We start from the raw sequence: 138214 nt of genomic DNA, 5'->3' as shown, positions 1-138214 counted from the left end.
GTCATCCTGGGACTGTGCACCTGGAGCGTCGTACGTCTGGGAGGGACCAATGTTGTCAGGCCCGGCGCCGCCGCCCACCAACTCCGACCAAGTGACGGAGCCACCCTCCCAGTCGTCCCAGTCCAGCACACCGAATAGACCACCGTGTGCAGAAGCTCCCATCGACCATGCATGCTGAGTATAGCCCTGAGAGTACGGAGCAGCTGGCGTCGAACCCGACGGAGAGACGTTCCTGGAGCATAGGCGCCAAACGTCTGAGTCTCCATTCTTGCAGGAGGAGGTCCCATTGCCGTCGAGTGCATGACTATAAAAACAAACGAAATTAGTCGTGTAAATCAAAGTTGATCGAAATGGCAATTATAAAGGACTTACAGCTGGAACTAGCGGCAGTATCGCTGGATGCTGCGTGCGGTGCTGTAGAAGTCGACGGGCCAGCTGTGTACACGTGAGCGGACGCATGAGATGAATTGTAGGCCCCCACGTCGTCTCTGCTGCGACACGTCAGTGCACGTAACGCTCGCGTCAAATTGTCCTGAATCTTACGAAAGCTGTCTTTGTACTGTGCGTCCGGTACACGTACTCCACGTTCAAGCAACGTGATCTGAGATGTAGCTTTGACCTCCACGCAGTTGAACAGATCGATCTGCATACGTAATGGGAAGCAGAGTAATATTGTTATCGATCTTTTATAAAAAAGATTTAATAATTCAAGTTGCGAAAGACGTACCGCGCCACGCTGCGCCTGATCATGGTATGAGGGATACGTGTTCGAGATGGTCGGCTGGTGCTGAAGCTCCGCGTCATCAATATGTTAAAGAGTGATGTACGGACGTGTGCGAGGGAGGTACCAGCGGAGGTATGCACCGTAAGACGCCTCCGTGTGTGGCTGCGGCTCGTCCCACACATTGTCAGGTGCGGCTAGCCACCCTCCTACGTACTCCTGCAGCTTGACCACCCAGTTGACCTCGTTGGCATGATACTCCCTGCGCGAATATCTGTTGCAAACATTTGAAAGACAATATTATTTTATGATAACGATTATATAGTTAATACAAAATGAGTTATCACAAACTTACTCATGTACATTGTGCGGCACAGCCTGGAACGCTCGAGGTAGGAGAGGAAAGTGTTATCGTCGCCTGAACTGCCTCATCACTCGCTCGACGCAGTATGGTTCGACGATAATATCAAATACTAGGTTCGCCTTTGTGAGTCAGTACGTCTCGTCACGTGTGCAGAGGGAGGACAACCAGTACGCCTTTGCCGCTAGAGTTGCAGAAAAGAGTCCAGCCGAACAACCACAATAGATATGCCTCCAGGAAGCGCGACACCTCGTACTGCGCAGCCAGAGGGTGGAGATCCTGAGCCTGAAATATATTTGTTTAATGCTTAGAGATAGTCACATATGATTCAATTAAATTAATTAAAAATAATTGTACTTACCCTAAATTGTATTACCCAACTCTTGGCGGGGCCGAGCACGTCAGGTACGTTCACAAAAAGTGGCGGGTTCACTGGACCAAACCGCTCCTGAAGCTCCGCCCTCCAGGTAGGTGGCACGGCAACTGGGCCAACAGCTTCACCCGCAATGGGAAGCCCGAGCAGGTACGACACGTACTGCAACATGGGGGCCATCTCCCTGCACGGCAAGTGGAACGTGTGCGTCTCCGGACTCCACCTGTCCGCCAACGCCGCAAGTAGAGAGCGGTCCAGCTGCATCCGCTTCTTGACGCCACCATCTTGGCCGTCGCCGGCTTGAAGCATACGTGCGAGTGGCAGCAAACCAGCCTCACGTAATCTGTATATTTTGCATTGTGGTTACAATTGTCGTACAAGCTATACATTAGTTCCGTAAAAAAATACAAAGTATCATCTGTCAAGCCAGCGGTCGTCCAGGTGCAACAACTCCTTTGCTACACGAGGGCGCAACTCGTGAAGCTGCTGCCCCTCCACCGCTGCCAGGTACGACCTGTGTCGTTCGTCGGTGTTCGCATCAAGGAGCTCCGGTGTCTGCGTCATATCTGCATGAAAAATATAAGTACCCTAAGACATATTCCTGCAAACAATTGAAAATACTAAACTATTCAAAATATAACTACCCTAAGTAATATATCTAAAAACTATTGAAATACTGCAAACTATTCAAAATATAACTACCCTAAGAAATATATCTAAAAACTATCAAAAATACTAAAAACTATTCAAAATATAACTACCCTAAGAAATATTTCTAACAACTATTGAAATACTAAAACTCCTCAAAATATAACTACCCTAAGAAATATTCGTAAAAACTATTGAAAATACTAAAAACTCCTCAAAATATAACTAACCTAAGAAATATTCCTAAAAACTATTCAAAATATAACTACCCTAAGAAATATACCTAAAAACTATTGAAAATGCTAAAAACTATTTAAAATAGAACTACCCTAACAAATATTTGTAAAAGCTATTGAAAATACTGAAAACTATTCAAAATATAACTACCCTAATAAATATTCCTAAAAACAATTGATAATTATACGACTAGAACGAGAACATACCTCCAAACCGACGTGTGAATAGAGCTTCGCCGATTCCTCTCCTCTCTTCCTCTCCTCCCTTTCTTTTTTTGTTGATTTTTGCTGAATAATATGAGAATTAGGGGTGGGTGGGGGGCTTAAATAGTGTGTGGGGGGGGGGGGGGGACGTCCGCCCGTTGGGAGGGCGGGATGCCCCTCCGGGGAACCTCCCGCCCGTTGGGAGGCCTGGATGCCCCTCCGGGATGCCGCGTCAGGGGTCTCTTCGCGAATAAGAAAAGTTTTTTTTCGCAAAGAGGCCCCCTGGACGGGCCTGGGAAATATTTTTCGACCTCCCGCCTGTTGGATGGGCGGGAGGTCTCCATTTTTCGAATTTTTCCAAACCGGCACCCCTTTTTCGAATTTAATTTTTTTAACCTTTTTTTTAAAAAAACTCGTGCATTAATAAGCGCAGCAATCCCGGCGTGCATAAATCGGCCTTGCCTCTCAGGAGCCCAGCTGCGTGGGAGGGGGCCAGAGTTTCGGATGTCGTCATCGGTATGGGCCGAGAGGGAGCCCACGCCTAGTCCACCAACCAACCCGGGGCAATCGCGCTTTTAACAGCGTTAAGCTCAGGCCCGTTTCCCTCCTTCCAACCCCGACGGGTGGGCCGCGTTGCGCTTATTTGAGCCTGGTCCCCCGAGGTTAGCAAACCGATACGGCACTAATGTTGCTGTCCTGACGATACAGGGAGGAAGGAGTTCCTGCCTGGCCCGATGAAAGCCCACGCCTGCCGCCTCCCGCCTGCTCCATCATCCGCGGTCATTGGTGTCTTGTTGATACGCGACGAACTGATGAATCCAAGGTGGCTGCTGCTCCGGTTTAGGGAACTTCCCGACATGACGTGACCAATGCAAGAATGGACCCACCAAGCAAGGACGGCAGAAACATTATGCATGCTTCATTATACCAGTGCGTACAGTTTTATGGTACATTTATTAAGACTGGGAATCGGATCAGGAACAGGTCAGGGTATTTAAAGGTATTCACTGAATACCTATTATTTTTACAAATCAATGGTATTTAAGAATATTTTTGCTAAAAAATAGTGTTGATACGGTTAAGTTTTTATAGATTTTGAATTTTTGTATACCCAGTCTTCCAATCCTGACCCCGCCTCTGAACTAGATAACTGTGCCACGTGAGTTTTAGAGTGACGAAACTCCTCTCACATTCCCTATAACTCTTTCCTTCTCTCTTCTCGTTTTGTTAGCAAAATTGATGATGCGGCATCGAATTTAATGCGATAAAACTCTGCATGAACCTACTAGCCTTATTAATGGTTAGGTTTCGTGTTCGAGAAATAATGCTGGTGACGTGGCTTTCGAGCCATGCATGCCGTCTATGTTATTAATGGTGTACGACCTCGCTGATCCCACATGCAATTCCGTTCAGCAAGCTGACCAACATTGACTGGCAATACTAGCCTACTACGCACGCCTCGCTCTCTTCATCCGCTCTTCCCCCTCGCCTTAAATCTGAAGGGACCTTGGCAGAGTAGTTCGCCCCACCTGCCACTGCTTGCTTGGTTTCGCAAGAGAGCACGATCTGTAAGCCGTGAGTGAAAATCGGACGGTGCGATCCGTAATCCAATTAATATATCCAACCCCAACAGAGTGCCGGCCTCAAATTAAGATGATGATGTATGATTACACAACAATAAATATGCTACTGGATAAAAGCAGTTCTTCATGGCTTCTTGAAGAGTAGAGCACACAGCACCCCCCAGAGGCCAACTGCGAACCCTGATACAAGTCCGAAGTAAAAGAACAATGATTCTGAATTCTCTCCGCTTGCCTTTTCATTACCATGCTTAGGATCACTATTCCCTGATGAGCAATTTCTCTGAAGAGGGGGTCCACAGAGATTATTATTCCCATCATACATAGTTGGGTTGCTGTCGTAGACGGTCTCAAGCTGACGCCCAGACGGTATTCTTCCTGATAGATTGTTGTATGACAAGTCCAAGACACTTAAAAATGTCAAGTCTGACAAGCTTGCAGGGATTTCACCAGAAAGATCGTTCCATGAGAAGTCAATTGATTCCACTAATTCCATAGCGCCAATATTCTTTGGAATGTTTCCTCTCAAGCAATTCCTTGACAAATTTAAGTATCTCAATCCGTCAAGAGAAGCCATTTCATCTGGAATTCCTCCACTTAAATGATTGACAGACAAGTCGATGCCAACAATAGAAAAAAATACTTTGTGCGCCATACTTTTGTTGTTGATGCTTCGTCACAGCAGACAAAATATCTTGCAACTCATTATTTTCCGAACCTACGTACCAATCAGGTACATTATCTGTAGGAATATGCGTTTTTGTCATTGCCATTAGCTTTGATAATGACTGAGGAATTGATCCTGATATATTGTTGAATGATAAATTCAAGAGTTGAAGTTGTCTAAGATGTGTGATATTCACTGGAATACCCCCACATACCATGTTGTGGCTCAGATCCAGGAATCGCAGCTTTGCCAAATGTCCGATCCATATTGGTAATGTCCCATAGAATTTGTTCCATGAAAGATCAAGCAAAGTTAGATTGGAGAGGCTTTGGATCAAGGATGGGAACTTTCCAGAAAATTCGTTGTTACTTAGGAGCAAGGAGCGTAGGGATGGCATCGAAGAACATATAGGAAGTTCTCCCGCCAAAGAATATTGCTGTCTTGACGAGACAGGGAGGAAGGAGTTCCTGCCTGGCCCGATGAAAGCCCACGCCTCCCGCCTCCCGCCTGCTCCGTCATCCGTGGTCGTTGTTGTCTTGTTGATACGATGATGAACTGATGAATGCAAGGTGGCTGCTGCTCCGGTTTAGGGAACTTCCCGACGTGACGTGACCAATGCAAGAATGAACCCACCAACGGTAGAAACATTATGCATGCCTTGTTATGCCAGTCTCAGTGCACAGTTATAATACAGTTTTATGGTACACTTATTAAGACTGGGAACCAGGTTAGGGACGGATCAGGGTATTTAAGGGTACTCACTAAATGCCCATTATTTTTACAAATCAATGGTATTTAAGAATATTTTTGCTAAAAAATAGTGTTGAAACGGTTAAGTTTTTATAGATTTTGAATTTTTGAATACCTAGTCTTCCAATCCTGAACCCGCCTCTGAACTAGGTAACTGTGCCACGTGAGTTTTAGGGTGATGAAACTCCTCTCACATTCCCTATAACTCTTTCCTTCTCTCTTCTCGTTTTGTCAGTAAAATTAATAATGTGGCATCGAATTTAATGCGATAAAACTCTCCATGAACCTACTAGCCTTATTAATGGTTAGGTTTCGTGTTCGAGAAATAATGCTGGTGACGTGGCTTTCGAGCCATGCATGCCGTCTATGTTATTAATGGTGTACGACCTCGCTGGTCCCACATTCAATCCCACATGTTATTAATATATCCAACCCCAACAGAGTGCCGGCCTCAAATTAAAATGATGATGTATGATCACACAACAATAATTATGCTACCGGATAAAAGCAATTCTTCATGGCTTCTTGAAGAGTAGAGCACACAGCACCCCCCAGAGGCCAACTATGAACCCTGATACAAGTTCTAAGTAAAAGAACAATGATTCTGAATCCTCTCGGCTTGCCTTTAAATTACCATGCTTAGGATCACTATTTCCTAATGAGCAGTTTCTCTGAAGAGGGGGTCCACATAGATTATTATTCCCAACATACATAGTTGGGTTGTTGTCGTAGACGGTCTCAAGCTGACGCCCAGACGGTATCCTTCCTGATAGATTGTTATATGACAAGTCCAAGACACTTAGAAATGTCAAGTCTGACAAGCTTGCAGGGATTTCACCAGAAAGACTGTTCCATGAGAAGTCAACTGATTCCACTGATTCCATAGCGCCAATATTCTTTGGAATGTTTCCTCTCAAGCAATTCCTTGACAAATTTAAGTATCTCAATCCGTGAAGAGAAGCCATTTCATCTGGAATTCCTCCAGTTAAATGATTGACGGACAAGTCGATGTCAACAATATAAAAAATACTTTGTGCGCCATACTTGTGTTGTTGATGCTTCGTCACTGCAGACAAAATATCTAGGAACTCATTATTTGCCCAACCTGTGTACCAATCAAATCCATAAGTTGTAGGTATATGCGTTTTTGTCATTGCCATTAGCTTTGATAATGACTTAGGAATTGATCCTGATATATTGTTGAATGATAAATTCAATAGTTGAAGTTGTCTAAGATGTGTGATATTCACTGGAATACTCCCATATAACATGTTGTGGCTCAGATCTAGGAATCGCAGCTTTGCCAGATGTCCGATCCATCTTGGTAATGTCCCATAGAATTTGTTCCATGAAAGATCAAGCAAAGTTAGATTGGAGAGGCTTTGGATCAAGGATGGGAACTTTCCAGAAAATTCGTTGTTACTTAGGAGAAAGGAGCGTAGGTATGGCATCGAAGAACATACAGGAAGTTCTCCCACGAAAGAATTGTTTGACAAATCCAAGTCACTTAGATATTGCAACTCACAAAACTTTTCAGGAATAGGACCAGTAATTTTATTAGAGGATAGAATTAGTACTTCAATATTTGGAGCTCGGAAGTGAAAATGCCCAGACAAGAAGTTCATGGAGACATCCAATATTTCGAGGCCTCTTGGCAGCAATGGTATCTGGCCACTAAGGTGGTTGGAACTGAGAAATAATGCCTCCAAACTAGTGAAATTCTGTAGCCCTGGTGATATAGATCCACTAATGCTGTTGTTAGATAGGCTAAGAATACCTAAGCTGGTTAGGTGCCCCATTACCTGTGGCATTATTCCTGTCATATTATTGTCATTCAAACTTAGGTAGTATAATTTGTTAGAAGAACATTGTGGCAACTTCTCTATGAACTCTGTTATGTTCGCAGATGATAGGCTCCCATCGAGCAACAGATTACGCAATTCACATAGATTTTTCAAGTCTACTGCCATCGTGGCTGAGTTTCCATTTTCCCGAAATCCCAGGATAGAGAGGGACGTCATTCGTCCTAGTGCATCAGGGAAAGGACCGTAAAGATAGGTTGAACTTAGCAAGAGGAGTTGAATGCTTGTTATGTTCCAAAACCAACTGGATGCAATTGGGTGCCCAAAGTAGTTCGTGGATAAATCAAGCACCTCAAGTTTTGTGAGGTTTATGTGAGTGAGCGATTGGTTTGCTCTGGGAAGGGAGCAGTTCCAAAGGGAGAGAAACTTCAGAGATGGAATCATGTTTACCACATGAAGCCAATTATCTATTGTACTTAGATTTATGCCGTCCATCTCAAGATACTCAAGCTGATGAAGATGAACTAACCATGAGATATCGGTTGCGTACAAATAATTAGAAGCGAGACCAAGATGTCGCAGGTTTGAGAGGTTACCGAGCTGAGGCGGCACCTCACTCGGCAAAGCGTATGCGTTGTGGGTGAGGTCGAGATATCGCAAGTTTTTGAAAGAACACAGGAATTCGGGAAAACGACCATCATGACCAGATAAGTATGTGCCGCCTAAATCCAAGTGCTCCAGATGCTCTAGAGACAGTAAGGAAGGACTTATCTGGCCTGCCAAATTTCTATAGCTTAGGTCAAGCTCGAGGACATGGCCGGTTTGGTTGCTGCAGGTGACGCCCATCCACCGGCAGCAGTCCTTCCGCCCTCGTCGCCACGACGAGAGGATGCCTTCAGGGTCGCTGGTGATGTTTTCCTTGAAGGCCAGCAACGCGTCCCTCTCGTGCGGCAAGCAGCTCGCGTTCCGCTTGAGCTGCCGCGGCCGCAGTCCATGCGATGCCACCGACAAGAAGCTCGAGGCGGCGGCCACGATAAGAAGCAAGAGCTTGGCAGCGGAGGGATGCATAGTAAGTGGTGTGGTCTGTGCATGCAGTACCTGGCAATGAGCAAAGCTATCTGCTAGTAGAGTGCTAGAAGGTCTGAGCTGTGTGTGCTCTTAAATTCCTGCTGCGATCCAAAGATCTAGCAAATTTCATTGACTGAAGAGCACGTCGGAGAATTTCAAAGGCTGGTGACCACATAAAGTTGTGGAATAAGACGTTGCGGTCCACGTAAACTGAGCAACAACTAACAACGACGTAACACTAGCATGCATGGCTGGAAAACACAAGGAAAAATGGGGTTCCAATTAGACAGCGTTTTTCCATCACACATACACGGAGAAGATAAGTTTTGTTAAATACTTTTTTCTATAAATGATCATAACAGGGATCTTCACGCAGTCAGTTATACTCACATCTATAAATGCTCGTAGGAGATTGGATCATAAAGATTTGTAACCCTGCAAATGGTGAAGCTAGAGCAAATTAGAAGGGGGTGCGCTTGCCTTGTGGGTTTATGAATTTGATCGTTATACAATTTTTTAGGAGAATTTGATCATTATACATGGTGAAAATTTGCTTGTTGATTTTGCATTTTGGTGTGGGTGCATGTGAGATTATATGACACGGCAAGAATGAAAATTACTTGGTAGTGTAGTTGTCACCACAAGTTGACTACGTGGTTGAATATTCAAATAAAGACCGGTGACCACAAGTTCTGGAATGCCATGTATGGTCCACATAAAACTGAATAATCACACATACAACAATGTAACTAGAGGTGGCAAAGGAACGTAAATACAAGACGCACTAACACGTCAAGTAATTGGCCTTATGAAATTCTAGCAAAAGCGTGTCAAATGGGCAACAAAAAGTTAACCCACTAAGGAAAATTCGGAAAAATACAAGTCACAATAGAATTTTGGAAGCATTTCAGCTGGATACAGTACGGAGAAAGGATATATAGTATACCGCAACAATGATTCTGTACTGAGAAGCTTGGAACCGTTGCCCTGCTGGTCACTGTAGCCAGTGATTTTTTTTTTGAAAGGAAATATCCAGTGAAAGCTGCAGCATGGGAAATGAGGATGAGGAGATCCATTGCTGGCTCTACGCAAGCTCGTGTCCGCTACGCACAGGGGCGAAGCTAGTTTCCAATTGACCATGGTGCACTCCTTCAGGGACTAAAATAACTTCTTAGAATTATATGATAATTTTAAGTTTAATTAGTGGCAAAAAAAATTTACCCTGGGCAGACTTAACGTGGCGTCGCCCCTGGCTATGCACAATCATGCCGGCAGACAAAGGCGAGGCGCTGACGCAGCAGCCTGACCTCACCACACAAACAGGAACAAAGCAAATCCGGAGATGGCTACGACTCCGGCAGGGAAAAAACAAAAAAGGAGAGTGGAGGTGAAGTTGGAAGGAGGGGGCTGGGTCGAGCCCAACGCTGCCCAACGAGAAGAAAGCAGGCCCACGGTACGGAGGCCTTTTCCCCGAGGCAAAGCCCATTTGGATGCGTTAGCGGTCACCGTCCATTATAGGCAGCGATCCTAGCATGCATTTCCGGTGTCGTCATCAGCTCGGCCGGAGTTGAAGAAGAAGTTCGGGATAGCGGTGGCCATGGTGGAGGGTGACGGTGGAGGCATCGGAGCGGCACGACTCCGGAGCCGGCGCGTTCGGCCCACCCATGATCCACAATCGCCCCCTTCCAACCCCGAGGCGCCGTGGGCTTCGTCACGGCTGGTCCCCCGTGGTTAGTAAATCGATGCGGCACTAATGTAATCCCTGGCCCAATTGCATGATGGGCCCAAAAACGACGTCGTGCGCCCGGCGCGTGTTCGTAGATACAGCCCACCACATACGGTAGACCATCGACGACAAAACACAGATTAGGTTAGGTTAGTGCTCAGACCTTGCAAGACCCACGTGGAATCTCATTCGGTTGACCAACACTGACTAGCTATGATTTCTTCGTTGGGTTTGCTAGGAAGAAGGACGACGAGGCTCGGGAAGATCAGAGAGTGCGATCATCTGGTCGAGCTGATATCCAATCCAACAACGGCAAAAGAAGGAGGCATGCACCAAGCAGGGTGAAGCAAATTGAATACATGCTAGATGCTGGCCCCCGGATACTATATTTTGGAGCTCCGTAGATACCTAACCCCTCCGTTCAAGAAAAATACAACTTACGCTTTCCGAGAAGTCAAATAATTTTAAATTTAATCTAATTTATATAAAATAAATATTAATATTATATTATACAGTAAGTATCATTAGACAGTCCAATCATGTAATTTATTTTCATACTAAATCTATTTGGAGATATAAATGCTAATAATTTTCTGTACAGACTTGATCAAATTTGAAATTATTTGACTTCTTGAAAAATGAGTTGCACTTTTTTTACGGAGGAAGTAGAAAAACTCCAAATCGAGGTGGATTTCGTCTAAATTGTCAACAGTCCTACTACCATGTATATATACATAGGGATGATAAATGATCTAAAACTTTAAAGATCAAACTTAAAAAGAGTTGAACTTATATTTTACATATTTTTAAACTAGGAGTGGTAAAAATACCGAGTTGAATTATAAATGAACATTTGGAGCATGACTCATCACCATCCGTACGCATAAACAACTAAATAGCACTACCAATTTTTGCAGTGAAAACGAATCAGCTAAATAGTCCCTGGGGTTGGGGTAAATTGGGGAGAACGGAGAACAAGAGAAGAGATGTGAGAGTACCTGTTGTACCCATTGCGATGTGCATATCTGTTTCTTGAGTGTGTCTTGTCGTTACCTATCGTCGTCAAGCTTTAGAATGGCTTTTACATGGAGTTGCTTTGTTGGATTAGCGTGGCGGACAAAAGGCAGCGCCGTCGCAAAGGTCTCTTGCTTTTCACGAGATTGCAATGCGAGCTACAGCCATCTCTCTCTGGATCGTCGACATTGACCCGGTTTCAATCCAGCAGATATTTGCGAAGACGATATCGACTAGATCGTAGAGCAACCGGGACGCCACTGATCTAAAATCTGTAAGCCTCATGGAGTCACACATGTATGGCCCTCCGCAAGTTGCTCCGTCCCCTTCGCCGGAAAATGGAGATGGGGATGGCCGTGGAACTATCCCTCCGCCTGTCCGCCGTCTGCATCGTGATCTCACGCCCAACTGTGTTCTGACCATGGGACTATCCGTCCACCCGTCCGCCGTCTCCATCATGATCTCACGCCCAACTGTGTTCGGCCGCTGCATCTTAGCTAGGCTCGATTTTTGCACACACGTCCACCAGGTATAGGTGTTCGGAGAGATCAAAAGGGCATCTCTTATTCCTCTTTTGGCATCACCCCGCAAAGAGGTTTCTGAAATTGTTTGGGGATCTTTTTAAGGGTACATACAAGGACGCACACAACACTCACATCATACACGCGCCTGCGCGTTCATACACATGGTAGAGAAAAGATTGGAGAAACCTGCATTAGCGCTGAACGCGCGCACGCTTGTATTCATAGCAATTTAGGAATGGATGCGCTCTGTTTAGCTAGAGGTGTTGCTCTGCCAACACTTTTACTACCATATGAGTGCGCTCATGTGGAGGACAACTTGCACTTGCAAGGTTTGTTTTCTTGCTTTACTGTGAAAGATCTTTATCTCTTGTTGTCTGCACCGTGGCCATTTGGCCTGACGTGGTACAAGCGCAAAGAGAAAAAAAACAAAAAGGGTTGGGGGTGGAGTTGGAAGGAGGGCTGGGTCGAGCCCAACGCTGCCCCACGAGAAGAAGAAGCAGGGGCTCCACGGCACACGGAGGCCTTGCCTCTCAGACAGGAGCCCAGCTGCGTGGGAGGGGCCCAGAGTTTCGGATGTCGTCATCGGTATGGGCCGAGAGAGAGCCCACGCCTAGTCCACCAAACAACCCGGGGCAATCGCGCTTTTAACGGCGTTAAGCTCAGGCCCGTTTCCCTCCTTCCAACCTTGACGGGTGGGCCGTGTTGCGCTTATTTGATCCTGGTCCCCCGAGGTTAGCAAACCGATACGGCACTAGTGTTGCTGTCTTGACGAGACAGGGAGGAAGGAGTTCATGCCTGGCCCGATGAAAGCCCACGCCTCCCGCCTCCCGACTACTCCGTCATCCGCGGTAGTTGTTGTCTTGTTGATACGACGACGAAATGATGAATGCAAGGTGGCTGCTGCTCCGGTTTAGGGAACTTCCCGACGTGACGTGACCAACACAAGAATGAACCGACCGAGCAAGGAAGGCAGAAACATTATGCATGCCTCGTTATGCCAGTCTCAGTGCAAAGTTTTATAATATAGTTTTTATGGTACACTTATCAAAAATGGAAACCAGATCAGGGACGGGTGAGGATATTCAAGGGTATTCACTGAATACCCATTATTTTTTACAAATCAATGGTATTTAAGAATATTTTTGCTAAAAAATAGTGTTGAGACGGTTACGTTTTTATAGATTTTGAATTTTTGAATACCCAGTCTTCCAATTCTAAGCCCGCCTCTAAACTAGGTAACTGTGCCACGTGAGTTTTAGGGTGATGAAACTCCTCTCACATTCCCTATAACTCTTTTCTTCTCTCTTCTGGTTTTGTCAGTAAAATTGATGATGTGGCATCGAATTTAATGCAATAAAACTCTCTAAGAACCTACTAGCCTTATTAATGGTTAGGTTTCGTGTTCGAGAAATAATGCTGGTGACGTGACTTTCGAGCCATGCATGCCGTCTATGTTATTAATAGTTAGGTCTGGCTGGAATCTGGCGGCTGTTGGATTGGATGGGCGGGGTTTCTTAATCTCGATCTCATGATATGGGACATGGGAGGGCCCTCCCCATTTGTTCTCGCATCTCCTCGAAAATTAAGGGGGGCATTTGATTCTCATGCCTTGGCAATAGTAGGTGCTCATCAGTGGCTATCTGAAAAAAGATAAAAAATGCAGCATCTCAGCTCTGAAAAGGAACTAATATGCTACATTTTCTTATCTAAAAAGTTATGACAAAAAGTGCGCTTTGTGTGTGTGTGTGTATATATATATATATATATATATATATATATATATCTATGGGAACAGTAGATTGATTTATCACCCATATATATTAGATGTGATCACAACATCACCACCATAAAAAGTTATGACAAAAAACAAAACGATGATCAAAAAAGGAAAACGTAGAAGAGATCTCAAGGCCAAATTAACGTAGTTGTGCTCTTGGAGAGAACCACATCACTGATTAATCAGGGAAGTATGGGCCTGGTTACCGGCCACCACTCGCCATGCAGCACGTGCGTGGCGAGTGGTGTCCGGTGGCGGTAACCAAGCAGGCTCTGTATGTGAAGACGGCGTGAAGATGCGAGCAGGCTCTGTATGTGAAGACGGACTTGATTAATAATTAATCACCTATCATTTTCCTCGCCTGCAGCTCCCCGCCAATTCAAGTCAGATTGCGATGCAAGCAACCGCTATCTTTCTCTCTCGTGGACCTTGACCCGGTTTAAATAAATGAGGTGGAGATTTCTGAAGGCGAAAGCGACTGCATTGCAGCTTTGCAGTTGCAAGCAACAGGGACGCTACTAACAAAGTTAGGCTGCAACGTTACAAGTTGCTCCCCGTCGTCGCCATTGGAGACGGCCGGGGCAAAGAAACATCCAGCGTCCGTGTCATGCATGATCTGAAGCTCAACTATGGGCTTGTTGCTCTGCTTCTGGAAGGCTGGATACAGCAATTTTACTTTGTCATTTTCTTGTTCTGCTGCCGCTCGAAATCCAATCTTGAAGGAACTAGGTGGTGATTTAATTACACCACTAAAAATTAGATTAGAGAGAAGAAATAGGCACTTAAAATTGAGGTGTGGAGGAATTGAACTTTGGCGGTTCAGATATTACTACTGTCACATTTGTAACTGAGCTATGCTCACTTCCTATCCTGTTATCCATGATTCTAGTGCCAACTGATTTTTTTCATCCTACTACCTCTGACTCAAAATATAGCTATTTTTAGGTTTGTTCAAACCAAACCTTTTAAACTTTGACCGCAGATGGTAAAAAGAATATAAAGATTGATGATATAAAAGTGATATTAGTTTGTTCATAATGAAACCAATATATAACCTTTTCTATTTAAAAGTTATTATTTTTTGAGATATTATTGGTCAAAGATGAAAATATTTAACTTTGACTTGGTCATAAAGTTGTCATATTTTGTAACAGAGGTGGTAAAAAATTGTTATATTTTAGAGCAGAGGTAGTACATTTTTCTGTGCATATCTGTTTCTTGAGTGTGTCTTGTTGTTACCAATCGTCGTCAAGCTTTAGAATGGCTTTTCCGTGGAGTTGCTTTGTTGGATTAGCGTGGCGGACAAAAGGCAGCGCCGTCGCAAAGGTCTTTTGCTTTTCACGAGATTGCGATGCGAGCTACGGCCATCTCTCTCTCGATCGTCGACATTGACCCGGTTTCAATCCAGCAGAGATTTGCGAAGACGATAGCAACTAGATCATAGAGCAACCAGGACGCCACTGATCTAAAATCTGTAAGCCTCATGGAGTCACACATGTATGGCCCCCGCAAGTTGCTCCGTCCCCTTCGCCGCAAAATGGAGATGGGGATGGCCGTGGAACTATCCCTCTGCCCGTCCGCCGTCTGCATCGTGATCTCACGCCCAACTGTGTTCGGGCGCTGCATCTTAGCTAGGCTTGGTTTTTGCACACACGTCCACCAGGTGTTCGGAGAGATCAAAAGGGCATATCGTATTCCTCTTTTGGCATCATCCCGCAAAGAGGTTTTTGAAATTGTTTGGGGTTCTTTTTTAAGGGTACATACAAGGACGCACACAACACTCACATCATACGCGCGCGTGCGCGTTCATACACATGGTAGAGAAAAGATTGGAGAAAGTGCATTACCGTTGAACGCGCGCACGCATGTATTCATAGCAATGTAGGAATGAATGCGCTCTGTTTCTTTTCTTCTTTGGAGAAAGAGCTAGAGGTGTTGCTCCGCCAACACTTTTACTACCATATGAGTGCGCTCATGTGGAGGACAACTTGCACTTGCAAGGTTTCTTTTCTTGCTTTACTGTGAAAGATCTTTTCTCTCTTGTTGTCTGCACTGTGGCCATTTGGCCTGACGTGGTACAAGCGCAGAGAAAAAGAAACAAAAAGGGTTGGGGTGGAGTTGGAAGGAGGGCTGGATCGAGCCCAACGCTGCCCCACGAGAAGAAGAAGCAGGCTCCACGGCACACGGAGGCCTTGCCTCTCAGACAGGAGCTCAGCTGCGTGGGAGGGGCCCAGAGTTTTGGATGTCGTCATCGGTATGGGCCGAGAGAGAGCCAACGAGCCCACGCCTAGTCCACCAACCAACGCGAGGCAATCGCGCTTTTAACAGCGTTAAGCTCAGGCCCGTTTCCCTCCTTCCAACCCCGACGGGTGGGCCGCGTTGCGCTTATTTGAGCCTGGTCTCCTGAGGTTAGCAAACCGATACGGCAGTAATGTTGCTGTCTTGACGATACAGGGAGGAAGGAGTTCCTGCCTGGCCCGATGAAAGCCCACGCCTCCCGCCTCCCGCCTCCCGCCTGCTCCGTTATCCGTGGTCGTTGTTGTCTTGTTGATACAGTGACGAACTGATGAATGCAAGGTGGGTGCTGCTCCGGTTTAGGGAACTTCCCGACGTGACGTGACCAATGCAAGAATGGACCCATCAAGCAAGGACGGCAGAAACATTATGCATGTCTTGTTATGCCGGTCTCAGTGTACAGTTTTATAGTTCACTTATCAAGACTGGAAACCAGATCAGAGACGGGTGAGGATATTCAAGGGTATTCACTGAATACCCATTATTTTTTACAAATCAATAGTATTTAAGAATATTTTTGCTAAAAAATAGTGTTGAAACGGTTAAGTTGTTATAGATTTTAAATTTTTGAATATCCAGTCTTCCAATTCTGAGCCCGCCTCTGAACTAGGTAACTGTGCCACGTGAGTTTTAGGCAATGAAACTCCTCTCGCATCCCCTATAACTCTTTCCTTCTCTATTCTCGTTTTGTCAGCAAAATTGATGATATGGTATTTTCGAATTTAATGTGATAAAACTCTCCATGAACCTACTAGCCTTATTAATGGTTAGGTTTCGTGTTCGAGAAATAATGCTGGTGACGTGGCTTTCCAGCCATGCATGCCGTCTATGTTATTAATGGTGTACGACCTCGCTGATCCCACATGCAATTCCGTTCAGCAACCTGACCACATGCAATCCCACATGTTATTAATATATCCAACCCCAACAGAGTGCCGGCCTCAAATTAAAATGATGATGTATGATTACACAACAATAAATCTGCTACTGGATAAAAGCAATTCTTCATGGCTTCTTGAAGAGTACAGAACACAGCACCCCCAAGAGGCCAACTGCGAACCCTGATACAAGTCCCAAGTAAAAGAACAATGATTCTGAATTCTCTCCGCTTGCCTTTTCATTACCATGCTTAGGATCACTATTTCCTGATGAGCAGTTTCTCTGAAGAGGGGGTCCGCAGAGATTATTATTCCCATCATACATAGTTGGGTTGTTGTCGTAGACGGTCTCAAGCTGACGCCCAGACGGTATTCTTCCTGATAGATTGTTATATGACAAGTCCAAGACACTTAAAAATGTCAAGTTTGACAAGCTTGCAGGGATTTCACCAGAAAGACTGTTCCATGAGAAGTCAACTGATTCCACTAATTCCATAGCGCCAATATTCTTTGGAATGTTTCCTCTCAAGCAATTCCTTGACAAATTTAAGTATTTCAATCCATCAAGAGAAGCTATTTCATCTGGAATTCCTCCAATTAAATGATTGACAGACAAGTCGATGTCAACAATATAAAAAATACTTTGTGCGGCATACTTGTGTTGTAGATGCTTCGTCACTGCAGACAAAATATCTAGGAACTCATTATTTACCCAACCTACGTACCAATCAGGTTGATCCTGATATATTATTGTCATTGCCATTAGCTTTGATAATGACTGAGGAATTGATCCTGATATATTGTTGAATGATAAATTTAAGAGTTGAAGTCGTCTAAGATGTGTGATATTCGCTGGAATACTCCCATGTAACATGTTGTGGCTCAGATCTAGGAATCGCAGCTCTGCCAGATGTCCGATCCATATTGGTAATGTCCCATAGAAATTGTTCCATGAAAGATCAAGCAAAGTTAGATTGGAGAGGCGTTGGATCAAGGATGGGAACTTTCCAGAAAATTTGTTGTAACTTAGGAGCAAGCAGTGTAGGTATGGCATCGAAGAACATACAGGAAGTTCTCCCGCGAAATAATTGTTTGACAAATCCAAGACATGTAGATATTGCAACTCACAAAACTTTTCAGGAATAGGACCAGTAATTTTATTAGAGGATAGAATTAGTACTTCAATATTTGGAGCTCCGAAGTGCAAATGCCCAGACAAGAAGTTCACGGAGACATCCAACATTTTGAGGCCTCTTGGCAGCAATGGTATCTGGCCACTAAGGTAGTTGGAACTGAGATATAATTCCTCCAAACTAGTGAAATTCTGTAGCCCCGGTGATATAGATCCACTAATGCTGTTGTTAGATAGGCTAAGAGCAGTTAAGCTGGTTAAGTGCCCCATTACCTGTGGCATTATTCCTGTCATATTATTATCTTTCAAACTTAGCCAGCCTAATTTGCTAGTAGAACATTGTGGCAACTTCTCTATGAACTCAGTTATGTTCCCAGATGATAGGCTCCCATCGAGCTCCAGAGTACGTAATTCACATAGATTTTTCAAGTCCACTGCCATCGTGGCTGAGTTTCCATTTTTCGTAAATCCCAGGTAATAAAGGGACGTCATTCGTCCTAGTGCATCAGGGAAAGGACCGTAAAGATAGGTTGAACTTAGCCCGAGGTGTTGAATGCTTGTTATGTTCCAAAACCAACTGGATGCAATTGGATGCCCAAAGTAGTTCATGGATAAATCAAGCATCTCAAGTTTTGTGAGGTTTATGTGAGTGAGCCATTGGTTTGCTCTGGGAAGGGAGCAGTTCGAAAGGGAGAGAGACTTCAGAGATGGAATCATGTTTACCGCATGAAGCCAATTATCTATTGTACTTAGATTTATGCCTGCCATCTCAAGATACTCAAGCTGATGAAGACGAACTAACCATGAGATATCAGTTGTGTACAAATAATTATGAGCGAGATCAAGATGTCGCAGGTTTGAGAGGTTACCGAGCTGAGGCGGCACCTCACTCGGCAAAGAGTATGCGTCGGTGAGGTCAAGGTATTCTAATGTGGAAAGGTTGCCAAGTTGAGCAGGCAGTCTGCTCGCAAACGACAACAACGAGAGGTTGAGATATCGCAAGTTTTTGAAAGAACACAGGAATTCGGGAAAATGACCATCATGACCAGATAAGTATGTGCCGCCTAAATCCAAGTGCTCCAGATGCTCTAGAGACAGTAAGGAAGGACTTATCTGGCCTGCCAAATTTCTATCGCTTAGATCAAGCTCGAGGACATGGCCGGTTTGGCTGCTGCAGATGACGCCCATCCACCGGCAGCAGTCTTTCCGCCCTCGTCGCCACGACGAGAGGATGCCTTCAGGGTCGCTGGTGATGTTTTCCTTGAAGGCCAGCAACGCGTCCCTCTCGTGCGGCAAGCAGCTCGCGTTCCGCTTGAGCTGCCGCGGCGGCAGTCCATGCGATGCCACCAACAAGAAGCTCGAGGCGGCGGCCACGAGAAGAAGCAAGAACTTGGCAGCGGAGGGATGCATAGTAAGTGGTGTGGTCTGTGTATGCAGTACCTGGCAATGAGCAAAGCTATCTGCTAGTAGAGTGCTAGAAGGCCTGAGCTGTGTGTGCTCTTAAATTCCTGCTGCGATCCAAAGATCTATCTAACTTCATTGACTGAAGAGCACGTCGGAGAATTTTCAAAGGCTGGTGACCACATAAAGTTGTGGAATAAGACGTTGCGGTCCACGTAAACTGAGCAACAACTAACAACGACGTAACACCTAGCATGCATGGCTGGAAAACACAAGGAAAAATGGGGTTCCAATTAGACAGCGTTTTTCCGTCACACATACGCGGAACGGAGATTGGACCGGTAGACCTTGATCTCATGACCACAGACGTAGGTACTACTTTTGGATCATAAAGATTGGTAACCCTGGAAATGGTGAAGCTAGAGCAAATTAGAAGGGGTGCGTTTGCCTTGTGAGTTTATGAATTTGATCGTTATACAATTTTTTAAAAGAATTTGATCATTACACATGGTGAAAATTTGCTTGTTGATTTTGCATTTTGGTGTGGGTGCATGTGAGCTTCGCCCAAACCTATTTAGTAGACTATAAAATGGCACTAATCGAGATTATATGACACGGCAAGAATGAAAATTACTTGGTAGTGTAGTTGTCACCACAAGTTGACTACGTGATTGAATATTCAAATAAAGACTAGTGACCACAAGACGCACTAACACGTCAAGTAATTGGCCTCCTTATGAAGTTCTAGCAAAAGAGTGTCAAATGGGCAACAAAACGTTAACCCAATAAGGAAAATTCAGAAAAATACAAGTCACAATAGAATTTGGAAGCATACAAAAAAAAAAAAAAAATAAGGAACACCAGCCATGAATTCTTACTGAGAAGCTTGGAACCGTTGTTCTGGTCACTGTAGCCAGTGAATTTCTTTTTGAAAGGAAATATCCAGTGAAAGTTGCAGCATCAGACATGAGGATGAGGAGATCCATTGCTGGCTCTACGCAAGCTCGTGTCCGCTACGCACAGGGGCGAAGCTAGTTTCCAATTAACCATGGTGCACTCCTTCAGGGACTAAAATAACTTGTCAAAATTATATGGTAATTTTAAGTTTAGTTAGTGGGAAAAAAATTTTTACCCTATGGCGTCGCCCTAGCTCCTCACAATCACGCTACAAGAAAACAGCTTAATTTTGTCGGCAGAAACCGTCGAAAACAGCGAGAAAACCGTCGAAAATATATATTTTCGTCGGTCGGCCGAAGAAAATAGGCCGACGGAATAAACGCGACGAAAATAAACGCATTTTCGTCAGCACAACTAATAGAGATGGAGACTGTACAAAATCAGCACGCAAAAAATTAAAAAAGGAAGAAAAATTGTATACCTTGCACCCATTTCATCGAACACGTTGAGGGCATCATTCATGGAAGCGTTGATGCCCGCAATGAAGAGCACGGAGAACGTGCTAGTGCCGGTGTATTGGAGGCTGCTGGATGTGGCGCAGTGGCCATACAACAATAAAGGCTGTTGTTGTTGATTTGAGGGAGATGGACGAGAGAAGACGAGAAGTTGCGGCCTTGCTCAGCTGCTGTTGCTCCTGTGTGGTTGAGAAAAGAACAGAGAACTGGCATGAAAAGCAGAGATGATTTGAGGGTTGCTGCTGCTAGAGATTGGATTTGGATGCAATTCGATTGGAACAAAGTAAGCCACTGTAGCTAGTGTTGCTTCGACGAAGAAAAATGAGAGGAGATAGGAGAAGATGCTTGAGTGATGCAGGATGTGGATATGCTGCTACTGCTATGCATCTCGTAGGAATGAGAGAGCTAGCTAGTGCTTCTTTGGAAGAAGAAGAGAGAGATGATGCCGATGATTTGTACTCAGCCATGCGAAGAAGAATCTGTAGAGAGGCACTGCCCCTGCCCAGGCCGCCACGCAGGCTCGGCGCCTCCCCTACCCCGGCCTCCGCGGAGGGTAGAGGGGAGCTCGCCGTGCCAGGCTGCGTCGCACCGCCCCTGCCCTGGCCTCCGCGCGGGCTGAGGGAGCTCGCCGTGCCTGGTCGCGCCGCTGCTCCTCCGAGCTCGTCACGCCCGGCTGCCCCGCTTCGCTCCTCGGCCTAAGCCGCGCAGACCGCCCCGCTACGCGCCGCCGGCCCTTGCGCCGGAGCTCGGCGCCGCCCGCCGCGCGCTGCTTGGCCACCCCTTACCCCAGGCTCCGCGCGGGCGAAGAGAACTCGCCGTGCCGGCTGGGTCGCACCGCCCCTGCCCAGGCCACCACGCAGGCTCGGCGCCGCCCTTGCCCCAGCCTCCGTGCGGCGGAGGGTGGAGGGGAGCTCGCCGTGCCCGGCCGCGTCGCGCCGCTCCTGCCACGACCTCCGCATGGGCGGACAGCGGAGGGAGCTCGTCGTGCCTGGCCGCACCACTGCTCCTCCGAGCTCGTCGCGCTCGGCCACCCCGCGCCGCCGCCTCCGCCCAAGCTTGCCGCGCCCGGCCACCCCGCGCCGCTCCTCCGCACCGCTCCTCCACCCAAGCTCGGCGGCGGGCGGCCGGGGCAGGGGCGGCGTGGCGGGCGGGGGCGGCGGCAGCGGGGGCGGCGGTGGGCAGAGCTGAGGCGGCTATGCGGCGGCTAGGGAGAAAGAAAGAAAACTACGTGGGAGCCGCTATTAGGGTAGCTCAAATGATGCCGACGAAATTACACTTATTTTTATCGGTTTCAGTCAAGCCGACGAAAATATAACATTTATTTCGTCGGTACTCGTCAGGCCGACGAAAATACGTATAATTTCATCGGCTTGGATAAGCCGACGAAATAATTTAGTGGTTTTTATCGGCTTCCCGTAGGCCGACGACGAAATTGAGCTGTTTTGGTGTAGTGTCATGCCGGCAGACAAAGGCGAGGCGCTGACGCGGCAGCCTGACCTCACCACACAAACAGGAACCAAGCAAATCCGGAGATGGCTACGACTCTGGCAGGGGAAGAAAAACAAAAAAGAGAGTGGGGGTGGAGTTGGAAGGAGGGGGCTGGGTCGAGCCCAATGCTGCCCAACGAGAAGAAAGCAGGCCCACGGTACGGAGGCCTTTTCCTGAGGCAAAGCCCATTTGGATGCGTTAGCAGTCGCCGTCCATTATAGGCAGCGATCCCAGCATGCATTAAATCGGTGTTGCCTCGGTCAGGAGCCCAAGCTGTGTGGGAGGCTCCCCAGAATTTCCGGTGTCGTCATCAGCTCGGCCGGAGTTGAGGAACAAGTTCGGGTTAGCGGTGGCCGTGGTGGAGGGTGACGGTGGAGGCATCGGAGCGGCACGGCGCCGGAGCTGGCGCATTTTCAGCCCACCCGCGATCCACAATCGCCCCCTTCCGACCCCGAGGCGCCGTGGGCTTCATCACGGCTGGTCTCCCGAGGTTAGTAAATCGATGCGGCATTAATGTAATCCCTGGCCCAATTGCATGCTGGGGCAAAAAACAACGCCATGCGCCCGGCGCGCGTTCGTAGATACGGCCCACCACACACGGTAGACCATCGATGACAAAACACAGATTAGGTTAGGTTAGTGCTCAGACCTTGCAGGACCCACGTGGAATCTCGTTCGGTTGACCAACACTGACTAGCTACGATTTCTTCGTTGGGTTTACTAGATTAATTATAAAACTAATTGCATAAATGGAGATTAATTCGTGAGACGAATCTATTAAGCCTAATCAGTCCATAATTTGGCAATATTGTGCTACAATAAATATATGCTAATGATGGATTAATTAGACTTAATATATTCATCTCGTGAATTAGTCTTCATATGTGCAAGTAGTTTATAGTTAGCTATATTTAGTACTTCTAATTGGTGTTTAAATATTCGATATGTTCAAATATTCGATATGATATGACTAAAGTTTAGTCACTCGGATTCAAATAGACACGTGCTCCTATTTCTGCCGAGCTCATGGGAAGGGAAGGAGGCCGGGTCGATTTCACCTGCCAGTTTGAACTTGGGAGATGGGATCTGGGCACGGTCTGATCTTGGTCCCCCTGCGCAACGACCTGCCTGGCAAGCTGTTGTGTTCGTCCAAGGCAGGACCGGTTGGGGTTGGAAACAGACGTGGAATGCCAGGTTTGGACAGACGACCATGTTCACAACGTTTTTCCTTCACACATATGCATGGAGGATAAGTTTTATTAAATAAGTTTTTACAAACGATCACAACAAGTACAAGCTATGAGCGCTTGTTGGAGATTCGATCGATCGGTAGACCTTGTCCTATGACCACATACCTAGGTACTACATTTGGATCATAAAGATTTGTATGCTCAGAGTGACGAAACTAGAGTAAATTGGACGGGATGCACTTACCTCATGGGTTTATGTATTCGATCGTTATACATGGTGAAAAGTTGCTCCTAATAATCGATTTTGCATTTTGATGTGGGTGCATGCGCACCCCTAGAGGGGATATAGCAAATTGGAGGGGATATAGCTTCGCCACAGTAATAAGCTCGCACAAACCGATTTTGTAGAATATAAAATGACTGATAAAAATTCTGTTTGGCACTCGCGTGCTAGCTGCAACAAGCCACAATATATGGGATTTCATTTTGTTTGAAGAAAAGCGCATGCATGCAATGTCTGTTGTGCGTTGCGCTAGCATTTTTTTTTCTTTTTCATTTGGCTGCGTTTGGACCAAAGTAGTACTCCCTCATGTATTCATGTCACGCAATTTTCAGCTATTTTCACAATAAATTTAGACGTACTAACAGCAAAGCAGTTTATTCAAAATTACTTAAAAGTGTAAGACCAATCATTAGTACCGGTCATATGACCTGGTACTAAAAGTGCCTTTAATATCGCTTGATAAACACTAACCATTACTAAAGCGTCGGATATCCAAAAAATTTTAAAAAATATTCCGAAAATGGAAGAAGGCCCGCACGAGGATGCTATCAACCGGCGGCAGTCATTCCGCCCTCGCTGCCACGACTTGACGATACCATCAGGGTCGCGGCTGATGTTTTCCTTGAAGCCAGCAACGCTTCCCTCTCATGCAGCAAGCAGCTCGCGTTCGGCTGGAGCTGCCGCGACAATCCATGCGACACCACCAACAAGAAGCTCGAGGTGGCGGTCACGATAAGTAGCAAGAACTTGGTAGCGGAGTGGTGGTGTGTATGTAATACCTTGCAATGAGCCAAGCTATATCTGCCAGTAGAGTGCTAGAAGGTCTGACCTTTGTGTGCTCTTAAGTTTTTGATGCGATCCAAACATTCTAGTTAACTTCATTGCAATTCAAGTCAGATTGCGATGCAAGCAACCGCTATCTTTCTCGTGGACCTTGACCCGGCTTAAATAAATCCGGTGGAGATTTCTGAAGGTGAAAGCGACTGCATTGCAACTCTGCAGTTGCAAGCAACAGGGACGCTACTAATAAAGTTAGGCTGCAATGTTACGAGTTGCTCCCCGTCGTCGCCAATGGAGACGGCCGCGGCAAAGGAACATCCAGCGTCCGTGTCATGCATGATCTGAAGCTCAACTATGGGCTTGTTGCTCTGCTTCTGGGAGGCTGGATACAGCAATTTTACTCTGTCATTTTCTTGTCCTGCTGCCGCTCGAAATCCAATCTTGAAGGAACTAGGTGGTGATTTAATTACACCACTAAAAATTAGATTAGAGAGAAGAAATAGGCACTTAAAATTGAGGTGTGGAGGAATTGAACTTTGGCGGTTCAGATATTACTACTGTCACATTTGTAACTGAGCTATGCTCACTACCTATCCTGTAATCCATGATTTTAGTGCCAACTGATTTTTTCTTCCTACTACCTCTATCTCAAAATATAGCTATTTTTAGGTTTGTGCAAACCAAACCTTTTAAACTTTGACCGTAGATGGTAAAAAGAATATAAAGATTGATGATATAAAAGTGATATTAGTTTGTTCATAATGAAACCAACATATAACCTTTTCTATTTAAAAATAATTATTTTTTGAGATATTATTGGTCAAAGATGAAAAATATTTAACTTTGACTTGGTCAAAAAGTTGTTATATTTAGTGACAGAGGTGGTCAAAAACTTATTATATTTTAGAACAGAGGTAGTGCATTTTTTTGTGCATATCTGTTTCTTGAGTGTGTCTTGTCGTTACCTATCGTCGTCAAGCTTTAGAATGGCTTTTACGTGGACTTGCTTTGTTGGATTAGTGTGGCGGACAAAAGGCAACGCCGTCGCAAAGGTCTCTCGCTTTTCACGAGATTGCAATGCGAGCTACGGCCATCTCTCTCTCGATCGTCGACATTGACCCGGTTTCAATCCAGCAGAGATTTGCGAAGACGATAGCAACTAGATCGTAGAGCAACCGGGACGCCACTGATCTAAAATCTGTAAGCCTCGTGGAGTCACACATGTATAGCCCCCCGCAAGTTGCTCCGTCCCCTTTGCCGGAAAATGGAGATGGGATAGCCGTGGAACTATCCCTCCGCCCGTCCGCCGTTTGCATTGTGATCTCACGCCCAACTGTGTTCGGCCGCTGCATCTTAGCTAGGCTCGGTTTTTGCACACACGTCCACCAGGTGTTCAGAGAGATCAAAAAGGCATCTCGTATTCCTCTTTTGGCATCACGCCGCAAAGAGATTTCTGAAATTGTTTGGGGATCTTTTTAAGGGTACATACAAGGACGCACACAACACTCACATCATACACACGCGTGCGCGTTCATGCACATGGTAGAGAAAAGATTGGAGAAACGTGCATTACCGCTGAATGCGCGCACGCTTGTATTCATAGCAATTTAGGAATGAATGCGCTCTGTTTCTTTTCTTCTTTAGAGAAAGAGCTAGAGGTGTTGCTCCGCCAACACTTTTACTACCATACGAGTGCGCTCATGTGGAGGACAACTTGCACTTGCAAGGTTTGTTTTCTTGCTTTACTGTGAAAGATCTTTATCTCTTGTTGTCTGCACTGTGGCCATTTGGCCTGACGTGGTACAAGCGCAGAGAGAAAAAACAAAAAGGGTTGGGGGTGGAGTTGGAAGGAGGGCTGGGTCGAGCCCAACGCTGCCCCACGAGAAGAAGAAGCAGGCTCCACGGCACACGGAGGCCTTGCCACTCAGACAGGAGCCCAGCTGCGTGGGAGGGGCCCAGAGTTTCGGATGTCGTCATCGGTATGGGCCGAGAGAGAGCCCACGCCTAGTCCACCAACCAACCCGGGGCAATCGTGCTTTTAACAGAGTTAAGCTCAGGCCCGCTCAGGCCCGTTTCCCTCCTTCCAACCCCGACGCGGCCATTGCGCTTATTTGAGCCTGGTCCCTCGAGGTTAGCAAATCGATACGGCACTAATGTTGCTGTCTTGACGATACAGGGCGGAAGGAGTTCCTGCCTGGCCCGATGAAAGCCCACGCCTCCCGCCTCCCGCCTCCCGCCTGCTCCGTCATCCGCGGTCGTTGTTGTCTTGTTGATATGGCGACGAACTGATGAATGCAAGGCTGCTGCTGCTCCGGTTTAGGGAACTTCCCGACGTTACGTGACCAATGCAAGAATGGACCCACCAAGCAAGGACGGCAGAAACATTATGCATGCCTCGCTATGGCAGCCACAGAGCACAATTTTACGGTTTTTATGGTACACTTATCAAGACTGGAAACGAGATCAGGGACGGGTCCGGGTATTCAAGGGTATTCACTGAATACCCATTATTTTTTACAAATCAATGGTATTTAAGAATATTTTTGCTAAAAAAATAGTGTCAAGACGGTTAAGTTTTTATAGATTTTGAATTTTTTTAATACCCAGTCTTCCAATTCTAAGCCCGCCTCTAATCTAGGTAACTGTGCCATGTGAGTTTTAGGGTGATGAAACTCCTATCACATTCCCTATAACTCTTTCCTTCTCTCTTCTTGTTTTGTCAATAAAATTGATGATGTGGCATCGAATTTAATGCGATAAAACTCTCCACGAACCTACTAGCCTTATTAATGGTTAGGTTTCGTGTTCGAGAAATAATGCCGGTGACATGGCTTTCGAGCCATGCATGCCGTCTTTGTTATTAATGGTGTATAGGACCTCGCTGATCCCACATGCAATTCCGTTCAGCAAGCTGACCACATGCAATCCCACATGTTATTAATATATCCAACCCCAACAGAGTGCCGGCCTCAAATTAAAATGATGATTTATGATTACACAACAATAAATATGCTACTGGATAAAAGCAATTCTTCATGGCTTCTTGAAGAGTAGAGCACACAGCACCCCCCAGAGGCCAACTGCGAACCCTGATACAAGTCCGAAGTAAAAGAACAATGACTCTGAATTCTCTCCGCTTGCCTTTTCATTACCATGCTTAGGATCACTATTTCCTGATGAGCAGTTTCTCTGAAGCGGGGGTCCACAGAGATTATTATTCCCATCATACATAGTTGGGTTGTTGTCGTAGACGGTCTCAAGCTGACGTCCAGACGGTATTCTTCCTGATAGATTGTTATATGACAAGTCCAAGACACTTAAAAATGTCAAGTCCGACAAGCTTGCACGGATTTCACCAGAAAGACTGTTCCATGAGAAGTCAACTGATTCCACTAATTCCATAGCGCCAATATTCTTTGGAATGTTTCCTCTCAAGCAATTTCTTGACAAATTTAAGTATATCAATCCGTCAAGAGAAGCCATTTCATCTGGAATTCCTCCAGTTAAATGATTGATTTACAAGTTCAACAATAGAAAAAATACTTTGTGCGCCATACTTGTGTTGTTGATGCTTCGTCACTGCAGACAAAATATCAAGGAACTTATTATTTTCCCAACTTGTGTACCAATCAAATAGATAAGTTGTAGGTCCGGGCATATGCGTTTTTGTCATTGCCATTAGCTTTGATAATGACTGAGGAATTGATCCTGATATATTGTTGAATGATAAACTCAAGAGTTGAAGTTGTCTAAGATGTGTGATATTCACTGGAATACTCCCATATAACATGTTGTGGCTCAGATCTAGGAATCGCAGCTCTGCCAGATGTCCGATCTATATTGGTAATGTCCCATAGAATTTGTTCCATGAAAGATCAAGCAAAGTTAGATTGGGGAGGCTTTGGATCAAGGATGGGAACTTTCCAGAAAATTCGTTGTCACTTAGGAGCAAGGAGCGTAGGTGTGGCATCGAAGAACATATAGGAAGTCCTCCCGCGAAAGAATTGTTTGACAAATCCAAGTCACTTAGATATCGCAACTCACAAAACTTTTCAGGAATAGGACCAGTAATTTTATTAGAGGATAGAATTAGCATTGAAATATTTGGAGCTCCGAAGTGAAACTTCCCAGACAAGAAGTTTATGGAGAAATCCAATATTTCGAGGCCTCTTGGCAGCAATGGTATCTGACCACTAAGGTGGTTGGAACTGAGAGATAATTCCTGCAAACTAGTGAAATTCTGTAGCCCTGGTGATATAGATCCACTAATGCTGTTGTTAGATAGGCTAAGAGTAGGTAAGCTGGTTAAGTGCCCCATTACCTGTGGCATTATTCCTGTCATATTATTGTCATTCAAAGTTAGGTAGTGTAATTTGCTAGAAGAACATTGTGGCAACTTCTCTATAAACTCTGTTATGTTCCCAGATGATAGGCTCCCATCGAGCAACAGAGTATCCAATTCACATAGAGTTTTCAAGTCTACTGCCATCGTGGCTGAATTTCCATTTTCCCAAAATCCCAGGAAAGAGATGGACGTCATTCGTCTTAGTGCATCAGGGAAAGGACCGTAAAGATAGGTTGAAGTTAGGTCGAGGACTTGAATGCTTGTTATGTTCCAAAACCAACTGGATGCAATTGGGTGCCCAAAGTAGTTCGTTGATAAATCAAGCATCTCAAGTTTTGTGAGGTTTATGTGAGTGAGCAATTGGTTTGCTCTGGGAAGGGAGCAGTTCCAAAGGTAGAGGGTCTTCAGAGATGGAATCATGTTTACCACATGAAGCCAATTATCTATTGTACTTAGATTTATGTCATCCATATCAAGATACTCAAGCTGATGAAGACGAACTAACCATGAGATACCTGGCCTGACGGTGCGAGGTGAATCCCCCAATCCGCCGGTGGCAGCCAACCAGAGCCCAGGGGGTAGGGTTCCGGGGATCGCGGGCGCGGGCGCGGGCGCGACTGCTGTGGACTGGCCGCCGTCGGCGGCGCGGCAGAGCCGGATGCTATGCTGCTGAGCTGCGGGTCGCTCTCGTCCTGGGTGCGCCGCTTCGTCGCCTGCGTCGGGTACGCCTCCCTCTTCCCTCCTGCCCTCTCCTGAACACACGCGGGATGAGTTGATTGATTGCTGGCTTGTCTGCTTGCTGCTGCTGCTGCTCCGACGCGATTGGCTGTGGGTTGGAGCTATCTGTGCCTACGCGATTGGCTGTACGCTGTAGCCGTGATCGAATTTGTTGCCTCGGTAATCTCTGTTTGGAACGGATAGTTAGCACTTACCAGGCACCGAGATGGCTGTTATTAGTCTTAAAGCCTAGTTAACCCTAGACAGCTCCGGTAGAAGGGACAATAGAATGGCCTCATTATGGTTAGCTGTATGTAATTGATGATGGGGATGATTGATTTGCTATCGTATTCTGCTTGCTTCTACACCGGCCGTTATCTCTGCTATATTCACTACCGGAATCAGGGGAGCCCCGATTAGTGTAACACTCGGCAAAGGGCACTCGGCAGCGATTTCGTCGGTAAAGACGTCTTTGCCAAGTGCGTTTTGTCGGGCACTCGGCAAAGGCACTCGGCAAAGGTTTTGCCGAGTGCCAAAAAACACTCGGCAAAGAAAAGCACTTGGCAAAATGTAAATTGAAAAAAATCCAAAAAAATAAAATAGAAAAGAAAGAATTTATTGGGGAGGCATGCATGCACATCCAACTAGTGACCCATCTAATGGGTTGCACATTTTTTTCAGCAATTTTTCATAATTTGTCGATGATAGTTTTCGAACTCACGACCTCCTGCACACAAACAACTCCCTCTACCACTACACCATTGGACCACGTATGTCAACGTTACGTTTTTATTCTCCACATATTATAATTAACCGAGTGTAAATTGTCTGTTTGAGATAGTAAATAAATTCAAATGAAAAAGTTGTAAACTACAAAGTGGCATAACTTTTCGAGATCTACAACTTTTATTTTGGTAGTTTCTTCATCCGAGATCGTTTAAAAAATTTGAATTTCAAATTTGAAAACTTCAAACGTATTTTAATATGACACAATGATTTCAAATCAAAAAGTTGTCAACTACAAACTTTCATAACTTTTTAAGATCTACAACTTTAATTTTGATGGTTTTTCCATTCAAGGTCATTTGCAAAATTCGAATTTTAAATTTTCTATATTCAGATGTAGTTTTTGTTGACAAGATGACTTCAAATTAAATGCCAACTGTAAAATCTTATAACTTATCAAGATCTACAAAGTTTATTTTGATTGTTTTGTTATTTCTTCAGCTGACATGATAATTCTAATATTGTTTACAAATCTTATATATCTCTCTTCTAGTTTCGTAAACTACAAAAGAGATATATATATTTTGTGAACAAATGTATATTTATTTTGTCAAATGAAGAAATGTCCAAAATAAGAATTGTGCATCTTGATGAGTTATACAACTTTGTAGTTGAAAATATTTTTATTTAAATTAATTTACTACTTCAAAATATGATTTGAAAATTATCTTTGCTGAGTGTCTAAAAGAGGCACTCGGCAAAGAGCTTCTTTGCCGAGTGTCTAAACAAGGCACTCGGCAAAGAGCTTCTTTGCCGAGTGCCCGAGAAAAAACACTCGGCAAAATATTTGACACTCGGTAAAGATCTTTTTTCCGGTAGTGGCTAGGATTATTTTCCAGCAATGCTGGTTTATTTCCCTGATACTTTTGCTTTCTTGTTAGGTCTCCCTTAAGCTCCTTTCTCTTTCCTGCTCCCTTAAGTTTGCAATCAGCAGCCTCCAAAAGTAACCAGTACAACAGAAAAGAGAAACTGATTGATGTTTGCCTTCCTGGATCAATACTCTAGTGTACAATTATTTGTGAAACTAGAAAAGGGGAATTCTTACCTACTATTTCTGCACCTAACTGCCCATTTAATTGAGTGGTGCATGTAGATTACTTGTACTTGGTATCTTTTTTGAATTATGGACTTGCAGTTCACTTAATACTGGCTACTGATGACTGAGCAAGCTGGTTACCTGCAATAACAAACTGGCACCTAAAATGCTACTAAAGTATATATTTGTAATTGGTTTCATGCCTAGGGTGTTTTACTCCTCGACGATTTAGTCATTGACCAACTGGATACCGTAAACAAATGATTGCTCAAATTGTCTTGATGAAATTGGGCTTAGTATTTGTTAGGTTTTGTAAATGCAAACAGAACTATTTAGATCAATTGTCTATGTAGTCAAATAAGAACAGTTGTTTCCGTATTCTGTACAGACTATGGGGGGTTGTTTTTATTTTCTCATTTTGTGGGTTCTAGCTATGTCAATTGAAGTTTTTTGTTTGTGCTTGCCTTAAATTGTAAATGCTTAGTGCCTACTGGAAGATGGCCACCACCTCCTAGTAATTTCCGACTGATCGGATATAGCTGGGCCTGGTCCCAAGCTGGTACACAACTTATACTAATCTAGTATTGGGAATCATCTAACTATGTGTTTTCAGTGTAAGCCCTTAATTTTTTGTGCATGTTACTTGTATCAAGTACCTGGTACTAATCATTTATTGGCCGATCCTGGTTTGCAACAGAGCAGAGGTTGTTTTGGTTGTGCCCAACCTACTCCAATAATAGCTGTTGATGAGCCTTCAAAAGGATTAAGAATTCAAGGGCGCTCTGTAAAAAGGCGCAATTTGTCTGACGACTTTTGGAGTTCAAGTCCGCACGAAATGGAGAATAGTGCCCTGCAATCCCGACATAGTATGTCTTCAATCAGCACAACAGCACAACCTAATGATCAGCATGCTGCTGGAAGTAGCAGCAACCCAAATGAATTTGTAAATCAAGGTAAATTAAAATTATATTATACAGTAAGTATCATTAGATAGTCTAATCATGTAATATATTTTCATACTAAATCTATTTGGAGATATAAATGTTAATATAAAAGTGATATTAGTTTGTTCATAATGAAACCAATATATAACCTTTTCTATTTAAAAGTAATTATTTTTTGAGATATTATTGGTTAAAGATGAAAATATTTAACTTTAACTTGGTTAAAAAGTTTTTATATTTTGTGATAGAGATGGTTAAAAAGTTGTTATATTTTAGAGCAGAGGTAGCACATTTTTTTGTGCATATCTGTTTCTTGAGTGTGTCTGGTCGTTACCTATCGTCGTCAAGCTTTAGAATGGCTTTTACGTGGAGTTGCTTTGTTGGATTAGCGTGGCGGACAAAAGGCAGCGCCGTCGCAACTGTGTTCGGCCGCTGCATCTTAGCTAGGCTTGGTTTTTGCACACACGTCCACCAGGTGTTCGGAGAGATCAAAAGGGCATCTCGTATTCCTCTTCTGGCATCACCCCGCAAAGAGGTCTGTGAAATTGTCTGGGGATCTTTTTAAGGGTACATACAAGGACGCACACAACACTCACATACGGCCATCTCTCTCTCTCGATCGTCGACATTGACCCGGTTTCAATCCAGCAGAGATTTGCGAAGACGATACCAACTAGATCGTAGAGCAACCGGGGCGCCACTGATCTAAAATCTGTAAGCCTCATGGAGTCACACATGTATGGCCCCCCGCAAGTTGCTCCGTCCCCTTCGCCGGAAAATGGAGATGGGGATGGCCGTGGAACCATCGCTCGGCCCGTCCGCCGTCTGCATCGTGATCTCACGCCCAACTGTGTTCGGCCGCTGCATCTTAGCTAGGCTTGGTTTTTGCACACACGTCCACCAGGTGTTCGGAGAGATCAAAAGGGCATCTCGTATTCCTCTTCTGGCATCACCCCGCAAAGAGGTCTGTGAAATTGTCTGGGGATCTTTCTAAGGGTACATACAAGGACGCACACAACACTCACATCGTTCGTACACATGGTAGAGAAAAGGTTGGAGATACTATTACCCTCAGTGCGCGGGAACCTGCATTACCACTGAACGCACGCGCGCTTGTGTTCATAGCAATTCAGGAATGAATCGCTCTGTTTCTTTTCTTCTTTAGAGAAAGAGCTAGAGGTGTTGCTCCGCCAACACTTTTACTACCATACGAGTGCGCTCATGTGGAGGACAACTTGCACTTGCAAGGTTTGTTTTCTTTCTTTACTGTGAAACTGCACTGTGGCCATTTGGCCTGACGTGGTACAAGCGCAGAAGAAAAAAAAACAAAAAGGGTTGGGGGTGGAGTTGGAAGGAGGGCTGGGTCGAGCCCAACGCTGCGCCACGAGAAGAAGAAGAAGCAGCAGCAGGCTCCACGGCACCCGGAGGCCTTCTCCCGAGGCAAAAGCCCATTTTGTACATGTTTGCCAGGAGGCGATGTGTTAACCAGGAGCCCGGTGCCTAGCTGCGTGGGAGGGGCCCAGAGTTTCGGATGTCGTCATTGGTATGGGCCGAGAGAGAGCCCACGCCTAGTCCACCAACCAACCCGAGGCAATCGCGCTTTTAACTGCGTTAAGCTCAGGCCTGTTTTCCTCCTTCCAACCCCAACGGGTGGGCCGCGTTGCGCTTATTTGAGCCTGGTCCCCTCGAGGTTAGCAAACCGATACGGCACTAATGTTGCTGTCTTGATGATACAGGGAGGAAGGAGTTCCTGCCTAGCCCGATGAAAGCCCACGCCTCCCGCCTCCCGCCTGCTCCGTCATCCGCGGTCGTTGGTGTCTTGTTGACACGGCGACGAACTGATGAATGCAAGGTGGCTGCTGCTCCGGTTTAGGGAACTTCCCGACGTGACGTGACCAATACAAGAATGGACCCACCAAGCAAGCATGGCAGAAACATTATACATGCCTCGTTATGACAGTCTCAGTGCACAATTTTACAATTTTATAGTACAATTTTATAATATACTTATCAAGATTGGGAACCAGATCAGGAATGGGTCAGAATATTCACTGAATACCCATTATTTTTACAAATCAATGGTATTTAAGAATATTTTTGCTAAAAAATAGTGTTGAAACCGTTAAGTTTTTATAGATTTTGAATTTTTGAATACCCAGTCTTCCAATTCTGAGCCCGCCTCTAAACTAGATAACTATACCACGTGAGTTTTAGGGTAATGAAACTTCTCTCACATTCCCTATAACTCTTTCCTTCTCTCTTCTCGTTTTGACAGCAAAGTTGATGATATAGCATCGAATTTAATGCGATAAAACTCCCCGTGAACCTACTAGCCTTATTAATGGTTAGGTTTCGTGTTTGAGAAATAATGCTAGTGACGTGGCTTTCGAGCCATGCATGCCGTCTATGTTATTAATGGTGTACGACCTCGCTGATCCCACATGCAATTCCATTCAGCAAGCTGACCAACATTGACTGGCAATACTAGCCTACTACGCACGCCTCGCTCTCCTCGTCCGCTCTTCCTCCTCGCCTTAGATCTGAAGGGACCTTGGCAGAGTAGTTCGCCCCACCAGCCACTGCTTGCTTGGTTTCGCAAGAGAGCACGATCTGTAAGCCGTGAGTGAAAACAGACGGTGCGATTCGTAATCCAATTAATATATCCGACCCCAACAGAGTGCCGGCCTCAAATTAAGATGATGATGTATGATTACACAACAATAAATATGCTACTGGATAAAAGCAGTTCTTCATGGCTTCTTGAAGAGTAGAGCACACAGCACCCCCCAGAGGCCAACTGCGAACCCTGATACAAGTCCGAAGTAAAAGAACAATGATTCTGAATTCTCTCCGCTTGCCTTTTCATTACCATGCTTAGGATCACTGTTCCCTGATGAGCAATTTCTCTGAAGAGGGGGTCCACAGAGATTATTATTCCCATCATACATAGTTGGGTTGCTGTCGTAGACGGTCTCAAGCTGACGCCCAGACGGTATTCTTCCTGATAGATTGTTATATGACAAGTCCAAGACACTTAAAAATGTCAAGTCCGACAAGCTTGCAGGGATTTCACCAGAAAGACTGTTCCATGAGAAGTCAACTGATTCCACTGATTCCATAGCGCCAATATTCTTTGGAATGTTTCCTCTCAAGCAATTCCTTGACAAATTTAAGTATCTCAATCCGTCAAGAGAAGCCATTTCATCTGGAATTCCTCCTGCTAAATGATTGACAGACAAGTCGATATCAACAATATATAAAATACTTTCTGCGGCATACTTGTGTTGTTGATGCTTCGTCACTGCAGACATAATATCTAGGAACTCACTATTTACCCAAGGTACGTACCAGTACCAATCAAGTCCATTAGTTCTAGGTCCGGGCATATGCGTTTTTGTCATTGCCATTAGCTTTGATAATGACTGAGGAATTGATCCTGATATATTGTTGAATGATAAATTCAAGAGTTGAAGTTGTCTAAGATGTGTGATATTCACTGGAATACTCCCATATAATATGTTGTGGCTCAGATCTAGGAATCGCAGCTTTGCCAGATGTCCGATCCATGTTGGTAATGTCCCATAGAATTTGTTCCATGAAAGATCAAGCAAAATTAGATTGGAGAGGCTTTGGATCAAGGATGGGAACTTTCCAGAAAATTCGTTGTTACTTAGGAGCAAGGAGTGTAGGTATGGCATCGAAGAACATATAGGAAGTTCTCCCGCGAAAGAATTGTTTGACAAATCCAAGTCACTTAGATATTGCAACTCACAAAACTTTTCAGGAATGGGACCAGTAATTTTATTAGAGGATAGAATTAGTACATTAATATTTGGAGCTCCGAAGTGAAAATGCCCAGACAAGGCCTCTTGGCAGCAATGGTATCTGGCCACTAAGGTGGTTGGAACTGAGAAATAATTCCTCCAAACTAGTGAAATTCTGTAGCCCTGGTGATATAGATCCACTAATGCTGTTGTTAGATAGGCTAAGAGCAGCTAAGCTGGTTAAGTGCCCCATTACGTGTGGCATTATTCCTGTCATATTATTGTCATTCAAATTTAGGTGCTGTAATTTGCTAGAAGAACATTGTGGCAACTTCTCTATGAACTCTGTTATGTTCCCAGATGATAGGCTCCCATCGAGCAACAGAGTATCCAATTCACATAGATTTTTCAAGTCTACTGCCATCGTGGCTGAGTTTCCATTTTCCCAAAATCCCAGGTAAGAGAGGGACGTCATTCGTCCTAGTGCATCAGGGAAAGGACCGTAAAGATAGGTTGAATATAGCTCGAGTTGTTGAATGCTTGTTATGTTCCAAAACCAACTGGATGCAATTGGGTGCCCAAAGTAGTTCTTGGATAAAACAAGCATCTCAAGTTTTGTGAGGTTTATGTGAGTGAGCGATTGGTTTGCTCTGGGAAGGGAGCAGTTCCTAAGGGAGAGAGACTTCAGAGATGGAATCATGTTTACCACATGAAGCCAATTATCTATTGTACTTAGATTTATGCCTGCCATATCAAGATACTCAAGCTGATGAAGACGAACTAACCATGAGATATCGGTTGTGTACAAATAATTATAAGCGAGACCAAGATGTCGCAGGTTTGAGAGGTTACCGAGCTGAGGCGGCACCTCACTCGGCAAAGAGTATGCGTCATTGAGGTAAAGGTATTCCAGTGTGGAAAGGTTGCCAAGTTGAGCAGGCAGTCTGCTCGCAAACGACAAGAACGAGAGGTCGAGATATCGCAAGTTTTTGAAAGAACACAGGAATTCGGGAAAACGACCATCATGACCAGATAAGTATGTGCCGCCTAAATCCAAGTGCTCCAGATGCTCTAGAGACAGTAAGGAAGGACTTATCTGGCCTGCCAAATTTCTATAGCTTAGATCAAGCTCGAGGACATGGCCGGTTTGGTTGCTGCAGGTGACGCCCATCCACCGGCAGCAGTCCTTCCGCCCTCGTCGCCACGACGAGAGGATGCCTTCAGGGTCGCTGGTGATGTTTTCCTTGAAGGCCAGCAACGCGTCCCTCTCGTGCGGCACGCAGCTCGCGTTCCGCTTGAGCTGCCGCGGCGGCAGTCCATGCGATGCCACCGACAAGAAGCTCGAGGCGGCGGCCACGAGAAGAAGCAAGAACTTGGCAGCGGAGGGATGCATAGCAAGTGGTGTGGTCTGTGCATGCAGTACCTGGCAATGAGCAAAGCTATCTGCTAGTAGAGTGCTCGAAGGTCTGAGCTGTGTGTGCTCTTAAATTCCTGCTGCGATCCAAAGATCTAGCAAACTTCATTGACTGAAGAGCATGTGGGAGAATTTTCAAAGGCTGGTGACCACATAAAGTTGTGGAATAAGACGTTGCGGTCCACATAAACTGAGTAACAACTAACAACGACGTAACACCTAGCATGCATGGCTGGAAAACACAAGGAAAAATGGGGTTCCAATTAGACAGCGTTTTCCCATCACACATACGCGGAGAAGATAAGTTTGTTAAATACTTTTTTTATAAATGATCATAGCAGGGATCTTCACGCAGTCAGTTATACTCACATCTATAAATGCTTGTAGGAGATTGGACTGGTAGACCTTGATCTCACGACCACAGACGTAGGTACTGCTTTTGGATCATAAAGATTTGTAACCCTGCAAATGGTGAAGTTAGAGCAAATTAGAAGGGGGTGCGCTTGCCTCGTGGGTTTATGAATTTGATCGTTATATGATTTTTTAGGAGAATTTGATCATTATACATGGTGAAAATTTGCTTGTTGATTTTGCATTTGGTGTGGGTGCATGTGAGCTCGCCCAAACCTATTTAGTAGACTATAAAATGGCACTAATCGAGATTATATGACACGGCAAGAATGAAAATTACTTGGTAGTGTAGTTGTCACCACAAGTTGACTACGTGGTTGAATATTCAAATAAAGACTAGTGACCACAAGTTCCGGAATGCCATGTATGGTCCACATAAAACTGAATAATCACACATACAACAATGTAACTAGAGGTGGTAAAGGATGGTAAATACAAGAGCTTGTGGGTTGCAACAATGCACTAACACGTCAAGTAATTGGCCTCCTTATGAAATTCTAGCAAAAGAGTGTCAAATGGGCAACAAAACGTCAGCCCACTAAGGAAAATTCGGAAAAATACAAGTCACAATAGAATTTTGGAAGCATTTCAGCTGGATACAGTACGGAGAAAGGACAGTGTACCGCAACACTGATTCTCTACTGAGAAGCTTGGAACCGTTGTCCTGCTGGTCACTGTAGCCAGTGAATTTTTTTTGAAAGGAAATATCCAGTGAAAGTTGCAGCGTGGGAAATGAGGATGAGGAGATCCATTGCTGGCTCTACGCAAGCTCGTGTCCGCTACGCACAGGGGCGAAGCTAGTTTCCAATTGACCATGGTGCACTCCTTCAGGGACTAAAATAACTTCTCAGAATTATATGGTAATTTTAAGTTTAATTAGTGGCAAAAAAAATTTTACCCTGGGCAGACTTAACGTGGCGTCGCCCCTAGCTACGCACAATTATGCCGGCAGACAAAGACGAGCCGCTGACGCGGCAGCCTGACGTCACCGCACAAACAGGAACCAAGCAAATCCGGAGATGGCTACGACTCCGATAGAGGAAAAAAACAAAAAAGGAGAGTGGGAGTGGAGTTGGAAGGAGGGGGCTGGGTCGAGGCCAACGCTGCCCAACGAGAAGAAAGCAGGCCCACGGTATGGAGGCCTTTTCCCGAGGCAAAGCCTATTTGGATGCGTTAGCGGTCGCCGTCCATTATAGGCAGCGATCCCAGCATGCATTAAATCGGCATTGCCTCGGTCAGGAGCCCCAGCTGCGTGGGAGGCTCCCCAGAGTTTCCGGTGTCATCATCAGCTAGGCCGGAGTTGAAGAAGAAGTTCGGGTTAGCGGTGGCCGTGGTGGAGGGTGACGGTGGAGGCATCGGAGCGGCGCGGCGCCGGAGCTGGCGCGTTCGGCCCACCTGCGATCCACAATCGCCCGGCCCCTTCCAACCCCGAGGCGCCGTGGGCTTCGTCACGGCTGGTCCCCCGAGGTTAGTAAATCGATGTGGCACTAATGTAATCCCTGGCCCAATTGCATGCTGGGCCCAAAAACGACGCCGTGCGCCGGCGCGCGTTCGTAGATACGGCCCACCGCACACGGTTGTGACCATCGTCGACAAAACACAGATTAGGTTAGGTTAGTGCTCAGACCTTGCAGGGCCCACATGGAATCTCATTCGGTTGACCAACACTGACTAGCTACGATTTCTTCGTTGGGTTCACTAGGAAGAAGGACGACGAGGCTCGGTAAGATCGGAGAGTGCGATCATCCGGTCAAGCTGATGTCCAATCCAACAGCGGCAAAAGGAGGCATGCACCAAGCAGGGTGAAGCAAATTGAATACATGCTAGATGCTGGTTCCCGGATACAGTATTTTGAAAGATCCATTAATACCTACTCCTTCCGTTCAAAAAAATACAACTTACACTTTTCAAGACGTCAGATAATTTTAAATTTGATCTAGTTTGTATAAAATAAATATTAAAATTATATTATGCAGTAAGTATCATTAGACAGTCTAATCATGTAATATATTTTTATACTAAATCTATTTGGAGCTATAAATGTTAATATAAAAGTGATATTAGTTTGTTCATAATGAAACCAATATATAACCTTTTCTATTTAAAAGTAATTATTTTTTGAGATATTATTGGTTAAAGATGAAAATATTTAACTTTAACTTGATTAAAAAGTTTTTATATTTTGTGATAGTGATGGTTAAAAAGTTGTTATATTTTAGAACAGAGGTAGCACATTTTTTTGTGCATATCTGTTTGAGTGTGTCTGGTCGTTACCTATGGTCGTCAAGCTTTAGAATGGCTTTTAAGTGGAGTTGCTTCGTTGGATTAGCGTGGCGGACAAAAGGCAGCGCCGTCACAACTGTGTTCGGCCGCTGCATCTTAGCTAGGCTTGGTTTTTGCACACACGTCCACCAGGTGTTCGGAGAGATCAAAAGGGCATCTCGTATTCCTCTGCTGGCATCACCCCGCAAAGAGGTCTCTGAAATTGTCTGGGGATCTTTTTAAGGGTACATACAAGAACGCACACAACACTCACATCGTTGGTACACATGGTAGAGAAAAGATTGGAGAAACGTGCATTACCACTGAACGCACGCACGCTTGTATTCATAGCAATTTAGGAATGAATGCGCTCTCTTTTCTCCTTTAGAGAAAGAGCTAGAGGTGTTGCTCCGCCAACACTTTTACTACCATATGAGTGCACTCAGGTGGAGGACAACTTGCACCGGCAAGGTTTGTTTTCTTGCTTTACTGTGAAAGATCTTTATCTCTTGTTGTCCGCACTGTGGCCATTTGGCCTGAGGTGGTACAAGCTTAGAGAAAAAAAAACAAAAAGGGTTGGGGGTGGAGTTGGAAGGAGGGCTGGATCGAGCCCAACGCTGCCCCCACGAGAAGAAGAAGCAGGCTCCACGGCACACGGAGCCCAGCTGCGTGGGAGGGGTCCAGAGTTTCGGATGTTGTCATCGGTATGGGCTAAGAGAGAGCCCACGCCTAGTCCACCCCAACCAACCCGGGGCAATCGCGCTTTTAACAGCGTTAAGCTCAGGCCCGTTTCCCTCCTTCCAACCCCAACGGGCGGGCCGCGTTGCGCTTATTTGAGCCTGGTCCCCCGAGGTTAGCAAACCGATACGGCACTAATGTTGCTGTCTTGACGAGACAGGGAGGAAGGAGTTCCTGCCTGGCCTGATGAAAGCCCATGCCTCCCTCCTGCTCCGTCATCCGCGATCGTCGTTGTCTTGTTGATACGGCGACAAACTGATAAATGCAAGGTGGCTGCTGCTCCGGTTTAGGGAACTTCCCGACGTGACATGACCAATGCAAGAATGAACCCACCAAGTAAGGATGGTAGAAACATTATGCATGCCTCCTTACGTCGGTCTCAGTGCACAGTTTTACAGTACAGTTTATGTTTCACTTATTAAGACTGGGAACCAGGTTAGGGACGGATCAGGGTATTCAAAGGTATTCACTAAATGCCCATTATTTTTACAAATCAATGGTATTTAAGAATATTTTTGCTAAAAAATAGTGTTGAAACAGTTAAGTTTTTATAGATTTTGAATTTTTGAATATCCAATCTTCCAATCCTGAGCCCGCCTCTGAACTAGGTAACTGTGCCACGTGAGTTTTAGGGTGATGAAACTCCTCTCGCATCCCCTATATAACTCTTTCCTTCTCTCTTCTCATTTTGTCAGCAAAATTGATGATGTGACATCGAATTTAATGCGATAAAACTCTCCATAAACCTACTAGCCTTATTAATGGTTAGGTTTCGTGTTCGAGAAATAATGCTGGTGACGTGGCTTTCGAGCCATGCATGCCGTCTATGTTATTGATGGTGTACGACCTCGCTGATCCCACATGCAACTCCGTTCAGCAAGCTGACCACATGCAATCCCACATGTTATTATTATATCCGACCCCAACAGAGTGCCGGCCTCAAATTCAAATGATGATGTATGATTACACAACAATAAATATGCTACTGGATAAAAGCAATTCGTCATGGCTTCTTGAAGAGTAGAGCACACAGCACCCCCCAGAGGCCAACTGCGAACCCTGATACAAGTCCGAAGTAAAAGAACAATGATTCTGAATTCTCTCCGCTTGCCTGTTCATTACCATGCTTAGGATCACTATTTCCTGATGAGCAGTTTCTCTGAAGAGGGGGTCCACAGAGATTATTATTCCCATCATATATAGTTGGGTTGTTGTCGTAGACGGTCTCAAGCTGACGCCCAGACGGTATTCTTCCTGATAGATTGTTATATGACAAGTCCAAGACACTTAAAAATGTCAAGTCTGACAAGCTTGCAGGGATTTCCCCAGAAAGACTATTCCATGAGAAGTCAACTGATTCCACTAATTCCATAGCGCCAATATTCTTTGGAATGTTTCCTCTCAAGCAATTCCTTGACAAATTTAAGTATCTCAATCCGTCAAGAGAAGCCATTTCATCTGGAATTCCTCCGGTTAAATGATTGACAGACAAGTCGATGTCAACAATATAAAAAATACTTTTTTCGGCATACTTGTGTTGTTGATGCTTCGTCACTGCAGACAAGAACTCATAATTTACCCAACCTATGTACCAATCAAATCTATTAGTAGTTATAGGTCCGGGCATATGCGTTTTTGTCATTGCCATTAGCTTTGATAATGACTGAGGAATTGATCCTGATATATTGTTGAATGATAAATTCAAGAGTTGAAGTTGTCTAAGATGTGTGATATTCACTGGAATACTCCCATATAACATGTTGTGGCTCAGATCTAGGAATCGCAGCTCTGCCAGATGTCCGATCCATATTGGTAATGTCCCATCGAATTTGTTCCATGAAAGATCAAGCAAAATTAGACTGGAGAGGGTTTGGACCATGGATGGGAACTTTCCAGAAAATTCGTTGTTACTTAGGAGCAAGGAGCGTAGGGATGGCATCGAAGAACATATAGGAAGTTCTCCCGCGAAAGAATTGTTTGACAAATCCAAGTCATGTAGATATTGCAACTCACAAAACTTTTCAGGAATAGGACCACTAATTTTATTAGAGGATAGAATTAGTACTTTAATATTTGGAGCTCCGAAGTGAAAATGCCCAGACAAGAAGTTCATGGAGACCTCCAATATTTCAAGGCCTCTTGGCAGCAATGGTATCTGGCCACTAAGGTGGTTGGAACTGAGAGATAATACCTCCAAACTAGTGAAATTCTGTAGCCCTGGTGATATAGATCCACTAATGCTGTTGTTAGATAGGCTAAGAGCAGCTAAGCTGGTTAAGTGCCCCATTACCTGTGGCATTATTCCTGTCATATTATTGTCACTCAAACTTAGGAGGTATAATTTGCTAGAAGAACATTGTGGCAACTTCTCTATGAACTCTGTTATGTTCCCAGATGATAGGCTCCCATCGAGCCACAGATAACGCAATTCACATAGATTTCTCAAGTCTAATGTCATCGTGGCTGAGTTTCCATTTTCCGAAAATTCCAGGTCAAAGAGGGACGTCATTCGTCCTAGTGCATCAGGGAAAGGACCGTAAAGATAGGTTGAACTTAGCTCGAGGCGTTGAATGCTTGTTATGTTCCAAAACCAACTGGATGCAATTGGGTGCCCAAAGTAGTTCGTGGATAAATCAAGCCTCTCAAGTTTTGTGAGGTTTATGTGAGTGAGCGATTGGTTTGCTCTGGGAAGGGAGCAGTTCCAAAGGGAGAGAGACTTCAGAGATGGAATCATGTTTACCACAAGAGGCCAATTATCTATTGTACTTAGATTTATGTCGGCCATCTCAAGAAACTCAAGCTGATGAAGACGAACTAACCATGAGATATCGGTTGTGTACAAATAATCAGAAGCGAGACCAAGATGTCGCAGGTTTGAGAGGTTACCGAGCTGAGGCGGCACCTCACTCGGCAAAGAGTATGCGTTATTGAGGTGAAGGTATTCCAGTGACGTGGAAAGGTTGCCAAGTTGAGCAGGCAGTCTGCTCGCAAACGACAACAACGAGAGGTCGAGATATCGCAAGTTTTTGAAAGAACACAGGAATTCGGGAAAACGACCATCATGACCAGATAAGTATGTGCCGCCTAAATCCAAGTGCTCCAGATGCTCTAGAGACAGTAAGGAAGGACTTATCTGGCCTGTCAAATTTCTATAGCTTAGATCAAGCTCGAGGACATGGCCGGTTTGGTTGCTGCAGGTGACGCCCATCCACCGGCAGCAGTCCTTCCGCCCTCGTCGCCACGACGAGAGGATGCCTTCAGGGTCGCTGGTGATGTTTTCCTTGAAGGCCAGCAACGCGTCCCTCTCGTGCGGCAAGCAGCTCGCGTTCCGCTTGAGCTGCCGCGGCGGCAGTCCATGCGATGCCACCGACAAGAAGCTCGAGGCGGCGGCCACGAGAAGAAGCAAGAACTTGGCAGCGGAGGGATGCATAGCAAGTGGTGTGGTCTGTGCATGCAGTACCTGGCAATGAGCAAAGTTATCTGCTAGTAGAGTGCTCGAAGGTCTGAGCTGTGTGTGCTCTTAAATTCCTGCTGCGATCCAAAGATCTAGCTAACTTCATTGACTGAAGAGCATGTGGGAGAATTTTCAAAGGCTGGTGACCACATAAAGTTGTAGAATAAGACGTTGCGGTCCACATAAACCGAGTAACAACTAACAACGATGTAACACCTAGCATGCATGGCTGGAAAACACAAGGAAAAATGGGGTTCCAATTAGACAGCGTTTTTCCATCACACATACGCGGAGAAGATAAGTTTTGTTAAACACTTTTTTTTATAAATGATCATAACACACTACCGGAGAGACCAGCTTTGCCGAGGGTCAATAGGTTTGCCGAGTGCTATATTTCGGGCACTCGGCAAACCATTCTTTGCCGAGTGTCGCTCTCGGCAAAGAAAAACACTCGGAATAATATATTTTGCCGAGAGCCTGACACTCGGCACACAGATACACTCGGCAAATGACCCGTCAGCAGTGAACGGTAACTAACGCCGTTAGATTTGCCGAGTGTTTGATGTATGACACTCGGCAAAGGGTGTATTTGCCGAGTGTCAGCTGACCGACACTCGGCAAATCAAATATATTTTTTCTTTATTGTGTACAATTATTTGGCTGGCTGAGAGGTCCTGGCGGACTGTCCGCCAGTACTGGCGGACAGTCCGCCAGGACATCTCGGGGTCAGCCAGCATTTTTCTTTCATCCAACGTATCTCTCTGTGGGCCCATCGTTTTGTGTCCGTGGGAGGCTGTCCAAAACCCCCTATACCTCTTAGATGAAGCTCCTCTATCTCTCTTCATCCACATAACACAACTCCATCCTCTCACTCTCTCTTTCTTCCCCACGGACAACAGCCCCCCATTGTCCGTGGAGCTAAGGATTCGGTTCCTCCGCAAGGTCCACGGCGAAGGAGCCCTCCACAGGCTGCAAGAACCTTCTCCCCTCGTTTCCAATCCTTTGGAAGTACTTCCATTCATCCTAGGGCAAGAACAAGGTATATGCAATCCTCCATCAATCTCTCTACTCGATGCATATCTTGAGGAATGCTTTTAGCTATTGTTTCCTGCTAGGTAGAGCATGCTATTCCTTGAAAATCTTGAAGAATGGATGGCTAAATCTTTAGTTCACATGTTCATGTTCATTTCATAACCTAAACCTTGATTCAAGTCGATCTCCCAATCTATCCACCCAATGTTGTTCAAAATTTAATTCTAGGCTTCCATTATCATCTAGAATGTGCCTACAAAGTTTGAGCCCCATTGGATTAATTCTTGACATCACATGTTTTCGCGGGAACATTCAAAACTGAGGCGTCCTGACGGACAGTCCGCCAGGCCTGGCGGACAGTCCGCCAGGACCTCTCAGTTCTGATTGTTACTGCATAATCCTTTGTTTGTCTCCACCCGTTCTTTCATTACTTCTAATCAAGCAGTATACTTCCTATACATGTACAGATGGTGCATGAGAGGAGGACCAAGTTCTTGCATGATCCCGTCTCCAACTCCGATTCCGATGAAATTGAAGTCGTTCCTCCACGTAAGCGCACAAGGAAGCCAATGCCCAAAATTTCAATGAGTCGAGCTGGCCAAATGGGCGGTCCTAGCCATGCGGCACCCAGGCGTAGCTACCAAAGAGCTGCTCAACCACAAGAAGATGTGCCTCAAGAGTTAGTTCATATCTTTGATGATTACCCTCCACTCCAACCCTACCGGAAGTATATCATGCACAGACCGGAGTACACAAGGATCAACTTCGGTGACCCTGGAGTGAAGCGAGTGGATTACACCACAAAGCAAAGAGGTGCTGCATTTAAGGAAAGAAAGGAAAATCCTTATGATTATGAGAAGTACATCGTGGATAGGAGGTTTTGGAGCAAATTTCAAGCTGATTGGTACATATCCGTCTTTATTGAGAAGAAGAATGCTATCACCGTCTCCAAGTACATCAATTGGGTTGATATGAGTGAGAAAAATAATCCAACCTTTGACTTGTTCATAAGTGAATGTGAGAAGAAACACCTCTATGAATTCTTGGCCCTCAATCAAAATTGGAACAATGAGTTGGTTGCTCAATTTTGCTCCACTGCTTGGTTTGAAGGTGAGGGCAAGAATTCCTTTATTCATTTCAATCTTCAAGGGCGCGCCTTCTGGGTTTCATACAAGCAATTTGCTACTATCCTTAAGCTTGATGACACTCTAGATGAGATGGAAATTCACGATGACATCAATCCAACGGATGAAGCTCTTATGACTCTCTATCGGGATGAGGATCCGGATTTAGCGACGACTCATGGACTACGTCCATATATGGAGATCATGAACAGGATATTCCGGGAGACCTTGACTCCCAAGAGGGGTGATCGCACCAAGATTCATAGTATGGTCAAGTTGCTTCTTTTAGCTATGGACTTTGATCACCCGCCTTTAGTGTCTTTCACTTTTTCTGGACGGAGTTGAGGTACATGCTCCATCATGGCAGTAATCCAGTTATCTATGCTCCATACATTCAAAGGATGATTAATGCCGTGACTGGAATGGAGTTTGGATATGATGCGGTCCATGCCCCATATTGCCCACAGCCTCCCAAGGAGCAAGAGTTTCCACTAGAGGGCGAGTCTCCCCCATCAGCTCACTCTCCACCCCAGCCCACTATGGATATGCCCTCCACCTCGGCGATGCCTTCCTCTTCTAGGACTCGTCCTCGCAAGAAAGGCAATGCCTTTATTTCTGGTTTGAAAGCTCTCTTCAAAGTATGCCGCAACACCAACGATGTAGTTCGTGCTCACGCTCGGGCAAATCAGCAGAGTATCAACAGGATTGAGCGCCACCTTGGCATTGAGGAGACAGATTGGCCCGCATTTCCACCTTCTCCTCCTAGGGACTTTCCAGCTGCGTGGGAGCATTATGATGTAGGTGATGATGATGATGATGATGATGATGATGATGATGATGATGATGATGATGATGATGATGATGATGATGATGATGATGATGATGATGATGATGATGAGGATGAGTGATTACTGCTCCAAGCTTCCATTTGTCTTTTCTCTTTTTGGTGTTTGATGCCAAAGGGGGAGAAGATTGTATCCTAGCATTCCTAGCATTCTTATCTTTCCATCCTTTAGAGTCGTTGTGAGACTTTGGATGTATGTGAGACTTGGCTTGTATCGTATTTGAACTAAGTTAGCTTGTAATTTCTAATTTCTTTTTATGGATGATGCTTTGCTTGGTTGTGATCTTATTGCTTTTCTATGTTTGTGAAATCATGTCTTTGTTGTGATCTTATTGCTTTTCTATGTTTGTGAAATCATGTGATATTCTATTATCTTGGTTTTATCTCATCATGATGCTTTGACTTTATTTGGTTTGCTCATTATGAAATGAAGTTCATGAATATCTTGTGGATGCATGGATTTAGGGGGAGCTCATCACATATTTATTTCCTCAAGCTCTAGTGAATTTATTGTTTTTATTGATTCATTTGGGTTGTCATCAATCACCAAAAAGGGGGAGATTGAAAGTGCATCTAAGCCTAATGACCTATTTTGGTGATTAATAACAACCAAAATGTGTATCTAATGTTTCAATTGAGAATAATGAGCAGGGGTCAAAGAAACCAAAAAGGAGAAAAGAAGAAGAACCAATTCCGATGATTCGTTAAAATTGGAGAACGGTACCGGTTCATGAAATGTGGTTCAAGCAAAGATAATTCTTTGTTTTATATTTTCTTGAGTCTAGGTATACCGTACTATCAAGGGGGATGTGGAAAGTGTGTGGTAGAACACAAATACACCAAATCCGGAACCCATGCCTTGAATAGAAAAATGCAAACCCGAGTGGTCCTGGCGGACTGTCCGCCAGGACACTAAAAAACAGCCTAACGGCTAGTTTTTCGTGAGGCTCTATATATACCCCTTCGACCCCAACGGGAAAACCACCCTGCCAATCTGCATAAGTTGAGCCTCAAGCACATTCTAAGCACTCCAAAGCTTCCCAAAGTGATACCCTAGCTTCCCCACTCCAAATCCTTGGTCTAGGGTTGGGTTTGAGCAAGATCCAAGCAAGATTCAAGTTCTTCCCAAGAGATTCACCTCTCTGGGGCATCTCAAGGCCTAGGCACCCCGCGCACGCGTGCAGCAGGAACTGCCGCAGCGACCAAGATGCTCATGTTTTTCCATCAACGTCGCGTTAGCTAGATGCTTCCTGTGCGTGGGATCTTTTGGGTAAAGGGCTGCTCCCTTTATGGCTTTATTATCACAATATTTCCCGAATAACAACGCATCCTCTTCCATCGCTCCTAGTAACAGAACCGTGTGAAATTCACCAGTGACACGGATAAACTTTATTCATTGCCTGGATAGAGAGTGTGATGTTGTGTTGTGCAACTTGCTTGCCAATTGGATGCTCACGTGACAAAGTTATGACTATTTTTTCTCTCGTATATGGTCCAAATATATATATATATATATATATCACAACGGACATCACATGCAGTTTATATATATATATATATGACAATACACATTACACACATTTCATATATGATAATACTCATACAAGTCCATACAAATTCATACAAGTTCAAATGTCCTAAGCCAGCATAAATGCACATATACAGTCCATACAAGTTCGGAAACGTTCATACAACTCACTCGGTCGGCGGCGGAGGCTGTGGCGGCGGGACAAACCCGTAAATAGCTTCTAAGGCATAGTCCTTTGCTTCAGAATCTTCAAGTGTCATGAATATCTGGCGCTGCTCCCAATTTATCCTGCATAAATTTATAACACTACGAAGTTCCTTGCCTTTGAAACCACACCTCATAGCTTTGTGACAACAATTTTTCATACTCAGTGGACCCTTGAAGAGTTCTGCGGCAATTTCTTTATCTTCCATCAGGTTTGAAAAACGTTCACCAATGCTTGATTCTGAGTTGCCACTGCTGGTGGACTCTGCGTTGCATTTCATCTTATCTTCTTTCTAGGATTAGGCTCGTTGGCTACAGTATCAGTGTCTTGGATATAGTCAGGCGTAATATAGTCGAACACTGCAATCATTGTGAGCCAATCCTCTGAAATACGGTGATCACCCGCCTGCATAAACCAAAAAAAAAACTTGTGGATTGGAAGGGTATTAACATTAAGCTAAGTTTCGAATTATGATATGGATTGCAATGCTTACCAAATGGAGTTTGACATCATTTTCCAATGCAGTAACATGTTCTTTTATATCATCGATAGGCATGTTGCAGGACACAGTACGTAGAGTTCTACAACTCTTTCCAATACATCAGTATCAGTAGCTCTCCACTGATCCTTACGATCCGCAAACTTTATGTTATGCAAAGCAAGAAGGATTCTTCTTCACGTATCCATCGGATCAGTTGGAAACCTACAATTTATAATCCAGCTTACTTCTGACTTTCCTGTTAAAAAGAAATTTGCAAGATGCTGAGAAACTTACATTTCATATTCCAGCTCAATCGATGCACTTAATAATATTAAAAAAAACTTGCGTCAGAACTTTTTGGAAATGTGCAAATAATTTCGTATACAAATTATAAGGACAACTAAACCTTGCAGGTGAGCTTCCACATGATTCCGACTGCGTGTAAACCTTAACCCTTGCAGGTGAGCTTCTTTTCGACCGGGTGTTCAACTGAAAGAATAAGTCAATAAGTCATTGGAAAATTTGTATGCAAAAAACTTGTTGGATATTTGATTTAGTCCCACCATGAATCAAGCCAACTGGAACAATTAACTTTGGAACACCTCAAGTCAACTAAAACAAACCTAAAACAGACTGGGGCTTCGAGCTGAGAGCGGCGGTACAGTCGAACACGATTCCTCAGTTGACACTGAACCAGACATACAATGGCTATTTGTTGAAACTGATGGAACGAAATCCTGCCAAGAAGGAAATAAAATCCATATACATTATGGATCAATGCGCAAAAAAGAGATGTCTTATTTTCTAAATACATAGCCGAGAACCTTATTAAACCCCTTCAAGTTAAAGAATTGAGATATCATCCACTTTCAAGAAGGGAGATAAAACACAGATTTAGGGTCTCATATGGTCGAGAAAACTTTATCAGTATTCTGAATGAAAGCTTATCAGCTCAAAATTATTTGCCCCCCCAAAAAAATACAAGTAGCAATACCTATATATTGAACAAGTACAGATCACAGTCCCAGATTGCTCTATTCTCCCAGTTACTCAAGGTGTAAACCAACCCTAGTTAATTCTGGAAAGTCATCATGTAGTTGGCCACAAGGAGCACTCAGATGAGATCACAAGTGTGAAAGGGGTGTTAATTGTTGACTAAAAGCCCCAAGACATGCCTATGGTAAGTTTCTTTCGGTCTCACAAGTTATGAAAATTGTGAAAGCAACATGACAGCCAAAGATAATAGACAACAAACACTCTCTGCACAGCACAAAGAAATAGCGGACAGTCAAAACTGAGGCATCCTGGTGGACAGTCCGCCAGGCCCTCTCAGTTCTGATTGTTACTGCATAATCCTGTGTTTGTCTCCACCCGTTCTTTCATTACTTCTAATCAAGCAAAGAGAAAATAGGGAGGTTATTAAAAAAAGACAAGATCTGCACAGCACAAAGAAATAGCTAGGCTCCAAGGTGACCATGTGTTCTAAGCCTAGATAAGTACTATGGGATAGCAGATACAACATGCGCAACCATACCAATGAATATGAATGGCGCGGGCGGGGGCGCGGGCCGGCGGGCGGGGGCGGCGCGGCGGGCGGCGCAGGCGGCGGCCGGGAACGCGGGCGGGGGCGCGGGCCGGGGCCGCGGGGCGGGGGAGCGGCAGCTCGGCGCGGCGCGGCGAGCGGCTCGGGCGGCGCGGCGCGGCTAGTGGCGCGGGCGGCGGCCGGGAACGCGGGCGGGGGTGCGGGCTGGGGCCGCGGGGCGGGGGAGCGGCGGCGCGGCGGGGCAGGGGGCGGGGGCGCGGGGCGGGGGAGTGCCTGCACGGGCGGCAGGGGTGGCGGGAGCGCGGCGCGGCGCGGCGGGCGGGCGGGGGCGCGGCGCGGCGCGGCGCGGGCGGGGGCGCGGGCCGGCGGCGGGCGGCGCGGGCAGCGCGGGCGGCGGCCGGGAATGCGGGCCGGGGGAGCGGCGGCGGCGCAGCGGGGCCGGGGGCGGGGGCGGGGGCTCAATCGAAGATAGCGCGTGCGGATAATGGCGCGGCATGCGGGAGGCTTTGCTGAGTGCCACAGATGCACCGGCAAAGAGAAGGCTTTGCCGAGCGCCAGATCTAGGGCACTCGGCAAACGAGTGGCTTTATCTCGCCCGCCCCCGCCCGCGCATGCCCGCCTGCCGCCGCCCACGCCCTCGCCCGGCCGCCGCCGCCCACGCCCACGCCGCCGCCCACGCCAACGCCGCCCGCGCCCGTGCCCGCGCCGCCCGCGCCTCCCGGCCGCGCCCACGCCGCCGCCGCCCGCGCCCGCGCCCACGCCGCCGCCACCCGCGCCCCCGCCCGCGCCCCCGTCCGCGCCCACGCCGCCCGCCCGCGCCCCCGCCCGGCCGCCGCCGCCCACGCTTGCCGCCCACGCCCGCCCGCCGCGCCGCCCGCCGCGCCGCCCCCGCCCACGCCGCCCCCGCCCGCGCCGCCCGCCTACGAGGCCGCGGGCTCGCCGCCCTGAGGCCGCTGGCTCGCCACTCCGAGGCCGCGGGCACGCCGCCCCGAGGCCGCCGACGCCGCTGCTCACACCCCGACGCCACTGCTCCCACACAGCAGTCTTCCCAACGCCGTCGTCTCACCGGCGAGCGCTCCTCGGGTGCTGTCGCCGACCGTCCGTCCGCCGCCGGCAACGTCGCCTCCAGTCTAGGTGACGACCCCCGCCTTGCTAGTAGATAAGATGATTGCAATGCTTGTGAAGTATGTGTTCGCGTATGCCCGATAGATCTACCCCTTGTGGATTGGAGATTTGAAAAGGATATTAAAAGGAAACAATTGCTTAATTATAGTATTGATTTCAGAGTTTGTGAGTTAAGAAGTGAGCTAATCATTATTGACTCTAGGAGTGTTGAATGAAATGTTGCACACCTGCTTGCCTAGTGGAGAATTTCTTTTTTAAACAAAATGAATTTCCAAAATGATGCATGCTTTGTTTGTGAAAATCCCGATTTCTCTTGGTTGTTGATCTAAAGTGGTAAACTTTTTTTATGTTGGCTTGAAAACTGTGTTTATTTGTCTTCTGCTTTGTCTCATATACATCCAATCATCCCTCTAAGATATCTAAAAGTTTGGATCAATCCCTTGGAAAGAAGGTTTTTTGGCTGGCTGAGAGGTCCTGGCGGACTGTCCGCCAAGCCTGGCGGATAGTCCGCCAGGACATGTCTGGGTCAGCCAGCAGAATTGATCATTTTTCTTTCATCCAACGTATCTCTTCGTGGGCCCATCGTCTTATGTCCGTGGGAGGCTGTCCAAAACCCCCTATACCTCTTGGATGAAGCTCCTATTACTTGTTTAGTAACTTAGTGAATTTTAGACAATTAGTTATTAACTTCCAGTTAGGTTATTTTACGGGGTGTATGCGTCTTTTAGCCGCTAGTACTATAGAGACTTCGTATTAATTTAGTTTTACTAGTCTTTTATCGTATATAATTGATATTAACTAGTTTTCGTTGTGTATAGTAGAGGATGAAGGACCATAGGTGGATGTACACTGGTCACCGTAGTAAGAGAGATGTCAGCCCTGAGTGGATTAAGAACACCAATGAATTCTTGGAACAGGCGTGGGGCGAGAATGCTAAAGGAGCGGCTAGAATTTTCTGTCCATGCAGCAAGTGTGCTAACAGGAAAAGACAAACACAGGATGTCATGGGGGAACATCTCTTCCTTAATGGATTTACGCCAAACTATACCCGGTGGATCCATCATGGTGAAGGCCATCGTAGGAGAGAGGACGTGGTGAGACCACGTGTCGAGGATTGTGATGCTGAGGCTGGTGTAGTGGACATGTTAGATGACTATCATGAGGCACACTTTGCTAAAGAACTTGTAGAGGAGGAGCCTGAGGGGTCCGCAAAGGCGTTTTACGATATGTTTGCCTCAGCACAGAAACCCCTTCACGGACATACAAAAGTTTCTCAGCTGGATGCCATTGGACGAGTAATGGCGTTGAAGTCGCGGTACAGCCTGAGCAGAGACACCTTTGATGGTATACTGACAGTTATTGGCAGCCTGCTTCCAGAGGGTCACATCCTGCCAAAGAGCATGTACGAGTCACAGAAACTTCTTCGTGCACTCAATATGCCGTATGACAAGATACATGCCTGTCCGAACGGATGTGTCCTGTTCAGGAAAAAATACGCGGAAGAAAAGTACTGTCCGAAGTGTAAATCCTCTAGGTTCTTGGAGGTTGACTCTGGTGATGGCAACAAGAGGCAGCTTGACATCCCCGTGACAATCCTACGTCACTTGCCGGTCATACCGAGGATCCAACGGCTGTACATGACTGAGGAATCCGCGAAACAGATGACATGGCATAAGAAAGGGAAACGATACAATCCTCACAAGATGGTACATGCATCAGATGGTGAAGCATGGACCTACTTTGATAGCATTCATCGGGACAAAGCCAGTGATGCTCATAATGTTCGTATTGCGCTGGCAACTGATGGATTCAATCCATATGGAGCGATGGCTGCCACATACACGTGTTGGCCCATGTTTCTGATTCCCCTCAATCTCCCCCCAGGCATAGCATTCCAACGACAGAACATATTGTTATCGTTGATTATTCCTGGACACCCGGGGAAAAATATGGGTGTGTTCATGGAGCCGCTGATTGATGAATTGGTCCATGCTTGGGAAGAAGGGGTATGGACATATGATCGGGCCACAAAGACCAACTTCAAGATGCATGTTTGGTATCAATACTCTCTGCATGATTTTCTGGCGTATGGGGTCTTCTGCGGGTGGTGTGTTCACGGCAAATTCCCATGTCCGGTATGCAAGGAACGTCTTAGGTTCCTTTGGTTGCAGAAGGGTAGTAAGTATGTTGCGTTCGACAAACATCGACAGTTCCCACCTCTTGACCATCCATTCAGACGAGACATCAAAAACTTTACAAAAGGTGTTACAGTGACAGACCTCGCAAGTCCGATGAGGACTAGTGCCGAGATTCGTCAGCAGATAGATGGTCTCTTGATCAATCCAGAGGGTGGCTTTGTAGGATATAGTGAGCAACATATGTGGACTCATAAGTCGGGCTTGACTCGGCTCCCGTATTATGACGATCTGCTCCTTCCACACAACATTGATATGATGCACACTGAAAAGAATGTTGCTGAAGCACTTTGGGCAACAATCATGGATATTCCCATGAAGACAAAGGACAATGTTAAGGCTAGGTTGGATCTAGCAACATTGTGTGACAGACCAAACTTAGAAATGAGGCCTCCTGCACGAGGAAAGACATGGAGAAGGCCTAAGGCCGATTATGTCTTGAGCAAGCCCCAAAGGATAGAAGTACTACAATGGATCAAGGCGTTGATGTTCCCTGATGGCTATGCAGCTAATCTGAGTAGAGGAGTCAACTTGTCTACTTTGCGAGTCTTAGGGATGAAGAGTCATGACTACCACATATGGATTGAGCGGCTTCTTCCAGCGATGGTTCGAGGTTATGTCCCTGAGCATGTCTGGCTGGTACTTGCAGAGTTGAGCTACTTCTTCCGCACACTTTGTGCAAAGGAGTTATCACGGACCTTAGTTGCAGACTTGGAAAGAATCGCACCGGTGTTGTTATGTAAGTTGGAGAAGATCTTTCCACCCGGATTCTTTAATCCGATGGAGCATATGATATTGCATCTCCCGTATGAGGCACGAATGGGGGGTCCCGTGCAGGGTCGGTGGTGATATCCAATTGAGAGATGCCTAAAGGTTATCCGAAAGAAATGTGGAAATAAAAGCAAAATTGAGGGTTCCATTGCCGAGGCATACATTCTGGAGGAGGTGTCGAACTTTACATCAGTATACTATGGTGACAACCTACCTAGTGTGCATAATCCACTGGCTCGTTACAATGCTAGCGAAAATGACTCGAGACTCAGCCTTTTTCAAGGTCAGCTTGGAACTGCAAGTGGTTCGACCACCAAGAGGTTGAGTCATCAAGAGTGGTGTCGGATCATGCTGTATGTGTTGACCAACCTTGACGAGGTGACACCGTACATGCAACAATTTATTCAAGAATTCTGGCTTCAATCAAGGGATATCACGGAGCAGGAATTAGATACCCTGCTCAAACAAGGTGCAGGAAATGGATCCCCCAATTTTATTTCTTGGTTCAAACAGAAGGTACGGTCCAATCTAGCCCGTACTTAGCATTTCACTCTAAGTTGTTTTTACTTAGTTTGTCCAATCGTACTTGAACTTGCAGGGCGTTAGCGATGCAACCTTGAGTGCCCAGTTGAGACAGGTGGCCGGTGGCTTTGGATATAAGGTCAAGTCATATTCTGGTTATGACGTGAATGGATATCGTTTTTGTACAAGCAGTCATGAGGAATGTCGACCCAATCGAAAGACCACAAATTCTGGGGTGTTTACTCCCGGCCTTGATGGGATTGAGTATTATGGAAGAATTGAAGAAATATATGAACTCAGCTACTATGGTTCGAAACCACTTAATCCCGTGATATTCAAATGTCATTGGTTTGACCCTCAAGCAATGAGACGGACGCATTCTAATGTTGGGCTAGTTGAAATTCGACAGGATTCAGTCATGACCATAGATGATGTCTATGTTGTTGCTCAACAGGCTATACAAGTTTATTATCTCCCATATGCGTGTGAAAGCAAAGAGCATCTTAAGGGTTGGTATATTGTGTACAAGACATCACCGCACGGTAGGGTACCTGTCCCTAACGATGATGATTACAACTTAGATCCGAACATATATGATGGAGAGTTCTTTCAAGAAGAGGGGCTATAAGGGCGATTCGAGATAGAATTAACCGAGGCAAATGAAATGGAAGTTGAAGTGGTTGATGATGCGGGGGAGGAGGAAGAGGTGCATAGCGTTAAGGATTTACACATGCTAGAACGACTACAAGTAGACAATGCAAATGAAGACACCGAGTCTTCTGATCTTGTTGGTTACGACATGATTGACAGTGATGATGAGGACTATGACCCAGCTAATCCCGACTATGATGAATATTTTTAGTCAATGTAAGACTATATTATTATGTAATTATGTTCTATTTTCTTTATGTATTTATCTAAGTATGTATTATATATTTATCTGTACTTATTACGTAATTATCCATGTTGATCTAAAGTGGTAAACTTTTTTTATGTTGGCTTGAAAACTGTGTTTTATTTGTCTTCTGCTTTGTCTCATATACATCCAATCATCTCTCTAATATATCTAAAAGTTTGGATCAATCCCTTGGAAAGAAGGTTTTTTGGCTAGCTGAGAGGTCCTGGCGGACTGTCCGCCAGTCATGGCGGACAGTCTGCCAGGACAGCTCGGGGTCAGCCAGCAGAACTGATCATTTTTCTTTCATCCAACGTATCTCTTCGTGGGCCCATCGTCTTATGTCCGTGGGAGGCTGTCCAAAACCCCCTATACCTCTTGGATGAAGCTCCTCTATCTCTCTTCATCCACATAATTATTACGTAATTATGTTCTATTTTCTTTATGTATTTATCTAAGTATGTATTATATATTTATCTGTACTTATTAATTTTCTTTTAATTGCAGGTGATTCACCAGAGATGGTGGGCCGCGGGATGAAGAAGAGTGTAGCGGCCCTTTACAAGAGGTTTTCGGGGGGGAGCAGTGAGCCGACGTCCGAGGCGGCTGAGGGACCGTCTTCCAGGAGGAGGAGGGGGAGTGGCAGGAGGGCGACAACACAGGCGCCGCCGGAGGAGGAGCATGCGCTCCCGGAGGAGGAGGTGCCGCCAGAGGAGGAGGAGCAGGCGCTCCCGGAGGGGAGGACGAGCAGGCGGACGAGGTGGTCCACCAGGAGGGGCCAGGGGACGACGAGCAGGCGGACGAGGAGGGCACGGAGGCCTCTGCTTCGTCAACCGTCTACCAGCGAGGTCCGGCGAGTCTCCCCCAGCGACCGATTCCTGAAGCAAAACGCCCGATCATAGCTCCCCAAGGGGATAAGTAAGTAAATTTACATGTCTTCAGTACTTGTTTACGTTATAATTTCAAATTTGTGGTACAAATTAATAATTTTTATCAATCACGTGTCCAGGAACTGGATAGTTGTGGAGAGGCCCGTTGGTGCTCACAGACGCCATGTGAATGGCATCTTGGGTCTTCTGGTTAGGGATCACTTCCCTGGCCTGGTCACGTTGGCCGGAGAGCCGTGTCCGGCCTATACGTGGGAGCACTACCGGGCCGTCCCCGACATGCGGGATGTTGCCGGCAGATAGTGGCCCAACTTGGCTGAGCGAGTGAAGGGCGAGCTTTGGGCAAGTGATCAATATATCGCATTCGTTGCACATCCTTGATAATATGATTGAAATATATATATCGTGTTTATTGCAGGATTTCTACAGACTACAGGCCGGGATGGACGCGCAGGCGGATGTGGTTGCCGAGTATCGCTGCAAAAAGCTCATTACCGACATGTTCTACGAGCAGCGCCTCCAGTCAATCATCAACTACCACGCCGTCGTCCTTGGACAGAAGGTCACCAAGACGCAAGCAAGAACTATGACGTTGACTGAGGAGCAGTACTTGCAGGTAAATACCAAAATTTGATTTCTTTTTACATTAAGTTGGCTTAATGTCCTCTACTAATATGTCTTCTACTTGATGTCATGTAGATGGTTCCTCATTGGTGTGCCCACTTTCCTGAGTGCTGGCAGCAGATAGTTGCTAAGTGGTTATCCGACGACTGGAACGCTTTGCACCAGGAGCGTCGTGAGTACCGTCTGACTATGGCCGGTGTGCCACACCACCAAGGCAACCATAACCTGACCGAGTACGCCCAAGCATGGGTACGCGACTTTACTCCTTTTGTGGTTATTCAACTATGCATGATTTCTCATCATCTTATTTCTCGCAGTCGGCGGCACATGGAGGGCAGCAGTGCAACAAATTCATGGCGTATGCTCTATCCCACAAGGGTAAAGCGACATCCAGCGTCAGCTACAACGCGGAGGACGGGCCCGAGGCGTACAGCAACCCGAGCATCTATACTCGCCTCAATGAGTACACATCGATAGCGAGGGAGGTGCACCGGCCAGAGTACGATCCGACCCAGGAGGATCTTGACGCTGAAATTGTCATGAAGGTCGGAGGAGGAAAGAAGCATGGACGGTACTGGATTTGCGACGGCGCGATCGACTCCTCTTCTACTCCGACTCTATCTCAGATAAAAGCACGGCAAACGAGCTCGAGCGCAGGCATCCGACCTCGTCCGGACAGTTCGACGACCCGTCTCCAGGCACTCCAGGTTGTTGCTTATTCATACATTTTTTATCTATTATATTACATAACTTCTCTTTTGTATTATTGTAATATTGGGGTAAAAATTTTGCAGGCTCAGCTGGAAGAAGAGAGGAGAGAACGTTTGGAGTTGGAGGCAAGGATGAGGGTGGAGATGGAGGCCGAGCGGGAGGCTGACCGACAGAGGATGGCGAGCATGTTCGCGTACATTCAGAGTCTTGGCGCCGCGACGGGTCTACCTCCGCCACCTCCCTTCGTCACCCCATCTAGACCACCCACCGATCCGTTTTCTACTTCAATGAGTATGCAATGTTCAATATGTCGTTTATTTTGTCGTTTCACTCATACATTTCATCTATATGTTGCAGAATCAGTCGGCGGCCTCCAATGATCCGTATATTTCTCTAAATCAGACCAACCCGAACAACTGGCCACCTTCGGCATAGATGATGGAGTTATTTGCATTTGAGACTTAGCTAGACTGAATGTACTTTGATTGTTCATTGTGTACTTTGTGATATACTTGGCTACAGCGAATGTGCCTACAAAGTTTGAGCCCCATTGGATTAATTCTTGACATCACTTGTTTTCGCGGGAACAATCAGAACTGAGGCGTCCTGGCGGACAGTCCGCCAGGCCCTCTCAGTTCTGATTGTTACTGCATAATTCTATGTTTGTCTCCACCCGTTCTTTCATTACTTCTACTTCTAATCAAGCAAAGAGAAAATAGGGAGGTTATTAAAAAAAATAAGATTTGCCGAGTGCTGCCTCCAGTGGCTCTCGGCAAAGAGGCAGAACGGCGCAGCTCTGGATGCCCTCTTTGCCGAGTGCTCTTGACTGGGCTCTCGGCAAAGAAGGCGACCAGGGTGGCCGTTGACTCGGTCCTTTGCCGAGAGCCTGACGGTGACACTCGGCAAAGGATCCGTCCACGGTGGCGCGCCGTGACGGCCACTTTTCTTTGCCGAGGGCCGTTTTTGGCTCTCGGTAAACAATTTGCCGAGAGCCCGAGGCAAAGCTCTCGGCAAAGTATCCTTTGCCGACCCCGGCTTCCCCGAGAGCCCTTTGCCGAGTGGGGCTCTCGGCAAAGGCTTTGCCGAGTGCCTCTGCGTTTTTGCCAAGTGCTCGGGGCACTCGGCAAATCAGCCGCGTCCGGTAGTGACAGGGATCTTCACGCAGTCAGTTATACTCAAATCTATAAATGCTTGTAGGAGATTGGACTGGTAGACCTTGATCTCATGACCACAGACGTAGGTACTACTTTTGGATCATAAAGATTTGTAACCCTGCAAATGGTGAAGCTAGAGCAAATTAGAAGGGGGTGCGCTTGCCTTGTGGGTTTATGAATTTGATCGTTAATACGATTTTTTAGGAGAATTTGATCATTATACATGGTGAAAATTTGCTTGTTGATTTTGCATTTTGGTGTGGGTGCATGTGAGCTCGCCCAAACCTATTTAGTAGACTATAAAATGGCACTAATCGAGATTATATGACACGGCAAGAATGAAAATTACTTGGTAGTGTAGTTGTCACCACAAGTTGACTACGTGGTTGAATATTCAAATAAAGACTAGTGACCACAAGTTCCGGAATGCCATGTATGGTCCACATAAAACTGAATAATCACACATACAACAATGTAACTAGAGGTGGTAAAGGATGGTAAATACAAGAGCTTGTGGGTTGCAACAATGCACTAACACGTCAAGTAATTGGCCTCCTTATGAAATTCTAGCAAAAGAGTGTCAAATGGGCAACAAAACGTCAGCCCACTAAGGAAAATTCGGAAAAATACAAGTCACAATAGAATTTTGGAAGCATTTCAGCTGGATACAGTACGGAGAAAGGACAGTGTACCGCAACACTGATTCTCTACTGAGAAGCTTGGAACCGTTGTCCTGCTGGTCACTGTAGCCAGTGAATTTTTTTTGAAAGGAAATATCCAGTGAAAGTTGCAGCGTGGGAAATGAGGATGAGGAGATCCATTGCTGGCTCTACGCAAGCTCGTGTCCGCTACGCACAGGGGCGAAGCTAGTTTCCAATTGACCATGGTGCACTCCTTCAGGGACTAAAATAACTTCTCAGAATTATATGGTAATTTTAAGTTTAATTAGTGGCAAAAAAAATTTTACCCTGGGCAGACTTAACGTGGCGTCGCCCCTAGCTACGCACAATTATGCCGGCAGACAAAGACGAGCCGCTGACGCGGCAGCCTGACGTCACCGCACAAACAGGAACCAAGCAAATCCGGAGATGGCTACGACTCCGATAGAGGAAAAAAACAAAAAAGGAGAGTGGGAGTGGAGTTGGAAGGAGGGGGCTGGGTCGAGCCCAACGCTGCCCAACGAGAAGAAAGCAGGCCCACGGTATGGAGGCCTTTTCCCGAGGCAAAGCCCATTTGGATGCGTTAGCGGTCGCCGTCCATTATAGGCAGCGATCCCAGCATGCATTAAATCGACGTTGCCTCGGTCAGGAGCCCTAGCTGCGTGGGAGGCTCCCCAGAGTTTCCGGTGTCGTCATCAGCTCAGCCGGAGTTGAAGAAGAAGTTCGGGTTAGCGGTGGCCGTGGTGGAGGGTGACGGTGGAGGCATCGGAGCGGCGCGGCGCCGGAGCCGGCGCGTTCGGCCCACCCGCGATCCACAATCGCCCGGCCCCTTCCAACCCCGAGGCGCCGTGAGCTTCGTCACGGCTGGTCCCCCGAGGTTAGTAAATCGATGTGGCACTAATGTAATCCCTGGCCCAATTGCATGCTGGGCCCAAAAACGACGTCGTGCGTCCGGCGCGCGTTCGTAAATACGGCCCACCACACACGGTAGACCATCGACGACAAAACACAGATTAGGTTAGGTTAGTGCTCGGACCTTGCCGGACCCACGTGGAATCTTGTTCGGTTGACCAACACTGACTAGCTACGATTTCTTCGTTGGGTTTACTAGGAAGAAGGACGACGAGGCTCGGGAAGATCGGAGAGTGCGATCATCAGGTCGAGCTGATATCCAATCCAACAGCGGCAAAAGGAGGCATGCACCAAGCAGGGTGAAGCGAATTGAATACATGCTAGATGCTGGTTCCCGGATATAGTATTTTGAAAGCTCCGTAAATACCTACTCCCTCCGTTCAAAAAAAATACAACATACATTTTCCAAGAAGTCAAATAATTTTAAATTTGATCTAATTTGTATAAAATAAATATTAAAATTATATTATACAATAAGTATCATTAGACAGTCTAATCATGTAATATATTTTCATACTAAATCTATTTGGAGATATAAATGTTAATATTTTTTATATAGATTTGATCAAATTTGAAATTATTTAACTCCTTAAAAAAAGAGTTGCACTTTTTTTTACGGAGGAAGCAGAAAAACTCCAAATCGAGGTGGATTTCGTCTAAATTGTCAACAGCCCTACTACCATGAATACATACATAGGGATGATAAATGATCTAAAAATTTAAAGATCAAACTTAAAAAGAGTTGAACTTATATTTTACATATTTTTAAACTAGGAGTGGTAAAAATACTGAGTTGAATTATAAATGAACATTTGGAGCATGACTCATTACCATCCGTACGCATAAACAACTAAATAGCACTACCAATTTTTGCAGTGAAAACGAATCAGCTAAATAGTCCCTGGGGTTCGGGTAAATTGGGGAGAACGGAGAACAAGAGAATAGATGTGAGAGTACCTGCTCTGTACCCGTTGCGATTGCGAGCACGTAACGGAATTCCTAGCCCAACCACTGCCTCCGCTGCGGCTTGCACGCCAGGGTTTCGGTCTCGCGATTCCCGTCGCGATTAACGCCACGTAATCCCCGATTCCTTGCCCCCCCCCACCAGGCCGAAACGGTCCCACCGGGCCGGGCCCGTCATCCGTGGCAGCCTCCCGGCCGTCGATCCGGCGGTGGACGCGCCCGATCGCCCCCACGTACGGCGTCCAGCCAGGCACGGCCGCAATGATTCCCCCGCGCCCCCCCCCCCCCCCCCCCCCCCCCCTCCCCCCTCCGAAAGCGAGGTGGAGCTGCTGCAGATAAGGAGGGCTGGGAGGCCGCCATTATCGCAGCACGCAGCGTCAAGCTGTGGAAGCGAGCGAGGCGGATTTTTTTTTCTTCTTTCCGGTGAGGTGCGAGGTGAATCCCCCAATCCGCCGGTGGCAGCCAACCAGAGCCCAGGGGGTAGGGTTCCGGGGATCGCGGGCGCGGGCGCGGGCGCGACTGCTGTGGACTGGCCGCCGTCGGCGGCGCGGCAGAGCCGGATGCTATGCTGCTGAGCTGCGGGTCGCTCTCCTCCTGGGTGCGCCGCTTCGTCGCCTGCGTCGGGTACGCCTCCCTCTTCCCTCCTGCCCTCTTCTGAACACACGCGGGATGAGTTGATTGATTGCTGGCTTGTCTGCTTGCTGCTGCTGCTGCTCCGACGCGATTGGCTGTGGGTTGGAGCTATCTGTGCCTACGCGATTGGCTGTACGCTGTAGCCGTGATCAAATTTGTTGCCTCGGTAATCTCTGTTTGGAACGGATAGGTAGCACTTACCAGGCACCGAGATGGCTGCTATTAGTCTTAAAGCCTAGTTAACCCTAGACAGCTCCGGTAGAAGGGACAATAGAATGGCCTCATTACGGTTAGCTGTATGTAATTGATGATGGGGATGATTGATTTGCTATCGTATTCTGCTTGCTTCTACACCGGCCGTTATCTCTGCTAGGATTATTTTCCAGCAATGCTGGTTTATTGCCCTGATACTTTTGCTTTCGTGTTAGGTCTCCCTTAAGCTCCTTTTTCTTTCCTGCTCCCTTAAGTTTGCAATCAGCAGCCTCCAAAAGTAACCAGTACAACAGAAAAGAGAAACTGATTGATGTTTGCCTTCCTGGATCAATACTCTAGTGTACAATTATTTGTGAAACTAGAAAAGGGGAATTCTTACCTACTATTTCTGCACCTAACTGCCCATTTAATTGAGTGGTGCATGTAGATTACTTGTACTTGGTATCTTTTTTGAATTATGGACTTGCAGTTCACTTAATACTGGCTACTGATGACTGAGCAAGCTGGTTACCTGCAATAACAAACTGGCACCTAAAATGCTACTAAAGTATATATTTGTAATTGGTTTCATGCCTAGGGTGTTTAACTCCTTGACGATTTAGTCATTGACCAACTGGATACCATAAACAAATGATTGCTCAAATTGTCTTGATGAAATTGGGCTTAGTATTTTTTAGGTTTTGTAAATGCAAACAGAACTATTTAGATCAATTGTCTATGTAGTCAAATAAGAACAGTTGTTTCCGTATTCTGTACAGACTATGGGGGTTGTTTTTATTTTCTCATTTTGTATTGAAGTTTTTTGTTTGTGCTTGCCTTAAATTGTAAATGCTTAGTGCCTACTGGAAGATGGCCACCACCTCCTAGTAATTTCCGACTGATCGGATATAGCTGGGCCTGGTCCCAAGCTGGTACACAACTTATACTAATCTAGTATTGGGAATCGTCTAACTATGTGTTTTCAGTGTAACCCCTTAATTATTTGTGCATGTTACTTGTATCAAGTACCTGGTACTAATCATTTATTGGCCGATCCTGGTTTGCAACAGAGCAGAGGTTGTTTTGGTTGTGCCCAACCTACTCCAATAATAGCTGTTGATGAGCCTTCAAAAGGATTAAGAATTCAAGGGCGCTCTGTAAAAAGGCGCAATTTGTCTTACGACTTTTGGAGTTCAAGTCCGCACGAAATGGAGAATAGTGCCCTGCAATCCCGACATAGTATGTCTTCAATCAGCACAACAGCACAACCTAATGATCAGCATGCTGCTGGAAGTAGCAGCAACCCAAATGAATTTGTAAATCAAGGTAAAAGAGGTTTCATGTCTGCACTTGCGCAGGAAAATGTGCCTACTGGCTACCAATTTAAGATCTTGATTGTTTGTTCCATACTCCCATGAATTTTCAGACAACATGTTTTAAACAAATATTTGTTTGTAAAAGTTCCATTTATGCTTATTTGGACTGCATTTCAGCATGGTTTGTTTGTGCTCCAAAAAATTTAGCTACTACTTAGGGTCATGGCGATTTTACAAGATGCTGTATGGTGAACATATTTGCAAATTACTATCTATATCATGGCTGTACGCAATAGTTGGTACAACTCGATAACATGCTCCTATAATTGGTAGGTAGTTGCTGGTATCTGCTAGCCATGCTATATAATCTGTTAGTTGAGCCATTTGTAATTATTAAAATATTAAGTCTGTGCCTGGCAATAGGCTTGGTCAACCTCTGACAATCGTCACACAGCCAATTAGTAATTCATTTGATCTTATTATGACTCCTGAATCCAAACCCTAAAGGGCAAGTGTCATTTTTTATGATATAAAGCAACGAGAATCCACCTATGGTTCACTCACTGATATTCCCCCCTCCCCTCATTTGTACAACCATAGGTCTTCTACTATGGCACCAGACTCGACAACAGTGGATTGGAAAACGAAGGCGTATTTCCCAGGGTCAAAGTCAAGAACCAAAAATAAGGTTAGTCGAAATTTCCTTTCTTTTGTTATGGAATGCCAAAGGTCTTAAATTTTCTACGTATTTTGCAGTGGCCAAAATAGTTCCTCGTGTTGTAATTTTAGTTACATGAAATCTACCTTCTTCACTACCTGCATGGAAATGAACCAGTTGTGGTTTCTACCACACTTTTAATTGTTATTTGAAATACCTGAAGTTGTGATATATTATGGTTGCTGATGATATGCTATTTGTATATGAATCTGATTGTTACCTGGCTGGCATTCCAGGAGTTGCAGAATCTTGTCTAATACTTCAAAATTAGGGTAGTTTCTGATTGATGGCTTTTGCACTAATGTCTGCCTGGTGACTGCAGTCGTAATGCCACATATGAGAGCCTGCTTGGAAGCACGAAATCGTTTGCACAACCGATCCCTCTCAGTGTAAGATCTCTTGAAAAGCTACATCCCATCTTCCTTTGACACATGCATCCTTTTTTGAGACAACACATTGACTTGTGCATTGGGCCGTCTGTCAGGAAATGGTCGATTTCCTCGTGATGAGCTGGGAGCAGGAAGGCCTATACGATTAGAGTCCGTTAATGCTGGAAGTGTGTTGTTTGAGTCCACGTTATGAAATCGCTGAAATGTACGCAACTTTAATAGGCTGCCGAAGCTTGTGTGGTGATGAATGTGGATTGTCTTGGAGACATGATGGCATCCCTCTCTTAAGCAAGTGTAAAATATTCTTTCGTTTCTGCTTCTAGTAATTGCGTTCACAGATCATAGCGTTCAGTTTCCGTTGTTCCTTGTTCTTCGATCACATATTGTCTTCTTAAACTTGGCTTAGCGTATAATGTGCGCTTTCAGATGGAAAATCAGAATGTTTGCAGGGAAAAGTAAGCCATGATGTTCACTTGGGCCTCAATAAGAAGAAACAAAGATGCTGGAAACATGAAGGCTGAAGCCCACCACTACCAGTCTCTGGAGGAATTGTGTACCCTCTTTGTGTCAAGTCTGCTTTTGATCGATCCTGGGCGCGCCCAGAAGGTGACAGAAGTGGCCGCTTCCTTCCTTTCCAGACGCCTCTCCGGCCTTCTCAGCATGCGTGTCGCGGCCTCCTCTGGCCGCTTTATAGCACCCCATCGCCACCTGGATCGCCGAGCAGAGTGACCCAGAGTGACGAAGCGATCGAGTGCCCAGCAGCTCGGCAGAAGCAAATCCGTTTGTTCCGGCTGGGACATGGCTCTAGCTCGCCTGTGCCTCAACAGGACCCTCGCCAGCCGCGCGCTGGCGCTGGCGAGGCCAGCGTACGCCGCTGCCCCGGCGGTGGACGTGAGCCTTCACTCCCTCTTCTCGACGTCGTCGGCGGCCGACTCTGACGCCGGAGGCCGGGAGGTCGCCGTGTCGGGTCAGTCCGCCCACGCACGCCGCGGCCGCCGCTGGGCGTGGCGAGACCTCCGCGACTTCACCCCGTTCCGCTTCGTCGACGGTACGACCTGCAAGCACTCTCCCCTCCCGATCTTTGGCAACACACCTGTAGCGTAACCGGCGATTGACGGCGACGGGCACGCTGCAGGGCTCGGGAGCGCGCTATCGCAGGTGGCGGAGACCCTCAGCCGGCCGCTGGAGCGGCTGGCGCCGTCGCGGCTGCTGTCGGGGAAGGTGCGGGAGGACGAGGCGCGGTACCGGCTGCGGTTCGAGGTGCCGGGGCTCGGGAAGGAGGACGTGCGCGTGGCGGTGGAGGACGGCGTTCTGGTGATCGAGGGCGAGAAGCGGGAGCACGGCGAGGATGGCGACGACGGCGAGTGGTGGTCGGCGAGCGGGTACCACGCCAGCCTGCTGCTCCCGGACGACGCGCGCGCCGAGGGGATCACCGCGGAGGTGAAGGACGGCGTGCTCTACGTCACCGTGCCGCGCACCGGGGAGCGCAAGCGGAACGTCACCGAGGTGAAGGTCCAGTAGCCAGAAGTGGCGTCGTGTGGAAAGAAAAAGAAGATCGTTTTATCAGTTGGGGCAAAAATATCAGTGAAGGATCCAAAGGTGGTTTTAGTGCTTTATCATGTAAAACATTGCGATGAACACTTGTTCCCCCGATTTACCATGTGGCTGTCTGACCACAGTCACGCTCACACTTAATAATGTTTTGATAATTTCAAATGACTCAGCTTTCCAGATTATATAGCATAGCTAACAGATAGCAGCAACTAACAACAATTTATAGGAGCATGTTATGGAGTTGCAACTACTGCGTATAGCCATGCCAAACAATAATTCGCAAACATGTTCATCATACAACATCTGTATAATTGCAATGACACTTGGTAGAAGCTGAATTTTCTGAAGCACAAACACACCATACTAACATACAGTCTAAATGAGCATGAACAGAATTTCAACAAAACTAATTGGTTTAACATTGACTGAAACTTCATGGTTTATGCCTTTATGGTAAAAACAACCAAACACTGTAAATTAGCATACCAGAAAATGAATTAGGCACCTTCTGTAGGGCGTGTGCAGACTTGAAAACCTTTTACCTTGATCTGCAAGTTCATTTGGGTTGATGCTACTTCCTGCTGCATGGTGATCTTGTGCTGTGCTGTTTGAAGACATTTGGGGGTGCATGGCACACTGTTCTCAATTACAAATAGCACCTTTTTTAGCACCCTTGAATTCTTAAACCTTTTGAAGCTTCATCAAGAGGTACAATTGGAGTAGGCTGGGCACATGGAAAACAACCACTACTCTTTTTGCAAACCAGGGATACATCATGAAGAAATTAATGAAAAGGCTTACATGGAAAACATATATTTAGACTTCGACGATTGCCCTAAGGTGTAAAATAGTTCAAGTTTTGCACCAGCTACACCAGACCAGATGGAACTTACAAGGATGGGATGGCAATCTTCCAGTAGGGCAAATTAAGCAATTACAACCTAAGGCCCTTCGCCTTTCATTCTGCCAGGCAAGTCACTTTTTCACTATGGTTATTCGCACTGCTTTGTGATTCCAAGAGGCATGAGCAGAATAACCTTTAACCGAGGAGAGCTAGAACCCACAAATTGGAAAATACAAACAAACCCCATAGTTTCTGCATAATAATGAAACGACTATTCTTCCCATTTGACAAGATCGACAGATTAATTCAAATAATTCGGTTTGCATTTACAGATTGAAAGGAGCTAGCATATTACTAAGCCTAAATTCATCTGCCTAATCTGAGCAACCATTTATTTATGGCAACATATCAGGTGCAAACCAGGCTGTCCGTGCAAACCCCGTGCAAACCAACTAACAAAAGTCGCAAAAAATTCTCAAAAAAATTATGTATATACTTCATAGACTACTCTACCACTGTATAAAATTTCAATTTCAAATTCATCGTATGTTAAGAGATACTAAAAAGAGAAAATTCTGAGAGATAAATAAAAGAGAAAATTCTTAAAACTTTCTCTTTTTTGTATCTCTTAACATATGATGAATTTGAACTTGAAATTTTATACAGTGGTAAGGAAGGCTATGAAGTATATACATAATTTTTTTGAGAATTTTTTGCGACTTTTGTTAGTTGGTTTGCACGGGTTTGCACGGACAGCCTGGTTTGCACCTGGTATGTTGCCTTTATTTATTGTGCCCAGTTGTTCACCGACTAAATCGTCGAGGAACAGAACTCACTAGGCAGTAGGCATTGAAACTGTTATAAAACACGTCATCAGCGGTTGGATCCTCTCTCTCGCCTCTCACGACAAGCACAAGAACAAAGTAGAATACATAAATATAAGGGACTATTCTTTATTATCTGAACATTGATGATTTACAATGAAATCTTCCCTCGTATATATACTCTGAGTTAAGCCTACGGTTTTGGTAAAAGCCCACAAGCAACCGGAGTAGGAATATGAATTCTTGTCCTCCCTTCCTTCTATACTCAGAGTCCGGTTGTTTTCCAACAGAAACCAACAAATATGAATTGAAATAGCATTTTTATACCCTTACAAGTACTAGCTTCCCAAGGTCATCAGCAGCCAGTATTCTAAAAATAACTGTAAGTCGATAAGACAAGGAGATATCCTACTCTTTATCAAATCACTACATCTACATGCTTTCAATTCAATCGGCAGTTAGTCACAGAAACAAGAGCTAACAATTCTCATTTTCTAGTTTCACAAACAAATATACACAATACTAATCAAGTGGGGCAAAGTGGACAATATGAATATCTGTTCTGTGGTACCGGTTTTTTTGGAGGCCACTGATTGCAAGCTTTACAAAGGAGATGAAAGAATCATGAAACCAAGAGAGTCAGGGCGATAACCAGCATTCCTGGAAAACCACCTAATACTATTCAGTCAGATAATGGCCATTGTACGAATAACCATAATACAATGTAATAGGGCCACCCTACTGTTGTTTCTATCTGTACAATCTGGTTTTGCTAGGGTTGACTGGTTTTTGAGACTAAACCATTTTGGAGCTTGCAAGATTACCAAGATAACATTTCATCAATGGATACAGCATACAGCCAATTGTATAGATATAGATAACCCAATGTACAGCCAATTGTGTTGGAGCAACAAGGAGATTCACTTTGCTGTTTGCCCCTTCCCCCCAAGTTTTGTGAAGTTCTTCATGCCTGGGATTTCTTGCTTGCGCATCCCATTTTAATGATCGAACCTTCGACCATGGATTTGAATATAGTCATATCCATACATGCATCATTTCAATGCCCCTTCCATCTTGCGCTTAAAATTCTGACCATGTCGGCTTGCAAACTGTTGGAGCTGGTCATACCCAGAAAGAACTCCAGCTCCTGCCATTCCTGACAGAATATTTGCTCCAACTCCTCTGAATAATGTGAAGAACCCTTCGGTTAAAACGATCTGTTTTACTGCATGGAAGCCATTCCTGTATTTGAATGGTTGTCCTGAAGTTAACATCATTCTACGACGGACTGTGTCAAATGGATAGGAACAGGCCCCCGAGAAAGTTGTTACTGCCCAGCCCAAGGCAAAGCTGGCAAAGAAATTCCCCTATAATTGCAACCAAAACAAGTTAAGGGTGTCATATATATTTAGCCTGAACCTCCGCTGTGATAGTGAAACTATGTCACAAGGATGGCATTACCTCCAATGGTCCTACTAGAACAAGAGGTTTCATGGTGTCATAGATGCCAAAATGTAGACCCCGGTACAGGGTGATGCCAACAATAGACACACTGAAACCTCGATATAGTCCAGATACGCCATCAGTTGTAAGTGTCCTCTTGTACACATCCAGCAGTCCCCTGAACTGGCGTTTGTTTCCTCGGGATTCAATTGCATCAGTAGCTAGTCTTGTTCGTGCATAATCTAGATGGTATAGTAGTAATGACGTTGTAGCTCCAGCAGCACTGCCAGAGGCTACATTTCCAGCCAACCACTTCCATTTTCCGTCTTTCTCCCTGTCGCAGCCAAAGAAGCTTTTAAAGTAGCCCCTGAATGCAAAGTTAAAAGCCTGTAGAGTTGAGGTTCCATTTAGATTTTGAAGCTTTCACATGACACAAAAAAGTTCAGATTCATTGCTCAAAGAGTTAAGGTAGGGCTATGTTTGATAATGCAAAACTAAGTACATTTATCACTCTTAGCTATTAGCCTGTTACAAGAAACATCAGTAAAATAGAAGCACAAGTTTCTTTCTTTGGCAGCAACTTATATACTATCTTTACAATACTTATTCTCAGCATGGCTAGAATAAGTGGCTGGAACAATAGCAAGAGTCTGTCATATCATGCAACTGCGTAACCACCATAAGGTCGTAGGTTTGCTCTTTTGATGAAAACTTTATGCCTTTGCAGTATAGTGCATAAAACCATCAAATGTTAAGCCAGGTCCTCCTAATATCATCACTACAAATGATAACCGTGCCTTAAAACTTGGCTTAGTTTAATTCTTTATAAAGATTCATCTATATGATAATACAGATGTAAAGCACTCCTACATACATAGGAACTCCCGGATAACAAATAGAACCCTAACAAATAACAGGTCAGATTACAATCTCAAGCTAGCTGTACTTCCTAGTATAGAGATGTGGACATAACATTATGTGGTGGGTAAGGATGGAGGACACCAGTCAGACAATCCCTTAGAGATGTGGACTTCATTTTATTTTCAGGTGGGAGCGTGAACAATTCAGGCCACACAGAAATGTGTGGGTTCAGGAAATCGGCGGACTTGAAGGCAACCATTTGCACTAAATTGCTAATCTGTGCATATGATTAATTGCTTGTTAATTTTGTGAGAATCTGATCAACAATTCACATCGAACCCATAAACATCATGGCAGGAACACAAGAGAATGCATCGACACGCATCGTGGTGCCGGACCTGGGTGGGGAAGTAGCGGATGACGTTGGCCTGGTTGCCGCGCCAGAGCGCGGCGGCGCCCTCCTCGCGGAGGACGCGGGCGAAGGCGTCGGCGATGCCCCTGTAGGGCCGCGTGAGGGAGCCCCGCCGCAGCATCTCGCCCTGGTTCTGCAGCAGAAGCTTGACGCGCTCCACCGGCGCGGCCCCCGTCTTGGCCACCACGGCGGCCGCGCCGCCCATGGCGAAGTCCGCCACCACACTCGCCGGCGACCTCGCGGACCTCGGCGGCGGCCGCTCCTCCTCTCGCTGGCGCGGCGGTACGGGCGCCGCGCCCATTGGTGTAGATGCACGGTGATTCGGTTGTACTTTTTTTCCTCCTCAATTTTTTTCTTTTTATCTAAATTCTCCCTTTTTGAGTGACGTATGGAAAACCACTTAATCGAGGATAGCTAGAAATTCGAAAACCCCAAAATAAACACGAACCACATAGTTTCTGCAGGAATTGAAACCAGAGGTGTTCTTCCATTTGACAAGATAGATTAATTCGTTTGAATAAATATGCTGGCCTGCAGAGACAAGCATGAATCTGCCAGACTGCCACAGTGGTATGCCATGTGATGGCAATCTCGCCTCGATCAAAACGGGAATACTTCGCCAAACGCGCGCTCCATGTTTTTGTCTCACCACATTTTTCTTATGATCCGGAAGAATCTTGAAATTTTTTTCTTCGCCGCGATATCGGGCTGGAGATCCTACCTATCTCTCTAATGTCATTTTGCATGTTGTCTATCTGCCTGCTGTCGGTGCAGATCAGCAAAAGAGATCAAGGAAAAAAATGGATTATTGGTCAGTTAACTTTGTGTTAGCATCATTGTTCAGTACTGCAGCCAGATATTGTGTTGCCATGTGAAGAATGATGCCATGGGGTCTATAAATACCTTGCCCTCGATCTGATCACCGCAAGACCAGCTCACACTTCCTCTCAGCAAGCTCAGCTCCTCGATCAGTTCAGACATAGCATGGCTCAAAACCATTCCGTGCCGCCCATGATGGCTCCCACCAGCAGCGCTGAGCTCCTGCAAGCTCAGGCAGAGCTCTGGAGCCACGCCTTCGCCTACCTCAAATCCATGGCGCTGCACAGCGTGATCAAGCTTGGGATCCCTACCGCCATCCATCGCTGCGGCGGGACTGCCTCCCTGTCCGAGCTGCATGCGCACCTCCCGGTCCCCGCAAGCAAACTGCCATGCCTCTCTCCTCATGAAGCTGCTGGTCACCTCGGGAGTTTTCAAAGAGAGCGAGGCAGGCGTGTACTCTCTCACCCCGGTGTCGCGCCTCCTCGTGGAGGACGATGCCGAGGGCGGGCGGGCATGCCTGTCGCCGTTCGCGATCCTAGCCACCTCACCGTTCCATCTCCGATCGTCACAGCGCCTGACCGAGTGGATGGAGAATGAGGAGGAGGATGCCGCGGCGGAGACACCGTTCATGATGGCGCACGGAGCGGGGTTCTACGGCTACGCCGGCCGTGACTTGGAGCTTGGTGCGCTGTTCAACGAGGCGATGGGCGCCGACAGCCGCGTCACGGCGGGAATCGTCGTGCGGCGAGGTGTTCGCGGGGCTAGCGTCCCTGGTCGACGTCGGAGGTGGGGATGGCACCATGGCGAAGGCCATTGCGAAGGCCTTCCCGCATGCTAGATGCACGGTGTTGGAGCTTCCCCAACTGGTGGGCACCATGCCGGTTGGTGGCATGGTTGAGTCTGTTGCAGGTGACATGATGGAATTTATCCCTCCGGCTGGTGTTGTCTTACTCAAGGTACGTGTGACTATGATCAAGTAGTGCATAATTATGTTCGTTTCATCAGTCTTTTCAAAGCATGAGGTTATATATAAATATATATGTATTTGATTTACTTATGTGATTTGCAAGTTATCTTATTATTACAGTTTGTGCTGCGTAACTGGAGCGATGAGGATTGCGTTAGAATCTTGAAACGCGCGAAGGAGGCTATTTCTACCCGAGAACCAAAGGGAAAGGTGGTAATCATAGATACAGTTGCGGGCTCGGCGTCCAGTAAACAAGCATTTGAAGCCCAAGTTTTTATGGATGTATGCATGATGATGCTGACAACGGGGGAAGTGCGAGACGAGGAGAAGTGGCGCGGGTTGTTCCTGCATGCCGGTTTTAGTCGACACAAGATCAGCCCCATCTTGGGATCTCACTCATCGAGCTCTTTCCATAGACGACACATCTAATAAGCTGGGCAGAAGCTAGCAGCGTGGCACAGAATGTCTCTGGCCTATGGTCCTGTTGCACGATCTTATAAAGATCTTACATTTATGTCTTTGATTCTCGGTGAAGCTAAGAACAGGTGTTGCTTCGCTCGTGTTCCATCTGGCTCCAATGCTGGGTCGAGCTCGACGCCTCGACTTGTCCCGTCCTGCGGGCGCGCAGGTCGGAGCAGAGTAGTTTAGGCGTGGGCAGCCGGCCATCTCGAATGTTTCATCGGGATGTTTTCTCTTTTGCGACATATCAATGTCAGCCACGTACTTAAACTCTCGGACTGACAGCAGGCCTTACAATGGATCGGACGTCCGGACGCTAGCAGATCCGTATTTTACTTCCCTGAGATGCTCGCTGGCAAGCAGATTCGATATCTATTCTTGATCATCGTTTTATCTCTGATATCGGGATGGAGATCGTGTGTGTATTCCTCTAATGTAATTTTATGTTCTACACCAAACACTGGTGTCTTTCCTGCAGATATGCGTCTTTCCATGCACAAGTGCAGATAGGTTCTTGTCCGGCTGATTTCAATACAGATTCCCGAAAGATATTATTTAAATAAAAGATAAAATAGCAGTATTGAGCATGGCTAAAAAACATTCTCCCCCTCCCGTGACGCCTACCACCACCAGCTCTGCTGAACTTCTGCAAGCCCATCAGGCCCAGTTTGTGCTGCATAATTGGAGTGATGAGGACTGTGTTAGAATCCTAAAACGGTCGAAGGAAGCTGTATGTTTCTACTCGAGAACCAAACGGAAAGGTGATGAACTGATGATCATAGATGCAGTGGCAGGCTCCAATAGCCACTAAAACCAATTCCAACAGCCAGTTTCATTTTGTTGTTTTTTCCAGTAGCCACACATCATCTACAAATGCATTGAGTTGATGATGATCACCTTCAGTGCATTGTTGTTTGTTGATGATCACCTTTCAAGGCATTCATGTTTTATACACAGCCGGTACCCAGCTCAGACAGAGACGGAATAAAGTTACTCCACTATTTAAATTTTCAAACTCATAAAGTAACTCTGTGGTCTCATCATCTTCCCTTCCTTTCTCTTCCTTATTACCATTCCTGCCGCAACCTCTAGGCATTGCGCAAGCGCCTCTGCCTGCCCCTGCCTGTCCACGCGAGCACCGGAGCACGGCATGTGCCGCCTGAGGTTTGGCCGGCCAAGTGGACGCGCGCGCCAGGAACAGGCGGAGGCCGTTTCATCTGCTGCCGTCCCCGACAATGTGCGAGCGGAATGATCTCCCGGATCTCCCCGTACGCTGGCACAGGCATGGGCTGCCGAGACGGCAGGCCTCACCTGATGCTGCCGCTGCCATGTGATGGTGGCAGATCGCCTGGATCAGAGCGGAGGTTCCGCACGCCGGAGGGGGCCGGAATGCCGGATCTCTCGGCCAGGTGACCGCCGACCACGCCCACCAGGTGCGTCGGCTGGCGTTGGGTCGGCGTGAAGCTGGGATCTTGGCAGGGAGAGAGATCGAGGAGAGGCTGATAGCCCGCGTCCGGTGCTCGGCATTGCTCCCGTCGGTGGGAGAGGATTGTAACCATGGTTCCATTCCGGCCCGGTCCATCCGGAGTCGAAGCCAGCTGGGCCGGTGCTCTCTATACTGCTGGGCCGTCCATGCCCATGCGAAGCACGTACTTCCCATTCCCCCCGGTCCCTTTTTTCCCAGGGGTGACTGTGACCCCCCCCCTCTCTCTCTCTCTCTCTCTCTCTCTCTCTCTCTCTCTCTCTCTCTCTCTCTCTCAACGGCGGTCTAGCAAATTCTGAAACACGTGGAGGACAGCTGCAGAAGTGAGTGACTGACGGAGCGAGCGTTTACCCACCTGCTCCCCACCAGGCCACCACCTCTGGAGATAACGCTCCCTGGCTCGCTCAGTCAGAGCCAGTGCGTCGGTCACTCTCCGAGTGACACCGCGAGCGCGAAGTGTGAACTCCCCCTCCCCGGGTGGTGTCGCACCGGGCAGCGGCAGCGACGGCGACAATTTTCCCAGGCCAGCTCCGGTTCTTTTTTTCCCCACCTCGTCCCATCCCCGCACGAAGAAATCCCCGGCGACCATGTGCGTGCGATCCGCGGTGGCGCGCACCCGCCCGCCTCCGCGTTTGGTGCCCGCCGGCCGCCGGGCGGCGGCTGCCCTCGCGGGAGAGAGACGAGGCGGAATAAAAATCTCAGGATGCGAGAACACGATTAAAGAAACATGCCTCTGGAAACGGAGGGATCGGCGGCCGGGCCTGCTCCCTTTTCCGAGGCCTGACGCCGACGGCGGCGGCGTGGCGGTTCGAACCGCCGGATCGCCGGCCTGCCAGGCTGCCAGAGAGACCGAGGGAGATGAGGCCATGCAGATGCAGGCGCGGACAGCGACGCGGGCGCGGGCGCGTGGACCGCGGCGCGCCGCGTAGGCTGTAGCCCTGCGTGGCCGGGTCGGTCTCCCACGCCGAGCCTCTGACTAGTCGTCGCACGACCGCGACGGGAAGCATCGGCACGTGGCCAGCCCCATGGGCTAAGCTTGCCCGTTCGGCGGCGGGCACGGGGCAGCCGCCGGCCGCACGGCAGGGGCGGCGCCGCCGCGGCCGTCTCGCTCTCCGCTCCGTTCGGCCGTCAGGCAGGCAGGCGCCGCCCGATTTGGGGCTTGCATCGACGGTCGCCATGTGACGGCGGATCGGGTGTGTAACCGACCTTCCGGAACCGGGCACGCGCTTCGCTCGGACCGGTTTCCGGTGGCGATTCCTGCCATGCGGATGCGGGCGCTAGCTGGAAACTTCCTGCCGGTATCTTCCGTCGTCACTTGATTACACAATCAGGTCGTGAAACGAGTGTTTGTTCGGGTGCTGATCATGCATCGACCAACTTGCTTGCTCACAGACAAACCACGCCGGATTAAGAACGGTTATTAGCAGGGTCCAAGCTGAGCAATTTGTCGGGAAGAGTCACAGGTGTACTACTCTGGTATCCCTTCACGGTCAGTGGAGTTAGATTCTGACCACTATTTTTCACGAACAGAAGAGAATACACCAGCAAAAGACAGTGAAAAACCAGTTCCTATAAGAGCTACTTCCGCCATCAAACTTTGTATGCTCCGATCACTACTTTTCCCTAAAATGAAAAGAGAGAAATACTTGTCGCCATCAGTGTGGTTAATAACTCGCACAAAAGCAGAACTAATTATATGTTACCAGTTCTTAAAACTTTACTAAATTAAATAAACAATTGCTAGTGGTACGCAATTAAGACCGCTTTGGTGTCGTCAATGTCAAATGGAGCGGATCGAGCGTATCTCGACTAATCGCTTAACTAAACCGCAGATGATACAGTCGTACCCCCTACCATTGATCCACTTGGTGATTAGACAAACAAATCCCCACCATCAAGTGGGGGGATTAAAGTTAGGCTGCTAGCACGGAGGAGCCTGGCTAGTGGCGGTATTCTATTTAGCACCTGGACTGGCCGGATGGGTGGGAGACGGAGAGGATAGGCGAGAATCGCGAGAGGATCCACGGCTTGGGTGGACGGGCGGGTGCAGCGCATCTGGCCGGGTTGGGGGATTGGGTGGATAGGTGGGTGGGGTAGGCGGGGCGAGAGGGAAAGGCCGGTGGGCCCCGCTCCAGCGCGTGGGGACCGTAGGCTAGGTTCGTTGCACGCGCGGAGGAGCGTGACGAAACGTGCGTGACGCGCTGGGAGGCCAGCGGAGCTTCATGGGGGGTCGGGGGATTTTGTTGCTGGGAGTCGGCGTTTCCCTTGTTCCGAAACGGGAATTTGGTTTCTCCTTCAACCTGTTTTCGTTTTCGCGGTGTTCATAAACGGAGAATCGCTGAGCTTCCACCTTAAAATTAAATTTTATTCTAATAATTAGGATATACTTATATCAAAATTTCGTAAAGTGGTGGGATACCAAATTCTAAACTAAATAGCCTAATTTATTATATAGATTTTAATTTTTTTAAAAATAAGAGGATCCAAACAGTCTCCTAGATATAACTATTTTTTCTTTTAGCAACGTTCTTATATAAATTGGATATTAGTACTCGGAGAGAAAACTGTGCCTAAAAGGTTGGCATGGAAGAGGCATGAGAGTGCTTATTTTCAGGCAAATGGCAGACTATTTTACTCTAAATGTTTCAGTTTGTGATGATTAAAGAACCGTACGCACAGAAGATTCACTCTTTCTCCCGAATTTAGAGCATGAGAGGCTCTATTTATTTTCTGACATAAAATCAGTGCCAGGTCCGTTCAGTAACTCCCTCATTGCTTTATTTTTTGGACTAGTAAAATTAGTACCAGCTCAGCACTAATTTAGCTGTTCGGCCTAGCTCGGCTTGAGCTCGTTTTGCTTAGCCCTATTTCTTCCCGTTTCATGTCCAAGCACTCAAAAATTCATCTCCATTTATCCAAACACTAATTAGTTTATCCATAACATCATATATTTAAAAATAATATTAATTGCCATTATTATTTGCAAAAATATACTTTACCATACAATAATTCTCCCTCAAGCTATTATTAGTTTATCCATAAATCATGTATGTTTGCAAAGGAATATTTAAAAAGACAGTAAGCAACAAAATAATATAATTCTAGTGATCCACTTTCTCCATCAAGCTACGTAATAATTCCAATTTCTCTATCTCCTCTACCAAAAATCCCCTCTCGAGACCCTCATGTTAAGCTACGGTTTCAATATTTTTGCAAGAAAAAATATATATGGAGCCACTTAGTGAAGATATTCTTACACAAGAAAAAATAAAGTAAAATCCATCACTCGTGACATCACCGTGCATGGAAGCACAAGCACATTGGGTGCATCGACCGAGCATAACCTTACCTCGAAAGAAAAAGGAAAGAAAGAAACCCCAATGTCAGTCCCATGATCAACATCAAGCATGCATGTACGCTGCACGGGCACGGGCACGGATGCCTTCTTCCATGGTGTGCATCCAGCCCAAACAACCCCCGACCCTACGCCGTACCCGTCCAGCGCGGAGGTTCAATGCATCCGCCCACCGCGCCGCTGCAACTTGGCGCCACGAGGGGCACGCGACACCGAGGCCCCCGCCACGCGCCCGCCCTGCCCCTTGGGCGCGCCAAGGGCGGCCTCCTCCTTCCTCCCTTCCCCCGATCCCTCCGCCCCGGCCGGACCCTCACCGCCACACGCAAGCCGGCCTCACTTTCTCTCTCATCCGGTCACCCCGCCTTTCTCTCTCTAGCTGACTGACTAGTCTATATTCCTCTCCCACCTCTCCGCCCAATTCTTTTCCTCCCCAGGTCGCGGTCTCCTCCCCCATCTCCCCCCCAGAGGTTCCCCTTCCCCACCCTCCCTTCGCTCCCTTTTTTCCCTGTCGCCGGCGGCGAAAGGGTTCCGTTTTCCTTGCTCCGGCGGGCTGTAGATGCTTCCGGCCCTCACCGGCGCCCCAGATCCGGCGGTCGCTGTGCTGCTTTTCGTTCTTCTGGTCTTGATTCGAGTGGGAGGGGAAGGGGTCCCTTTGGTGGTCGTGGGAGCATGCCTGCGTTCTGCGCTTATGGAGGTGAGGGAGAAAGATCTCTCCTTCGGCCCTTTTCGTTTCTTGGAAGCTCTGTTGAATGATTTGGGGTTTTGGTTGCGTGTGCTCTTCCACTCTGATGGCTAATTGGGTTGGTTGCTTGGTTCTTGGATCAGATGGTGGGTGCCTCGTCTCGGCGCCGGCGGAGCTGTCCGGGCTCTTCTGCCGCGGCGGCGCCGTGCAGCAGCGGAAGCGCGCGCTGGTGGCCGCGTCCGCGGTCGCCGCGGCGGCTGCGGAGTGCGTGAGGGCCGCCAAGAAGCAGAGGCAGCTGCCGCTGCCGTCGCTCGACGCGCTCCCCGACGAGTGCCTCTTCGAGATCCTGCGCCGCGTGCCCGCCGGCCGCGGCCGCGGCGCCTCCGCCTGCGTCTCCCGCCGCTGGCTCGCGCTCCTCGGCAGCATCCGGGCCTCCGAGCTCGCCCAGGCCGCGGCGGCGGCGGCGGACATCCCGGCGCTGCCCGACCTTAACGAGGAGTTCGTCATGGAGGAGGAGGAGGACGACGACGAGACCCCCGCGGTTCCGTTCGTCGAGAGGGTGCTCGAGGGCAAGGAGGCCACCGACGTCCGCCTGGCCGCCATGGCCGTCGTCGCCGGATCCCGTGGCGGGTTGGAGAAGCTCGCCGTCCGCGGCAGCCACCCAACCCGTGGCGTCACGGACCAGGGGCTCTCGGCGGTTGCACGCGGCAGCCCCAACCTCAGCTCGCTCGCCCTCTGGGATGTGCCTCTTGTCACTGATGCGGGGCTTGCGGAGGTCGCCGCCGGGTGCCCCTCGCTGGAGCGTCTGGACATCTCTAGCTGCCCCCTTATCACAGACAAGGGCCTCCTTGCCGTCGCGAAGGGGTGCCCCAACTTGGTGTCTCTGACCATCGAGGCATGCTCCGGTGTGGGCAACGAGGGCCTCAGGGCGATTGGCCGCTGCTGCACGAAGTTGCAGGCTGTGAACATCAAGAACTGCGCTAATGTTGGCGACCAAGGCATCTCCAGCCTGGTGTGCTCTGCTACTGCCTCGCTTGCCAAGATCCGGCTCCAGGGATTGAACATCACTGATGCTTCGCTTGCTGTGATTGGGTACTATGGGAAGGCTGTCACTGACCTTACACTTACTCGGCTCGCTACTGTTGGTGAGAGGGGTTTCTGGGTGATGGCTAATGCAGCTGGCCTGCAGAATCTCAGGTGCATGAGTGTTACCTCTTGCCCTGGGATCACCGATCTTGCTCTCTCTTCTATTGCCAAGTTCTGCCCAAGCTTGAAGCAGCTTTACCTCAGGAAGTGTGGACATGTGTCAGATGCTGGCCTTACAGCTTTCACAGAATCAGCAAAGGTGTTTGAGAACTTGCAGCTTGAGGAATGCAACCGGGTTACTCTTGTTGGTATTCTTTCTTTCCTCCGCAACTGCAGCCAGAAGTTCAGGGCGCTCTCTTTGGCGAAATGCATGGGAATCAAGGATATCTGCTCTGCGCCTGCACAGCTTCCTCTCTGCAGATCACTTCGTTTCCTGACGATCAAGGATTGCCCAGGGTTCACTGATGCAAGCTTGGCTGTGGTGGGGATGATTTGCCCTCAGTTAGAGCAGGTTGACCTGAGTGGTCTTGGTGAGGTCACTGACAGTGGGCTTCTTCCTCTGATCCAGTCTTCGGAAGCTGGTCTGATCAAGGTTGACTTGAGTGGTTGCAAGAACATCACAGATGCCGCTGTTTCCTCCCTGGTGAAGGCACATGGAAAATCTCTGAAGAAAGTTAGCCTTGAGGGTTGCAGCAAGATAACAGATGTTAGCCTCTTCACCATATCTGAGAGCTGCACTGAGCTTGCCGAGCTTGATCTTTCAAACTGCATGGTTAGTGACTATGGTGTCGCCATCCTGGCATCCGCAAGGCACCTCAAGCTTCGTGTTCTCTCACTGTCTGGTTGCTCCAATGTCACTCAGAAGAGCGTGCCATACTTGAGCAACCTGGGCCAGTCTCTAGAGGGCCTCAACCTTCAGTTCTGCAACATGATTGGCAACCACAACGTTGCATCACTGGAGAAGAAGCTCTGGTGGTGTGACATCCTTGCTTAGGCAGACAAGATGGTCCGTTGCTGGAGAGGCTCATGTCTGCTGAGAGCCGCTTCCAGATGCAGATATACGTCCGTAGCAGTAGCACAACCAGGTGATCTTCAGTTTTTTGGCTCGCATGCGAGTCATGGTGGTGGGCTTCCGCATTGTTCAAGGACTGGTTGTTTTAGGGGGTGCTTTCTAGCCGAGTGCTCGTTTTTCACAGATCACCTCACAGGAGGTCAATCTGTTTTTTGAGCCTTGGCTGCCATCACTGGCACCCTGCCCCTCGATCCAGACACTGGTCCTTGCCATTATAGTCATAAGGTTTTTTAGGCTGCCTTAGTGTCCAAGTCCTTTCTCGTTTTACTGCTTCCTGGTTATGAAGTTGCAGGCACCGGCGATCCATTGGCAGCTCTGGAGTATCACCATTCACAGGCAATGCTGGTGGAGGACATCATTTCCAGAGCAGAGCTGCCGATGCTGGAGCCTCTGTGGACTTATGCAGTGTGTTTGGTTATCGAGTCTGAGTCTGTTGGAGTCGTCTGTTGTGTTTTGTTCTCTGTGGTGTGTGAGGTCATGTAGGGTTGCTTCTTTTTTACAGTCTCTTTAGGATGCCTGTTGTTCATGGTGATCTCGGCCATTGCAAGGCGCATACTAGAAGCCTTGCCTTGACAACCTTGTATGGCTGTTTTTTTTTGCCAGGTCCCTATTTTTACAGGCAGATTGTAGGGTACTGTAACCTTGGCGACCCTCTATGAATAAATGAAGTATGTGTTTATGTTGAAACTTTGTGCTTGCCTTGGGTATATGATATTGTTGCGTGTGCAAGTTGATCCTATGAGATGTGCTTAAATTCTATCAGACCCCAAATCCTGAAAATGAGGGACATATTGTCTTGCTGGTGCACTAATTTTTAGTTTCAGTATTTCAGCCAAGGCTATCATTGAGGCACAGCTGCTCATGCTTGGATCCTTCCAATGGAATTTTTATTGCTTAGAATGAAGTAATTTCTGGTTTATTGCCTCACAATTTTGAGTGTGCTCAGATCGACTTCTTTGTACTAGCCTAAATATCGTCTTATACATTTTTCTTTTGTCAAAATAACTATGGAGAGAGGGTTGTTAATTGGATAGAGTACAGAGGGGTCAGAGGCACTCCGTGCAATGATGCCACAGTAAAAGTCGAACGTTGTCTCCAAATTCGTTGAACTAGGTTTTGTTTGACAGATGGTTGAATCATGATTTTCGAATGGTTTAGCGTGTAAAAAAACAAAATAATTGTTAGCGGTCCTCACAAAAGCAAGAGCAAAAGTTGTAATCTGAATCTCTTAGATTATTTATACGCGGAACTAAGCTAACTGAAAATTTCAAAGAGAGAACGGAGGAAAAATAGAAATGGATGCTAAATGGGCCTCCATCGGTTGGTATTCGACTGTTGGGCCGACCGATCAAACAGCAACGGTCGGTCTTGTCGTAGAGAATTTGCAGCCATCAGGCTTCAGCCGGTGTGGTAGAGGTGTCGAAGGAAGATTCAGCTGCGCTGCGCGTGGGCGTCGAGATGGTAAGCGCTGGCGCCCCCTTTGGTGTGCTGAGATTTGATTTGATTTTTTTTTGCGAAACATGATTTGATTTGATTTGATTTGATTCCAAGTAGTATCATTGTGTTGTGATGCGAAGCTGAGTTGTGATCAAGGCTGGGCGTAAGGGACTGCAAAATCGTCGACAAGGGCGCCGGGGCATGGTTGTTTTCACATCCCCTATCCCCTCCTGCCTGCGCGTGCGCAGTGCCGGTGAACGAACAAAACAAAAGGAATATATTTTCACACACGCAGACTAAATAAAAAAAAACTTTAGGTACAGTGTTCTCTTGCTATGGCCAGGAACTCTGATTATTGCAAAGGAAACTCCAAATAGCAGCAGGGCCACAGAGAATTAGGATGTAGTGTCGTCTGCAGGCACTTGAATTAGGAAGATACCAATTGCTCTTACCACAAACTGCAAGCGACTGGGAATATCTGTAGACTATGAACAAAAGCTATCTAGGTAACCAGCATTCAGGCTCAACTCCAGGAAACCAACACAAGTATACCACATAGCTAATACAGGTCACAAGTTACTCTAGTAGACAAGCACAATATTATACAAAGCCGAGGCACACCATCCATCTCAAATCAGTTGGTTTGGTCACCAAGAGATTCGCTAGACGGCAATCTGTTCATCAGGATCAGCTCCAGCTTGGATCGGACCCCGAACGGAATCTGTCTTCATCTCAGCTCCCGGTAGCTGCCCTGTAGCTGACTGTGTCTCTTGAGCACTACCTGCAATTGGCTTGGTGCTCTTTAGCTGCCTTGCAGGTGATGAGCTTGCTGTGTCATCGAGCAGACCAGTTTCCTGTGATGGCAATCTGGGGAGTGACTTCCTCTGGGGCTTCTTTGCTGAATTTGATGGGGTTGATTTTTTCACACCATTCTGAGGAACCTTTTCCTCGAGGCTTGGACGGGCAGGTTGGTCCGACATAGTATTTTCTTCGATCTCTGGTGTGGACTTGTTTTTAGAACGACCAAGCTTTGGTGATTTAGCTCTGGTTGGGGGGATCTACAACAAATACCAGCACATGGTGAGTCATATATTATCATGTCAAAGGAAGACGTCTTCTACCACACACATCAGAACTAAATTAGTAAGATACATTCGATTATCTCGTCTGGCCTGCAAGTCTGGTAATTGCTGAGTGCTGGCTATATGCATAATTTGTCTTCCCGTCCATTTTTTGACAAGGTTGTCTGGTGCTGTCACATGTGCTTGTCCAATGAAGAATGCCATATTTGGACTAACCAATCATATTAGCGAAGTGCCAAACAATGATGGCAAGTTGATCCATGTCAATTAAACAAGGACTTAAAGTGAGTCGCTAGTCAGTAATGCAACTGTTAAATCACTGTCAATAAGAGATTAACTTTATTTGAGTATTGTGTTCCAATTGGCAATAGATATTACTTAATTACTGTGGACTATGAAGCCAGACCAGTCAGCCAAGAGTAGTGTTCCTGTCAAGGTCCTGTACAAGTTCTGCCACTCAAGATGATCAAGAACAGAACATTCCCAAACTACGTAAAGGGAGAAAAAAAATATTCAACTGCAGTTTACCACCTCCATCCAGATAACAGGCTTTTATGTCATCATGATAATTGATGCTTCCAGGTTCCAGCTAAACTATATGGTAGTTTCAACTTCGCCTCCTTTTTTTTCACCATGGGTGAGCCCGAATTTCATTACCAGAACCAACAAAATTACAGCAGGATAGTTAAAGGCCTAAAAAGGTCCAGGAGGTTTTTGCTTTTGACTACTAAGCCACATCAGAACGCATGCGAGGGTCTACACGACCAGATATGGAGAAGAGAGCTGGTCTGCTGTCGCACAGAGGGCCAACCAGCAGCTCCAAGCCTTTTTTTTTCTAAAATATTTCTGTGAAATACATATTTTGAAATGGCAAGAAAGGCAGTGGGCAATCATAACCAATAGAATCACGCTGCATGAGTGAATGGGTGATTGTTCCAGACATGCTCATAAGGCACATCAGTCACAAGTTCACTCAAAGTATAAGAGACTATAGTTAGCCATGAGTCATGATCACTAAGTTACCTTTTTCAGTTCAACCTTGGCAGGAATTGGTTCCTTATAGAAGCTGGGCATTGGTGTTGCCTTGAAATTCAAACTCTTTCGCAGCATTTTGAGTTCTGCTTCTTCAGTTTCCTGTGCATTTTAAAGAAACAATATTAGCAAGCAATATAGGGGATGTGATATTGCAAAGAAGCATTTCCCAAAAGAAGGGAAAATAAGAATACCTTTGATTTAGCTTGCAAACTGCTTATTTCTAACTCTCTTGCATGAATCTTCTCCTCAAGCTTCGAATAGAACTATATGATTGAAGAATTGGGTAAAGGAAATAGGCAATATACATATTTCAAAATGGAATTAGCAAATAAAATAGCTAAATGTTTACCTCTCGTCTTTTTTCAGATCTCTCATCACACTTGAAGGTGAAGCCGTATGAAGGAGTGCTGCCAACTTTTCGAGGCTTTGTACTCTCACAGTTGGACTCTTCTTCATCTCTTCTGATGGAAGAGTGCTGGCCTGATGACTTTTGAGTTTTCCTTTTCTCCCTGAAGTTGAGTAGGTTGAATATAAATAGCATAAGTGACACTTTGAATATATAGTGGTCCACAGAAAACAAGCATAATTTTAAAGCAAGGCGATAATGTAAAGAGAGGTAGAGGTAGACCTAGACTAACTTGGGACGAGACGGTTAAGAGAGACCTTAAGGAGTGGAATATCGCTAAGGAATTAGCTATGGATAGGAGCGCTTGGAGATTAGCAATTAACGTACCTGAACCGTGACCTTTGTTACTTTTTGTTTAACCCTAACTCTTCCTTTGGCTTGTGCGCTTTTTGTGTTTCTTATTCTTATTTTCTGTGGGTTTCATTTCTAGCCTACCCCAACTTGCTTGGGACAAAAGGCTAAGTTGTTGTTGTTGATACTGAGATAATTTTATTCAAAAATAGCTACGGAGTGCATCTACTATGCCTACTCAGTGAATAATCATGAATAAATGTGAACAAACAGTGACCACCAGGGGGCATTCTTGTTTGGAATAGTTTTGAAATAGCATGATTGGTGGTTAACATCTCCATTTGAGGTATATAAACTAATATACCATTAGTTTATTACTACATTTCTTCTTTTCCCAGATTATTCTGATCTTAATAGACAGATACAAACAGAAAGAGAAAAGGCAACTTACTTGGAGTCATCCAGCAATGCTGCATCCTTGGAAGATGAATGAGACTCATTCTTGACAGGTTTCTGATAAAACCGAAACAAGTCATGTAAGATCCGACTGGATTGGCCAGGAAGCTGATTCCAGATATCCATAGACAAGATATTAAAACAAAGTGCATCATCAAGTGAAGTGCTTACGTTACTACCGACACCGACATCACCATTGGATACCCGAGCAACAGTTGCCTTAGGAAGAGAAGAATTGGGAGTTCTTCTCCTTGCCTGACCTTCATCTCCACTCCTTGGGCTCTTAGACTTCACAGCCTTAGGTCCATGACTTTGGTTCCCCTAAAAATGCATTAGGAAATGCCAATCAGCACAACAGCACAAGGTACCATTATCATACCCATATGTAGAAGATTGTTACTGAAGCACTACGAGACATCACCGTCAAGAGCTCACCTTGGAAAGGCGAGGCTTCCTGCCCTCGGGGGGCGAGGTGGCCTCCCCTCCGGCCTCTTCGGGCGGGTTAATCACCTCGCTCTCCCCTGAGTTATCCTCATTGCCTTTCTCCCCATGCTCTTCCTCACCATGGCCCCCTAAGCTAGGCAATGCAGACTTCCCACTGGCCCCATCCTCGACGGCCGCCGCCGGACCCGTTGCGTCGATGACGTCATCTACCACATCCTCCATCTCAAACAAGCCGCCACCGACGCACCTCGCCGAGGGAAATGAGGTACAAGCGAGATCTACGCCTGAGAAACGCCAAATGCGCGCAGATCTAGCCGAGCAACCGCGCACGAAACGCGGGCGGCGCCTACGTTGCCGGAGGGGGCGGGAGATGGTGGAAAGATCGCTTCTTTACCTCACCCGAGGGGAGTGATGGGGAATGGCGGTGCGGAGGAGCACGGCGGGGAGGATGGGGCAGGCGGCGGCTCGCCGGCTTCCGCGGAGAAGGGCCGCTTGTGGCAGGGAAGGGGAGGAGACAGCGGGGGGTTGTAGCCTTGTAGGTGGTGGTGACTGTGTTTGGGCTGGAGGTGGTTACTCGTCTCCAATCTTGCTGTCTTTTCATGGTTTTCTTTTTTTCCCCGTTTGTTTTCCTACTGTTTTCTTTTTTCCTTTTTGTCCCCAGTTCCTCCTTTCAATATCTCCTGTCCTTAGATCTTAAAATGGAATCTTATATTCTCGAAGGAAAAAGACTAGTTCATATGAAATAAACTCTCTTAAAACTACATCACAGTTATTGCTACGCAGACCGTCACCAAATCTCTATTGTGATGAACATATAGTAGGATTATAGAAGGTGAAAAGAATTATTTATGGGTTCAATTTTACTATACGAGGATATCAAACTGATGAGTTAACTAGATGTTTGTCGGAGGAATTCTCCAGCCGGGTGGCGGAAAGCACCCGCCTAATCCTAGTTAAGGATGGGTTTGGAGGAGACTTAGGAGCGCTCGATCGGTGGACCGATCGACGCAGGAAAAACACGAAGATTTAGAGTGGTTCGGGCCGCCGGAGCGTAACACCCTACGTCCACTTGGGAGTTGTATTGATTGTGCAAGCCCTGGATGGAACCTAGCCTGGACTTGTGTTCGTGTGTCTGAAAACCTTGTGTTCTAACGAGTACACTCTCCCTTTTATAGTGCAAGGGGAGTGCTTACACCGTGCGGGACCCCGACAGGTGGGCCCGGCCAATAGGAGCCGTTCTACGAGAGTCATAGAGATCTTCAACTCCAGCTCCTCTCCGTAGTTCTCTCAATCGGGAAGTTGATGTACGTATCTACAGCCAGGATATGGCCGTGTACAGCCTTGTCTTGTCCAGTGACCGGCGCCAGCGTTACCCAACAGTGAAGCCGTGCTGTCACTGTTGGGATGGGACCTTCGGTCAGTGGGCGACACGGGGCCGTCCTGTGGCGCGCGCACTGTTACAGCGCACGCCTTGGCTCGCCTATTACAAGCCATCATCACGCGCGCAGCGCCGTGACGGGACTGCACACAGTCCGTATACTGTGCACGGTGATACGACGCGCCGCCTTCAGAACGGGCGGGCTTACCGCGGTGTCAGCTTACCTGCCCCGTGTGTCAGTGGCAGGCCGCACCTTTTGACTTTGGCGCGCCCGACCCAGCTACCGCATTGAATGCGGGTAGGTGAGGAGGAGACCCGTAAGGGGCCTCCGGCCGCAGGCACGCGGCGGGGCCAGCCCCGCTCCTCCCGCTGGGCAGCACATGGCGGCACCGGACCCCTTCCCGGGAAAGGGGGGTCCGGGGCTCCTGAGGTCGGTTGAAGCGGGCTGGTCTGTGATGGGCCGGCCATCACACGTGGCGGCCCCGGACCTCCCAGGGGAGACCGGGTCCGCAGGGGCTACCCGAGGGCTCCCCGTCCGTCTAGGTGTGCAGTAGACCCCGGACCTCACAGAGCTCGGGGGGAGGGTCCGGGGACCGCGGCCCCAGCTGTCAGGCCCGGAGGTCGTATGCCGCGTGTCTCAGAGACGAGGGGGAGCATGGATCATGCGAAGCCAAGGGCCTGGACACCCTAGCAGGAGGTACCCCTATCTGTATGTACCGACAATGTTCTTTTCCCTTCTGCAATGCTCTTTTTATCTACATGCATCAACTATATTATAGCACATGTCAGTGATGTCTCGTGTCTATTTGGACAAGATTCTTAGATCCATCTTCATCATACTATTGTTACATTACAACCTTTTTAATTCAATATTTTGTCTCATCATGCAGTGTTAATCTAATATCCAACATTTTCTTTAACGATATGATATGCAACACTCGTACATATTAGATTAAATATATCATCCTATCGCCTCAGAGCTATTGTAAAAGTAAGTTAAACCAAGATATGCACATGTTCTATGAATCTCGGTTAAACATTGGCATTTGGTAACGAGACATCAATGTCCGCTTAAGCTTTGGCGCAATCCATGTGTGCTTCCTTATTGTTGGACATATCTTAATAGAATAAACTTAATTTTAGTAAGTTAGTGAAACTCAAGAGTGAAAGTGTTCAATGAAATGTTAGGCTTTCGTCATTGTTTCGCGTAAAAGAGTTAACTTAATTTGTTGACATGGACTCAAAGCTTTAAACATGGATATAGGCTCAAAGTAGAAAGGTGGAATAAACATCCAATCCACAACCTCATGTGTGCAAACCCATGGACCACCATGGGCCTTTTTACAATTGAGTCAGATGGGTCAACAAAAAGTTTTTTAAAAAAGCTCAATTCTACATCAATTCAATACATGGTTTAACATCTGGACGAAAAGAATAGACTTCAAAAAATTTGGAAACAAGGCATGTAAATAAAAAATTAGGAAGGAGTAACTCGTTGCAAGACCAAAGATAAAAAGTAGGCTTGAAATTTTGGAAGCAAATCCGATGTTAACCTAATTAGGCTTGCGAGCTTTGCCCTTCCAGAGGTTAGCTCTTATCTTGAATCCAACATAGACCAAACAAGTTTGAATAACTCCAGCTTTCTTCGAGTCTTTTTGTTATTATTATTGGCACCTGCTACTCCTAAATCCTATTCTTCTTCCTCTGAGAAAATGACTCTAATCTCCTAACCTCTTAGCCTAGTCATAGTAGTCAACGACTATATCCATAGCAGCTCGCTTGTAATAGCTGTGGTTTACCGACAGAACCAACAAAACCAAGCCTCTCTCGACTGATGGTTGGGTGCATACAAGCTTGGCTTCAGGGCACCACAAAAACACTTGCGATTAAAAAGATGATGCTCCCTTCCTATGTATATATAGTTGTGATAACTGAAAGAAATCAGAGGTGCGAAAATGTCGGTCTCAAACTCAAGGTCACGATGGGCGCGTGTTTATATGAGCGCGGCAATGCAAGAGTTTGCTACATGTCCGGTTCGGCAAGCAATTATAGAGTACGACAAGTTTACAACAAAAACATCTAAAAGATCTATCTCCAAGCCAATCCGACTAGAACTTCACGTTTACAGAGTTTTCATCGTATACTCTGACACGCCCCCTCAATCCAAACTGCTAATATTGAGATTATTCTTGAATAATTCCATATGCCTAACAGTCAAGGGTTTTGTAAACCCATCTGCAACTTGATCTCCTGAAGTAATGTATTCAACCTCAAGTAGCTTCTTTGACACACGTTCTCTCATAAAATGATAATCCACTTCTATATGTTTTGTTCTTGCATGAAACACTGGGTTTGCAGATAGATATTTTGCACCTAGATTGTCACGCCACAATCTTGCAGCTCTTGGACTAGGAATCCCAAGTTCCTATAACAGCGTTTATATCCACATAACTTCAGCTGTGGCATTAGCTAATGCTTTATATTCTGCCTCCGTACTTGATCGAGACACTATTGCCTGTTTTCTAGCATTCCAAGATACCAAATTATCTCCTAGAAACACAGCAAACCCACCAGTAGAGCGACGATCATCGACATAGCCTGCCCAATCGGCATCTGAAAAAGCACTCACCAGCAAAGAAGAAGATCTACTGATTCTTAACCCTAGTTTTACTGTGAGCTTTATGTATCTTAAGATTCTCTTTACAGCAGTCCAATGAACAATGAACAGTCATCGATGCATGCAAGAATTGACAGACTTTGTTGACAGCAAAGGAAATATCTGGTCTAGTAAGTGTTAGATATTGTAAAGCCCCAACTACACTTCTATAATTTGTTGCATCGTCTGGTCCAAGAGGATTACCTTCATGTGCAGATAATTTTTCACTAATCGAAAGAAGAGCTGCAACTGGTTTACAATCTGTCGTGCCTACTCTTCTCAATATATCCGGAGCATATTTCTCCTGTGTCAATAAAATACCATCACGAACTTTGCTCACCTCAATGCTAAGAAAATAATATAAATATCCCAAATCTTTTAGAGCAAATGCTTTCTTCAAATTTTGCAACAATGCTTCGGCGGCCCTTTGTGCTGAGCTAGCAACAATAATATCATCCACATAAATCAAGACAAAGACCGTAACTCCCCCTTTGTTATAGAAAAATAAGGATGTATCAGCTTTAGATGATTTAAAACCGAGAGTTAGAAGCTTTGAACTCGGTTTTGCATACCATGCCCTTGGGGCCTGCTTCAACCCATATATTGCCTTATCCAATTTACAAATATAATTTGTGAAAAAAGGATCTTCATACCCAGGCGGTTGTCTCATGTAAACATCCTCTTCCAGAACACCATGTAGAAACGCGTTCTGTACGTCTAGCTGATGAAGGCTCCATCCTTTTGAAATGGCAAGAGACAAGATGATTCTGATGGTTGCTGCCTTAACCATAGGACTAAACGTGTCTTGATAGTCTATACCATATCTCTGCTTAAAACCTTTAGCAACAAGACGCGCCTTGTATCTATCTAGGCTGCCATCAGACTTCCTTTTAATCTTGTATACCCACTTGCAATCAATAACATTAATACCTTTCTGAGGAGGAACAAGATGTCAAGTATTATTCCTCATTAGAGCCATATATTCTGCATCCATAGCTTCTTTCCAATTCTTATTTCCAAGAGCTTCTTCTAGATACCGTGGTTCTCCAGAAGTGGCAAGAAAAGCATTCCTCCCATACTTGATTGTTCCATCAGTATAGACCTTCTCTTTTTTTATGCCTTTTTGCAGTCTTGTGACAGGGCTGGTCGGCTGAATTGGAGCCACGGAAGCTCCCTTACCTCCAGTAGGTGGACTAGGTGGAGGATCTGTCATCGGTTCTGTCTCTGGTGTCGAGAGCCCGCCGCTCTACGTCAACGTAGAAGCCTGCGACTCGTCCCGCTGGAGCTGTCGGGGAAGCAACGCCGGTCACGGACGCAGCGCCTATTGGCAGCACTGAAGGCGAGGAAGATGCTAGCGATCCCGACTCTGGTGCAGCAGCAGCAGACGCAAACAAATCATCTCCAGGTTCCGTGCCAGCATTGGTTTCAGCTTCTATATCACGTGGAACATCATTTTGTGTGTTGTTTTTTGTTTTCTACAGGCGCTTCATCAATTTGGTCAGTAATATTATGCAAATCAGACACGTGATCATCTATATATTCTCCCCCATGATTAGTGCTCAGATTTAGCAAACTTTTTGAGGGAGAAGGGAAATCTCTGAACGAAGGCGAGCGCCGGCATTAAAGTCGAGTTTGGAGAAGGGAAAAACTGTTTCATCAAACATGACATCACGTGAGATATACACTCGGCCAGAGGAGATCTCAAGGCATTTGAATCCCTTATGAAGATTACTAAACCCCAGAAACACACATTGTTTGGACTGGAATTGAAGTTTGTGCTTATTGTAGGGACGGAGATTCGGCCAACAGGCACAACCAAACACACGCAAGGACGAATAATCAGGTTTTTGGCCAAGCGTTCTAAGGGAGTAGTAAATTGAGTTACTTTACTAGGTGTTCGATTTATGAGATAGGCAACAACAAGAAAAGCTTCATCCCAGAATTTTAATGGCATAGAAGCATAGGCTAAGAGAGAGAGATCAACTTCAACAATGTGTCTATGTTTTCTCTCAGCTGAGCCATTCCGCTGATGTGCATGGGGATAAGAGACATGGTGTGAGATGCCACATTTAACAAAGAAATAGTGAAGTTTCTGATATTCACCGCCCCAGTCAGTTTGCACAGCTATAATTTTTCTATTAAACATTCTCTCAACGTGACTTTGGAATTCATGGAATTTCTGAAACACTTCTGACTTATGTTTAAGAAGGTAGATCAATGTGAATTTACTAAAGTCATCAATAAAGCTGACGTAGTATTTTTTTTCCTCCTACCAAATCAAGCGCAGGGCCTCACATATCAGAAAATATAAGTTCCAAAGGATATTTAGATTCACTAAAAGATTTTGAATAAGGAAGTTGATGACTCTTTGCCTGTTGACAGGCATCACAAACTGACTCTTTATTTGACTCAGCTAAATATGGCAAGTTGTAATTGCTAACAACTTTAGAAACTATGCTACGTGAAGGATGACCCAAGTGACTGTGCCACCTTTCGAACGAAGGCCTGGTGACACCAAAAGCTTGCTTTAGGGATGAATTGTTTGGAAGAGAGTAAAGTCCCCCGCGACATGGCCCTCTAAGGATTGTGTTCTTCGTTGCTTGATCCTTGACAAAAAAGAAGTTGGCGTGAAATTCAAGGTATGCAGAATTATCGAGAGCAAGGCGATGAACGGATACAAGATTCTTTCTAGCTTCAGGGGCATAAAGGATAATATTAAAATGCAAATCACGATTATGGGTTTGAACAATAGAATGACCAGCGTGAGTGATTTTCATACCTGAACCATTTGCTGTTTTGATCTGATCCTTGCCACCATAACGATCACGAGTGGAAAGCTTTTCAAGGTCTCCTGTAACATGATCAGAAGCTCCAGAATCCACATACCAATTTGTGTCCATGCCATAAGCAGAACCTGCACTTTTGTTATTTGCACCATAAGACTCATCGAACCTGTACCAGCACTCAATGGCTGTGTGCCCCTTCTTGTCATAGACTTGGCAGGTTGGTCTTGCATCATTGGATGTGGTGGCGTTGGTGCGGTAGCGTTGCTGCTGTTGATGTGGTGCACCACCACGACCATGGCTGCCACCATTAGAGTTGCGACCGCGACCTCGATTGCCGCCGCGACCACGCATGCGACCACGCCCTCCTCTGCTAGCTAGGTTAGCAGATGAAGATGATCCTCCTTGATGTAGATCAAGCTGTGTCTCAAAATTTAATAGTTGAGAGAACAGCTCAGACATGGTGATTGGTTCTACTCTTGTAATAAGAGCAGATGTCACGGGATTGAACTCAGCGTCCAACCCGTTCATGATGTAGCCGACCATCTCTTCATCGTTGAGGGGCTTTTCTGTAGCCGCCATCTCATCGCCGAGCCCCTTCATCTTGCTGTAGTACTCAATGATGGACATGGATTCCTTCTTGGTGGTAGCTAGGGCGAGGCGCACGTTGACTGATCGTGCGCGGGATTGGGAAGCATGCATCTCCCCAATTGCTCGCCATGCTTGGGCTGCCGTTGTTGCATCGGCGATCCTTGTCAACAAATACTTCGATACGAACATGAAGATAAGCCCTAGAACCTGTTGGTCCCGGGCATACCACTCCTCATATGCTGGATTGGAAACCTTGACAACCTTGTTAGCTTGTTTCTTGTCGATCTCGGATTCGGGAGCGACGACCTTGCCGGTGACATAGCCTTCAAGACGAGCACCGCGGATGGCCGTGAAAACTAGCGCAAAGTTATTCTTGGTCAGCTTCTCAGTAACTTGCATCCCAAGGAGAGGGTTGGAGGAACCAGCGCTGGAGCTTGACGCCATGGAGGTTTGATCTAGGTGGAAGAGGTGGCTCTAATGATCATGAAAGAAACCAGAGGTGCGGAAACGTCGGCCTCAAACTCAAGGTCACGACGGGTGCGTGTTTATATGAGCGCGGCAGCGCAAGAGTTTGCTACATGTCCGGTTCGGCAAGGAGTTCTAGAGTACGACAAGATTACAACAAAGACATCTAAAAGATCTATCTCCAAGCCAATCCGACTAGAACTTCACGTTTACAGAGTTTTCATCGTATACTCTGACAATAACAACATGATGATACATTACTTTTGCACTTTTTTGTAGCCAGATGATTCTTCATCTTGATAAGCATAGAATTATGAGGTCAAGTTTCATTCTCTGTAGACCCTTGTCTGGTGCTGAGAATGAAGTGCAGGGATAGGGACAGGGAGGTGCATCCAATGTCCATCATTCCATCCCATCTTGCTTCCAACTGGTCATTTCTTTTTTTTTCCTTTTTTGCTTGAACATGTCTGAGAAAGGTCATTTGGGCAAATTCTGATAATAGATGTCTACTTTTGCATGAACTAGGGTTTAGAAGGCCAATTGCATGATTACATCCCCTGGCAGGTCAAGCACCAATAGAAAGAGAGGGAAAGGGAAGTGGTGGTTGCTTCACATATATTGCTCTTTGGTATAAAATCGCCTTCTTTTTTTCTTTTTGCTTTTATGTTGTCAGGTCTTTAAAATTATGTTCATGGAAATCAGATGTGCTGATGTGGAGCTGACGTGGTTTTACATCATGTAATTACAAAACGTGTTCAACACTTCTTTATATGCTTCATAAGGGTATGGTTGCGTGTGTGTATTCGTAGGGGTGAGTGTGCGCGTTTGTAAGCGTTTGCGTATGTACTTTATTTCGCAAAAAAATATGGGATCTTAAAAGAAACAATTAAACATATTTTTTTTATTGATGATGCTTTATGCTGATTACACTTTTCTGAAGTCTTAGCATCCTGTGTTTTTTTAGCCCATTAGCAGTTAGTGTAGCAACTGTATGTCTTTTCCCACTATCTCCTTATCAGAATATTTATCCTTTCATGAGAATAACACCGGCGTGGAATCTTTTCTTCAAGGCCTCAAGGAGATACAGAGACCTGTCTTCTCGTCCCTTTCCGCGAGTGGAACATTGGCCACACATCGCCCCGTGCTGATGCACAAAGTTGTGTCGCCTGGTCAGATGAATGGCCGCCACCAAAATTCAGTCTTCCTGAATTTTTGGGAACTCGTTGCAGAGCAGACGTCTGCCCAGGTCTGTGCCAAAAGACCTCTTTAGACTTTAGGGCAAACTAAATTGTGCTGAAATGATCGATGATAAACCACTACTCTTTACAGCACATTTTCAAACTGCAAAGGCTAAAGCTGTATTGGCCGTTTTTTGGTTAAAGGATCAGGTCATGGCAAAAGTGGAGACTGAAAGGTTTGCGCTTGATTTGCCAAGAAATAGGAGCAAATGAACACGTGCTTTGATCAAAGGTGCCCTGATCAGGTCAGGTGTAAGCTGCACCATCAGCATCAGGAGTGGCACTTGTTCGTCAGTCCATTCAGCTTTGATCTTCTTCTCTTCGGCCTCTGAACAAGGGCCACTGCTCCATGCTTATCCGTTGACGTGGTTCCTGCTCTGAGCCTCTGTACCCCATCACTGTCAGCATTCCATTTCCTTCGCTTGCTCTGCTTTCTTCCGATCCTTGGATCTCTGCAGGGCCCTCGTCTTCTTGCTCGCTCCTCCCTCGCCAAGGAAAGTCAGTGTGGTGTAGACTGCAGGGGAGAGCAGAGAGGGCACGGAGCTCAGACGCGCGTCGCATGCGGACAGGCAAGGCAACGCAAGAGACCGGATACGATTCCCTCCCGGCCACCGCCATTCCATTCTTGGCAACCCCTACCACCACTCCCACCGATAGAGCCCGGCCGGGCAAGCAACCGGCCACCTCTCGCCGCCCTCGCCCGCCGGCGTGCGCGCGGGGGAGAAGTACTAAACTAGCCGTGCGCGGGGGCGCTCCATGGCCGTGCCGCCATGCCCCGCGCCCCACGCAACGTGCCCCGCACGCCGCCCGCCGCCTGCTCTAATGCCTGCCCCCCGCGCTGCCACCACGCCTCCCTCCTCCCTCTCCCCCGCTGCTCGCGCCTGCTCCCACCGCCGCCGCTTCTCGCGCCAAGCTCCTAGCCGCGCCGCTGGTAGACGGCGGTGATGGCGCCGCGGTGGAAGTCCGGCGACGGGCGCCGCCGGCTGCTCCTGCTCCTCTGCTGCTGCCTCCTCGCCTTCCCCTGCCACGCTCAAGTCACCAACGTCTCCCACCGCTCAGACCAAGGTTGGCTGATCGACCAATCGAGTCTTCTGATGCAGATAAACAAATGATTGGTGTTCTTGAGTCTATCTATCAACACTGAGTCACTGACACGTGATTTTACATGCCTATCGTATATGCAGCCATCCACTCGTTCGTGGGCACGTACGGGATCAACTACGGCCGCATCGCCGACAACCTGCCGCCGCCGGAGGACGTGGTGCGGCTGCTGAAGCTGGCCCGGATCCGGAACGTGAAGATCTACGACGCCGAGCACAAGGTGCTGGACGCGTTCCGGGGCAGCGGGCTCAACCTCGTGGTGGCCATCCCCAACGAGTTCCTCAAGGACATGGCCGCCAACCCGAGCAAGGCGATGGACTGGCTGAACGAGAACGTGCAGCCGTACTACCCGTCCACGCGCATCGTCGGCATCACCGTCGGCAACGAGGTGCTGGGCGGCGGCGACACCGGGCTCGCCGAGGCGCTCGTCGGCGCCGTCGTCAACGTGCACGACGCGCTCAGGATGCTCGGCCTCGACCGCAAGATCGAGCTCTCCACGCCACATTCGGAGGCCGTCTTCGCCAACTCCTACCCGCCGTCCTCCTGCGTCTTCCGCGGCGACCTCATGGTGTACCTCCGCCCGCTGCTGGACTTCTTCTCCAAGACCGGCGCGCCCTTCTACGTCAACGCCTACCCGTTCCTCGCCTACATGAGCGACCCGTCGCACATCGACATCAACTACGCGCTCTTCAAGCCCAACTCCGGCATCGTCGACCCCAAGACCAACCTGCACTACGACAACATGTTCGAGGCCCAGCTCGACGCCGCCTACTTCGCGCTCGAGGCCGCGGGGTACCCGCGCATGGAGGTGCGCGTGGCGGAGACCGGCTGGGCGTCCGCCGGCGACGCCACCGAGGCCGGCGCCGGCATGGTGAACGCCGTCACCTACAACCGAAACCTCAGGAAGCGCCTCTTCCTGCGCAAGGGGACGCCCTACAGGCCCAACCGGGTGGCCAAGGCTTACATCTTCGCGCTCTTCAACGAGAACCTCAAGCCCGGGCCCACCACCGAGCGCCACTACGGCCTCTTCAAGCCCGACGGCAGCGTCTCCATTAACATCGGCCTCAAGGGGCTCGTGGCATCCTCCGCGGCGGCGCCGCCGCCGCCATCTCTCATGGCGTTCAAGGTACATGCTTTAATTTGGCTGCCCAATCTGCTCTCTATCATCTTTGTCAGTCGTCCTCGAATTGTGTGTATGCACCATGATCCAATTCCGTTCCAACACCAAGCATAGTGCATTGGGGTGGGTGGGTGCCTGTGTGGTACACCATCTGATACCTTGAATTATCAAGGATCGGTGTAGCGCACATCTCAATGCAATATCAATGGTGTAGATATAGCGTGCATGTGCATACAATTATACAAAATCATACTGGATTTATTTTTCCCCACTTGTCATTGCTCGAACTAATTACATGGAGTGTTTCCTATTATTTGTGATTTGGATTTTGCAGAGAGTTCGGGCATGGGGGTGGATTGTACAGTATGCGGCCGCGCTTCTTCCATGTACATTGATTTTTCTAGCATTAGCAACATGACCACATATTAGCACGCATGGCTGCAAACTGTATCGTGTGTTAGGACCATGCTTCTTGGACTGGATGCTCATGGCGCTCGTGAAGAGCTAGCTGCTGCTCAAGGCTTGAGGCTGGACAAGTGCTTGCAGTTTATTAACACTGATTCTTTCGATGGAGCTTCATAGAAAAATCGCGGTGTCGAATTTCAACGGATAATTCAGATCATAGCTCAGAATTTTAGTTTCACTTCATGACTACCAGATGCAGTTCTCATTTCTGTACAAAGTAATCAAGCCTCACGGTTCATACTTCAGCCTGATCTCCTTAAATCTGAAACTTCAAGTTTACCTCTTCTAGTCGGCATTTCATTTTTCACCCTGGTTTACCACAAAAGAATCTTGAAAGGTTACTTCATATATATCCTTGTAATAATTTACCGATTTCAGTTTCCCCAAATTTCAACAATCTGGCCTAAAAAACAGATGAGGACTCCTTATACACCAGTCACCAGCTTCCCGTTCATACTGGAGAATTACTGCCACTTGTATCCATAAATCAGTATTTATGCTTTTTTTTCACTTTACCAAATAATTTCTGGAGGCAATAATTCAGAAGGTAATTGTCATGGACACACATGACTTTGAATTTAGAGCCTTTCCTTCCCCATTAAGTAGTTGTGGAATCACTGTCCTATATAAGCATATGGCACTCAAGGCATCTGACCTGGTTGGCCACAAGCCTGCCACTGCATGCAACCTCTGAACAAGCACAGACTGATGTGCTCAAGTTAAGGATCACTTGCACAGCATGGAAAATCCCGTAAGCTTCTGCTACTTCCAACAAGTGTTTCCAAGGTTGATGCTGCCTTGCAAACAAGAGAATTTTGTGATGCTTTGCTTATCATAATAATTCACTGGGTTGGTTAAAAAAATTACCATGGTGATTCATTGCCCTGGGACAAGAACTGCTCGAGCATATTCCAGTGGCTCACCAGCCATTGCTTTCTGTAAAGCCAAGAGTTCCTTAGGAAAAGCAAGGCTCATTTTTGATATACTAGACTTTCTGCATATATGCAGACCTAACATGTGGGCTGCAGAAACAAAACATCGGCAACGTTTTCTCCCTCACGGCTGACTTTTGGATGAGCTGGTGAGCCAGTGAGTTTTTCCTTCCTTTCACTTTTTAAAGCTTGCACAAAGTTTGGTATCCCGAAACTGAAAAAGAAGGCAGAAAAGCATCCTACGTTCTTTCTGGCCCTCTGACAACTTTTATCATCATACAAAACGAGGAATCCCTGATTAAATTTCGACATGATGGAAGAAAATTATCTGCTCCTAAGTTATAGCTAACCACAACTCGCTGTCCAAAACATTATGGCTTATCGATCTTTCCTCATGATAGTAGAGCACTGAAATAAAGTTAAATATAAAAAGATAAGAAGGGAAAAAATTATTACAGTAGTTAAAAAGGTTCGTATTGTTGCGCATCCGGGGAATCGAACCCCGGTCAGTACCGTGGGAGGGTACTATGATACCACTACACCAGATGCGCTCTCATGCTACAGCATTACAGGAAAACTTTGTATACCAATATGATGCTGTGCTAACATCAACTCGATCTGCACGACTGCACCTGCATTGTCTTGGTTCTCCGCGCCCTCTTGCCAACGAACGCGGCCACAAAGCCCGCCGACGACGCGCTCAGCTCATGCCGCCCAACGGCGGCGGCGCCGTGCCCGTGCGTGACTGACCGAGGCGGCGCCACCAGCTGGATAGCACTGCCAGGATCCACGGAGAAGGAAATTGCAGCAGGGCCGTGGGCAGGCGCACGGTGGAAAGCCGCCGAGCCGAGCGGTGGCACGCGCGTCCTGATCCTCGGCGCGGCGCGGCGTTCGTCTGCGGGATGGTCGCCTTCGTGGCGCTGGAGCACAAGATCCCCGCCGCACCGCCGCAACTCTGCGCCCACGCACAGTGACCAAACCGTGCGATCTCGCCAAGATTACATGGCACTCAAGTCATTCTCACAGAACATTTTGTTGAAACTACAAAAAGTGTTTTTTTTAAAAAAAAAGAGACGGCAAAGAGAACTCATCATTCACAATTTTACGAAACACATGAAAAAACGACGCATATGCAAAAGGGTGCCAAAGGCACTTCCATGGATTTCCTCCCATACACCAGCTAAATATATGTTGCGGTTACACTAACAAAAAGGTGTCCATGGCTCCATGTCCATCTAATATACACCCACTTGTTTATCTCTCAGCCTCTCCAGCTATAAACTCGAGCTTGCACCAATGGAGGCGCAAGGCTTTGCTACTATATTCCCCAGGCGACTGGGGACCGTCAACCGAAGTGCAGAATGAGCAGAAATCGCCAGTTTCACCAGAGGTCACCGGCGGCCGGTCACAGCTAATCCTTGTGGCCGTTGGTGGACCCGTCCTGCTCGCCGATCTTCTGGAACTCGGCCTGGATGACCTCGACGATCTTCGCGTCGTTCAGGTCAGGCTCGGGAATGCTTACGTGCAACGATCCCATCTTGATGAGCTCCCGGTGCGAAGCTTGCTCCTTGATGTAGCCGTAAAGTTCTTTGTGGAAAGGATGGTCAAGGGAGAAGCAATTGTCGATGTCCGGTGCCGAGTGCTTTGATGATCCAGAGCCCTCCCGGCGGCAGAAATGGGGGAGTGATGAATAGTCCATGATCTACAAAAGTGAAGCATTGTGACTACTTACCAAGGGGAGAAAATGCTAAAAATGTTCTGTGGCGTTCCATATAGGGTACTCCGTACTCATGATCACAAAGACAGGTATTATTGCACCCAGAAATGAAGGATGTAAGTGAAAAAACAGCCAACAGGAGGGAAGAATATTTTTCCAGATATTTACCTTTAGAAGTTCATCTCTCCCACAACCACTCAAAACTTTAACCTTCTTCTTGGTCCTCTCCTGCAACAAGGGCTTCACAACCTAGCAACATGCTCAAATTAACTGTCATCAGTTTTTGCTAAAGACTCAATAGTACAATTTTAGGTCTGAACATCAGTGGAAAATTAATAGTACCTTCCAACAAGCGGAAAATATGTATGGAACATTAACTACATAATAGGTCTCTGTCTTTTCAGGGTAATTCAGATCATCTACTGTTGATATGGAAGTCAGCATCTGTAACATATTAAAACTATATTAACAAAATAACATATCACAACTGAAACCCTGAAGTAACACAAGTAATGAGTACATAACAAAAAAATATGGAATAAGTGAAAAAATACTTCCTCGATTTTAGTGTAACACTTTTCTTTGAATGATATGCAGAACCGAGTTGGAAGTTCAAGAAAAGTTCTTCATGAACACAAGATGTTAAGATAAAGCTAAGTTCAATATTCTAACTAATTACTAGTAGTGTAAGAATATGCTTATTCTAGTCAAGTTATTATTGTATACATCCATATATGTGTATACAATAATACTAACTCATTAGCATTTGATCTCATGAAAAAGTAAGATTTGGGTTAATAGTCACAAAACGTACCTTTATTTGGCTCAGTGCTGATAGCTTCAAACCAGTCATATCCAGAACTTTTATACAGCTGGTAACAGGGCGCCCAAACTGTTGGGAAAGCCTAGGCTAAATGTGGTATAAATAAACGTTAGGAAAGGATTTATATGTCAACATAAGCAATCTATTAAACTCAGAGCATTTGTGTTGGATACTCACCAAAATTATACGATCACGGTACTCATTAATTTGGATATGAGATTGCACATAGTAGTGGACCTGAGATAAAATACATCTATTTTAGTCGAGAAAACACAAAAAAGTAGAAAGGAAGCACAGGGCCACAGATAAAATCAAGTTAGTTGGATAAGCTTCATTATTCAGGTAGCTAACTGATTATGATACTATGTTTGAAGGTTGCGTCAACCTCTGAAATATATATGTTTCTGCAGACAGTAGAAGCAACCAGTTCCATGATTTTGGTTCTGGCCTAATCATAAATAGCAAGCATCTGGTACTTACCGAAGCTTTGTCATATGTGCTATGTCCAACACCAATGGCAAAAACTGGGAGACCCTGCGAATGAGAGAAACAAAGACTTACTGAAACAATGAAAGAAAGAATTGGGATAGTTTGCTATATTTTTTAAAACTTATAGCCTCAAGGAGCACAGACTAGATCCTAGTATATAAAAGGGAAACTAATGACTCTCCAATGTTTGCCTAGTTTAAGAAAGGCGAACTCAAAGGTGAGAAACATCACATAAGATCCTACAGATCCTAGTAATAATATACTGTCAGATCAACTGCAGACAGAACCCCCCCCCCCCCCCAACACACACACACGACCCCCAAAAAACTATGATCCTAGAGACCTCAAATAATAAAAAACTGACAAGTCAACTACAGTTAGCACAGTTTGAGAAAACCATGCTGATGCTATATCATACTTTGAAACTACAAATCTTAGGATGGCCCACTACCCACCTTCCCTAGCTAGTGAAAGGTAGGCTACAGTGTTGCTGACAGTAGGACATCATGCCATGGAAGTTTGACGATCAAGGATCAACATAAGTTAAAACTTCAACCTCTTCAGTGCTATCTTCATTCAGCATATATAACTTTCCTTGTGAAAATTGAAGTACTCTGTTTTGACGAATTTCAACATCTGGCTAGATCAATTTAAGTACATGAATACAGTGGCCTTAGGATACTAATAATAAAAAAGTATGTCTGAAATGGTATGTCTATTTGACACTACTAACTGCTTCATAATCAATTCATACAGTTAAGAAACATCCTGAATCACTGTCAAATTAACGTTCAACCGATACATAGATTTTAGTTATTGGAAGTAAACAGTTATACCTCCTTTGTGTATCCTGACATCCCAACAAGTTGTGAATCACGTATTGATCTGTATAAATCTACTGGGACTATAGGTCTCTGCAGATGGACAACACAAACATTGATCAGCAAAAGTGAAGAATTTTGCTAAATAAAAATAGCAGACATAGACATATTATCAAGAGTGATATGTGGTGCACTAACAAAAATAAATAACTAAAATGATTAAGAGATTAGGGTGGAAATCAAAATTGTAGAACTCTAAGGGAGTCTTCCGAAGCTTTCTGATTAACATATGTCCCCAGTAACATCTGGCAGGGTTATAGTCTAGAGAGGGTGACTCACCTCCAGCACGCTATCAATTTCGTTTTGAATCCTCCAATTCAAAGAATCTACAATCTATAGAAACAGAATATTACTAGTCGATTTTAGTAATCAGTTCAACCACTGTTGAGAAACTTTGTATGAAAGCTTACCATTTTATGAGTCTTAGATATGTTCCACTCTCTAGCCTTTAGGAAACGCATCAATGTTTCTTTGGGATAACCCTGGTGCACATTCTGAAATCAACAAGATCTGGTTAGATTCGTTTCCCAGAATCAGTCTACAAGTCACAGATTAAGTTGATGATCAATCATATTACAATTTACATCAAGTGCCAATCGAGTGAAGGTAGCAATTCCTCTTTTTTGAAAAAAAAAAGAAATGTAATCATATCTACATAGTCAGGCGTACAAATCCATAGCGTGGACATGTGATGGGTAGCACAGACTAAAGAGCCAGGATACAAAACACTAGAATGAAGGTAGTCTCTGTAGGAGGTTTGTGATTCCCGCGATCACGACTTGGAAAAAAACACGTATCAGAAACAGAATGCTGACTCCATTCACCGAACATTCTCCTATGACAAATGCAAACTTATAAAGTATGTTTGCAACCGCTTGGCTTTTAAAACGGGTGGAGATGAACCAAATGATGATCAATTATTCTTCTAATGATGGTTTGCGAAATTAAATTAAAGTTTGCAGGGCTGGTTTGGTTCACAAAACATCAATTCTTGATTGCAATCTCCCAAGAACATAAAATCACAATAGATGTTCTCTTTTACAACACTGAAATTTCTGCTTGGGGATATATCCTCCAGAAGGGGATAGGTGGATTCAATTCTGCTTCATTAATTCCTCCCTCCCTGTGGCAAGAGAGAGCTTTATGAAAGACCAAACAATTTAAGGTTTATTTCTTTGGTCAGCCTTCACTAGAAAAATAGAAGGAAAGGGTTTTACACCATTCCATGAGTTCTAAGTGCGGTTGTTACATGAAAATCTGGCAGTTGAATTCATTCTTGAGAGGTTCATGGATGTACAGTCAGCTGGTTTCGGGTGGTTTCGGCACAGTTTTCACCCCCCCCCCCCCCCCCCCCAAACAGGAAATGTAGGTTTCTAAAGATGAAATAAAATGAAAAGGCAGGCAGAAACTGTAGAATCAGCTAAAGCCTGTCAAATTCAGTAGGACCTGACCTTCAGTTCACCTAATCACAATCACAGCCCTTGTTGGTTTCTGCAGGTTTCCTTTTTTGTTGAAGTATAAGTGAATTGTCAAGCAATGAATGGAACCGACTTAGCACACATGTAGAACATTTAGAACATACCTTAAACTGGCAACATAAATATAATTGAGACGTTTTATGTATAAGCACGTGTCTTCAGATTCCAGGCTGCAAGTTTGGTTAACGTTAAACACCGAAAGGGTGCATCACGCCACAGGATACCAAAAGTTCCTAGATGGCAGTTAGTTGCGAACTTATACAGGTGCCACATCAAATGCCGATTCCCGAATACGTCCAAATCTACTTCGCACACTTAATGGACTAAAGATCAGCAGTCTTGCAATTCAATTCATCATGGACCGGAAGCATGATCCACGGGGCTCCCAATTGATGTCAACCCAAATATGTTCAAACTGACTTAGCAAGTTAATAGGCTGCAGATCAGCATGATTCTGCCACTCCATTCATCAAGGAATACGGGAGCTTGATCCATGGGGCTCCCAACTGATGCCAACCCAGGAAACTATAACGAACTTCATAGAGCACGCACAGCGCTAAACCACTAACAGCTAACATACTAGGCAAGGTCAAGCAGACAAGCACCACCAAACTTGACCACCCTATTGACAATGCAGCAAATTCACATGGAACATACTACTTGTTACAGATCACGCAACATCTCCAATCACGTACTTGTCTAACAGTGATAGCGACATCACCATATCTCTAGCGTGTACTATTAACCAAGAAAGCATCAGAGATGAAGCGAATTGTCCCATTTTGATCTATGTCGACTTAGCAATTCCCGAGGAGTAGCGACACACTGAGTAGCTCACTCTCCCTCTCCAAATCAGATCAAATCTCGCTGCAATTAGCTAAGCTACACTATGATCCGACTGCAAAGTACATTATGATCCGACTGCAAAGGCTGAATTCTACCAGAAACAAAACCAAGATCCATGCTTTCCCTGCGAAATGGCCATACGGCACCCCAGATCCATACCTGAAACGATCTCTTCAGCGGGGCCTCCACTGCGAAGATTCGGACCAAGGAAAGAGAAGTCAGAAAGACAGAAACGCCGCAAGAATCGCGAAGAGAGCCCGAGAATCGGCGCGAAGCTTGGCTCCAGCAAGAAAGGACGCACCTTGCTCCATGAGGCTGCTGAGCTGCTTGACGGCGTCCTCGCAGTCAGCTCCCATTGCCACGGGCCGAGGCGATCCCGAGCTCCGATTCTGGCGGGCCCGGCGCGGAACCGGAGGCGCGAAGCGAGGTAGATTCAGTCGGCGGTCGGAGGGAGGCCCCCAGAGTCCAGAGGTGTGTTTGTTCCCCCGATTGTGTGCTCCCGTGGGCGGCGCCTTTGCTTCCACGGCCTTGCTTCCGTTTCAGTGTGCCGTGTGCGTATGCTCGGTGTATAAGGGGGGACCGGGGGAAGCGTGCGTCATGCCGCCCGTAACACGGATGCGCTTTTTCGCGTCTGCAAATGGAAAAAAATATCTTTTCTTCTTCTAGAAAAAGTGGGAAAAAAATAGAGAGCACCCAACACAGCGTCCTGGTACAAGGCTTGAAGCCATTTTATTTCTGAAGTGGAAACCTGGAAATACTTTAGAGGCCGCTTCGAGTTGCGATAATTTTCTTTAATTCCATTTGGGGCATGGACTATACTATCCACGAGCTAGGCTGAATAATCTAGTTCTCCACAAACATAGAGCTCTCTGTTTGTTTCCTGGCACCCAAGAGCATTTGGATTGCGACACAGAAAAGAAGAGGAGCATTTGGATTGTCTTGTTGCCATTTTCGTTCTCATCTGACATTTGCTGCCTCCCTAATCAATTGTCCTGGTAGTAAGGTTAGATTTTTCTTTCTTCTGGTTTAGGCAATAGTCCGTACCGTTTTCAACAGCAAGCATATTCTATGAAATATTCTCAGCCCAAAGGAATAGCACTAGTTCAAAGATGCATACGGAGAAAGACGAAATAAAATCTTGTGGATTCTGATGCTTCATCAGTAAATCTTATTTCAATAGTTTAAACCAGTTAAACGTATTGATTGATTTCCATTAGACAATTTGTTAGACACAAAATTGTATGTGTCCACGCAATGCATTGACCTTATGTATAGTATAATGAGTTTACTAGTTTATATGTAATAATCCTTAAGCACAATAATGAAGTTATTTTAAAACTTGGGTACAAGAATGAATAATGCAAACAAACGCAACCAATTAGCGCTTTTCTACTCACTGACACTGACATGAACTGCGACTCGAGGGCCCCTCCGGGTCTCCTCTCTGTCCCCTCTTTTTGGACGATGAGGAGAGGGAGTACTTCCACCGTCCACCTTGGAGTGGATCTTAAGCTACTAGTGGTAGTTAGTTGAGATTAAATCTTAAACTTTGCCCTAAAAGGCGGTATGCTAAACAGCTAAAGATTGGATCATGTCTCTTCGGCGGTCTGTTGGTCCTAGTCTTCTGTGTTGCCACGGCCATCATCAGGATCCTTCTCCTTTGTCACCGTGATTTCACAAAATAAAGGCACCGACAAATCCTTGTGGCAAAATGTGGTGAGTTTAAATACTCCTCGTTTGGGATCTTGGTCCAGGGGTTTTGGATTTTTGCGACCGCTGGCTACGGATAGTGTTATCAGATTCCTAAATCACTTCTTTCAGGGAAGAAAGTTTGGAGATGAGACTCATGTGTTGTAGCTAGCGAAGTATTTGTTGATGTTCCATCATGAGTTAGATACGTTTTGAAAAGAGTTCCGGGGTGTTGGATCGTGCCGCGTTGCTTGTGCGTACAAAGTTAGGGGTGCATGATGATATCTTAGAGGGATATTTGTGTGGACGTTCGTGAACTAAGTTGTAACTTAACTGATAATGTTTCTTATAGTGCAACCTTCCGATTCGAGTTTGAGCCACCAACTCGATACAGGTGCTCATATTTTTTTTAATTTATTCTAGAATTTAATCAAAGCTATTTTTATGGTAGGTTATGTTACCTGCTTATCGACAGCGAAACACTGTGGTAATTTTTTTAATCTCGAGATAAAAAAGAATGTGTATACATTTTGACTGTGGTGTCTTTGTGTTCTCTTATCCACATGAGCCGGGAGGTATATTATATGTAAGAAATCTGCTTCATAAGAATTCTTGAGCCTTGATCCATTAATAAAAAAAGGAGATAAGTGACTTCGTTAATCTTCAAATCAAAAAAAAATATCTAGACGTTTTGGCTATAGTGTGTGGGGTCTTTGTGTTTGTCTCTTATCCACATGAGGTAATGTGTGTTGGGATTTTTCAAGGTCGATTCAAGAGATGTACCATGATGCAAATTTAGTGTAAACCTAATCCTTTTTTTCTTTGGGGGGGTATTATTATATGTTTCATAAGGGACTCTTGAGGCTTGATCCATTTTCATCCGTTAATAAAAAAATGATAAACATGTCTCAGTATCATACAATGAATGCTTACTCTTGGCATGTTTGGAATCGCGCCTAAGACGCCACGCCTAACCTTAGCCGCTTGCCACACATGTGGCGTGCCTAAGGTGCCTAGCTTTAGTTATGCGTTTGGTTCATTGCCACGCCTAAGGTTAGGCGTACATGAAAAAAGTGTGGCTGTTGTTTGGAACGCTACCACACTTGAAGTTAGGCAGACTGTCAGCTGTTTGGTCATATGCCTAACTTCATTTATGCCACATAATTTTGTAAGCGTTTTTTGAGTATACCATTCAAACAAAATACAACAAGCTGATAATACATGTACACAAATCCATATAAACAGCCATACCATGTTTGGGCCTCCTCGTCAATCTATCTTCTTGTAACTTGTACCACAACATACAAACGTAGATGGCTAGGCAAATAAGCAACCTTCTTCTTCGAACGCTATAATCATAATAATAGTTCTCAAAATAATCCTTCATTGCACCCATCTATTCAGATTTAAGAAGTATTTTAGAATGCATACAACATAAACGATACAAGTAAAAATGCAGAAGATAGCTATACCCTGAACCAGAAGATGACTGCCTCGTTGACAAAAAACCCTGAAAAAAGCAACAAAAAATGTTAGAGCCAAATGCTTGGTGGGAGGGGGGGGGGGGCCTGGAACGCTCTGTTCCAGAGCGGGGGGGGGGGGGGGGGCTTCCGGGGGGGGGGGGGGGGCAGGAGGCGGCCGATCTGGTCTAGAGCTCCCGCGGCGGAGCGCTTCTGCGGGGGGGGGGGGGGGGTGGGGGGCGGCGGGGCGGCGGAGCTTCCGAGCGGTGCGGAGCCTCCGCGGGGAACAGAGCCCGATCTGAGCCAGAGGGAGGGAGGGAGGCGGCGGATCGGGGGGACGGGGGTGGGGGCGGGCGGCGCCGGCGGCGGAGGATCGGGGGTGGCGTACCTGGGCGGCGCGGACGGAGGAGGGAGGGGACCGAGCTGCGGCGCCACGCTGGTTGTGGCGGCCAAATCGAGCGCCGCGGGTGTGGCGCTTTTTTGTGTGGCGAGCGAGTTGTGGCGCGCCGGAGATTGCGTGGCGCGCTAAGGTTAGTATAGGATCTAAACGCACGCCTAACTTTGCGTGGCACGCCTAAGGTTAGGCGGTGACGGCTTAGGTAGTGCTCCAAACAGGCCCTAACATTTTTGCTCGGCGCAATGCAAAAGTATGAAATGAATCGACGGCGTTGGTTGACGTCAGGGCCTGGTGTGAGTCCGACGGGGCGAGTGCAAGCAATTTCCGCGGTCCTGAAACAAATAGTACGGGCCGGCCCACTAGCCCAAATAAGCACGGCCCACCAGGCTTGCAAAGGTTTACGTTTTCAGCGGGTAGAGTCTGCCCCGCAGTCTACTTAAGCCCAAGTGGATAAGCGCGGCCGTCTGTTTTACGTAACCGGGGAAGCGGAGCGCGATTCTCTTCTTGAGACGGAAGCAAAACGAGAGAGAGAGAGAGAGAGAGAGGGAGAGAGAGAGGCCGAGACTGCGGGAGGACGAGATGGCCGACGGGGAGGACGCCGCCGCCACGCGCCGCCGGTCCGCCATCACCGACTACAGGAAGAAGTTGCTCAACTGCAGGGAGCTCGAGTCGCGCGTCGGCACCGGTGAGTCGCCCCCGCTCCCCCCCTCGCCCACCCACCGTGCTCGATCCCAGTCTCCCTAGGGTTCGGAGCGGCCCGATTCCCGCCTCTCTCTAGGGGGGTTAGTGGCTGCGTGCGCGGGATCTAGTCCGAGGTTTGGATGCTGTTTTTTTTGGGGGGTAAGATTCGATAGCCGCGGTGCGGCGTACTCGGCGAGTCGGCGATTTCGAGGTTTTACTAGGGGTCACCATTTGTGTTGGCGATGCGCTTCGGTGTTAGATCGGGGACCTGGGTGTTTGGTGTTGGCTCGGACTGCTGATTCAGTAGATTTGGTTTTGGGGCACTGAATCTGGTGGTCTGGATGCTGGGCGCTTTATGTGGATCTGAAGTTCTGCAAGTATGAAGTGACCTTGGGTTTAGTTTGGTCAACCTCGGTAGTTGTGGGGATAATTGGGCCCAATATTTCCTCCGACCTGATCGAGCCACGCAGTATTTGTTGATCACTCGGTAGCTTTGCTCATTTGGTATTCAACAGTTTGCCGTTAAACAATGAAAGACTAGAGATGTTTGTTGGAGCATCAATAGTTAAATTTCGTAGAGGTTATTGCTTGTGTATTCGATACATTTTATTTAGGTTGATTTCGTTTGAGGGGTTAGAAATTTTATGGTATTCATGTTGTATCGCAGATTGAGCAAATTATAGGTCTAGCAATCCTAGAGTAGTCCCACTGGCCTGGATGCTGATAAAATCTGTTGGTAAGGAATTTGTATGGTAAAAGTGCTCTAGTCCAAGCTTGGGGCCTCTGTATCTGATTGTGTGGTAATGTGGTATATTGAAAGCCAGGGTATAATATGCTGTGTACCAAGTGCCATCTGGTTATATGTAAATAAGTGATCATTAGCTTGTATTGTGTCTCATCCCAGTATACCGGTTTAAGATTGTTCACATTTGAAGCTTCTGTGTCTGTTTTATTAGTCTAATATAGAAAAAAAGCTACAGGATAAGTTTTTTGCTACTAGGCTGCTGTAGTCTAGTAATGTTTTTCCTTAGTAAATTGTGCAGAAAATTATAAGCCTTGGTGCTAAAAGTGGCCTTTGTTCTTGGGGTTAATCTAAGAAGTTTGCCTGTTCTTTGAAAAACTTCTTCCAATTTATTTAGCTTGATTTGTTTTTGCTTTTAATGCAGTGAGGGAAAGCCTAAAAAATGCGAAGAAGGACTTCGCCAAGACTGAAGACGACTTGAAATCGCTGCAAAGCGTGGGTCAAATAATTGGAGAGGTCCTCCGGCCTCTTGATAATGAACGTTGTAAGTAAAAAGTATTTTCTCGGTGGTTTGAACTGTATTTAGTTTAGTGGCTGGGAGTGGTTCTCTTCTTCCCACTGTCATCTATCAATTTTTGCTGTTCCTTTTGACTTTGTAATAACTAACAAGAATAAGTTTGTTGATCTTAGTTAGCTACTCGATCATTTTTGTTGACAGCTCTATATGAAATTTGAGGATGTCACTTTTTTGCTTCTGTTTTTATTCATCAGTACTACAAAAACTGAACAACTGAAACACCTATTTCTTCAAGTCATTGTGAAGGCCAGCAGTGGTCCCCGGTATGTGGTTGGTTGCCGAAGTAAAGTGGACAAGGAGAAGTTGACTTCTGGAACTCGTGTTGTACTTGACATGACGACCTTGACAATAATGCGCACTCTACCACGGGAGGTATATTTGTTTGTCTGAATCATTTTATGTATTTTTTGGTTGGACTATTCTTAGATTTCTATAATTAGATCAATGGCTATATAGAAAAGTTGATTTTGATTTCATGGAATGGAAATCCTCTAGGTTGATCCTGTGGTATACAACATGCTTCATGAAGACCCAGGAAATGTCAGTTACTCTGCTGTAGGTGGTTTGTCTGATCAGATTAGAGAACTCAGGGAGTCCATTGAGTTACCGCTTATGAACCCTGAACTCTTTCTTCGGGTGGGAATTAAGCCTCCTAAGGTAAATACAATATATATTTTTCTTAGACCCCAAATTATGCATATGAGGTGAAAGAGGTAAGCATGTAATGTTCTGACTTGTGGAAATCAATGTTTTGTTTATTTTACTCATTCAGGGTGTTCTACTCTACGGTCCTCCAGGGACCGGGAAGACACTATTGGCGAGGGCTATTGCCAGTAACATCGATGCCAACTTTTTGAAGGTGTGTGGCTTTTCACTTCATCGATAGCATTCGGTCTTTCTTACACTTCTAATATAGTGCTTATATTATATGATCTTTGAAACAGATTGTTTCAAGTGCTATTATTGACAAGTACATTGGAGAAAGTGCTCGTTTGATTAGAGAAATGTTTGGCTATGCACGTGATCACCAAGTAAGTACCGAAGTCTTAATATCACTCTAATTTTATTTCTGCTGGATCTGAACTGACTATTCATTATCTGGAAGACACTACCATGGGCATAATAGAGGAGTCTTATCGCCTAAAGACTATGCATATTTATTTGATGATGAATATATTGTGCCATCAAATCATATTTCCATTTATCTTTAAGATGCTAGAACCTTGAGATATGCAGGGCCTTTATGCATTACTACAATAGTTTATTTGCTGAATATGCTGTGCAATTAAATCATATTTCCTGTCAACGTGAAATGAAAGATATCTTCTGTTTCTAAAACCGAGTAATGTGTGAATATCATGTTAGTTTTGCCATATGGAAACCACTCTTACATTTGAGTCGCCAAATTGTCAGCTTCACATGAAATTAAATTACTGGGACAAATAACTTCATTTGAGTAGTTGGGACTCGGCCAAATCAATAATGCACTTCCCTTACCTTTTAATCTGTAGCATCATTCATCTTACTTCAATTGCTCTAATAATTTTTTTTCATGTCAAATTATTCTTACTTAGCCATGCATCATCTTCATGGATGAAATTGATGCCATTGGTGGGCGAAGATTTAGTGAGGGAACTAGTGCTGATCGTGAGATCCAGCGGACGTTGATGGAGCTCCTTAACCAGCTAGACGGATTTGATGAGCTTGGGAAGGTAAATTTTGTTATTTGATATGTTGATATTTGCTCATATATAGTTTTCTAGGTATATTGATACAATCTGCAAATGCAAGTGGATCTAAGCAAAGTTTTGCACTCCACATTTCTTGGATATATAACATCAGGGATATCATTATCATGTGATTTGTTATTGTAATTTCTTGATTTTGTGGGGTCAATCCAATCCGCTTGATTCTGTAGGGTGTTGAGCAATGCTGTTTGTGATACATGGATCTGTAACATAATGAAACTTTATTTAACGAATGGAATACTGTATTCTTAAAGGTACAATGTCTGCATGCTGCTTTATCGTCTGTGTGCACTGATTTATCAGGGGACAGGCTTAAGATTTGGTTTCGCTGCATTGTTCTCCCTATTGATCATGTAATCGATGTAGATATTTGTAAATATATCGATCCAGGCGATGTTCTTGTTTTAACGGGATAGCAAGTTAGCTAATTCTATTCCTGGTTAGGTCTTGCATGGTCCGTTGACACCTGAATTGAAATTCCAATTGAGGATATTAGTAACAGGATAAGACCTTTATAGTCCTAGATATAATATTGATTTATTGATCTATCCACCTACTTGTTATCGGTTTTGTGGGCTTGGCACAATTAAGCACATGACACTCGCTGTGCTTTCTTTTTCTAAGAATGTTGCACAGCACACCTTGTATTTTGTTGGTTCTGTATGCATTTAGCTTGACAAGGATATTTTTGCTTGAACAGGTTAAGATGATCATGGCTACGAACCGACCTGATGTTCTGGACCCGGCACTCCTGCGTCCTGGACGTTTAGACAGGAAGATTGAGATTCCACTACCCAATGAGCAGGCAAGAATGGAGGTTCTTAAAATTCATGCTGCTGGTATTGCCAAACATGGGGAAATTGATTACGAAGCTGTCGTGAAACTTGCAGAAGTGAGTTAATTGTATGGTTGTGTCTAACTTCTTCAAATCTTGTTGCCTAGTTTCTCCTAATTCTCGTTTGGTTTTAGGGTTTCAACGGGGCTGATCTTCGGAATGTCTGCACCGAAGCTGGTATGGCTGCAATTCGGGCAGAAAGGGACTATGTGGTCCATGAAGACTTCATGAAGGTGTGCTTTCTTAGACACCTTTCTATCTGTACCTGAACAAACTGGTGGTCAGGCGTTGACTCACAAAATCCCAACAAACTTCATTTCAGGCTGTGCGCAAGCTAAATGATGCAAAGAAGCTGGAATCGAGTGCGCACTACAGCGCAGACTTCGGGAAAGAGTAGTAACGTGCGATCTTGCTACAAATGCATATGCTGTGTATCACTGGGGAGCTTAGCCATCACCATGCGAAAGCAAGAAAGAAATTGGCTATTTATGTTCAGGCTCCTGCACACTCCTCTTTTTCTGATATTCACAATCATAGTGAGGAGGATTGTCAAGCTGACCACTGGGAGAAACCATTCGAGAATTTACTAATTTTGAACCAGTTGCTCTTTGCTTCAGTGATCATCATACGTTGTCAGCTTCCCTGTGTATTAGTCTGGAAACTCTGGTTCGGGCTCTTTCATTTCCATCATTCCATGTACTTCGACAGTGTGCTTGCCTGCTCGGTAACAGAGTAAGAAAAAAGAGGCTAGTTTGTGTTCATCTTTGAATTGCGATTTCCCTTCCTTGCTTGATTCCCGCGAAATTCAATTTGGATGGAGTGTATAAATTTTGCGTATTTCGTAAGAAAAAATTGTGAGTCCTGCAGGGTTCAAAACGCAATCTAATTTGTTTGAAGTTGGACCCCTCTAGATTCTTAAACCACGTTGTCTAGTTTTAGTGCATCCGATTCTTTGCTGCTCCCGAATGATCTCAGTTTAACCTGAGGCAGCCCAAGCTTCTCGGAAGAGGCCCAGGGCGAAAATGCGCCACGGGATAAACACGTCTCGAATTCAAAAACGGCCGCGGGTAACCCCCCCACCTTTGGCCTCATCCAAATCCCCAATTCCGCGGAGGCCGCAGATCGCCCGCCATTGCCCGATCTCTCCCGTTCTTGCCGAGCACCGCCTCACCGGCTCGTCTCGTCTCGCGCGGCCCCACGGATGGCGAGGCCGGCGGCGGCGGGCCCTCCCGGTCGCGCGGAGCCCGGCCACCACGACGCGCCGATGCTGCTGCGCGTGCACGTGATGGAGGCGCGGGGCCTGCCGTCGATCTACCTCAACGGCTCCAGCGACCCCTACGTGCGGCTGCAGCTGGGGCGGCGGCGCCCGCGGGCGACCACGGTGGTGAAGCGGAGCCTCAGCCCCGTGTGGGACGAGGAGTTCGGGTTCCTCGTCGGCGACGTCGCCGAGGAGCTCGTCGTCTCCGTGCTCAACGAGGACCGCTTCTTCGGCGCCGAGTTTCTGGGGCGGGTGCGGCTGCCCCTCACCGCCATCATGGAGACGGACGACCTCTCGCTCGGGACCAAGTGGTACCAGCTCCAGCCCAGGAGCGGCGGCAAGTTCAGGAGGAAGAGGCGCGGTACTCCCATCCGTTTTCCCTCTTGCCATGGAATCGTCAAATCATGCTTCATCGGGTAATAGTATCCAATGCAATCAAAACAGAATCCAAGGAAATGTGGGTAGGAGAATGGATGTTATACATGGATTACACCACATAATAGGCACTCTACTTGTTCAGGGAAATGAAATCATATTGCCTTGCTCCTGTTGTTTATAGCCGGAATTCGCGACTTCCTAGAGCAATGCCTTCCTAATTGACTGATTTTTTTCGGATGCACGAGTCTCTGTCCCCAATCTACAACTGTTCTGTTATCCCCAATCTGATGAATGCTTTACTGTCGCGATCATTTCAAACTTTCTGGAAAGTGAAATGCAGTGGTAACTCAAGGTAGCATTATTCACTGTTTAATTATATTTCCTTGCAGGTGAAATTTGCCTGAGGGTATACTTATCAGTTAGGGCCACCCTTTCTGAGGACACACGTCAAGCTCCACCGCAACTTATCGATGATATATCGTGCAGCTCATACAGATCAGTTGCAACTACTGACTCGTCATTATCAGCTACTACTGGCAGTCTGGATCTTTCAGCCTGTGGCAGCATGGATCGGGCATCCCTCAGAAGTTTGGATGGCTTCACCCAAAGCATCATGGAGCAGCAAGGCTCTAGAAGCACAGGGCCACCATCCTGCATCAGCACAGGGCAATCCATTCTTCTGGAGCCTGAAGAAGATGACGGTGGCTCCATTGCTGATACATCATCAGTAGTTGAGGTCATGTCTCGATACTTCAGGAAATCTGCTGATGCTGCACATTCCGTAGCACCCGATCCTGTCACAGACCAGCTTCGAGATGCAAAAATGCATTCTGACTCTCGTGAAAATGGAGAGAATTGCATGCTGCCTGAGGCCAGTCTTCATGAACTACTGAAAATTATGGAGTCCAAAGACCAAGCTTGTGAAATGCCGGCAAACTTGCCTGGTGGTGTATTAGTGGATCAATCTTACAGTATCGCACCAGCTGAACTGAATTCAATGTTGTTTACTGCAAATTCAGATTTCTGGCCAGAAGTTGCCGAACTTCAAGGAACAAGTGGATTTCACATTGAGCCTTGGAAACATGAGAATAGTGAGAATTGTTTGAAAAGAACATTAACTTACACAAAAGCTGCAAGCAAATTAGTTAAATCTGTTAAAGCCACTGAAGAGCAGAAATACTTGAGGGCATCTGGAAATTCTTTTGCAGTTTTGTCTAGTGTTAGCACTCCTGACGTTCCTTGTGGTAATTGTTTCAAGGTGGAGATATTGTACCGTATAATACCTGGTCCCCAGTCTGCTTCTGAAGAACAAACCGCACAACTTAATGTAAGTTGGCGTCTGAACTTTGTTCAGAGTACGATGCTGAAAGGAATGATCGAGAATGGGACAAGACAAGGCCTTGCAGAAGGATATTCACAGTTTTCTGAAGTACTGTCCCGGAAAGTCAAGGTAGCAGAGCTTGATGATGCTAACAGCAAAGATAAAATCTTAGCTTCACTGCAGCCACAGAAAGAATCAAACTGGAAGCTGGTTGCCCGCTTCCTTGGGAGCTTTGCATTCTTATTCTCTCTCAGTACAGCACTGTATATTATTACACATCTTCATCTAGCCAAACCCAACATGGTGCATGGGGGACTTGAATACTTTGGTATTGATCTTCCAGATTCCATTGGAGAGGTTGTATTTTGTATTATTTTGATCATTCAGGGGCATAATATCATCAAAGTAGGGCGGCGTTTTTTGCAAGCCTGGAAACAACACGGTAACAAATCTCCCTGTTCTAAAAGCAGTGGATATTTAATTGTCTTTGTGGTGAACGATCTAGTAGATGTTAATCTAGAATGAGGAAGACATCTAATTTGCATTTTTTCTGTTTCAACTTGTTTCAATATTAGGTAGTGATCATGGAGTCAAAGCTCATGGAGATGGTTGGTTATTGACAATTGCACTTATTGAGGGAAGTGGTGTAGTAAGTGCTGGTACACCTGGTTTGCCTGATCCTTATGTAATTTTCACCTGCAATGGAAAGAGGAAAACTAGCTCAGTCAAGTACCAGACGTCTGAACCAAAATGGAATGGTAAGCATCCCTTCTGGGTTGAGTTTCCTCTAACCATAATGATAAAATTAGCTCTTGATCTTCTGAGAATTTGCTTGATTCTTTGATTTTTCAACTCTAAAGAGATATTTGAATTTGATGCGATGGATGACCCTCCAGCAAGGTTGGACGTGGTTGTGCATGATTCAGATGGTCCAAGCAATGAAACTCCTATTGGTCAAACAGAAGTCAACTTTGTAAAAAACAATTTGTCAGATTTGGGTGACATGTGGCTTCCTCTTGCTGGAAGGTTTCCCCAAGGGCACCAGCCAAAATTGCATCTGCGGATCTTTTTGAGCAACTCACGGGGGACTGAAGTTGTTTTGGATTATCTAGAAAAAATGGGGAAAGAAGTTGGCAAGAAGGTACAAGTTGTTCAAAATTCGATCGAGGAAAAAGTTCTCCAAATTTGTTTTAGTGCCACCACAATGCATTCTAATACTAAACTTGCATGACTGAATGTTCAGATGCACTTGCGCTCAGCGCAGACAAATTCAGCATTCCGTAAGCTCTTTAGCCTTCCTCCTGAAGAATTCCTCATTGACGATTTTACTTGCCATCTAAAACGGAAAATGCCACTTCAGGTAATAATGTTATGACTTTGTATGTGTCGAGTTGGCATTTTGGCATTGATTTATCATGGTACAGCTGAATTTTTGCTCAGAATAGGAGATACTGTCTTGAAATATGTTATTATCATTTATTTTCATTGTCCAATATGCGGTGCTGGACCTTGCATATGTGAAATAAATCAATGTAAACCTTGCACATGAAGTTAAACTAAAAAAACACATAAGAATTGTAGTCTGTAAGTCTATATACCATGGTTCCCAGTGAAATAGGGTATCACTGTACACTTTTTGTTGATTTGTGTGGTACACTGATGCTGCAACTTGTTATCTTATTTTTATCCTTTGCACCTGCTTTTGGTCAGATTAATCAATAACTGAGGTAGTTGTCATTTTAATAGGGGCGGCTCTTTCTCTCCCCAAGAATAGCTGGGTTTTATGCCAATATATTTGGTCGGAAAACAAAATTTTTCTTTCTTTGGGAAGACATTGATGATATCCAGGTTATTCCACCGAAACTTGCAACAGTTGGCAGTCCATCCTTGATGATCATCCTTCGCAAAGACAGAGGTCTTGAAGCTAGGCATGGAGCCAAAACATTGGATCCTCAAGGAAGACTGAAATTCCATTTCCAGACATTTGTTTCATTCAATGATGCTCACAGGTATGAGGTACCCTTGTTTTAATTTTCATGTTGATATGCAGAATTCCGAAGAGATATTGAACCATATTATGCATTTGTTTGAGACAATTATAGTTTAAGAACCTGATTTTATTGATCATTATCACATCATTTGGTTCAGATGATTTTAAATAAGAACGACCATAAATACTTTACCAATCTTTTTATCCTGTGTTCCTGACTCCTGATGTAATAGCTTCAATAATCAACTTCTACCGAGGCAGCATGGTTGACTTGATAGAAAAGAATACCTGGAATTTCTTCGTTGTATAGACTGTTTAAGGTATAGTTGGTGTTGTATTCTGTTGGACCATACACCCTCCATCCCCAAAAAACAAGTCAGTCTAGTTTTATCTTAAGTCAAACTAACTTGAGTTTGACCAAGTTTATGAAAATGTACCCATTTGGTATAATCAATATTGATATACCTTCAAGTTTGGTCAAACTTGAAATAGTTTGACTTAGGACAGGATTAGAATGACTTGTTAGGGATGGAGGGAGTAGTATGATGGCCAACCCCCACAGGCACACAAATACCTCTCTCTGGACTCTATGAACGCACATAAACAGTTGGATAACCAATATCAATTCATCCTACTCATATTTTCAGGAACGGGAATAGTGCAGAAAATTAATAATAAATTCCTTTTCATTATCAATATATTCCTTACTGGTAGATCACTATACTTTTTTCAGGTTCTACAAAGCATTGAATCAACTCTCGCGTTTCTATAAGTATTTGCAATAGGCTTTTTGACATGTTTGTGTTAACATATCAAACATTTCTGTCAGGATTATCATGGCAATATGGAAAATGCGGTCATCAGGTCTGGAACAGAAAGGTGAGATAATTGATAAAGAATCTGAACTGAAAGAGCTTCCCTATGAAGAAGGTTCTCTATTGGCCAACGACGATGTAAAAATGTCGGAAGTCTACTCAGCAGTTCTTTCTGTTGACGTAAGTCTTGCTGTCGTGTGATCTTGTCAATGGACTCATCTCTGGAACTTTTATACAATGCAATGCAAAAGAATCTACTAAAATCTCAGTAATTTTGTATTTGCAGATCAGTGGTTTGATGGAGATGTTCTCCGGAGGTTCACTGGAACATAAAGTGATGGAGAGAGCTGGTTGTGTTGATTACTCCGCGACAGAATGGGAGCTGCTTAACCGCGACATATACCAAAGGCGTATCAGCTTTAGGTTTGACAAAAGCTTGTCAAGATATGGAGGGGAAGCAACGACCACTCAAAAAAAATATAAGTTACCAAACCAAGAAGGCTGGGTCATCGAGGAGGTGATGACCCTCCAAGGCGTCCAGCATGAAGACTACTCCAGTGTAAGATAACCAAAGCTGTTTTTGTCCAAAGCAGTCCCATGGTTTACCTCCAATTGTCAGGTCACAGTGTTTGCTGATATTGCAGATCCAGTTGAAGTACCACATGACAAGCACACCCTTGAGACTGAACACCTGCAGCCTCAAGGTGTTATTAGGGGTTGCCTGGTTGAAGGGCGCTAAGCACCAGAAGAAGGCTGCAAAGAATGTCATTGTGAATTCTACCAACAGGTTGAGGGAGATATTTGTAGAAGTCGAGAAGGAGATTACATCAAGAAAAGGTACCCTTTCAAAGGCAACTGGTTGACCCCAAGAATAAATTGCTGAATTCAGCACAGAAATATAGATGTTCAGAGTAACTTACTATCTACTGGTAACTAGTGTAGTTCAACCCTGAACGACATGCAACTCGGTAAATTACTGTCTTTGATCTGGAATAGCAGCAACACTGACCTGTTCTTTTGAAATGCAGTCCCAGGAAAAAGCTAGTAGCAGCATAAGACGAGCATTTATCGATTCAGGTAGATTATGCAGACACAATCTATGATAGTTTGCCAGTTTCAGTTTGTTTCGGCTCTTGTCCACTATAGTTGCCGGCCCAGTTTTTATACAGATGGTCAGCCTATGTGTAAAGAGTGTTTGCACAGATAGCCACAGACATGAGACATGTTGTCACATTTTATGAATTCAGTGTTTATATACCATTTAGGAGTTCAAGCAGAGCTGTATAAATACAGTAAAATATATCACAAGATATTTCATGTTGCAGCCGATCCTGATAATACATGCACACTTCAAATTTGGATAAGAACCAATATTTGCATCTTCCAATAACAAAGAGTTGCACAAAGACAACAGCTATTGATTCATACGGCAGCTAAACTGCCAGCATAAGGCATGGAAATATGTGGCTCAAGCAGAAACTACAGATAATTTTTTAAAGAAAATAATGTAACTTATTTCTTTGGAAAATAGTGCAAAGCATTTCAGCTAAAGTTTCTGATATCCCAACTTCTGATATCAGCTTAAATCCCTACTACAAAGTCAAAAGGGCAAATTCAGCTTGCCATCCAAATGTGGGCATAAAAAACTCAACTTAGCCACGTATCAACCCTCTGCCAATGCCGCTGCGACAGGTTCTTCCAGCTTATTGAAAATATCACGAATATCTGCATGGTTTTGGATGCTAGCAGGAGACTGGGAAAGCAGCTGTTGGGCAACTTCATGCCTCTCTTCTTTGAACAAAGCTTGAAATAAACGCGCATAAACTATTCTTGACGGCAACCCCCTCAAAGATGTTGCATTCAGCAAACCCAGGGCATCATCCACAGTTCCAGACTTTGAAATATGAGGGATAAAGGGATCAATGAAAGGTGGATAACCATGGCTTTTCATTAAACCTAGCACTTCAAAAGCTGGTTTCAGATGTCCTTGGCGGATTAACTTGTGGATCAAATACTTGTAGGTAGTTTGCCAAGGAACCACAGCCTTCTCCGTTACCATGTCCTTCAAAACTTTGAATGCTTCCTTCGCCCCTTTCTTCTTGTGTAATCCAGAAACCAGCGCCTCAAGAGCAGAACCCACATTCTCGTTGCCACTTTTTTTCAGCATTTCATGGAAGCACGACACTGCCGTATCCACATTTTCACCAAGAGAATACTTCTGAACTAAACAAGACCATATCTTTGGACCCAACTTATGCCCTGACTCTTCCACATCAGTCAAATAATTTCGTGCTTCTTCCAGATTGCCAGCATCACACATTGCAAGAACAGCCTTTTCATGATCAGCACTATCCGGTTCGAAACCACCTTCCTGCATCGCCTTCAGAACTCTGCCACTCTCCCCAAGCCTCCCTACACTCCTCAACGACTTGAGGACAGAATCAAAAGCTGAGTCTTTGACCTCGCTGCCCACATGCCGATAGTACCGCAAGACTCTCGTCACCAACTTGAGATCCAACTCACCAGTCACTAGGACCTTCTTCAGCAAGAATATGAAATCATCCCTCAAGAGCTTCTCAGGCCTGTTTGTCATGAATCGGAACAGGTCCACAGCATCCTCAACCATCTTCCTCTTGAGGAACCTGTCGGTGACAGTAACATACACATCTCGATCCATCTCAAGCCCCTTGCTCCTCATCTTTCGCAGGACCTCCCGGAACTCCTCGATGCAATCCTCACGGCCGAGAACCCTCGCCATCAGATTGTAGACCTTGCCCCAACTGATCCCGGCTCCAGCTGACTGCTCCACCCACTGGAAGAACACCATCGCCTGCTGCGGGAACTGCCCTACCTTCTCCACCACTAATGCCACCAGCTCATCAGTCACCTCAACACTGGATTCACTCAGCATGGCTAGCTTTTGGTTGTCATCCTTGCCCGGCGCCCGTAGAATCTTGCATACCTCGGCCGCCGACGCGTTCCTGCCGTGCGCGGCAAATGCCTCCTGCAGCAGGTCGGCGTCCCTGGCCATGTCCTTGGTCCGGAAGCTCTCGGAGGCGGCCTGGAAGGCGGGCTTGGAGATCCCGTAGCCCCTAGACCGCATGGATGCGACGAGAGACCAGAAGCAGTCGGCGTCGCCGTGCGCGGCGGCGAGTTGGAGCATGGAGTTGAAGGACCGCGAGTTGAGGCCGGCCTTGGCGGCGGGGTCGGAGGCGGCCCAGGAGAAGAAGCGCGAGGCCGCGGGGTAGTTTCCCGAGAGCCCCGGGTCGAGGAGGAGCGCGGGGACGGTGTCCGGGTGGGAGAGATCGACGCCGGCGGACTGGATCGCGGCGGCGGGGTCCGCGGGAGGGGTGGGATCGGAGAAGAGGGCGGCGATGGTGGAGGATGATTTGGAGGAGGAGGAGAGGAGGCGGGCGCGGTGGCGAGGGAGGAGGGCGGTCAGGCGGCCGCCGCCGGAGGTGAGGGCGGCGCGGAGCATGGTGGCGGTGGCGGTGGCGGTGGCGGCGGCGAGGAAGCGAGGGTAAAGGAGAGACGGAGGAGGGAGGGGTTTGGAAATGGGCTGGGGGGTTTTGCCCGTTAATTAGCGTTGGGTTGGGTTGTCTGTTTGGTGGCCCGATAATGGTTTTTTGTCTTGGCTTGGGCCTATCGCCCTATGCCCATATATCGCCAGGCTCAGCCCAAAAAATGAGCCCAACCCGCCTTGCCAGCCAGATGCATTTCGTTTATACTAACACTAGTTTGCACTTTCCTGTTCCTCACAAAAAAGACAAACGTTCTTAAATTTTAATCATAAGGTATTTATGAAAAATGATATCTTATATACCTAAAATTTTCATATTATATGACTTTTCGTTGAATTTTTAGCAGCCCCACTTGAATTTCATTAACCACTGAATTTCATTTTCCTTTGAATATAATTAATTTGCACTTTTGTAGAAACCAAGCCGATGGTTAAAATTGCCACCACATATTATAGTCGGATACCCTTCGTTCTAAAATATAAGGAAATATAAGGTATTTTAGTTTGTTCTAAGTGAAAGTGTTCTAAGTTTGACTAAATTTATGGAAAAGAGTAATAATATTTTGAATTAGATCCATTACAAAATATATTTTTATAATTTACTTATTTGATGTGTTAGATGTTAATATGCTTATTTATAAATTTGATCAAACTCAGACTACTTTGAACGAACCAAAATATCTTATATTTCAGACCGAAGAAGTTACGACCGTAACCAAAACGTAACAAAACTTGTATGTGGATTCGCAGCATGCTAGCGTGCCAACCCATTTAAATTTTTGCATATTTAACAAAAATTGAAGTTAATTTTTGGTAGTACTATCTCCATCCCAAATTATTAGTCGTTTTAGTTTTTCTAGATATATAGATTTTGCTATGCACTAGATATAATATATCTAGATGCATAGTAAAAATTATACATCGCAAAACTACATAATTTAGGATTGAGAGAGTATATTTTTATCCCATCCATAGTATCGGATCGGATCGTTGCACCACTGCTTTCAATTATGTCACATCACACAACTAGACAACACGCTATAGTTGTTAGAATAAAAACAAGATAATGCCATATGTTCCCATCTTTAAGGATGGAAAATGGATAGGAATATTCGAATTATCTGATATTCGTATCCGCTTAAACATATATATAAATATCCGTATTCGTACTCGTTTTTAATATGGAAGATGAAATGGATGTATTCGTATCCGATTTGCAAATCCGGATTCGGATTCGGATATCGAATTTCAGACGGATACAGATGTGAAAGCGGATACTATCCGTATTCACCGCAGATATTTCAACCTCCCGCCGAGCTCGCGCACTCGCGCCAGCGCCGCTGCGCTATTCAGGGTTTCCCGCGCTGCATTCCTCCCGGCCATCGTGCGCGCGCGAAAATCCGACCTTGCGTGCCATTACTGGCCCATCCATCCAGCCGTTCCCGTTCCGTTCATTCATTCTATTTTCCGGTCCCAAAATTCCCCAGCTGACAGCCCTTGCAACTCGCACCCTACCTGCTCGGCGCCGGCGGCGCCCCAGCGCACCTCTGCAGCTGTTGCTGGCATCACGTGCTACCAAGTTCCTCTCCCGGTGGCCACAACAGTGGGCCGCGGCTCCACTCCCACGGCACCCTCCCCCTTCCTGCTGCGACGGTCAAGAGCACAGCGCCAATTTGATTCGAGGTCGAGGCCAAGCCTGCTTGAAGGCCTATCGAGCATTGGTGGCCCCTCCTCCCGCTTCCCCTTCAGATCTGCTACTCAACCAGCAAAGGTGACTTTCTGATTTCATTATTGCTTTTGGGTGATGACTACTTCTTGGCCTTGGGAGTTGGGACTAGAAAGTAGCAATATAGCATCATCTTACAAACGAATGCTATCTGACGAACATAAAAAATATAGAGAGATATTTGGAGTAGGCAACAACTAATCTAATTTTTATTTTCTTTTTTCTTTTGACACTGTTGTTTAGAAAAAAATTTATTTCTTGAATTAGCTGCCACAGTATTGTTCGTTGATATATCTTTATAGATTGAAATTAGCTACCACCGGATGGTTCTTGGACCATTGGTAGCATTCTGTAATAGACTTTCTCATCTAAATGATAGTGATAATATTTGATCTGATCTGCCTCTCTATTGTCTAACTACAAATTCAAGCTGATCAATAACCATGGTTTCAAGAGGGGCAAGGTCATCGAGAAATAAGCATGTGTGTGAATTGCAGTGGAGTTAAGTGATGAGAAAGTGAATTCCTGAGAGCTTGTAATTTTTTTCTTGCAGGCTACAAGTGCGCCATCTGTAAATGGAAGAGAACCGGATGCTAATGATAGGGAGACAGAGCCTGATCTAGAGGCTACTAGTGCAGCTGGTGATGGAATTGAGAATGTGTCATCAGCGGGAAGAAGTCCGGTCACCAAAATAAAGGGTCCAAAGAATAAAACTTCACTTGTTTGGAAACATTTCACTGAAGTGCTTATTGAAGAAAAGGTGAATGACATGGTTGTCATAAAGAGGATGGCAGAATGCAACTATTGTGACGAGGTTTTTTGTGCCGCAAGTAAGCAAGGTACCACACGTCTATGGAATCATTACCATGCATTTCATGTTGAAAATGAAGGGAAACCTAACATTACAAAATTGAAAGGAGCTGATTGGAAGTACGATGAGGAAACTAGCATAAGAAAATACTATCTTGCAATTATTGTGCATGAATATCCATTCAGCTTCTCTAAGCATGAGTATACAAATGATTTCATTAGATCTTTGTGCCCAATATTTTATTGATGATGATTGGAAACTACAGAAAAGAATTATAAATTTCATGCATCTTCAAGGAAGTCGTAGAGGAGCTGATTTGAGTGTTGCGTATATGCAAAATATGGGCTCATGGAACCTTGATCACAAATTATTTGCATTGACATTGGATAATGCGTCTTCAAATAATGTTTGTGTGGACACAATAGTTTCAACTCTTAAGAATCATGGTTCTTTGCATTGTGGTGGTAAATTCTTTCATGTGCGTTGTGCTGCCCATATCATCGACCTCATCGCTAGGGATGGTGTTGGCACAATTTCAAAAGTTATTGGAAACATTCGTGCACTTGTCCTTATTGTCAAGAGTTCACCACAACAACAAGAGATATTTTTGTATCATGTTGCTGAACTGGGAGTAGCAGAAAGAGGCCTTTCTTTAGATGTGCCTATTAGATGGAATTTGACATACTTAATGCTAGCAGATGCTCTTCACTTCAAAAGGGTTTTCCAAAGGCTTATTCTACTCTATCCTGATAAATATAGCCCACATGCTCCTACAATAGAAGATTGGAGTAATGCTACTCTTTTGTGCAAATGCTTAGAGATCTTTTATGAAGTTGCAAAAATTCTTTCGGGTCTCATTATCCAACAGCAAACTTATTCTTTTCAGAATTTTGTGAAATTAACCTCAAGCTTACTGAGTGGAACAAAAGCAGGGACAATTTCATTATTTCTATGGCAAAGTCCATGAAGGAGAAATTTGATAAGTATTGGGGGGTGAGCAATGTTGCTCTAGCAGTTGCGTGCTTCTTAGATCCTCGCTACAAGATGAAGGTGGTTGAATTTTATTATAGTGAGATGTCAGATGATTATGGATTTGATGATATGTATGAATTTAAAAAAAGTTGTGCAGAAGCTTTACGATTCATATTTGTCCATATATGCTGCTTCTGAAACAACCCTATGCAAAACAGTCAAGCTAGAACTGCTATCAATGCTATGTGGACTTAAATGAGGAGCCTAAGAGAAAAAGATTGAGCTTGTTTCCAAGGGACAACACTGAAACAAGCCATAAGCTGTCAGACTTTGATCAGTATTGCAATGAACCACTATTGAGTTGGAAAGAAGGTAATTACTTTGAAATTTTGAGTTGGTGGAAGACCCATGATGCAAAGTATCCTATCGTTGCTCGAATGGCAAAGGATGTTTTGGCTATTCCTGCAACGACAGTAGCATCTAAATCTGCCTTTAGTCTTGGAGGAAGAATTGCTCACAAATATCGTAGCCGATTGGACCCTCAAGTTGTTGAGGCACTTGTTTGCACTAAGGATTGGATTTCAGCCTCAAGGCAAGGTAATTATGACTGCTATACTTCTTAGTATTGAATTTGTATGCCTAGTTGAGAGATTAATCACTACTGATTTCACCTTGTATTTTTGTCCATTTATTTCAGATTGTAGTGGTATATCGTCCATTCTTGATGATTTGGCTGGTCTTAGTATGAATGATAATGCCGAACATGATGATGGTACGTGAAGTTTTAGCTAGAATTTACATGTTGTTTTAACTTTAGATGGCCAGATTTATTTGTTTGTATATATCATTGTTTCTGTTGTAGTTGCTCCTGCTAATGATGGTGACAATATTATGGATCTGGGAGAGGAAGAAAATTAGGACTACTTCTGCTTCAGGTGACTACCATGCCTTCTGTAGTTCTCAATTTATGAACCTGTGTGTTTCAATTGTTTTGCTTAATTTTATCAGTTCACTATTACTATGAGCTAAATGTTTGGTTTGCAAGCTCAGTATCATGTATTTTGATCAGGGACCTTTGTATCTGCCTGTTACTCTGTTAGGGACCTACTCAAGTACTCTATGTCACATATTGTGAGAGTGCAGACTGCTGTTGCGGTGCTGCGTACCATTGTTAATATTTATTTCACTTGATCTGACACATACTAAATATTATCACCAATAGTTTTAATTAACTATGACATGGGAGATTATTAAATGTGTAATTTGATCTTGATTTGCTTTGGCTATTGATGATCTTGGCACTAAAATCTTATTTGTCTTGATTGAATTTAGCGATATTCGTTTCACATTAAATTGAGTAAATATCCGAATGAGAATCCGAAACTGAGGTATCATTTTGTATTCATATTCGAGAATATTCGTATCCGCATTCATATCCCAATTAAAATACGGTAAAAAATGATATCCGAATCTGATTCCATGCGTATCCAATCCGTTTCCATCCACACCTATCTTAGATTATCGTGTCAATCTCCTGTGCTCCAGGCTTTCCGACACGACGACACCTCAGGTGGCCCCGTATACTTCCAAAGTCCAAGATTAGCTTCAATTCCCACCACAAACCATGACTTTTAAGTCGCCCGTGCATGAAGGGACGACATGGTTCATTTGGCCCGGCAAGCGTTTCAACCCATATAAGTTTCTTTTCCTCCTTGCGTCTTGCCGCCGCTCCTCCCGTTGCCACTTATTCACGTTGCTAGGGTTAGATACTTCAAGGTTTAGGGTTGCAGGAATGGAGCTTTTTTGGTGAGCTAGGCTATAGATGGAAGCCTTCGACGGAAGGGGGGGTGACAGTGGATGTGGTTCGTGGACGAGAAGGTGAGATGTTGGAACACCGCCAGCTGTGGATGGTGGCCTGGGTGGATATTCCGTGGACTACAACGAAGGTGGTGGATAATTATATCATGAGTTCCTCGGCGGAGTCGGGTTAGAACATGAAGCGTCCCCCCCCCCCATCAGGGAAGACTTAAAAGTGTTACTTTATCAGTTCCAGGAGGCTGATAACACTTTTATTACATCAGATGGTACATCACCGTACAACTCTTCGCGGTAATGGGCAGTGAAGCGCCACTATCGCGATGATTACAACAAAAACCCATACTACTACACTAACTACGAAAAGGGGATCATCAGAGTCTTGCGCCATGCGGAGCTCCAACGGTGACCTCACCCACAGGCAAGACTGGGTGCAGGACGGAACCCTACTCGACGTCTTCGGGGATGTAGTCGGGATCTTCCACTGTAAAAGTAAGAACGGGGTGAGTACGAACGTACTCAGCAAGTCCAATCACACCCGCGGAGGGGTTATAACAGAATTAAATGCACAGGATAAACCAAGGATAAGGTTATGGTTTATTTGCGGAAAAACTCGGTCTTATGCAACAGTTCGTTTAAAACGTTCTCAAAACAAGTTTTCAAGTGCCCAAAGAGTACGTGCTATTGATCCACTCAGGATCCCAGTTTTAAACCGCTACCGGACTCCCCGTCCGTCGTAGCTCACACGACTCAACTGTCGGATACTTTCCAGACAACTCACACCAACCCAACCGTTCCGGAGATGAAACACTAGTTATGTGACCACACCGTAACTTGCCCAATACCGTGGGCACGGCTATTCGAATAGATTTTAACTCTGCAGAGGTGTGCAACTTTACCCACAGGTGGGGTACCACAGCACGAACACCTTAGTGCCGGTGTAGATCCCATCAAAGCCCTTACCCACCTTAGCTAGATCTGGCTAGCCACCACGGGATCTATCAAGGGGTCATTCGACTTAACACCGAGGTTTAACCAGGGCATAAGTCACCCAGAGCTTATCCCGTCTCCTCGATCACCCGTTGCTCCCAGCTCTCCTGATGGCTGTCAGACTAACTAGTGGGGTTAGGCTAAGCCGTTGCCCATACAACGGTCAAGTGGTTTGCACGACAGGAAGTTAGGTTAGACGACACATCAACTCGGTCCTTAGGGGTGACGAGATGGATATCTCCCTTTCACGCTCAACCACACAGGTACGAGCACACCAACGGCATTTCACACAGAAATGCCATCCATCCCATCTGACTCGTCTTTCAAAACCACATTTTATCCCTACACGCACACACATACTTTCTTTGCAAAACCAGGTGTTCAAGGTATGGTTATCATAAGTAAGGGTGGCTATCCTACCACGTTTTCAGCACACAAAACCATGCAATTTTATAGAACAGGCCACTGGATTAAGTTTATAAAATTGGGACGGAAACATGCAACAAAGGGCGGGATTGAACTTGCCATCGTCAAGTCCTTGCGGGAGGTCCTGATCGAAGCACTGCCCTTCGGGTTCGGGGTCACAGAACTGGTCCTCTGTTGCTTGGTCGCAGTCGGGAACTTCTTCGTTCACTCCGTGTCCTACGACGCAAACAAACAGGCATACAATCAAGCGAAAGAACTAAAAGTTTTTATCGTCGAGCTTGGATCAGAAATAATTTAGTTACGGAGATAGGGTTAATATTTTTGGGTGGTTTCGTAATGGCACGGTTGGAACTATACTAGAAAGGGCGTGGTAAAGTTTCGGGTCGATCGGAGGTCGTTTCGCGCATAAAATGATGCGCTAAAGAGGGTTTTGGGGCTTAAACGGGGGTCCAGGGGCCTATTTATAATTATCTAAAGAGGGTAGGGGCTTATTTGCGAGCCCTATAAATATTCAGGGTACGCTAAAGGGTGTCGAGTATAATTGGGTTTACGTAATGAAGGGCTTGGTTTGAAATATTAAAAAGAGCGAGGTCCCTTTAGCAAGAGAAGTGATTAAAGGAGAGGGGGGGGTGTCCTTTTGGGGAATGCAGGAAAAAGGGGGGGGGCTATGGGCAAAATGCCCTTCTCCTTCCTCTCCCCCGTGCAAAACAGAGGAGGGGGGGCAGGGCGCCGGCGGCGGCCCAATCCGGCCGGCCGGGGCACGGCGGCGGTCCCGGGGTGGGGGGAAAGAGAGAGGGGGGCACGGGGATTCCATCCCCAGCCTTACCTTGGCTCGGGACGCAGCGAGGGGGCGGGACCGCGGTGAGGGGTGGCGGCCGGTGGTGGTGTGAGTGGCGGCGGCGCTAGGGACGGAGGAGTGAGGGGCTAGCCGTGCTGCGGCGATCGTGGGGATGCCGGGGTACCCCTCGGCCCTATTTATAGGCGGCCGAGGCGGTGGTGGCCGGGGTGCGGCAATGGAGGCCGGCGAGCGGTGCGGGGCGCCTTAATGGCGTTCGTCCGTTTGCCCGCGTCGTGACACGGCGTGCGGTGCGAGTACAGGACGGCGGCGGTGTGCGGCAGCAGCGGGCGGCGCGTCGGGGCGGGCGTGGCAGCGGCGGGCGTCGCGGGGCGCAGCAGTGGCGGGCGGCGCGGCGTTGCGGGGTCGGGCGCGAGCGCGTGCGCGCGCGGCGCGTCGAGGCGCGGGCCAGAGCGGGGCGCGGGCACGGCGCGGCGCACGGCCACGCGCGGCGCGTGCGCGCGTCGTGGCGTGGCCGGGGTGAGGCGGCGTCCGGGCACGCGGCAGAGGAAGCCAGGAAAGAAAGAGAGAAGGAAGGAGAGGAAAAAGAAGGGAGAAAGGAAAAGGAGGAAAGGAAAAAGAGAAAGAGAGGGATTGGAAAAGAAAAAAAAATGGGAGAGGGAGAAAAGGAAAAAGAGAGAGAGAGAAGCGTGTCGGCGACGGTCGCGGCGGCAACCGTGGCCGGTCGGCCACGCGCGCGCGGGACTCGCGCACTGCGCGAGAAAGGACTTGCGCCGGCGCTAATCGCGGCGGTGACCGCGCGCGAGCGGCAGACCTCCGAGCGGCGCGGGATGGGACAGCGACAGGGTTTAGTGTCGGTCAGCAGGGGTTTGGGCTAGGGTTTTGACGACGAGTGGTTTTTAATCAAAACACTCTAACGCGTGATTTGATTTGGTAAATTTTCAGGGCGTCACAAACCTACCCCACTTAAGTGAATCTCGTCCTCGAGATTCGGCTGGCTACTAAACAGATGGGGAAATTCCTTCTTCAGGGCCTCTTCGTGTTCCCATGTCGCTTCTTCTACTCCATGTCTGCTCCATTGAACTCTGCATATCCGTACTTCGGAGTTTCTTGTCCTCCTAGTGATGGTGTCCAGAATTTTGACCGGTACTTCCTGGTATCGCAGATCCAGCTGCAGGTCTATCGTTTCCGCTGGCACATATTCTCCCTCGGGTACTCTCAAACATCTTCTTAATTGCGAGATATGAAATACTGGGTGTATATCAGACATTTCTTCTGGTAACTCCAGTCGGTACGCTACTGCTCCGACTCTCTTCAGAACTCGATACGGTCCAATGTATCGAGGGGCCAATTTTCCTTGCACTTGAAACCTTCGCGTTCCTTGAATGGGTGAGACCTTGAGATAAACAAAATCGCCTGGGTTGAAACTTATTTCTCGCCTTCTCTTATCTGCGTAGTTCTTTTGTCGTGATTGAGCCGCCTTCAACTTTTCGCGGATCTCCACTTCTTTTTCTTCTGCTTCTTTTATAAGTGCAGGTCCTACTAGTGCATGCTCTCCAACTTCCGACCACATCAATGGAGTTTTGCACTTTCTTCCATAGAGGGCTTCGAATGGCGACATGCCCAAGCTGGCTTGGTAACTATTGTTGTACGAGAATTCCGCATAGGGCAGACTCTGCTCCCAGTCCTTTCCGTAAGTCAGGACACATGCTCTCAGCATATCTTCCATAATTTGATTTACCTTCTCGGTTTGACCGTCCGTCTGTGGATGATATGCGGAACTGAAATCTAACTTGGTGCCCATGGCTTGATGCAAGCTTTTCCAGAACCTAGAGGTGAATTGGGTTCCTCTATCTGAAACAATTCTGCTAGGCACTCCATGTAACTTCACTATGTTTTCCACATAAAGCTTTGCCAGCTTTTCTCCACCGTAACTTGTTCGTACGGGTATGAAATGTGCCGATTTAGTGAGTCGATCTACTATTACCCATATGGAATCATGTCCCTTCTGCGTTCTGGGTAGACCTACTACAAAGTCCATTCCTATTTCATCCCATTTCCAGACCGGGATAGGCAAGGGTTGCAATAATCCTGCCGGCTTTTGATGTTCGGCCTTGATCCTTTGGCAGGTATCACAATGTGCCACAAATCGTGCAATATCCGCTTTCATTCCATCCCACCAATACTTTTGCCTTATGTCCATATACATTTTGGTGGATCCTGGGTGGATGGAGTAGGCCGAGTTATGGGCTTCGTCCATGATTATCTGCCGGAAGTCTCCATTCTGGGGCACACAAATCCTATCCTCGTACCATAATGTCCCCTTATCGTCTACTCTGAAACCCGGCGCTTTGTTTTCTCCAGGTTGTTTGCAGATCTTCATTAACTCCTGATCCGAGCTTTGGGCCTCTCTAATTCTATCCTCTAGTGTTGATTGGACGCTTAGCACATGGCTGGAACCTCGAGGAACAATGTGCACATTTAATCGTGCCATTTCCTCGCGTAGATTGTCATCCTTGGGTCCATAGGATTTCCGGCTTAAGGCGTCGGCTACTACATTTGCCTTTCCGGGGTGGTAATGGATCTCTAAATTGTAGTCCTTAACCAACTCCAACCATCTCCTCTGCCTTAGGTTCAAATCCGGTTGGGTGAAGATATATTTCAAACTCTTGTGGTCGGTGTAAATCTCACACTTATTTCCAATCAAATAATGCCTCCAAATCTTAAGGGCATGCACTACGGCTGCCAATTCCAAATCATGGGTTGGATAATTCTGCTCATGTGTCCTGAGTTGGCGGGAAGCATATGCAATGACTTTCCCGTCTTGCATCAGTACACATCCTAATTCTTGTCGAGAAGCGTCACAATAAATGACAAAGTCTCGATGAATGTCCGGTAGGGTCAGTACTGTGGCGGTTGTCAACCTTTGCTTCAGTTCTTGAAAACTTCTCTCACAGGATTCCGTCCAAGCGAACTTTTTCTCTTTCTTAAGAAGTTCCGTCATGGGTTGGGCTATCTTAGAGAATCCCTCAATAAACCTCCGATAGTACCCGGCCAATTCAAGAAAACTTCTGATTTCACTGACGTTAGTTGGTCGCTGCCAGTTGGAAACTGCTTCGACCTTCTCTGGGTCCACTGCTACGCCTTCCGCGGTCAGAATGTGACCAAGGAAAGCTACTCTCTCCAGCCAGAATTCACACTTGCTAAATTTGGCATATAGTTTATGTATCCTTAGCTTTTCTAACACCACCCGCAGATATTGTTCATGTTCCTGAACACTTTTGGAGTAGATAAGTATGTCGTCGATAAAGACTACGAAAAACTTATCCAGCTCGTCCATAAATACTTTGTTCATGAGGTTCATAAAATATGCAGGGGCATTGGTTAACCCGAAGGACATTACGGTGAACTCGTACTGTCCGTAGCGGGTGACAAAAGTTGTCTTAGGGATGTCACTTTCTCTAATCTTGAGCTGAAAATATCCTGACCTTAGATCGATCTTGGAAAAGTACTTAGCTCCTTTCAGCTGATCGAACAGGTCATCAATCCTGGGGAGGGGGTACTTATTCTTAATGGTAACCTCGTTCAGTGCTCGGTAGTCTACGCACAACCTCATACTCCCATCTTTCTTCTTGACAAACAGCACTGGGGCTCCCCACGGCGACGAGCTTGGTCTAATGAAGCCAATTCGTTGCAGTTCTTCTAGTTGCTTCTTTAATTCTGTTAACTCGGAGGCCGCCATCCTATAGGGTCTCTTGGCTATCGGAGAGGTTCCGGGGATAAGGTCTGTGACGAACTCTATACCCCTGTCCGGCGGCATACCAGGAAGCTCTTCGGGGAATACATCTGGGTATTCGCTTACTACCGGGACTCCTTCTAAAAGCTTGGCTTCCAAGCTAAACACCATTGGGTCAAACTTACTGTCCCGTGTATGGCATATTACTTGCACTCCTTCGGGGTTTGTTAGGTGTACCACTTTATCGGTGCAGCCTATGAGACCATTGTGTCGGCTTAACCAGTCCATCCCAAGGATCACGTCTATTCCCCCAGGCTTAAGTACTACCAAATCTGCTAGAAAGTCTACCCCACTTAAATTGATCCTTACCCGTGGACAACCTAATTGACACTTGATGTCGCCTCCAGGCGTCCGGGTTAATAGGGGTGTTTTTAGTAGTACTGTAGGTATCTTGTGTTCCTCCACATAGCTCAAGGATATAAACGAGTGCGATGCTCCAGAATCAAATAGTACTGTTGCCAGAGCTGAGTTGACTAGATACTCACCGAGCACTACGCCCTGAGCTTCTTGAGCCTCCTGCGCGTCTATGTGGTTGACGCGGGCTCGTCCAATTGATTGTTGCTTCACCTGCTGGCTGCCGTCGTTGTTGCGGATGGGCACTCGGTTGGCACCGGTCAGGGCTGGTCTGGGCCCATTCACTGTGTTGGAGAAGGCTGACGTTGCCGGCTTATTCTTGGCGTAGGGGCAATTGGCGATGAAGTGCCCTGTCTCCCGGCAGTTGAAACAGACCCTAATGTTGCTGTTGTCGGAAGCGGCCAGGCTGGTGTTGCTCTGCGGGGCCCTCATGGTATTCTGACTCTTAGGTTGTGCTTCAGGGGCTCGTGATCCTGTCACTTGGGACTGAGTCCTATACTGCATTGGGGCCTGGGATCTTGGTGCAGTGTAGTTGGAGTTCCTCGGCTTTTGGAAGCGGTCCTGTTGGCGGGCCTTACTTTCCAGGAATTTGCGTTTATTATCCTTTCTCTCTTCAGCTTTGGCCCTTTCTGTGAGGATAGCCTTGTTCATCAGGGTGTTGAAGTCCGGATAGATCTGGGGAGTAAGCAAGGTCCGGAGTTCTGGGCTTAATCCCTTCTTGAACATGTCTTGCTTCTTATCGTCGTCGTTCACTTCTTCCGGCGCGTACCGGGCCAATTCTATCAACCGGTGGGTGTATTCTTCCGCCGACATGCTTCCTTGTTGTAGTGCGCGGAATTCATCCGCCTTGCGCTTCATAGTGGCTGAAGGGATGTGGTAGCGGCGGAACTCCCTTACGAATTCTCCCCAGGTGATGGTAGAGGCATCTTCGGCTGCGGCACAATAGTTTTCCCACCAGGATAACGCTGTTCCGGTGAGCTGGTGGGCTGCCAGAAGGACTTTGTCCCGGTCCTGGCATTCGAATGGTTCGAGCTTCCTCTGAATCACTCGCAACCAGTCGTCAGCATCCAACGGGTTGCAGGATCCGGCAAAGGTGGGCGGCTTGGTCCTTAGAAAGGCCGTCAGCTTGTCGTTCATATTCTGCCCTCGTGGCTGCCGGTTAATGAGGGCATTTGCCAGTGTTTCCAGAATGAGGGTCTGGTTATGGATTATCTGTGCCAAGTTTCCGAAGGGTGGGGGTGGCGGTGGTTGCTCTCCTTCTTGACTTCCTCCTCGGTCCTGGCTTACTTCTTGTTCTCCTTGGGGAAGATCTTGTTCAACGGGCTGTGCTCCGGCACTAGCGGCTACGGGGTTCCGGCCACGGGAGGCCCTCGCGACGTTCCGGGGGGTCACCTTTTGATTGGGTAAATTGGGGTTACGATTATGTGATGTTTAAGTTGTTTAATTCGTATATATAAGGCAGAATCTACCTTCTGCCGGTACCCATATAAACAAGCAGCACACAACAAACCAGCACACAACACCACAATCAACAAGCACCAACTATTTTATTATGCAGGGGGGGTACAACTTAGGGGTACGATTAGGTCTCGTGTTACTCAGCCAGGGTCTTGCCAAAGGGCACGTCTTAAACAGAAGGGCTGGGGAGGGCATCACTGGGACGGCGTCGGTCACTCTACTCGCGAGGTGCGCCTTCTACTGGGGTGGGGAGTGTGAGCAACCTTCGCTCGCCGTCCTCTGAGTTCCCATCTGTCAAGGGTTGCGCTGCAGCATCTCCTTCGACGGCGGCGGCAGAACTTTCAGGGTTCTCGGATGGAGCTGGTGTGTTCCCAAAGAGTGTTCCCCATCCTATGACGGGTGTCCCGAGTAAAACATGGTCTTCCCCAATTGCCGGGACTGGTGTTCCACTTTGGGTCCACTCTCGCATACGCCGGTCTCGGGCCTGCCTGAGGCTCTCTTGGGCGACTGCTTCGCTACTGACCGCGGTTGCGGCTCTCGCTTCGGCGTGGGCGGCTCGGATCTGCTGCAATCTCACTGCGAGCTCCGCTTGCTCGGCTCGCTGGGTCTGCTCCCTCAGAAGGTTGGCTTGCTCATCAAAGAGTTGGTCCAGGGCGGCTAGGTAAGTAGCCACTTGGTATAGGGGGCCTTCTTCGTGGCGACGTCGTTCCAGGTTTCTCATACGCGCTTCCCAGACTGGGGTCCTGATGGCCGGCGGGAAGAACTTCGCTGGCGTGGGGGCGAGGTGTTCTTCAAAAATCCGGCACAAATAACGGAGTGCTTTTCTGGTGGCCAAGGGGTAGGTGTCTTGGTGTCTAAACCCTGTGGCGGTTGCTCGCCAAGGCTGGATGTCGGGGTAGCGGTTGCTCCTGGCGATGACCAGGATCACCCTGCAGCGGAGGGTACCATGGTGCTCGTACTCTCGGCTGTAGTACCTTGGGCGTTCTGTAACGCCAAGGTCCTCCAGGGTGTTGATTAAGAGGCCGGGAAAGCCAGGTGCTGCTTGACAATCGCCCTGGGTCCATCCTTCCTCAGCCATCTGAAACATGAACAGGGTAAACAGTCTGGCACAGGTACAAAAGGGCTTAGCTAATATTTATTATTGCAACATGGGGGGTACAGTTTCCATGGCTACGTGGTTATTAGGGTAAGGTTCTAGCTCAGAGTACTAATCCTATCATGGAGATTCTTCCTCGGTCCTGATAGAGCGCTTCTTTATTGGAAGGTACCGATCCATCTCATTTTCGGTCTGAGTGCCCTTATCCCAATGGGTTTCCATGGGTTCTTCTTCTTCTTCCTCTATCCATCCACCTATTCCGTTGCGGTTCTCGTATTCTTGCATCTGGGCTTGGAGGGCGGCTAAGGAATACTCGGCGTTTGCGGCTCTTGTCCGTTGTTCCTCCAGCTCCTGGGTTATCTTTTCAATCCCTTGGATTAGCTGCTTCAGTTGCGCCGCCTGTTCGCTGTAGAGTGCATCCAAGCCAGTAAGGTAGATGGACAGGTGGGAGACCGTGTCTTCTAGGTCTTCTTCTTTTCGTCCAAGTCCCCTCATCCGGGCAATCCATGTGCGTCCTCTTCCCTCAGCGGGTGGGAAAAATCCCATAGGAGTCCGCTGAAGGTGACGCCTATAGAGCATACGCAGCCGGCGCAGGGCTTTACGGGCGGCCTTTCGATAGGTGTCGGGGAAGCGGAAGCCAGCAGTGGAGATGAACCAAGGGTCCACATCAGGGTAGCGGGTGCTTCTCTCCACAAAAACCATCATGTCGCACCGAAGGGTGCCTCCGGCGATGTACTCACGGTAGGCATACTCCGGTGGTTCCATAACCCCAACGTGTTCCAGGCTGAGCAATAGTAACTTGGGAAGGCCGGGCTCTGCGTGGCAGATTCCGTTCACCCATCCATTGCCAGCCATCTGGAACAAGGCAAAGACCAGTGGTGAGTGTTCGTGCAGAAAATTTCTAAATCGGGACAAGTTCTAGGGCCTGAAAATGGGTTTCGCTCCTAGGGTCACGTCCTGCGGCCAGCCTACGGCTCTGATACC

At 46.3% G+C, this 138214-nt stretch overlaps 15 protein-coding genes, 1 long non-coding RNA gene, 2 other non-coding genes and 1 pseudogene across 24 annotated transcripts in view; 7 read left to right on the top strand and 12 right to left on the bottom strand.

The window, feature by feature from the left end:
• Positions 1 to 1767, bottom strand: part of LOC112886171 — a 1811-nt gene extending 44 nt beyond the window's left edge. The window contains exons 1-5 of the long non-coding RNA XR_003227351.1: positions 1444 to 1767; positions 1077 to 1367; positions 728 to 995; positions 373 to 643; positions 1 to 304 (exon numbers count right to left, since the gene is read on the bottom strand). The exon at positions 1 to 304 is cut by the window's left edge and continues 44 nt beyond it. This is a non-coding gene — a long non-coding RNA (uncharacterized LOC112886171). The remainder of the gene's footprint in view (positions 305 to 372; positions 644 to 727; positions 996 to 1076; positions 1368 to 1443) is intronic.
• Positions 1768 to 5965: 4198 nt separating this feature from the next.
• On the bottom strand, positions 5966 to 8482 carry LOC112886139 (receptor-like protein EIX1). Its single transcript, XM_025951936.1, has one exon. The coding sequence runs from the start codon at positions 8408 to 8410 to the stop codon at positions 6056 to 6058; it is 2355 nt and encodes a 784-aa protein (XP_025807721.1). The 5' UTR covers positions 8411 to 8482; the 3' UTR covers positions 5966 to 6055.
• An 8148-nt stretch (positions 8483 to 16630) lies between these two features.
• LOC112886128 (receptor-like protein EIX2) lies at positions 16631 to 21806 on the bottom strand. Of its 3 annotated transcripts, XM_025951921.1 has the most exons (3): positions 21029 to 21778; positions 20536 to 20748; positions 16631 to 19561 (listed from the first exon to the last, which is right to left on the bottom strand). In XM_025951921.1, the coding sequence occupies exon 3, from the start codon at positions 19164 to 19166 to the stop codon at positions 16752 to 16754; it is 2415 nt and encodes an 804-aa protein (XP_025807706.1). In that variant the 5' UTR covers positions 19167 to 19561; positions 20536 to 20748; positions 21029 to 21778; the 3' UTR covers positions 16631 to 16751. The 3 variants fall into 3 exon arrangements, 1 of the variants encoding a protein (XP_025807706.1); XR_003227335.1 differs by lacking the exon at positions 16631 to 19561 and adding an exon at positions 20065 to 20225 and having other exon boundaries at positions 20536 to 21806; XR_003227340.1 differs by lacking the exon at positions 16631 to 19561 and adding an exon at positions 20065 to 20216 and having other exon boundaries at positions 20536 to 21806.
• Positions 21807 to 27227: 5421 nt separating this feature from the next.
• Positions 27228 to 28126, bottom strand: LOC112886156 (annotated as a pseudogene).
• Positions 28127 to 35812: 7686 nt separating this feature from the next.
• On the bottom strand, positions 35813 to 37410 carry LOC112886147 (receptor-like protein EIX2). The gene has a single exon (XM_025951949.1). The coding sequence runs from the start codon at positions 37293 to 37295 to the stop codon at positions 35964 to 35966; it is 1332 nt and encodes a 443-aa protein (XP_025807734.1). The 5' UTR covers positions 37296 to 37410; the 3' UTR covers positions 35813 to 35963.
• A 4199-nt stretch (positions 37411 to 41609) lies between these two features.
• LOC112887166 (receptor-like protein 9DC3) lies at positions 41610 to 44226 on the bottom strand. The gene has a single exon (XM_025953310.1). It carries the CDS (start codon positions 44155 to 44157, stop codon positions 41731 to 41733), a length of 2427 nt encoding a protein of 808 aa, XP_025809095.1. The 5' UTR covers positions 44158 to 44226; the 3' UTR covers positions 41610 to 41730.
• An 18444-nt stretch (positions 44227 to 62670) lies between these two features.
• LOC112903485 lies at positions 62671 to 65955 on the top strand. Its single transcript, XM_025972756.1, has 5 exons — positions 62671 to 62980; positions 64257 to 64507; positions 65098 to 65185; positions 65538 to 65604; positions 65700 to 65955. The coding sequence occupies exons 1-5, from the start codon at positions 62922 to 62924 to the stop codon at positions 65751 to 65753; spliced, it is 519 nt and encodes a 172-aa protein (XP_025828541.1). The 5' UTR covers positions 62671 to 62921; the 3' UTR covers positions 65754 to 65955.
• Positions 65956 to 66161: 206 nt separating this feature from the next.
• Positions 66162 to 67261, top strand: LOC112903474 (23.6 kDa heat shock protein, mitochondrial-like). The gene is made up of 2 exons (XM_025972746.1): positions 66162 to 66652; positions 66740 to 67261. The coding sequence occupies exons 1-2, from the start codon at positions 66403 to 66405 to the stop codon at positions 67123 to 67125; spliced, it is 636 nt and encodes a 211-aa protein (XP_025828531.1). The 5' UTR covers positions 66162 to 66402; the 3' UTR covers positions 67126 to 67261.
• A 2091-nt stretch (positions 67262 to 69352) lies between these two features.
• On the bottom strand, positions 69353 to 71954 carry LOC112878205 (ADP,ATP carrier protein ER-ANT1-like). Its single transcript, XM_025942639.1, has 3 exons — positions 71529 to 71954; positions 70288 to 70656; positions 69353 to 70193 (listed from the first exon to the last, which is right to left on the bottom strand). The coding sequence occupies exons 1-3, from the start codon at positions 71841 to 71843 to the stop codon at positions 69879 to 69881; spliced, it is 999 nt and encodes a 332-aa protein (XP_025798424.1). The 5' UTR covers positions 71844 to 71954; the 3' UTR covers positions 69353 to 69878.
• A 602-nt stretch (positions 71955 to 72556) lies between these two features.
• Positions 72557 to 73883, top strand: LOC112885316 (flavonoid O-methyltransferase-like protein Os11g0303600). Its single transcript, XM_025950962.1, has 3 exons — positions 72557 to 72730; positions 72997 to 73317; positions 73449 to 73883. The coding sequence occupies exons 1-3, from the start codon at positions 72557 to 72559 to the stop codon at positions 73755 to 73757; spliced, it is 804 nt and encodes a 267-aa protein (XP_025806747.1). The 3' UTR covers positions 73758 to 73883.
• A 5161-nt stretch (positions 73884 to 79044) lies between these two features.
• Positions 79045 to 82152, top strand: LOC112878195 (EIN3-binding F-box protein 2-like). The gene is made up of 2 exons (XM_025942628.1): positions 79045 to 79319; positions 79451 to 82152. Exons 1-2 carry the CDS (start codon positions 79295 to 79297, stop codon positions 81385 to 81387), a joined length of 1962 nt encoding a protein of 653 aa, XP_025798413.1. The 5' UTR covers positions 79045 to 79294; the 3' UTR covers positions 81388 to 82152.
• Positions 82153 to 83251: 1099 nt separating this feature from the next.
• Positions 83252 to 87173, bottom strand: LOC112885954 (protein WVD2-like 5). The gene is made up of 7 exons (XM_025951709.1): positions 86608 to 87173; positions 86344 to 86493; positions 86168 to 86229; positions 85369 to 85528; positions 85211 to 85282; positions 85008 to 85118; positions 83252 to 83960 (listed from the first exon to the last, which is right to left on the bottom strand). The coding sequence occupies exons 1-7, from the start codon at positions 86836 to 86838 to the stop codon at positions 83565 to 83567; spliced, it is 1182 nt and encodes a 393-aa protein (XP_025807494.1). The 5' UTR covers positions 86839 to 87173; the 3' UTR covers positions 83252 to 83564.
• A 6685-nt stretch (positions 87174 to 93858) lies between these two features.
• Positions 93859 to 93997, bottom strand: LOC112879132. Its single transcript, XR_003225956.1, has one exon. It is a non-coding gene; the product is annotated as a small nucleolar RNA Z247 (small nucleolar RNA).
• Positions 93998 to 96117: 2120 nt separating this feature from the next.
• LOC112879081 (glucan endo-1,3-beta-glucosidase 14-like) lies at positions 96118 to 98701 on the top strand. Its single transcript, XM_025943419.1, has 3 exons — positions 96118 to 96792; positions 96912 to 97954; positions 98283 to 98701. Exons 1-3 carry the CDS (start codon positions 96672 to 96674, stop codon positions 98364 to 98366), a joined length of 1248 nt encoding a protein of 415 aa, XP_025799204.1. The 5' UTR covers positions 96118 to 96671; the 3' UTR covers positions 98367 to 98701.
• Positions 98702 to 99825: 1124 nt separating this feature from the next.
• On the bottom strand, positions 99826 to 99896 carry TRNAG-CCC. Its single transcript has one exon. It is a non-coding gene; the product is annotated as a tRNA-Gly (tRNA).
• A 578-nt stretch (positions 99897 to 100474) lies between these two features.
• Positions 100475 to 106135, bottom strand: LOC112873341 (SEC14-like protein 5). The gene is made up of 11 exons (XM_025936321.1): positions 105881 to 106135; positions 105739 to 105767; positions 103666 to 103749; positions 103535 to 103588; positions 103211 to 103288; positions 102366 to 102419; positions 102063 to 102122; positions 101877 to 101972; positions 101405 to 101506; positions 101231 to 101311; positions 100475 to 101047 (listed from the first exon to the last, which is right to left on the bottom strand). Exons 1-11 carry the CDS (start codon positions 105933 to 105935, stop codon positions 100757 to 100759), a joined length of 984 nt encoding a protein of 327 aa, XP_025792106.1. The 5' UTR covers positions 105936 to 106135; the 3' UTR covers positions 100475 to 100756.
• A 3468-nt stretch (positions 106136 to 109603) lies between these two features.
• Positions 109604 to 114469, top strand: LOC112882878 (26S proteasome regulatory subunit S10B homolog B). Its single transcript, XM_025948070.1, has 10 exons — positions 109604 to 109810; positions 110973 to 111092; positions 111361 to 111497; positions 111621 to 111782; positions 111898 to 111984; positions 112070 to 112156; positions 112700 to 112837; positions 113574 to 113765; positions 113843 to 113941; positions 114031 to 114469. The coding sequence occupies exons 1-10, from the start codon at positions 109705 to 109707 to the stop codon at positions 114103 to 114105; spliced, it is 1203 nt and encodes a 400-aa protein (XP_025803855.1). The 5' UTR covers positions 109604 to 109704; the 3' UTR covers positions 114106 to 114469.
• Positions 114470 to 114584: 115 nt separating this feature from the next.
• On the top strand, positions 114585 to 120730 carry LOC112882848 (C2 and GRAM domain-containing protein At1g03370-like). 5 transcript variants are annotated; one of them, XM_025948018.1, is made up of 10 exons: positions 114585 to 115327; positions 115734 to 117107; positions 117241 to 117423; positions 117526 to 117806; positions 117909 to 118025; positions 118412 to 118674; positions 119485 to 119650; positions 119757 to 120029; positions 120115 to 120307; positions 120499 to 120730. In XM_025948018.1, exons 1-10 carry the CDS (start codon positions 114910 to 114912, stop codon positions 120513 to 120515), a joined length of 3285 nt encoding a protein of 1094 aa, XP_025803803.1. In that variant the 5' UTR covers positions 114585 to 114909; the 3' UTR covers positions 120516 to 120730. The 5 variants fall into 5 exon arrangements, with proteins under 5 accessions (XP_025803803.1, XP_025803811.1, XP_025803794.1 ...); XM_025948026.1 differs by having other exon boundaries at positions 117562 to 117806; positions 120115 to 120730; XM_025948009.1 differs by having other exon boundaries at positions 120115 to 120730.
• Positions 120731 to 120825: 95 nt separating this feature from the next.
• Positions 120826 to 123029, bottom strand: LOC112882876 (pentatricopeptide repeat-containing protein At3g02490, mitochondrial-like). Its single transcript, XM_025948056.1, has one exon. The coding sequence runs from the start codon at positions 122946 to 122948 to the stop codon at positions 121134 to 121136; it is 1815 nt and encodes a 604-aa protein (XP_025803841.1). The 5' UTR covers positions 122949 to 123029; the 3' UTR covers positions 120826 to 121133.
• Positions 123030 to 138214: the final 15185 nt, after the last annotated feature.

This window comes from Panicum hallii, chromosome 1, assembly GCF_002211085.1.
Source record: "Panicum hallii strain FIL2 chromosome 1, PHallii_v3.1, whole genome shotgun sequence".
Lineage (NCBI taxonomy): Eukaryota > Viridiplantae > Streptophyta > Magnoliopsida > Poales > Poaceae > Panicum > Panicum hallii.
This window is presented reverse-complemented; position numbering and strand designations above follow the sequence as displayed.

Excerpts from the sequence above, each read along its gene's own strand:
- LOC112873341 (XM_025936321.1), bottom strand. The coding sequence starts at position 105,935 with ATGGGAGCTGACTGCGAGGACGCCGTCAAGCAGCTCAGCAGCCTCATG. Across the intron at positions 105,768-105,880 it reads CAGCAGCCTCATGGAGCAAG|TGGAGGCCCCGCTGAAGAGA; the intron begins GTGCGTCCTTTC and ends GAATCTTCGCAG. Across the intron at positions 103,289-103,534 it reads AAATTGATAGCGTGCTGGAG|AGACCTATAGTCCCAGTAGA; the intron begins GTGAGTCACCCT and ends GTCCATCTGCAG.
- LOC112903485 (XM_025972756.1), top strand. The coding sequence starts at position 62,922 with ATGCTGCTGAGCTGCGGGTCGCTCTCCTCCTGGGTGCGCCGCTTCGTC. Across the intron at positions 64,508-65,097 it reads AAATGAATTTGTAAATCAAG|GTCTTCTACTATGGCACCAG; the intron begins GTAAAAGAGGTT and ends GTACAACCATAG. Across the intron at positions 65,605-65,699 it reads CACAACCGATCCCTCTCAGT|GAAATGGTCGATTTCCTCGT; the intron begins GTAAGATCTCTT and ends GCCGTCTGTCAG.
- LOC112886147 (XM_025951949.1), bottom strand. The coding sequence starts at position 37,295 with ATGCATCCCTCCGCTGCCAAGTTCTTGCTTCTTCTCGTGGCCGCCGCC.
- LOC112882848 (XM_025948009.1), top strand. The coding sequence starts at position 114,910 with ATGGCGAGGCCGGCGGCGGCGGGCCCTCCCGGTCGCGCGGAGCCCGGC. Across the intron at positions 117,424-117,525 it reads GTCTGAACCAAAATGGAATG|AGATATTTGAATTTGATGCG; the intron begins GTAAGCATCCCT and ends TCAACTCTAAAG. Across the intron at positions 120,030-120,114 it reads AGCATGAAGACTACTCCAGT|ATCCAGTTGAAGTACCACAT; the intron begins GTAAGATAACCA and ends CTGATATTGCAG.
- LOC112878205 (XM_025942639.1), bottom strand. The coding sequence starts at position 71,843 with ATGGGCGCGGCGCCCGTACCGCCGCGCCAGCGAGAGGAGGAGCGGCCG. Across the intron at positions 70,657-71,528 it reads TCCGCTACTTCCCCACCCAG|GCTTTTAACTTTGCATTCAG; the intron begins GTCCGGCACCAC and ends TCAACTCTACAG. Across the intron at positions 70,194-70,287 it reads TTCTAGTAGGACCATTGGAG|GGGAATTTCTTTGCCAGCTT; the intron begins GTAATGCCATCC and ends TTGCAATTATAG.
- LOC112886139 (XM_025951936.1), bottom strand. The coding sequence starts at position 8,410 with ATGCATCCCTCCGCTGCCAAGCTCTTGCTTCTTATCGTGGCCGCCGCC.
- LOC112882878 (XM_025948070.1), top strand. The coding sequence starts at position 109,705 with ATGGCCGACGGGGAGGACGCCGCCGCCACGCGCCGCCGGTCCGCCATC. Across the intron at positions 111,093-111,360 it reads GCCTCTTGATAATGAACGTT|TCATTGTGAAGGCCAGCAGT; the intron begins GTAAGTAAAAAG and ends TATTTCTTCAAG. Across the intron at positions 111,985-112,069 it reads TCGATGCCAACTTTTTGAAG|ATTGTTTCAAGTGCTATTAT; the intron begins GTGTGTGGCTTT and ends TCTTTGAAACAG.
- LOC112878195 (XM_025942628.1), top strand. The coding sequence starts at position 79,295 with ATGCCTGCGTTCTGCGCTTATGGAG. Across the intron at positions 79,320-79,450 it reads TGCGTTCTGCGCTTATGGAG|ATGGTGGGTGCCTCGTCTCG; the intron begins GTGAGGGAGAAA and ends TTCTTGGATCAG.
- LOC112887166 (XM_025953310.1), bottom strand. The coding sequence starts at position 44,157 with ATGCATCCCTCCGCTGCCAAGTTCTTGCTTCTTCTCGTGGCCGCCGCC.
- LOC112885954 (XM_025951709.1), bottom strand. The coding sequence starts at position 86,838 with ATGGAGGATGTGGTAGATGACGTCATCGACGCAACGGGTCCGGCGGCG. Across the intron at positions 86,494-86,607 it reads GGAAGCCTCGCCTTTCCAAG|GGGAACCAAAGTCATGGACC; the intron begins GTGAGCTCTTGA and ends ATGCATTTTTAG. Across the intron at positions 83,961-85,007 it reads CCAAGGTTGAACTGAAAAAG|ATCCCCCCAACCAGAGCTAA; the intron begins GTAACTTAGTGA and ends TATTTGTTGTAG.
- LOC112879081 (XM_025943419.1), top strand. The coding sequence starts at position 96,672 with ATGGCGCCGCGGTGGAAGTCCGGCGACGGGCGCCGCCGGCTGCTCCTG. Across the intron at positions 96,793-96,911 it reads CTCCCACCGCTCAGACCAAG|CCATCCACTCGTTCGTGGGC; the intron begins GTTGGCTGATCG and ends TCGTATATGCAG. Across the intron at positions 97,955-98,282 it reads CATCTCTCATGGCGTTCAAG|AGAGTTCGGGCATGGGGGTG; the intron begins GTACATGCTTTA and ends TGGATTTTGCAG.
- LOC112903474 (XM_025972746.1), top strand. The coding sequence starts at position 66,403 with ATGGCTCTAGCTCGCCTGTGCCTCAACAGGACCCTCGCCAGCCGCGCG. Across the intron at positions 66,653-66,739 it reads CCCGTTCCGCTTCGTCGACG|GGCTCGGGAGCGCGCTATCG; the intron begins GTACGACCTGCA and ends GGCACGCTGCAG.
- LOC112882876 (XM_025948056.1), bottom strand. The coding sequence starts at position 122,948 with ATGCTCCGCGCCGCCCTCACCTCCGGCGGCGGCCGCCTGACCGCCCTC.
- LOC112885316 (XM_025950962.1), top strand. The coding sequence starts at position 72,557 with ATGGCTCCCACCAGCAGCGCTGAGCTCCTGCAAGCTCAGGCAGAGCTC. Across the intron at positions 72,731-72,996 it reads AGCTGCATGCGCACCTCCCG|CGCACGGAGCGGGGTTCTAC; the intron begins GTCCCCGCAAGC and ends CGTTCATGATGG. Across the intron at positions 73,318-73,448 it reads CTGGTGTTGTCTTACTCAAG|TTTGTGCTGCGTAACTGGAG; the intron begins GTACGTGTGACT and ends TTATTATTACAG.
- LOC112886128 (XM_025951921.1), bottom strand. The coding sequence starts at position 19,166 with ATGCATCCCTCCGCTGCCAAGTTCTTGCTTCTTCTCGTGGCCGCCGCC.